The sequence below is a fragment of the Drosophila novamexicana genome, unplaced genomic scaffold, assembly GCF_003285875.2.
Source record: "Drosophila novamexicana strain 15010-1031.04,08,12 unplaced genomic scaffold, DnovRS2.1 tig00000960-arrow-arrow-pilon, whole genome shotgun sequence".
NCBI classification, from domain to species: domain Eukaryota; kingdom Metazoa; phylum Arthropoda; class Insecta; order Diptera; family Drosophilidae; genus Drosophila; species Drosophila novamexicana.
In genome coordinates, this window is record NW_020824833.1 from 1,968,501 (window position 1) to 2,112,679 (window position 144,179).

General features: G+C 40.7%; 8 protein-coding genes and 1 non-coding gene across 14 annotated transcripts; 5 read left to right on the top strand and 4 right to left on the bottom strand.

Moving 5' to 3' along the window:
* Nucleotides 1-5,969: 5,969 nt before the first annotated feature.
* On the bottom strand, nt 5,970-45,059 carry LOC115765380 (midnolin homolog). The gene is made up of 4 exons (XM_030708904.1): nt 44,655-45,059; nt 26,150-26,237; nt 8,553-10,571; nt 5,970-7,713 (listed from the first exon to the last, which is right to left on the bottom strand). The coding sequence occupies exons 1-4, from the start codon at nt 44,981-44,983 to the stop codon at nt 6,967-6,969; spliced, it is 3,183 nt and encodes a 1,060-aa protein (XP_030564764.1). The 5' UTR covers nt 44,984-45,059; the 3' UTR covers nt 5,970-6,966.
* A 1,569-nt stretch (nt 45,060-46,628) lies between these two features.
* On the top strand, nt 46,629-47,655 carry LOC115765276 (60S acidic ribosomal protein P2). The gene is made up of 3 exons (XM_030708766.1): nt 46,629-46,728; nt 46,888-47,319; nt 47,535-47,655. Exon 2 carries the CDS (start codon nt 46,889-46,891, stop codon nt 47,234-47,236), a length of 348 nt encoding a protein of 115 aa, XP_030564626.1. The 5' UTR covers nt 46,629-46,728; nt 46,888; the 3' UTR covers nt 47,237-47,319; nt 47,535-47,655.
* LOC115765444 lies at nt 47,366-47,446 on the top strand. Its single transcript, XR_004018119.1, has one exon. It is a non-coding gene; the product is annotated as a small nucleolar RNA Me28S-Am982 (small nucleolar RNA).
* A 910-nt stretch (nt 47,656-48,565) lies between the features above and the next one.
* Nucleotides 48,566-49,988, bottom strand: LOC115765275 (putative ribosome-binding factor A, mitochondrial). Its single transcript, XM_030708765.1, has one exon. The coding sequence runs from the start codon at nt 49,931-49,933 to the stop codon at nt 48,728-48,730; it is 1,206 nt and encodes a 401-aa protein (XP_030564625.1). The 5' UTR covers nt 49,934-49,988; the 3' UTR covers nt 48,566-48,727.
* A 516-nt stretch (nt 49,989-50,504) lies between these two features.
* Nucleotides 50,505-75,927, top strand: LOC115765361 (inositol hexakisphosphate and diphosphoinositol-pentakisphosphate kinase). 5 transcript variants are annotated; one of them, XM_030708882.1, is made up of 14 exons: nt 50,505-50,995; nt 59,678-60,110; nt 60,168-60,410; nt 61,295-61,793; nt 62,396-62,667; nt 62,713-62,896; nt 62,966-63,163; nt 63,707-64,727; nt 64,845-65,175; nt 70,702-70,935; nt 72,620-73,090; nt 73,981-74,062; nt 74,121-74,349; nt 74,980-75,927. In XM_030708882.1, exons 1-14 carry the CDS (start codon nt 50,828-50,830, stop codon nt 75,907-75,909), a joined length of 5,295 nt encoding a protein of 1,764 aa, XP_030564742.1. In that variant the 5' UTR covers nt 50,505-50,827; the 3' UTR covers nt 75,910-75,927. The 5 variants fall into 5 exon arrangements, with proteins under 5 accessions (XP_030564742.1, XP_030564743.1, XP_030564741.1 ...); XM_030708883.1 differs by having other exon boundaries at nt 61,307-61,793; XM_030708879.1 differs by lacking the exon at nt 50,505-50,995 and adding an exon at nt 57,292-58,012.
* Nucleotides 75,928-78,525: 2,598 nt separating this feature from the next.
* On the top strand, nt 78,526-112,629 carry LOC115765225. Of its 2 annotated transcripts, none has more exons than XM_030708667.1 (6): nt 78,526-78,576; nt 98,191-99,233; nt 99,313-99,434; nt 111,511-111,628; nt 111,689-111,823; nt 111,902-112,629. In XM_030708667.1, the coding sequence occupies exons 2-6, from the start codon at nt 98,223-98,225 to the stop codon at nt 112,382-112,384; spliced, it is 1,869 nt and encodes a 622-aa protein (XP_030564527.1). In that variant the 5' UTR covers nt 78,526-78,576; nt 98,191-98,222; the 3' UTR covers nt 112,385-112,629. The 2 variants fall into 2 exon arrangements, with proteins under 2 accessions (XP_030564527.1, XP_030564528.1); XM_030708668.1 differs by lacking the exon at nt 78,526-78,576 and adding an exon at nt 84,984-85,016.
* LOC115765223 (ribosomal protein S6 kinase 2 beta) lies at nt 100,291-105,024 on the top strand. Its single transcript, XM_030708665.1, has 2 exons — nt 100,291-102,603; nt 103,744-105,024. The coding sequence occupies exons 1-2, from the start codon at nt 100,524-100,526 to the stop codon at nt 104,343-104,345; spliced, it is 2,682 nt and encodes an 893-aa protein (XP_030564525.1). The 5' UTR covers nt 100,291-100,523; the 3' UTR covers nt 104,346-105,024.
* On the bottom strand, nt 107,775-111,295 carry LOC115765224 (protein phosphatase 1H). Its single transcript, XM_030708666.1, has 3 exons — nt 110,279-111,295; nt 108,319-109,877; nt 107,775-108,255 (listed from the first exon to the last, which is right to left on the bottom strand). The coding sequence occupies exons 1-3, from the start codon at nt 110,593-110,595 to the stop codon at nt 108,182-108,184; spliced, it is 1,950 nt and encodes a 649-aa protein (XP_030564526.1). The 5' UTR covers nt 110,596-111,295; the 3' UTR covers nt 107,775-108,181.
* A 38-nt stretch (nt 112,630-112,667) lies between the features above and the next one.
* LOC115765394 (clusterin-associated protein 1) lies at nt 112,668-114,299 on the bottom strand. Its single transcript, XM_030708924.1, has 3 exons — nt 114,246-114,299; nt 112,846-114,192; nt 112,668-112,777 (listed from the first exon to the last, which is right to left on the bottom strand). The coding sequence occupies exons 1-3, from the start codon at nt 114,265-114,267 to the stop codon at nt 112,668-112,670; spliced, it is 1,479 nt and encodes a 492-aa protein (XP_030564784.1). The 5' UTR covers nt 114,268-114,299.
* Between the last annotated feature and the right edge of the window lie 29,880 nt (nt 114,300-144,179).

The window sequence follows — 144,179 nt, forward strand, 5'->3', positions numbered from 1 at the left end:
ATCACAAATTGAAATTGTAAACGCATGTCAAGCTGTACTGTCCACGTCCACTTTTGTGTAGATATCATATGAGATAAAGTATGTATTTATATAAACATACTTACACTCTATGTAAATTAAGATGTGCTTTTAGTAATATATATTTTCCCAGATATCCTGAGTTAGGCAAATGGCTTCTCCTGTTTATTTTGTAACTTTGTAACAGTTTTGTCTTGATTGCAGAAGAATGCTTCAAGTCAGCTTACTAGAACAACACACACTCACACACACTCACACACAAACTGACACACTAAACGCTTCGATTTCAATAAACATCTTCGTCCAAAAATTGTGCTACTACTCGTTAAACAAGTTGATAGAATGAGAAAAATGTAAAACCAAAGCAAATGCTTTACTATACATACATATATACCGATATATATATATATATATATATATACTTACATAATATATAGATACTACCTATACCTAAAACATTAAAGCCTAGCAGACATACATATATGCATATATATACATACACACACACAGGCATATGCATTTCGTTGTAAAATACTCGCATGGCAAAAAAACAAAAAAAAAAATTAAGGAAAATTAATGAATTATCAATAACTTGTAATGCATTACTCGTAATTCATTATGACAACAATGTGCTTAATATATAGACAAATTTTCATGTGAATTGCTTGCATTTTGGCTTGATCCGGTAGTCGGGGGCGCCACTGGCCACGCCCACGCCCACCAATACAAATACAAAACCAAATATGATAAATATGATAATAATAGCAGGCAAATCTCTAATGAATAAACAACAAAATAAATGACCGCTTCAGCCGCCCAAGGCACATCCAGCAATGGGCCCCAGCACCAACATTGGATCAGCACTAAAAGCCATGCAAAGCAAAAACAAAGTATAAAAAAAGTAAGAAAAGAAAAAAGAGAAAAAAAAAAAACATTATAACAAAACATTACAGAAAATATAAAAGAAAGCGAAATGAAGAAAACAAATATATAAGAGAAATAATTGTTTAACCTTTTTTTTGTGGTGTAAATTATTTATACATATATATATATATATACATATGTATGTGTATGCATCAAATTCATGAGTATATATGGACGTATTTATTAAATAAATTGCATAGAAATTATATAAGGAGCAATGATGATTATTTGTAAAGGCGCATTAAACCAAATACAAAAACAAAAACAAATACAAAATACCAAAAACAACAACAAAGTAAATGATATATAATCGCATGCGTAACAGAAAAATATATACACAAAAGTCAAAGCAAAAATTGAGCATAATAAAGAAACGAAAAACAACAATGTCTTTTTCTTATTATTATTTCTATTTCTAATCCCATGTCAAGTATTTTAAAACACAAATTGTGCCACTTATAGCAGAAAACGCCTCTGATCCTATAAAGTAAATATATATGCATATAAATATATTTATATACTTATATCATATATATTAAATAGACAGACGTACAAAGCCATATCGTACACTTAATAATATATATGCCTATTTGATCCCGACTAGGGAATACCCTGAACCCTCTTATTCCAACACCAAATGCTCGTTTGAAGTAATAAAGATAAATTAAAAAAAAAAAATTACCTTGGCAGGATTCCAACTCGCAACTGACAACTGAGAAAAAAACATCGCAATTGCAATGCTGTTGTTAGAATTCGAAGCAGACGCGCATGAATGTGTGTGTGTACATGTGTACAGAAATACTTGGAATTTGCGATAGCTGCCGCAAGCACGTGGGCAGCAAAAACACATTTTGTTTTGTGTATTTCTTAACCGATCTTCATAAAATGTTTTACAGTATATCTTATTGTACCATAGAATATTTGCGTATTCTCAAAAAGTCAATTGCATTAAAATTGTGGTTTACATTTGTTGATTTATAGTTCTTGATTTATAGTTCTGCGGTGGCGATAGGTATAAAATGAAAGATATTTGATATATATATGCTAGTCTATAAGCAACATATCAATTTGGTGACTCTAGCTCTTATTATTTACCAAAATTGCTCAAAAAACACGATTTAGATATCGAATTTTATCGATAACTTTGAAACGGGGCAAGTTATCGAATATCAGAAACAAACTCGATCTGTGTAGACACTAGGAGGATCTACAGCTAAAATTGCAGTCTCTAGCTCTTATAGGTTCTGAGATCCTTGCGTTCATGCATACGGACGGACGGACGGACAGACGGACATGACTAGATCGACTCGGCTATTGATGCTGATCAAGAATATATATACTTTATGGGGTCGGAGATGCTTTCTTCTGCTTTTTACATACATTTGCATTTTGCACAAATACAATATACCCTTTTTACCCATTTTTAATGGGTTCAGGGTATAAAAAAAAACATTCGAAAATAATACAACCAATCTTAAGAGTCACCTAGAAATTGTTGAGAACTTAACATTATGTTCGCGGCAAGTTGTTCATAAGCCGATTTTGACCCTTGGAATCTGTTTGCGACTCAATGCCAGCAGAGTATTTGTAGTTGGACTGAATATCCTAGCTGCTCCAAATAGTTTGGCTAAATAGGCGAGAATAAAACGCAGTCCATAGGGTATATATATATATATATATTATTGAGGCCAAAATAAAAAAGACAATTGGTAAATTTGCGTTTCAAATTAATATTTATTGATGAATACTTTTTATTTTTGCATCGATTACTCTGTTAATGCTATTTGCCATTCAATATAAGAAGTTTTTCCATGCAATCAATGGAATAGTTTTCTCGCATTTCTCGTGTTTTCGTAATGTCATTAATTTATTTTTATTTTTTGTTTTTTAAATACACACACCGATCAAAATGAAATGCAATACGCATTTTTTTATAATTTTCCTTTCTTAACTTTTTTTTTTTTTTGCTGCAATTCTTTTTTTAAATATGCAGCAAATGCTGCTAACTGGCTTGTTATGTATACATATGCATATAGACAGGCTACATATGTGTATGTGTGTGTGTGTGTGTGTGTGTGTTTGAGTTTTGCAAGAAAATTGTGTGCAAATGTGTGTGGGCGAGTTTTTTCAAAGGGAACAGCAGACCTACACATTTAGCCAAGTACTCAATTCCTCGAAGAATGCTAATTTCTTGACTTTTAGAGCATACTTCTCGGCGCTTGGTTGGATATACAAATCGTCAGAGCGCTCCGAAAAGTATGCTGCATATAATTTCGGAGAATTGAAACGGAATGGAACTGAACTCTAGACTTCAGGCTAGAGTACATATGTGTGTATGCTGTGTGTTATATTATTGTTTCATAGCTGCTGCTTTAATAAGTGTGAAATTTGCATTTCAGTTTGAAAAGACTCGATATTATTATAAAGTTGTTTCCACCTAGTTCTTACTTGAATAGGCTTACACTAACAATATTTGCTTATTTTATATTTACTCCTCCGCTATCGCAAATGGCCGCAGTTAACGATATATATCGAATAGAGCAAATAGCGCGCTTCATTGTCCGTTTTTCTTCCTTGTTCGTTTTCTTTAGTTTATAATAGAATGTAATTGTTATATATATTTATATATGTTTTTATATGTATGTTTGTATGTATGTATGCATGCATTTCATATATATGTATGTGTGTATCAAGTTTGCATCATAAAATTTTTCTAAGTTCCCCGCATTATGGGCTTGGGGAACCCTCTTAAAACTAATACCATTGCAATGATAAACACTTGTAATTTTCATTTATACAATTGCAAATGTTGTGGGTACACTGAAAAAAATTTGTTAGTTAGTTTTCGTTAAATAATTTGTTGTGTTTTTTCCTTCTTTCATCTTTTAGTTTTGCTTTTTTTTTTTTTTTTGTTAGCTTGGCCAAGTCGCTTGTTCAAGGGCTACTAATAATTTTGCTAATAAATTAGTTTTTTTTTCAAATTTGTTAAATTTTGTGTACTCAAGTTTGACCAATGAAATGTTTCGACTTAACTAATACCTCGATTTCAACAAAAATACTCAAAATCTCAATTCAAAAAATATTCTTATGATTTTTTTTTTGGTTTTTGGGTTTTTTGTGTTTTTTTTTTTAGGGCTTTAATAAATTTCAACTATTAAAAATAAATGCAAAAAATTTAATTTAGTTTAGTTTCGTTTTAAATTTAAATTTGTTTTCAGCAAATGTTGCGCATATGTTTTGGGGTACAAATTGAGAAATTGTGTGTTTTGTTGTGTAAATATTTGAACTATATAGTATATAATTATTCTCATCGTGTTTAGTTTTGTTTTTTGTTTTTTTTTTTTGTACTTTGTTAGAAATTCACGCAGATATGCTGAAATTATCCAACCGAGTCCTTGCTGCCTCATGAAACAAACATATCCAATAAACGAAAAGCCAACCAGTTCCAATTCTAGTAGTTCCAATTACCTAGCCCCTCACTTTAGCCGTACTTCATTAATCAAGCCCTATTCTTGTCCCACAATCTTTGCTTAAAAGCTAACCAAGCTAAGTACTCACATAAACATATCCCAATATCGTTAATCGTTAATCGTTTATCTTTTATCATTTATCGCCTGCCTGCCGCACTCTACTAAGCCTTCAAAATGTTGGTTATCGATTACATTTATCCTTAACCTCAAACGTTATCATGTACATACAACTTAGCTGTAAACCAAAAACTAAACAAATACAAACACAAAAGGACGCTACTGCTTAAACATTATAAAACATATCAATTGCACATGACTTGACGTGTTACATTAATAACTAGGACAGTACAATATACATATATCATTAAGAAAGATGCGTCTCGTTATGTGATGTATCGTATAATCGGTTTCATCTTTAGCTAAAGTCAAAATATATGATTTGGTCGATTTTCGCCTTATGTCGCCTTCCAAGTGTGTATGCGTGTGTGGGTTGTATTTTACAATTCTTATTTGTATAAAGTTCCATATATGCAAGTAAGTTTTTGCAATTGGCACATAATTACTAACAAAGTCAAATTAATATTACATTCAATTGCTGGTATTTTGTATTTTTGGTTCTTATAGGTTTTTCATATTATATTGCACATGATGTCAGTTGCAACGAACACGCGACAGCGAGTTAACGTCGCGTTAACATGGCGTTAACATGAGTTCAAAGGAATAGAAATCATAATCGAACGATAATCAAATAAATAAAAGTCAGCTTATTGAACTAAACCATTAACTAAGCATTTATTGAAATCAAATAATGATAATTGCAATTATATTCTTTTTAATAAAAGGTAATTAAGACAGTAAAATTAACGCAAACAAGAAAGAATAGTTATTTTCGAAGTGCCGAAAATTCAACGCCCTTGCAGATACAAATTTCAAAACATATTTTCAGTGCACTCAATTTTCGAATGATCCTAATTGTGGGTGTTACTTGACACATCCACTACGTTAAAACAAAGAGACTACTTAGCACTTTAAACATACAGACAGTAGGAGGCAGCTCCAACGATTTAGCAAGAATCTATAATAACATTAATAATAGGGTTTGACAAAGTGATCCATTTTAAGGATTATTGGACTCTCTGCAAGGGTTTAGAAATAATAAACGTTTGCTACGAACTAATCGCATAACGTTTTCTTTTCGTTATAGTTCTTGTTATTACAATTATATAGTTGTAGTAGTAAATATATTTATATATGTTTGTGTGTTGAATGAAATATTATAATGATTTTCGTTTTAATTTAGCTTTTGCATTTTGCACTTAACTAAATAAATTGGAAAAAAAAACTTAATTCGGTAATTAAATTTGTAATCTTAAAATTAATTTAATAGTGTGAAGACTTGAAAGTTTTTCAATGTTGAAATCTTCGTATTTCCTTTTTCAGCCTAATTTCAGCTTGATAAAAAAAGTATATATAATGTTAATTATAATAATAATATTAATAAAGAAACACAATGTTGGTGATGACAATTATAATTATAATTATAGTTATAATAATGATAATAATAATAATAATAATAATGACAAAACGTTGCGCAATGTAAACACAAACAAAAAGACGATTTTCTATTAAGGCAAATTAGGGTTAACAGCGCCCGTTAAAAGGCAACTGTAAAAAGGCAACGCGAGCGCTGCTCAAAAAGTTAACATAACATAAAGCTGCTAAAGTCGCATCTGCAACGCGATTCGCGATTCGCGAGTGCGAGTGTGTGTGTGTGTGTGTGTGTGTTTGTGTGTGTGTGTGTGTGTGTGTATTGGGCTTCGGTTTTACTGTGTGTGTGTCGCGTGTCTCAGTGCCTAAAATTAAATTCTACGTTTTCTAGTTTCTAACGCTACCAAAGTTGCCGCCGCTTTGGCTTTTACATCAAAATTACCATTCAACATCATTTGTTTTCTTTTTGTGTTTTTTTTTTCTTCTGCTGCTGTTTACATCTTTTGGCTTAATTTTACATTTGAAAATTTTTACTAAATTAAGTTTATTTAAAGGATTACCAGCCAGACAGCTGGAAAGCCGGGTGAGTAGGTGAGTAGGGGAGTAGGGGAGTAAGGGGGGGATTAGGATTTGAGATTTGCGGGCTGATTAATAGTTAATTATGTTAACAATGCTGTTGTCTATAATGATTTTGTTAATGATCATAATGTTGATGTTAAGTATCTTAAAATTAATTTAACAGCTCAACGACTTTCTCGTTCTCTCTCTCTTTCTCTGTTGTTTCAAACAATTGCGAGTTACGAGGAACGAGCGAATCGGTTTGGATAGGGAGGGGGGGGCGAAGGGTGTGGATTTGTGGTAAGCGGCTGATTAAGTATAACAGTTGCACCAACTAGTGTAGTAGTTGCAGGGAGTTTACGTGGCGCTGCCGCATTTTTAAACAAATTATAAAGCCAAAAAAAAAATAATAATAAAACTATAAAACTAATTGTTGTTGTTGTTGTTGTTTGTCCAACTGCAACATTAACTAGTAAATGCTACAAAGGGTGAACAATTGCAGTTGCACTTAGGCGGCCGTGTCCACCTCCTCGACTATGTGGTTTGGTGAGACCTCGCTGGGCGGTGCTGTGTTTGTTGCTGCAGCTGCAGCAGCTGCTGCTGCTGTTGTTGTTGTTGCTGTTGTTGCTGTTGTTGCTGTTGTTGCTGTTGTGCTGCTGTTGCTGTTGTTGCTGCTATGCTTTGTCTTGGCCGCTTGCGGCGGCGTTGTCACCAGTGCGCTTACAGCGCTATACTGCGGCACCGCCTCAACGCTGGACACTGGCGCCATGCCCGAGTTGGTATCGTAGGGTGAGCTCTTTAACTTGCGCGCCTCGCGCTTTTGCTTGCGCTGCTGCATGACCAGCCGCAGCTGGTCGAGCTTGGACTTGGTCTTCAGATTGGCCAGCTCCACAACGCACTTCTGGCACATATGTTCCCGCTCCCTTTGGCCGTTATCTTCGCTGCCGCCGACCGTGCGATAGCGGCACATGCAGGCGCTCGAGCTGCCAGTTGCCGTGGTGGCATTCGCGCTGTTGCTGCTGCTGCTGTTGCTGCTGGCTGCAACATCTGTGCAGCAGCTGAGTGGGGTTGACTTGGTGCCGCAAACAGCTGCGACAGAGGATCCTCCCTTGGCCAAATAGTGACCATTGCATTCGCCATAGGCGCAGCTGCCAGCAGCCAAAGCTGCCGCTGCTGCTGCTGCCTGTTGCTGCTGCTGGTGCTGCTGTTGCGCACGGCTGTTGCACTTGGCGCAGTTGTGATGCTTCGTCGAGTACTGAAACAGATAGAGGTAGTATCTTAATTAATTTCCGGTCAGTGAAAACGTGACAAGAGAGCATTGACACTCGCATTCATGGATTAATCTGGCTTTGAATATTTTGAACAATTGATACTGATATTGAAATAACTGCGATTAAATTGTAGTAAATATTTGTATTAAAAGACCTACTTCTTATTCCATTGCCCGGCATTACCCAACACTGCCCCATCCACTATTCACAGCAATGCAAAATACTAAAATGAAATATATATAAATACTACCTAACACTGACTTTGCATTGATTCTGCCTCATTCACTATTCAGTGCATAACAAGAAATATATAAATAATTCGCATTCCCTCCCAAACTGCTTATTAACAAAACTCTTCTTCCAGCGCTATGCAACACTTTTTGGATAAGCTAAGCACAAGAAAGTTTTATGCATGTGAATAAAAAAAAACTCAACTAAGACAACAGCTTCACAGATTAACTATATTTTTTCTTTCCATTTTTGATTTATTTCTTGTTTCAGCGCTACTCAACACTGTCTTCAAATTGCTTTTTGCTTTGTATTTCCAGCGCTGCACAGCACTCTTTTCAGCGCATTCTTGAATCTAGAACATTGAATAAAAGCTTACTTCGGTTGCTGAATGAGCAGAGGAAGCAAAATCCTGGGCCCCCAATCCCAATTTTGGGGCAGAGAAAAAACTGAGCCTAGATATTGGTGCATGAACTGAACTACCGACTAATTTATTTGGGCCCTAATGGAGAGCCAGCTGCCAGCTGCAGTTTTTTGTATGCCGGATTAATCCAATGTTCGAGGGAGGCAAGTGCACGTTTGACTCGAGACTCACCAGCTTGCTGCGCACACCATGATGCAGTGCACCAGCCGCTGCTGCTGGGGCTGCGGCTGTGATGGCTGCGATGCCATTGGCGGCACTGCTGCCGGTGCTGTTGGAAGAGCTTGCGGAGCTGGAGGTGGTGGAGGCGCCGTTGCTGATGCTGCCGCTGGTGGGTGCCTCGAAGCTGATGCGTGCGCCACGACTGTATTGGGGCGTGGCACTTAGCAGATCGTTGAGTATGTGAATAACAGTGGAGATGTCGCGCTTGGGCCGTCCGAAGCGATCCTGCAGCGCCGGATTCAGTGTGCCCGAGAAGGTGCCCGAGTAGATGCCCTTGCCGTGATTCTTCATTGACTCAATGACAGCGCCAGAGCCACTTTTGCGCGGTGTCTCCTCCCCGCCGCCAATGCCGGCGCCGACGCCAACGCTGCCGCCGCCAGACAAATCGATCTTGTTGGTGAACACCTCTTTGGAGAGCTTGCGCAATGTCTGGGTAAGGTTGCGCGATGCCTCGGCCAGCGTGCGGGTATCCGACACACCCAGACCGGCATCATCCAGCTCCGTGCTGCTAGCAGTGGTAACACCTGCTGCTGCTGTTGCTGTTCCACTCTTCGCGGCAGCTGCCTCTTGAGGCTTAAGCGCTGCTGCAGCAGCGGCAGCCGCAGCTGCGGCATGATGATAATGATGATGGTGGTGGTGATGATGATGATGGTGCCGATGCTTGGAGCGTGTTACGGTAATGGGATTGTTGACAGTCTTGTGCAATGAGCTGTCTACCACGCAGCCGGCACCAGCAGATGCACGTGCCACAGCTCCAATGTTGCTGCTGTTCGGACTGGGTTGCACAGTTGTTGGAGCAGCTGTAGCTGCAGCTGGAGCTGCTGCTGCTGCTGCTGCTACTGGTGCTGGTGTGGACAGACGCGTGCACAAGCACGAGGTAAGCTTGGCGGCTATCGGATCCTGCTGACAGCCACCGCTGGTGCAACTAGCAGCACCAGCTGCTGACGGTTGAGTGGAGGAACTGGAGCTGACAACGCCATTGATGTTGGTGTTGGAGCTGGAGCTGGAGCTGACACCCGGGCCATGGGCAATGTGTATATTCTTAATGGCCGTCGTTTTGATAGGGCTCGAGACGAGATTGGAGAGCGACTTAATGGGCGACTGCTCCAACAGTGGCTTTGACTGCGCCGTCGCGGTCGCCGTTGCCGCCGCCGACGCCACAGTCGCTGAGCCGCCGGCTTGTATTGCCGCCGCCTGGGAAGCTGCTGCGGCGGCAGCGGCCGCTGCTGCTGCTGCAGCCCTTGGTGCTTGCGTCAGCGCAATGCTCTTCACAATATTCTGTAGACTCTCGTAGTCACGCTTGCTTAGGAACGAGCTGAGATCGGAGCTCTTGATGGCGTGGTGTGCCTGGCCATGACCCGAACTACCGCCTGCTGCGGTCAGCATGCGGCTGCCTCCGCCTCCGCCTCCGCTGCCGCTACTGCCACTGCCACTGCCGCTGGAACGCTCCATGTCCAGTTTGCGTGTGGTGGATGCCATCCCGCCAGCGCTGCCCGCGGCCACCGCCGAGGCGTTGTGGTGGTGATGATGGTGATGATGATGGTGGCTGTGGCTGTGCTGCAGACTCGGGTGCTGGTGACTGTGCACATGGCCGTTGCCGATGCGTCCGCTCGCCAGCCGCTGGCTGGAGGAGCGCGTGCGCGTATGCGACGAATGGGAGCCGCTGCCACCTGCATAACTGCATGCCATGGCTGTGCTTGAAGCCGCAGTGGAAGAGCTGCTGCTACTGCTGCTGCAACCGGCGGCTAAGCTGTTGTTGCCGCTCGCCGCTGGCGCTGGCAGGGCAGCCGTCGCACCGGCAGCAGTGCCGCCTGCGGGATTGACGGTGCTCAACTGCAGCTGAATGAGCATCATGTGATCGCCCAGTCGCATGCTCAGATTAAGTGGTGTCTTGCCGCTGAGGAAGTCATTAACCTGCGAGTCGTTAAGCGATTCCAGCGCTTGCATCACTGTATTCTCCGGACGCTGTGCCTGCAACGGAGCAAGAGAAGAGCCAAGATTAGGATATGCAGGAATGACTATTATGTTAACTTTAACATTATTATGTAAACTCAATTAACAGCATTAACACAATAGCTGTTCTGTTACTTAACAGAAAACTCTTCATTGATTTACAGTCTGTTATTAATTGGCTCACGGCTTTAAATAGAGATCTCTACAAACCAAGACACGATGACAAAGTATTAGAATATCCCAATCAGATAGTATTTACAAATTCAGGGTGTGTGTTGAGAGTTTGTTGCGGCATCTTGAAGCTGAGTACAGGGCAGCGCCTAGTCGATCACTTCCGACTAGAACACTCTTACTTGTTTTTCCCCCGATCCCATCAACTATCCATAGGCAATTTCTTGTCGTACGTGATTCAATGCGACGCCTTTGTGTTATGATAAGCCAGCAGCAGCAACATTAGCAGCAAATATGTATGTGGAAATAGCATCACATACCTTAGCTATCTTGATCAGAGATGTGTAATACTTATGACTGACAGAGTGCAGGGAGCGTATTGGGAGAGCGAAGCGAACTGTTCAAAGGCAATGCAAATGCATTCAAGTGACTTGAAATGCCATAACGTTGGCCAATCAAATCAAAGTTAATCCAAGACTCTATAATACTTATAACACAAAATCATATTATTAACAAGGGATTTTCATTTTCAAATTCGCAACCTTTTCTGCACTATTCTCTTGGTACACTATTTCACTCTATTGATGCTCTCTCAGCGTCTTTTTTGAAAAAATATCTCTCAGTGAGTCTATCGTTAGCTCTAAAGTTATTCTCTAGCTCTACCTAGCACTTGTTTATCCTGGACTTGGTCAGTTCCTTTCCCTTTCACTTGCCTTGCATTTTCTTTTTTCAGGTCTTGCTCGTTCTTCTTCTTAGTTGGAGTAAACTAATTGGCGTTTAAGGCTCCCTAATGCAGTTTATAGGGGCCACCCTAAGTAGTCTTTTATTTCTTATGTTTTATTTTTGCCTAATTTTTTTCTTTCTTGGCCCGCTTGTTCTGCTGCAAGTATATCTTCATATGCTGATGTATGCATACGTACATACATATGTACGCATGTGTATGTTTATAACATGCATGTTTTTGCATGTACACTTTACATACCGACAAGGAAAGAAGGAAAACAAGAACAAAACAGAAAATCAACTGCGACAACAACAACAACAATAAATGCGACGTTGACAACTTTTAAGCTCGATTTGTATTTTAAAGGTCTGGGTTAATTAATCATTTTCATTGCAAACGGACATACAAAAAGATCGACTGATCAAGCCCCTCAGTATGCGACTTTGTGGCCCCCAGCCACGCCCCCGCTCCAGCCACAGCCACAGCCACAGCCACAGCCACAGCCCCTTTCCCTACACAGCGACGCACACAAACGCGCGCACAATTGCAAGCGAACGTCCGTGTGTATGTGTTTGTGTGCGTTAAATTTTAATTGCCTGGTGACACAGTGACCTAATATTATTTCAAAACATTTCGACGCTTTTGTGCAAGACGAAGGGTTGGCCGCAGTGAGGAGCTGGCTTTGGCAGCTGCTACTTTCCCTTCGCCCATGGCCAAGGACAGGGCAAGCGGCTGGGTTCGGGAGGGGCTATCCACTAGTTATGTAACTTATTTCAAAGTTTCTGCTTGGCAACAAACGAGCATTTGTGCATTATTATAAATTTCGTCCGACGTCTTCGAGGCCTATTGGCTTGCTGGTTGTTGCTGTTGTTGTTGTTGTTAAGTGTACCAAGGTCAACTGACGTCGCTGTCGCGATTTGTCGCCAGCGGCGCACGCAACTTACGTCATGCAGCAGCTTTGCGACGCGTCGTCGAAATCGAAAATTTACAAATTTAAGCGCAGCAGCAACAACAACAACAACAACAACAACAACAACAACAACAGCAGCAGCAGCAGCAGCAGCAGCAAAAACAAAGGCGGCCAATTCTGTAATTTATTAGCTTTGTGCCAATTGTTTTAGTGTGTGTGTGTGTGTGTGCGTGTGTGTGTATGCGTGTGTATTAGTGTGCGTGTTTTGCGCTTCAAATGGCAACACAAGCCAAAACCTATTCAGCTAGCGCCTTGGTCATCTGCCTCGCCACACCAGCGCCCCCTCCGCTAAACCCATCAGCCATCCATTCACAATAACTATAACCGTTTTTGTATGTCTCTGACTAGCGCTCACACTCGCTCTCTCACTCTTGCTGTCTCGCTCTCGCATAACCGGTTTACAACGGAAAAGCCGACACCAAATGCCGCTGCGCGTCCCACTAAGCCCGTTACGCGCATATAACAACAACAACAACAACAACAACTGCAACAACAATTAGCTGGAATAGCAGAAAGAACAAGAGAATATAGCAGCTACAACAACGGGGATTCTCATTGCATGCAATTTATCGGTAAACCAGCCAAAAACGAAGCAAATACCGATCTCTCGCTCTCTCTCTCTCTCCCTCTCTCTCTCTCTCTTTCTCTCTATCTCGTTCACTCTTTTGCTCTAGGGCTATACACCTACTACAACCATCGTACTTTTTCGCTATTGCATTGCTTTTGAGTGAATCTGTCTGTGTGTGTGTGTGTAGAGAGAGAGAGAGTAAAAGATAGTGGGAAATGAGATTTGAAAAGAATTAAGTTCAAGTCAAAATCTAACTAGAAAGCACGGCACATCGAAGATGTAATGCCCTTCCCCTTCTCTACCGTCTGATTGGCCCAAAAATATCAGACATAAAAAAAAACAGTATGAAGAAGATGAAAATTTTAAGCAGCTCAAAGCAGTTTCAAAAAGATTGTTTTGCGTGCTTAAATGATCTTGTTTAATATATACATATATAGTTAAAGATAAAGGTAAAGATACATATTCAATACTCAATTCAACAAAGTCTTCAGTTGATTAACTTGATGTCCACAAGATAATCATATACAACATGAATTTAATAGTTCATTTTAAATTTTCTAAAATATAAAACCGACATTGTATTCAATCCTATACATTGTACACTTTTGTGATTCACATTCGATAGTTAAACTGGTGAACGTGATACACACTTGCTTATACTATAGCGTGGATTATCATAGATAAGATACGGTAAATATGCCGATGAGCAGAAATAGTTTAAATATGCAAGCGTTTATGATATTGGCAAGAATTAAACCGAGAGCAAAAAGAAATTGCGAAATTGCAAATAAGTTTATTTTTAATCATCAATTTGTTCAATTAATTCTGTCTGGATTTGGCATTATTTTCGATTTGAATAGTTCTATTTATCGCTCTGCTTGCCGCACAGTTTGCAAGGCATTGGACTTTGCACGTGCTCAATGCGAGCGCGATCTGAGGTGCTGGAGCGCAACTATATACAAAGGCGGCGCCACTAGCACTTGACACAAAGTCACTAACAAAGTGATTCGCGTACGCGTATGTGTGCGTGTGTGTATGTGTGTGTGTGTGTGTGTGTGTGTTCATTTTGGGGACAAAGCAAAATATACGTATGTACATATATATTTTTTAGTTTCTCTTTATCAGTGTGTGTGTGTGTGTGGGAGCGCGTGTGTTTGCTGACCATGAAAATATTTTTATTGACTTGCTTTCAAAAACTGTGTTAAGCAACCCCCCGAACCACGCCGCGCAGCCCCATTGCCCGCACTCTAGTGGGTAGCCGCGATGCGATCCTCACATTCGCGAGACTGGCCAAGTACTGATAAGAACAACTAACTACCTGGCCCACTCTTTGAGCGTCCCTTCGGTCCGGGGCGTCACCCACTTCGCTGGAATTTATAGTGCATAAAAGCGTAACAACAAAAAGATAGAAATAGAAAAATCAAATAAAAACAAAAATAAGTAAATAATAAAAATAAAAAAGAGCAAGCACAACAAAGGAGACGACAGCTGGCGCCATCGATCGCGACTGCTTGTTTGCCTCCGTTATCTAAGCAGCGGCGTTGGCGTCGCTGTCGCCGTCGCCGTCGCCGTTGACGCACCTTTGCACTTGCTCAAGCACAGTTTGAAAGCCACTGCAACTGCCGGCAACTGTTGCGAGCGGCTACGTAACCGGTTTCATTGGCTTGCCAATTGGCGTGGCTCGCAATGGGTCTAATAACAATAACAAAAATTAGCTTGTGCATCGTTGCAACACACACATATGTATACACATATATACATATACGCACACACACGGCGCTTGCCACAATTAGCATGGTGGGGATGGGATTTGGAGGCAGCTAGCTTTCAGTCCAATTTGCAAACATCTATTGACAACAATTTGCAAATGTTCCAGTTCAATTGTTTCTTGAAAGCAAACAGAAATTATTGTTGCATCATTGAAGTTTCATTATGCCGCGCTTCATTCCACCTCGTTTCACACCTTTCAAATGGTTTGTGTGGCAAAATGGGAATTTTCCAGTGTTCCATTCCATTTTATTTCATTTTTTTTTTAAATACTAATTGTCACATGTTTATCCCCGCATGCATTTCGGGGGTTGACCTGGAATAACCTAAAATTATTGTTCGATGCCATTTCCACTATTCCGCGTTCCATTCCATTTTGTATCATTTGAATAACATGCAGGCTGCGTTTGATATAAGCGCAACTAACTTTGTGTCTGACCTGTAGCAGCTGCCCAAGTGTGCCATTCCCATCGTTTCACCTCGCATTGTTTCACAACAAGCCTATTATTTCCTTCATTTTTCACAATTTATTTGTTGCATTTGGCATTCACTTCATTCAACCAAATACAAAAATCACAGCTAAATACTTGATAACTGTTTAGCATTTAAATGGCGAAGCCCTTGAGTGGAATTTCCAGCCCAGGGGAACTTTTGTTTCCCAGACAAAAGAAAAACCTGCTTTGAAAATCGTAGAAATAAAGCGCCTTGTGCCACTCGAGACATTCGAGAATGCCGAATATTTAATGCTCTGCCTCTGAGCTTACCCCTTGCAAGGGTAAAACTTATGTGCTCGGCGATATAATACCCTGTATCCGGTAAAATCACATTCGAAAAAGGCTTGCAGAAATTGCAGGTATATTAAGGTATCTGTATCTGTATCTGTATCTGTATCTGTATCTGTATCTGTATCTGTATCTGTATCTGTATCTGTATCTGTATCTGTATCTGTATCTGTATCTGTATCTGTATCTGTATCTGTATCTGTATCTGTATCTGTTTGTGTATCTGTTTCATCCGCTTTCGGCTACTACAAAACCTTTGTCCTAGTATCGTATACCCTATTTGTAGCCCATTTCAATGGGTACAGGGTACACAAATGCTGTAAATGTTTTCCAATTTGATTAGAGCCACAACAACAATAAATTCCTTAGCCAATTATTACTCATGCCAAAGGCAATTAAAATAAACTAATAATAGCAATTTGTAAATGGCACAATGCAAAGAGAATCGCAAGCGACTTTCACAGCGCAAATCGATTCAACAGAAAAGATATAAAATAAATATTTTAAAATATCATCTCGGTAAATATATGTATGTGTAATCGGGCGACCCAGCGTATTATATTATCAATGGGTTAAAAGTCTTTCATATGCTACAACTTTCGAGCGAAATAAAAAAAAAATAAATAAGCGTGCTCTAAAAGAGAGTATCCGACTGGCAGATACCCTGCACTCAGATGAAACAGATTATTGAATAAACTCCATGCTTATAGTCCGAATCAAGGCGATGTATTTCTCTCAAAATGTGATTTTTTCAAGATACGTAACCAACAAATGAAATATTTTGAATCTGTGTGTGGTAGTTATATCTTCAAATAAATCGAAGCTAATAATCGATACTTATCGATTTTGTGAAAACGGGGAAACTATCGATAATACGAAGCAAACTCTCTGCTACGTTTCCATTTAACGTTATCCAGCTCTTAAAGTACTTCAGATTTCAAACAGACAAACACACCGATGCAACAAACAATATACCCATATTTAACCACTTGGCCACAGGGTATAGAAAACAAACGTGTTTTTTGCCCAACAACAACAACAACAGCAGCAGCAACAATCGACAATCAACACTCGCAAGTATTTCCTTTTACTCTAGATGAGGCAACCTCTATATACCCATAGCCCATTCCATTCCATTCCATTCCATTCTTATAAGTAGTTGAGGTTTACATTGTTGCTATGATAAACCGGATTCACGGAAATTAACGAGCTGCGTGTTTCCGTTGCGGCCACACATGCCATCATCATCATCATCATCATTAGCATCAACATCATCATCAGCTTCGTCTTTTAAGTAAATAAAGCATTGACGTTCTTCTTGTTGATCATCATTATGATGCTGTTGATGGAGCTGCTGCGGGCATTGATAAGGTTACCGAATTGCGCAATGCACAGCCGTCAGAGGGAGAAGTGACAAAGTCATCAAGTCGTCATGTTAGTCATGTCGTCAACCTGTCAATTTGACATATTTCGCTGATAAGCTACATAAATAACCAAACACACAGGTGGAACGCATACATACAACTAGTTTCTTGCGAAACTTTTGCGTTTGCTAACCGATTTTTATGAAATTTTCGGAGCCATAGAATTTAGGCCTAAGTTTAGGTCTTACCAAACAACGAGGTCTTATCTTCAACTATTCAAAAGTTAGAAGATTCATGGATTTTCTCTACTTTCGCAAGATCTTTGAATATTCTTAAAGGAAATGCATTATATTATACTAATTGCTGCTTAAAAAGATCTGATTTAGATTTAGTTCTTGAGCGTAAATCAACAAGAATAGGATATCATTTGTGGAAAATTTGATTTGTCAAAATTTGATTGCCTCGTTTTATACTTTTGCTTTTATACTATTCATATTTGCTCTTCTTGTTTTGCCTACGCAAGGTAAGGTACCCAGAATTAAAGCCAGGACTGCAAAGCCCCAGATATTTGTAGATGGTTTGGCTCACTGTTCAAACCAACTTCCAGCCCTTAGGTTCGGCTTGTTAATCGGGTATTTCATATGCATGACCTTGGCTTTTCAGAAAGTTAAATTCAACAATTCAATTATTTATTTATAATTTACCGTTCTGCTACAATTTTGCAAGCCGTTCTGCTACACATTTTCATAGCAAGGTTTCACGCTACATTTGAGGGCCACCCAAAACTTGTCTCCAACAATTATGGTTAGATAAGTGCATTAGTTGGATTCCAAGTTATTTAGGCCAGCTCAGCCCTTGGCTGTTTATAGTTAGCAAACCATTTTGACTTTGATTCAAAGTGATTTCTGGTTAAATCTGGTTTCGATCGAAACCTATTTGCACTCCTGGCTGCAGCCTTATTCGACGGTCATGGCTGAACTGCATTCATTTAATATATATATTAAATATATATAAATTTGCGCATATTAACTAAACCAACGACCAACAACTAGCTAGTAACAGCTGGCCATTCACCTGTTTACGTTCTCTTGTCTTGTATCTTTTGTTTCTCATTGATATTTCGAATTTTTTCAACTTATCTTTTCTTATTCCTGCTTTTTCTATAGCTGCGCTTTCTTCATCCGATTTATATATATATATATATATATTTTTTGTTTTTTGGCCAACATTACAAAGGACACATAAATTCGATTGGCCACACCTACGTCGTAGTCGTCGTCGCTTTGGATATTGTTTTTCTTTTCTTTTTTTTTTTTTGGATTTTTATGGATTCACGCTTTTTGTCGACGGTTGTTAAATGCTGTATTTTGCTTTGTCTGTGCTGCCCATCCGCATCATCGTCAACACTTTCCTTCTGCCTTCAGTTCATCATCATCATCATCATCATCATCGCCATCAAAATGATTGTCATTATTATTATCAAAATTTGGCCCTTTGTCTGCGTTGTTTTGGGGCTTTTGTCGTGATGCGAATTGCAATAAAAAATCATTTTCATAAATCTATGCGAGCAAACAGAGAAAGAACAAAAAAAGAAAAATAAACAAACAACAAATTGCGCATACGCACTGTGCAACAGCAGCAGCAGCGGCAGCATCTGGCCGAAAATTCAGCGTAAGCCAAAACAAAAGTAATTCATTTGACAAGCGATGCCAGCGCATCATTTAAATGACATAAATAATAAACGCCAGCTCCCTCTGCCCTTCTCCCTCTCACTCACACTTGATGCGTGCCGGGCTGGGGCTGGGGCAGAGGCGAACCGGTGTGCCACAGAGTCGGTCATGGTGCATGACACGCTAAAGACAACGCCCACCCACTTGACTGCGGCTTCAGCTGCCAAACGAAACGAAAAAAATTAAAGCACACACACACAAATTAAAGTCGAAACGAAATTGAAATGATGACAAAACAAAGACGCTGGCGACAGGCTGCGAGAGAAGACGACAGCAATCGATGGAACAAACAATCGGTCAGGTGGACTTTCTGGTTTGCCTACAATTTGAAGCTGTAGAAGAGAAATGATTCATTCCATTCGTTTCACTTTTGAATATAATTATTCAATACACATTGTCACATACAAGAGCAATTGCATGAAACGTGTTTCATTCCATTCGTTTCTCTTATAAATATATATACATGCATACATATATAAATTGCCTATAGCATATATAGGTGCAAGTGAGGGAAACGTGTTTCATTCCATCCGTTTCACTTCACAAAATGTACAACGTGGAATGGTACGCGGAACAATGGTATGTAGCACATATTCAGTGCCCTAAGTACATTTTGTGCGCATTGAATAGACTTTTATGTTCCATCCAGTTCCATCGTTGCACGTTCCATTCCATTTTATTTCTAATGCAGCGACGCCTCTTAAGCTGACGTAATCTGTAGGGTAGAGTCCATTATGCGCTCGCCCACTGTTCGGCATTCTGACAAATTTCGGCAGCCACAGTGTGCCAGCGCTTTTAATAAACTTAACAAAATATTATTACTTTTAATAGCTGCTGAAACATTTTCTGACATCTTTTCGGTCGACGTCGCATTTCATTAAAGTGACACGCCGAATGCCTCGGAGACGTGGTCCGAGATAAAATTGGAACAATATGCAAATATTGTGGCAGACAAACGAATTGATATATATGTATGGTATATGGAATGGTGCGGCATGGGGCAAGCGAGTAAATCGTTTCGACTATAGAATCACAAGCACTTTTACTTTCGACCAGACCAAACCGCTTGCGATCCGCACCTGCCTTGGCAAGGATCGGGCCACAGATCGAATCATTATTTTCAGAAGCTGGAGTCTGCTGACCCACAGCGGTCACCTTGTGCCTTGTCATTAGTCACATTGTCAATAAATCAAGTCGAGCCATCAACATGTCACTTGTTAACACACATTTTATCGGCATTCGCGGGCCAAGTGGCAGGTGGGGAGCGGTTAATTAGGAACACTGAAATCGGCACCTGTCCAAATTTTCGGACTACCGTTTATACATATTTTGTGTGTGTGTGTGTGTGTGTGTTTACCCCTTTGGAGAAGCCGCAATTCGCTAATTAGGAGCAACGGCATGACAAGCCATGACTCAGCACACGCTTTACGTCCACGCACTCAAAGTTAAACCCCAAACCAAGCGAACCGAACGCCTCAAAACTGAACGAAACAGATCTGAATTGAATATAACTAATGTGCAGGCATCTCAACAATTGAGCAATATCCATTTCGTTACACGCCCAGCCAATAAAACGATCGCATTCTGACAAATCTATACATATATATATATATATATTGAAATGTATATATTTCATAAACAAATGCCTGTCAGGTTCTCACCTTTCTGCAACATTGGCTATTGGCACTCGTGACAGGCAGCCCTTCCCCCTCCAGCCTCTCCCCCTTTCGGTACAGATTTTAAGTGCATTTTTGTTTTATGTTTTATATATTTCGTGTTACTGTCTCGACTTGGTAATATATTGCATATACCCTGTAGAAAGTGCTCCAGAGAGGTTCACATCAAACGTTTGCATAGATAAGAGAAGCTGCAGATCAGAACTTTTCTGATTTTTAATAAGACTGAGCTGTGGCTGAGTGTAGGAAATAGCCAAAACGTAAATATTCTATTGATAGAAAAGCATCAAATAAGCCACAAGCGAGAGGTCGCCGGTTCAAATTGAGCAGCATTTGTCAGTTTGTAGTTTTGAAATTCTTTTGCCAATGCGCTTACAGGGTATTTGAAAGTAGAACAGCCATAATTAATAGCAGCACAAAGTTGTCTAAATATTGTTTTAAATATTTATTTTCTCCTTTGCTTGTCATTTTTTTTTTTTTTTGGGAAAAATCACACAAAAAATTAGCAAAATAAATTTTCAAATCAAAAAAAAAAACTTACATATTTTTAGCACAACGGACATAAAATTGTTAATTGGCTATTTAAACATTTGTATTTAAAATGGTTTTCGAAAGACAAAGGAAAAGTCGCCAATTAATGAGAGCTGATTTTCGGTGGGAAAGTGTAAAACATGTAAGGATTCGTGCGAGTTGCCTTGAACCCAACGAAACGATGCCGAGCTGTGCACCTTTCGAATGAACGTCGGTGCTTATAGTCCGATCGTGATGAAATTTCACGAAATGCAAGAAGAACCAAGTTCATGACTACGATATATATCGATATTATGGAAATGGTTTGAGATATCGATCAAATATAACAAGTTCGATTTGTATGTGGTATAGAAGAATATATTATTTAGTTTTCTAGTCTTAAGCTCTTCTTTTTGCCGAGATCGAAGATCGCAACTGGACCTGGACCTGGATCGACTCAGCTGATTGTCCTGTGTTAAGAGCTGCTTCGTTCTCACTGTTACATACATTGGCACAAAACCCGTATACTCTCTTGGCCATATTGAATGGGTTTAGGGTATAATTAGCTGTCAATGTTCTGGCTAGTCTCTGGCGAGCACTAATTGGCATTTTGTGTGCTTTAATTTGTTGTTGCACAGCTTTTGGTAATTTGTTTCACTAAATTTGCTGCTTTTTGTACATTTAGTCAGGTGCAACAAACATATTTTGTGACAATTGTTGTTGTTGTTGTTGTTGTTGCTGTTGTTGTTATTCCCATTGACAATAATGAGCTTTTGTTTAACGATCGTCGCTGCAACAACAACACAATAAACCGCGCATTTAAAAAGCAAAAATCGTTTGAGCCAAATAAAAAACAATCACTATAATTGTTTTCATTTGTTGTTGCTGTTGCGTTTCGTTTTTTTTTTTTATTTGGATTTTCGTGCACGTCAAAATATTTCTTTGTTCGTCTCACGAAAATTGCATGAAATTCTATACAACACACACCTAAATACTTGTACACACATTCATAAATGCAAAACCAATATGTACATATGCATGTGTGTGGGTGTGTGTGGGTGTGTGTGGGTGCTTGCGCGCTTGTGCATTGAATGATGCACGGGGCATGCCACGTATGTATGTAGCAACATTGTGCAGCAAAAGGGGGCATTGGATGAAAATTATTAATTAATGAAGGGCTATCTTCGGCACGCCTGATTTCACATTTGACATTTGACATTTGACATTTGACTTGCCCCGCATTGCTCGTCCAATGCCAAAATTAATATTCCATATACAAAGTTCAATCGAATTTACAAACTGTAAACAAATTATTTATGCGCAAAACAAATTTGAACGGAAAACGTGACTTGTGAAATAGTTTGCAAGAGAAATGATCTCCCTCGAGTGGGTCGACATTGAGCTAAAATAACATAATGCGAAATTATACAAGAACTCCGGATGCCATTTCCTTGCAGCCAATTTTCTTTTGTAGCTAACAGATCTCTTCAAGAATTAATTTTTTTTCTTTTTTCATTTTCTTTAAATGCATTATTCATTTTTTGTTTAATTTATCTAAATTGGTTCTTCTTCCTTTTGATTTTTCTTTTGAATTTTTTATATTTTTTTTTAGTATATTTATTGATATTAATTTTATGATTATTTATTGTTATTGTATTTGCATGATATTCATTTTTTTATAATATATAAATTTTAATTTTTTTTTTATTTTTTATACAAATATTTTTCAAAATTTTTAAAATGCCCGAATAAAAACTCGTACATTAATTTCCCTGATAAATTCACATTGAGCCCAGCTCTATAAGAAATACGGCCAATGATTTCGCGGCAAGTGTCCCTCACAGTTAGTTTAGCTGAAACTCACGTTGAACCGATTTCAGTTTCACAAGAAAACTGTCAACGTCGCGACACATAAAGCATAAATGTTACAAAAAAAAGAATAGAGCAAAAAAAAAACACAGACATGTCACAAAAAAAAAACGTAGACAAGACATATCAGCAGAAGAAAAAAACAGAAAGAAACAACAGATCATAAGATATGGGGCAAATATTGATAAGCGGTCTGCAACGGCACGCACGACGGCGAGGGGCAGAGTGGAAGAGTGAAAGAGAGGGGCAGAGTGGAAGAGAGGGGCAGTGGGACAGAGTGGAAGAGAGGGAGCAAGCGAGATTGAGATCTGACATACAAATTGTGTCAACAGCTGATGGCAAATTAGGAATCTGGGGCGTGGCTGCGAGGCTGAGAGGCGGCAACTAGTTGGTACTCTAGACATGTTGCAATGAAACACACACACACACATACACACACGCGGCAGTTGGCACTCATAATTCAAACGGTAAACGGTAAATCAAACGGTGTGCGCACAACAAAGTGGAGCAAGAGCGCAGAACGAGAAAGAAAAGGGGCCAATGGCATGAATCAGAGAGGGAAGTGTGCAAAAACATGGCCAGAGATGGGATTAAATAGATTTAAAAGAAAAGGCCAAATTTGAATTGCTTGTAAAGACTTGACAAAAACGTTAAATGCCAGCTAAAATGTTAGCTAAGAAATTGGTAAAAAAAAAATCAAAGAGCTTAAAAAATTGAGAAGTTGGGCAATATTTGAAATTAACTGAAATTTCAAAGGAAAAAGAAATTAAGAATCTTGCAATTCATAAATATTGAGAAAATATATTAAAAGTATTGAAATATGAAACGGATAAGGTTTTTGGGACACAAAAGGTTTTTGTAAAATGAAAATTTTACAAATATATATTTTAATATATATTTTAATAATATTTTAATAATACAATACAATAATAAAAGTTTCTAATATTTATAAAGTAAATTAAAAATATTTCAAAAATATTTGCAAAGAACTGAACTGCATAAAAGCATAAAAAACTAACATGTTTCTGTAATTTTAAGAATATAAATATTATTAATATATACATATACATACATGTTTATATTTGCGCATATATAACTATTATTAATATTAATGTTATTCAATTTCCAGACACCTTTTTTTTCTCTTTCTAATATATTAATAATTAATGTTCAAAGCTTAATTTATAAATGCCAAAAGCTTTGGCTAAATTTGTGATCTACAATCGGAGTCACAGTGAAATATCACAGCAACAAACTGTGATCTTTTAGCAGTGACTGCGATTTATAAGTGCCAGGCTTTGGCAAACAAAGTCACAGCTCAAATTTGTGTTCTGCAATCGGAGTCACAGTGAAAAATCACAGTAACAATATTTAACTGCGATCTTTTAGCAGTAACTGCGATTTATAAATGCCAGACTTTGGCATAGTCACAGCTCAAATTTGTGATCTACAATCGGAGTCACAGTGAAAAATCACAGCAACTATATTTAACTGTGATCTTTAAGCAGTAACTGCGATTTATAAATGCCAGGCTTAGGCAAACAAAGTCACAGATCAAATTTGTGATCTACAATCGGAATCACAGTGAAAAATCACAGCAACAAACTGTGATCTGTTAGCAGTGACTGCGATTTATAAATGCCAAAAGCATTGGCAAACAAAGTCACAGTTCAAATTTGTGATCTACAATCGGAGTCACAGTGAAAAATCACAGCAACTATATTTAACTGTGATCTGTTAGCAGTGACTGCGATTGTAGCTGTTTGTCTGATCTGTTTTTTTTTCTGGCTGTTTTTTTTTTGATTTTTTTTTTTTCATTCCCAAAGTTATTTGGCATTAATTAAATTTTAATTTATTTGCATATTTATTTTATTACACACACACATTTTTTGGTCATTTGCTGTTTAATGTTTGTTGTTGTTGTTGTTGTTGTTGTTGTTGTTGTTGTTGTTGTTGTTGTTGTTGTTGTTGCCTTTGCTTTTGATTTTTGTTGTGGCATCTGAAAAACTGGTTGGCTCTAACTTAAAATGCAGGCCGCCCCGGTTTTTTTTTTTTTTCGAATTTAATTTATGCAAAATTTTTGAACAAAAATCGAAATGAAGCCAAAACGAAATCTTTTTATTTGCTGCTGCTTTTGTTGTTGCTGTTGTTGTTGTTTCTGTTGATGTTGTTGTTGTTGTTGTTTTGCTGCTCAATTGGCGACGGCCCCTGGCCATGGCAATCAATCGTTGGTCTGATCAAACCACCCCCCCCCCCCCCCCGTCCCCTCCTCCCCCTCACCCTTTGACACTCTCTTCACAGCCAATCGACACGAACCGAGTTTGAGTTTTGCATTGAAAACATATCAGACTTTTCGCTTTTCTCTGCTGCCTTTTAAAGGTTTCTCGCTTAACTGTGTATATACATATATATATATATATATATATGGATGTGTGCGTGTGTGTGTGTGGGTGTGCGTGTGTGTGCCTCTGAGCTTTAATGAGAAAGTTTTGGTTTTGGCTTTAAATTCATAAGACAAAGTCGGCAGCGACAGCCTAAAGGTCAGGTTTGCATTTGTATGAGCCGCAGGCTGAAGTTCGCTTGGAAGCTGGGGGCGTGGCATATGAAGAGCAGATGAATCGAGGCAAAATCAAAGCTTGGCAACAGCTATTTGGGTCTGTGATAGACGGGATTATGTCTTAGCCATATAGTGGGGCGATTAATTGCGGTAGCCAAGCTGTCGCAGTATCGATACAATTTATCGATGCAATTTATCGATTTATCGCTGGGGGTATGATTAAAGTATATAACTGTTACATTTTGAACTCTCAGCTTTCAATCAAATAAAAAGTTTGAAGCGACAGCAATATCGATACAATCCGCATTTATCGATTTATCGATAAACTACAAGCTGTTGCAATTGATCTATGTTTCAATATCGACTTATCGATTGACAATATATGAGCTGATATCGCAATATCGATACCATTTATCGATTTATCGTAAGACAACGCAATTTGTTCATTATGCAAATTGCAATTTTGCTAAACTAAATACGATATTTGGTTGCTTTCGCAATATTCACAATATCAAAAGACACTAAGGTTTGAAATACATGAATACCGCCTAGATTTCTTAATAATTTAGCAATTCTTACAAGGCTAAATTATGTTCATGAATGGAAGAACATCTTCAACAGAAGGAACCTGATCAATCTAATGAGAACTTATATGGAAGCCTACATAAAATTGTACTTTAATGCAGTTAGTTGCTTTCAATCGATTTACGGCGATATCAATCGGAGCTGATTGGTTGTGTCACATTTGCAGCGCTGACATTGAACCCCAGTGAACTGCATTACGATATGTGCGTAAGTACTGTAATATATATGCTTGTCAACTTGTGCATATATATACTTATATATATATGCATATACTGTATAAATCTGTTTAAATGTATAACAGAGTTAATCGTTCTGTCACTTACCAGCAAACCAGTTTCTACATTTGGTATTAAAATGATCTTGGAGCCGTCCATTAAGTTGTGATCTCTGAGCGTACCATCCTGTAGTTCCCTGTAATTAACAGATCAGAGAGAGATAGCATTAGTTAGTGTACAAATTGTGGCAGCAGCACGTGTTGCCACAAAAAGCAACAAAGAAAGAAAAAAAAAGCGCTGAACAGTCAACGATCTAAATTGTAGCGAAGCTGGCTAAGCTGATGTAAACCTTTTTTAAATACCCTGTAATCACGAAATGTTTCAGATATGTATTATATGCAAATACGTTAAAATTGTCTTAAACAATTTTCATTTTATGTAACAATTTAAATAGCTAAGCAAAAGTTAGAAAATAAATAAATAAATATTATGCAATTAATTTGAAAAATGTTATTCAGTAAATATTATTGCATAAAATCATGTAATGTACAAAATATTATTTAAATAATTTCCCTTTTTGATTAACAATCAACCGTCTTCAGTCTAGCCCCAGTTTACAGTTTACAGGTTATTAGCCCGTCTGGCTTTTGCGTCTAGACTGGAAACTCTTGATTTTTTGCACAACTGAAATTCGAGGCAGACGTCAACAAAAGGCGTTCGATTTGCTGCTACTTTTATTAATTTTAATTTCTACATTTTTTTTTAAAATTATTTTAAATAAAACAATTCACAATGGCAGCAACAACAGTCAACGAGAATATCGCATTATCGACAAAACGCATGTGAGTATTTGTTTATTTGAATGCGATATGGATAATATAATTTAATTGCAGATTTGCTTATTCGGCAGCCAAAAACAAAACAAAACAAACAAAAAAAGGAAGTTTCGAAAGTTATTGCAACATATGTTTTTTTTTTTAATATTTCGGTTGAATTTCTTGATTCGTTGATTTGCCCTGTCAGCACATTTTGCATGCGTAAGGAGGTTTTGACGACACTTTGTTAAATAAAAAGAAAAAGCAAAAGAAAAAGAAAGAGAAGAAGCACGAAATGTTAACGCGCATAAAAATCGATGCGTTTTTTGCCACTTTCAACAACAAAAGGAAACCGAAGTATTCTGATTTTATATAGGTACAAAGACAATGACTTCAATTTGCATATAAAATGCGGAGGAGGAGAGACACAAAGAGAGAGGGAGAGAGGGAGAGAAAGAGGAAGAGAGAGAGGGAGACTTTGGTAGAGAAGCTGAAGCTGATCAAGATCGGGGCATTAGCCAGTTGAATGAAATGTTTGGGCACTCTTTTCATTAATAATTTGCTGTTATCGATTGCTGCCTATCGATAACAGCTTTCGATAGTTATCGATCACACTTAAAATCATGATCGGAGCATTAGCCAGTTGAATGAAATGTTTGGGCATTCTTTTCATTAATAATTTGCTGTTATCGATTGCTGCCTATCGATATCAGCTGTCGATAGTTATCGATCACACTTAAAATCATAATCGGAGCATTAGCATAAGTGTTTGCTGTTATCGATGTATGCCTATCGATAGCAGCTGTCGATAGTTATCGATCACGCTTAAAATCAAGATCGGGGCATTAGCATAAGTGTTTGCTGTTATCGATTGATGCCTATCGATAACAGCTGTCGATAGTTATCGATCACACTTAAAATCAATAAATTTATACGATACTCAAACAATTTTAAATTGTCTTCGATTTGGCCAAGCCAGGCGTTATAGTTGCCGAGTTTTAGCGGGTCTTTTGGAATATGGCTCGATGCCCGATCACCTTTAGTTTGGCCCTATATTATAACGAACTAATATTTGCTGATCTGGCCGAAATTGCGACTTGCAAAACAACTCGACAGCTAAAAGGCGAGTAGGGGTTGAATTAATTGCCAATTTATAAGCGCAGCATGTAAAAAATTTCAAAGTTCAAGCACTTTACAGGTTTTTGCCCAGAACCTTCTACTCGCCACACACACACACACACACACATGCATCCTCTTTAGCACCTGAAGGGGGAATTTCAGTTTCTTATTGCTGTTGGTGTCGATCAGGGGCCAAATGATTTCCATTTTCTGCTGCTTTAGCTGCTTCTTTTTTTCGTTTACGTTTACGTTTTACTTTATATTATTTTATTCAATTTTTGTTTTGTTTATTCTTTTCTTTCTTTCTCATTTTTTTTTTTTTTTGTGCGGGCAAGCCAAAAGTCAAAAGTTAAACGCTGTTGACACTTTTCTGTTTAATTAAAAAATGTTATTGTAATTTTTGGCAGTGCATTGTGCAGGTGTTAAACACAGCAACAGCAACAATTGCGCTTTGTTTCTTGATTTTTGTGACTTACGAAATGAACTAAACAAAAGCAACAAGAATAGAAACAACAGCTAAGAGCTGCGAAAATACGTTAAAATCGTCGTGAATAATTAACAATATATATCTTGTGCCAAAAGCAAAAAGTATCTAAATATAGAAAGAGTGGCATTATATCCCTTATCCATTATATCCCATATGATATTGTTATCACAACTATTATATACATTTTGGAACTAGTTCATTTTGTTACATTGTGAAACTTGGCAACGTTGCTAGAAATAGAGACTTAAGCTAACATTATTCGATTTGCAATCCATAAATCCGCTTAACCCACATCTATATCTACATGTATTTGTTTTGTCAAATGCAATGCTGTCATATAAATTTGTTGGATTAAAATTGTTGTTAAATATTGTTGTTTTTATACCCTGAACCCATTAAAAGTGGGTATAAGGGTATATTGTATTTGTGCGAAAGCCAAATGTATGTAACAGGCAGAAGGAAGCATCGCCGACCCCATAAAGTATATATATATTCTTGATCAGCATCAATAGCCGAGTCGATCTAGCCATGTCCGTCTGTCCGTCTGTCCGTATGTATGAACGCAAGGATCTCAGAACCTATAAGAGCTAGAGACTTGAAAGACTTGTAGATGTAGATGCTCCTAGTTCCCGCGCAGATCGAGTTTGTTTCCGATAATCGATAACTTACTCCGTTTCCAAGCAATCGATAAAAATCGATATCGATATCCTGTTTTTTGGGCAATTTTGGTAAATAATAAGAGCTGGAGTCACCAAACTTGACATATAGCTTCTTAAATAGAATATATATATATATGCATTTGATGTTGGAAGAAGAGGGTTCAGGGTATCCCCTAGTCGGGAGCTCCCGACTAGAACCTCTTACTTGTTTTTTGTATTATTTTGTAAAAAGTATAGTTTGCGAGAATTACACAAACAATTTAGAAGCCACTATTATTTTGATTCATTACATGATCCGGGCGACGCCGGATAATTTCCTCTTTGAATACGCCATATCCCACTAGTTTGTAGGAATTAAAACAAAGTACAGTCGCTGCGTGCTTAAAAATGACGTTCATACGTAATTAAGGTAAGTACATACAAAAATCTATCTTTTTATCTAGGCGAGTGCATGTACATACATATACAAAAGTACATACCATATGTGTATGTGTGTGTGTGTGTGTGTGTATGTAAATAATGGCCATGCCTTTGTTTTGGCTAGCAACGAGAAGCAGCCATAACAAATCAATCAGAAATCGAATCAGTTAAAAAGCTTCTATGTGATGTATATGGAAGATAATTCAGAAATTAGTATTAGGCAAAAGCATTTAACATGAAGCTTAAAGCTCTCGGCTCTCAATATCGATCTGCTTATGTATGTGTGTGTGTGTATATAAATTGCGGCATTTTTAGGGCCTGGCCACAGCTCAAGTGCGAGCGGGAGGAGTCGAGAGCGTATTGAGAGGAGGGGCGAGCAGGAACAAAAGGCAAACTAAAACTGCAGCAGCGAAGCGTCCCAGCATAAATTACTTAACACAGACGAGGATAGGGAGGCAAAGAGCGCGTGTGGCACGCAGACAACACGGCAACACACACGCACACATACATGCAAAGGAAAAGCGTCGCCGTCAACTGCGCCGTCGCCGTCGCAGTCGCAGTCGCAGTCGCCTTGATTGCATCAGTTGACAGCGGCAGCAGCAGCGTGCTTGCTGGTTATGTTGCGGCGAAGGCGAAACGAGAAAGACAGAGAGCGAAAGAGAGCGAATATTGCGGCGAATTGCTATGGCTGTCAATGCGGTAACCCAGGCAACAACAACAGCGAACGAATAAACGAACGAACAACCAAATGAACGAACGAACATTAAATGACTGCATGCATGATTGATGAATTGATAAGATTTTGTTGGTTACCGCTGCCGTTGCTGCTGCCGCTGTTGCTGTTGCTGTTGCTGCTGTTGGACACGAAAAAGCGAAGCGTATTTGGGTCAGCAGCAAGAGGCGTGGCAGTCGCTGCAAGCATTGCACGCACACGCCACAAACCGATACACACACACACACACACACACACACACACACACACACACACACACACACAGACAAACACATTGAAATGTACCGCATTAATTTTCATTCATTGCTGCTTACGTAAATAGCTAGCGGCAATATGCGGCATGTTGCACAATATACATGTATGTACATCTATCTAGCCGGCAACATGTTTATAGATAAGCGCATGGGAGAGAACGAGAGAGCGTCACGCTACGTAGCATAACGTAACGGCGAAAGAAAGCTGTGACTGCCTCGACATAGCAACAATAATCACACTCACACAAACATACATACATATATACATACACAAGCAAACATATTCACAGCAGGTGCCAAAACTCACCACACATGAGAGTCAAACAGCATGGCGACCATGGCAGCCGCAGTCGCAGCAGCAGCAACAGCATTGAGAGTAGACACCGCAGCCACCGTCCAGACTTAAAGTTACTTAAGCTTTAAAGAGTTTTAAGGCAGCATATAAAAAAAGAGGCGTTTGCATTGGTATTGGAGGTTTGAAAGGTGTGGCGGCTGTCGTGTGTCTGTGTGCGCGTCGCTTTTGTCTGCGGGGGTGTCTGCGTTAGCGTCGCGTCGCTGCTTTTACGCAATAGGCAGACGCTGTCGACGCTGACGTCTGACGAACGAAGGCCAAACGAAGCTCGTGGCCAGGCCCTGGCGTTGCCGGCGTATGCCCAGACAGAGAGACAGACGCGAACAGACCACCACCACCCCCCCCTCCACGATCCTATTAAACAGCAGCGGGCAGGGGAAAGGGGGCAAGCAGCAACAAATTGAAAATGTGCGAACCTTTTGTTCGTCACCAGTTGCTCTACAACTGTTAACAGTCAGCTACTCTGTTGCGCCGTTAAGGCTCTCAAACTGTGCACAGTACATGGGCCTGGCGTACATACATACATACATGCATATATATGCATGTGTATGTGCATGCATTTAAGGTTATGTTTGCTTTTTCATGTGATCAATGCTCTCTCCCTCTCTCTCGCTCTCTCTCTCTCCCACTCCTTTTCTCTTCATTTGTTTCTCTTTTTGTTGTGGGTTTATTTGATAAGCTGCTTAAAATGCAGCATTTAACATTTCTCCAGCTATGTAATTTCAAAATCAACCCAAACGGCAACAGCACAACATAAAATTCCACCACCTTGCAGACACACAGATACGCACACACACACACACACGCACAGCTAGCACATAAAGAGAGAGAATGAAAGACGTAAATTATGATGTTTATTGTGCTGCGCCCTGCTTAGGCCTGGCCACAACAACAGGACAAGGACTCCTGAGTCAGTGCATAAGACGGATATAAGCAATTGAAGCGTAGAAGAAGAAAATTTCAACACGCACACACACACACACACGCACACGCACACAGAGACACACTTGAGCATTTGAGAAAATGATGCTGCCAAGTGAGAAATTCCACCACCAGCAGCAGCCACAAGCAACGCACAAAGGAAGCAACCACCAAAGGCCTGCCCCGTGTTGCCATCTTGTCATGCGACTCGACTCGACTCGGCTTGGCTTGGCTGGCGTCACCGGAAAACCGGAAAAGTAGCGCAGCGCAAAAATCCCAAAAAAAAATCCACTGACGTCCAAATGTCTGGAGCTGATGTTTAGTCGTTAAGAGGGGCATTCCGTGCTATGTGTAGTTGGAGAGGAGAGAGGGCTGCAAGGTGGAAGGAGAAGGAGAGGGGTTGAAGGTTGGAGGGCTACGAAACCAAAGTCTGGCCAGGATGGGAACTGGGAGCTGTCAAAAGGAAAGGCAACTGTACAAGGGCTTTGCCCGCCCAAAATAAGCACGCGACAACTGAAGTATAAGCCAAAGAGGTCTGCGTGGGGTTAAGGCATTGCCAAGGGTTAAGGCAAGATAGCTACGAACTTCAAAGATGCACAAGTTTCAGGCGCATCGTAAAATCTTTTTCCTCAAATAAGTGAAATCTTTCACAATTTATTGTAGTTTCCAAGTCAGGAGACTGACTATTTTCCACATATTATAATCTCAAGATCAGCCAAATTTATATATTTTAGCACAGTTATCGATAATAATCGGTAATCGACCAGAGAGCAACACAATATCAAAGTATTTAAGCTGCAAATATTATCGATATATATCAATATGATCGAGGTGCAGACATGTTTAAGGAAGAGCCATGGTTCCACAAAGGAGGCCTATACTTATCGATAAATATCGATCATCTTACGATAGCTTATAAAATGGAGAGCCCATTATATGCATCGACTATTTGGAATCTAGAATTTACCGCTCGAGGGTTCCGTTTTGCCCACAAACCAAATGTGACCAACAATTATATGATCGATAATAATCGATATCCGAACGATAACTTGTAGAAACCAAAGCCAGCCAGTTGTATGCATCAGTTTGGAGAGTTGTTGTCTTGTCGGAAAACAAACCTAAAATTTGTACCAAAAACCAGTTAGGCCTTGGCATTCATCCAAAGTAACTCGCCCGAAAGCCCAACATGCAATTAGTCTTTAATTTATCGTAAGGCAATTAAAATCGGGCTTTTACCTGGCCGACTGTTGATAAGAACGAACAGTTCCCCGCTCCCCCCAACTTCCCCGGAACTCTGTAGCCTCCGCTTGGCAGTTTTTTTTTACGTGTAGAACTCTTCGTGTTCTGCCGTCACGCGTTTTGCGATTGCATAATGGAAATTTGGTATTCGATTTGCTGTTGTTGTTGTTGTTTCTGCTCGTTCAGCACAGCGAGCCACACCCCCCACCCCCATTCGCCTACCCATCAATTCGCAATCAGTAAAAATTGTACACGGAAGTGTCAAGCGCATAGTTAAAATTTGTTTTCTAATCTGGTTTTTTTTTTCTTTTTCGATATCGCGCTCGCGAACCAAGACAGAAATCTGGTTTGATTTTGCGAACTAATTGAATTGTTTTGTTTTTTTTTTGTTGTTTCTTTTTCTTTTTTTAGTTTTATTTGTTTTCACTTTTGTGTTTAAGTTTGTGTTTTCTTTTTGCTTGTTTATCACCAAAGGCACGCGTAAGGCAGCAAAAATTTCCGATTAGACAAAAAGCATGTGAAAAAGCCAGGAGAAGGAGAAAGAGAAAAACCAGCACGCGGCTAGCCGAAGTTTAAATACTCTTGCGTAGGCAACTTTTCTAAGAAAACCCACTTGAATTTCCTCTACCAGAATTTTAACACTAATTTTAATTGAATAAGAACACAGATACTTGATTGTAAACAGAATAAGTGGAAGAAAATATCATGGATTTTATCTTTGTTTTTCTTTTGAAAAGAAGAAGCACGGCTATTACATGCGTAGCCATAGAAATGCCAACAAAGCGCTTAGTTTGTTTGGGAAAAGATTTCAAATTGAAGAAAAAAGAAGAAGAAAGCATATGGTTACCAAATGAATTGAAATAAATAGACCCTACGTTCTGGGCAAGGGTAATCGAAATACACAAAAAGCTATTTAAATTGTTTGCCAAAGATATGATGAAATATGCCAGGCTCTTGTCGTTTGTTAGCTACAGATACAGCTAAAGATACAAATACAGCTAAAGTTACAGATACAGATACAGCTAAAGATACAGATACAGATACAGCTAAAGATCCAGATACAGCTAAGGATACAGATACAGCTAAAGATACAGATACAGCTAAAGATACAGATACAGATACAGCTAAAGATACAGATACAGCTAAGGATACAGCATAAGATACAGATACAGCTAAAGATACAAATACAGCTAAAGTTACAGATACAGATACAGCTAAAGATACAGATACAGATACAGCTAAAGGTACAGATACAGAAACAGCTAAAGATACAGATACATCTAGAGATACAGATTCAGATACAGCTAAAGATACAGATACAGGTAATGATACAGCTAAAGATACAGATACAGCTAAGGATACACCATAAGATACAGATTACAGCTAAAGATAGAGATACAGCTCAAGATACAAATACAGATACAGCTAAAGATACAGATACAGAAACAGCTAAAGAGACAGATACATCTAGAGATACAGATACAGATACAGCTAAAGATACAGATACAGGTAAGGATACAGCTAAAGATACAGATACAGCTAAGGATACACCATAAGATACAGATTACAGCTAAAGATAGAGATACAGCTCAAGATACAAATACAGATACAGCTAAAGATACAGATACAGAAACAGCTAAAGAGACAGATACATCTGGAGATACAGATACAGATACAGCTAAAGATACAGATACATCTAAAGATGCAGATACATCTAAAGATACAGATACAGATACAGCTAAAGTTACAGATACAGATACAGATACAGCTAAAGGTACAGATACAGATACAGATACAGCTAAAGATACAGATACAGCTAAAGATACAGATTCATCTAAAGATACAGAAACATCTAAAGGTACAGACACAGATACAGCTGCTTGAATGCAAATATTTTGCACATATTTCACACGAACGGACCTCATGATATACGCTCTATTGATAGATACATAGATACACATTCACATTAACCTATAGATACTTGGCATAAACTTTTAGCTGTGCAACAGATGCTTAGTTCTAAGATGTGTGGATACATGGATACAATATCAATAGATACACACGCACACACTCCCACGCAGCAGTATTTATGGCTGGGCAGCATCTATTAGATACTTTTTATAGATACACACACGCAGCCCAAGTTGGAGTAGCTTGCTATGACATTAATTAATAATATATTCCACTGAGCGCTGCCCATAGATACACACTCAATTGGACTGTAGATACGAGTTGTGCATCCACCAGCCAGCCAACCGGCAACCCCCAGGGGGGCGAAAAGCTGCTTTAAGGTGAGCTAATCCCAACCTTGATTACCGCACACAGGAAAGCCCACTAATAAAAATACCACTAAAGCTGATGCAACCCCACCCGCCTCCCCGTCTTCAACCAGGTCCCGCTCCAGCCGCAGCCAAGGATATCTGGGAGAGCTGTGTGTGCAGCGCAAGTGGAGAGCAAGTTTCATGGTTTCTAGTCTCAGTCTCAATATCTGATGCGAGAGCCTAAAATGCTTTGGGTTTTCATCATGGCTCGACCGAGGGTTGTTGTTGTTGGGGCTGGGGCTGGGTAAGCTTTTAGCTGGGGTTGCTCTTACAGCCGCCGCAGCAGCAGCAGCAGCAGCAGCGATAACAACGACAACAACCACCCGCAGTTGCTGCTCTTGGATGACTTTCATTAATTTCCGGCGCAAAAAGCTGCAGAGTCGCCGCTGGCACTAGCTTTAGCCATATGGTCAACTTTTAGAGTTCCTGTTGCCAACCACTGAAGTCATAAGTATGTGTTTGTGTGTGTGTGTGTGTGTGTGTGTGACTAGCTGAGGGGGATGTCCAGCCATGTACCTGGCCAGCCACACAGAAGAAAAGCAACCACCGTGCAAAAGCTCTCAAAAGGGTTGCATAGAAAATCGATGAGCGAGCGGTTGGGCGGGCAGAAGCTAGGCTGGTTTTTCTTCGTGTGAAAAACAGCTGAAAAAACAGCAGCCAAAGCCAGTGTGTGCATGTGCATGTGTGTGTGTGTGTGTGTGTCTGTGTAGAGAGCAGCGCAATGCCACCATACAACCGCCCCCGCCCCCGCCCCAGCCACACGCCACCCCGCGACTGGCTAGCATCCACAACAAAGACAAATTAAACAAAGAAATCAACGGGCTGAGGGCAACGAGCAAAAACAATAATAACAGCAGCGCAGCAGCAGCAGCAGCAGCAGCAGCAGCAGCAGCAACAAACAACAATGAGAAATCACAGAAAGCAACTAAAAATAGCAAACACCTCCGACACCGGCTACACGCCCCGCCCCTCGGCAACCACCCATCCCGTGCATTCGCAGCAGAGCAAGGCGACCACCTAACAACGAAAATAAAAACAAAAGAAAACGGCAGCAACAGCGAATGCTTCTAATTTCGAGCTATTGATTCAGCGACGTTGGCAGCGACGCCGCCATAATCAACGAATTGACAGCGACAGCAGCGCAGCAGCCACCGGAAGGCGTTTCGCAAAAGGGCAAACATTGAAATGCAAATAGACAGCAACAACAGCAGCGACGTCGCAGCTCAGCAGCTTATGTGTGCGCGCGCACACACACACACTCAAACAGACACTGAAAGCACCAGAGCACCAGCACAAACGCGTCATAGAGAGAGAGAGAGCGCGCGAGAGAGTGACGCTCGTGTTTTTCTCTCACACAAACAACAAACACACAATTGCCGGCCGGCCCCTGACGAGATCACAGTGGGCGCCATAGGCAGCAGCAGGGCATGGCAAAAGGCAAAAGCGCAGAGAGAACAACAGTAAGCGCTGCGCTGAGCTGGGCTGAGCTGCCCAGCTTTGCTCTGCTCTGGATGACGTTATTGATGCCGTAAGTTTTTGCATTGAAAGTAAATGAAACGAAGGCGTTTGGCGGCGTTCAGCGTTGGCGTCGACAGCAGCAACAAAGCTTGCAGCGCAGCTCACTCAATTTAGCAGCACGCAGAAAGAAGAAAGAGAAAAAAAAAACAATTAAAAATGCTGCAGTCGAAAGAGCAGAACAAGCAGATACCCTGTAACATTTGTTATCTTTAACATAACAGATAAGTACATAAAATGTGAAAAGAAGCAGACACAGAGATAAATGAAGCGCTCGTCACAACTTTCATGTTTAATGTCCGGGCATTGGGCAAATACATAATACCCATTTACCCAGTTTTATGGCTATAGGGTATAATACACATAATTTCTTTAGTTTTAATGGGAACGAACGAAAAGAAAAAAGGCACGAAAACTAAACTGAATGAAAACAACAAATTTGCTTGAAATACATGTATGTACGATATATCGCAGCAGAATCAGAAAACAGCAATTGGAAATTTGAATTTTTTCGCAAATACTCGCATGAGTCTAAAAATATACTCACACCCACCCACATGCTTACATATAGGGGCAATTGCTAAGCGAACGCCCACGTTTCAGTGTTGGACAATTCAAAAGAAGGAAATATAATAAGTGTAGTAAATGTATGTACATGTTATGAATGCAATTGTCAACTGAAATGAATGAATGTATGAATGAATGAGTGAGAATGTGAGTAAATTGAGTGGCTCTCGAATGCATTACGAACATATATATGCTTGTGTGTTTGTGTGTGTGTGTGTGTGTGTGTGTGTGTGTGTGTGTTGTTTGTTGCTGTCATATTTCATTGATCTTGTGTTTGAACATGATTCCAATTCAAATTCATTCCAGTCTATTCCAGTTCCAGTTCAAAGTTTCTTCTAATTTATTGGCCACTTTTGCAATGCGCTCTCTCTCTCTCTCTCTCTCGCTCACTCGCAATGCACTGCTGTGCATGTTTGTTGCACTGCTTGCTTTTTAACGGTTAACTGTTTATTTTTATTGCCTCAAAGTAAATATGAAAAAAAGAAGAAGAAAAGACAAACAAACAAAAATATGTAGGAGCTACAAATTTGTGCATGGTTCAACTTGCTTCATATTTTAATTATCAACAGTTGCTGTGCTGTAAACATTGCAAATATTTGTGCATGTGCCAGCGAAAGAGAGGGAGAGAGGAAGAGAGAGGGAGAGGGGGAGAGGCAGCGTGGGATCAACAGCTTAACAGCTGCGGTGCATTGACACCTCCCCAAATACAACCACCGCACGCAAAAGCGTCCGCAAGGAGAACGAGAGGAAAAAGAAGAAGGAGAAGACGAAGACGAAGAAGAAGAAGCAGACGCCGCATGCTCTGTATATTGATATGCATCTTCATATAAATAGATAATGGTCGATATTTGTGTCTGTGTGTTGGCCATTTGGCATAATTAACGCCAAATAAATACACAAACGTATCTGCTAGATGCAAAGATACACACGCGCACACACACACACACACACACACACACACACACACACACACACACACACACACACACACATAGTCGCAGTCTGGCGAAAACACGCAAACGTGCCTTTTAACATTCGATTTGCAGCTATATATAAGCCCATTTATTTGTGTATCTTTAAGATACACTAGACAAAGAGCAAATGTATACACATGTAGGCATTAGTTGTAGATACACACACACACACACACACACACACACACACACACACACACACACACACACACACACACACACACAGACAGACACTCGTAACGAAATAAGAACGTAAATCTTATCCACAACTACTGCAAAACTTTGGCTATTTTTGGCTGAATTTTTGGCTCTCTGCCCCGCTCTTTTAGCCGTGTACTTAAGCCAAATATGACGACAAAATGGCAGCCAAAGGGCTGGGCCCAGTTTCAGCCGCGAAAGGGAAAGGGGCGTGGGGGGGAGGGTGTACGTCAGCGGGCATAGCTGAATCAAACTTAATCTGGCTATGGTAAGAGGGGGGGTTGGGGGCGCAGGTAGACAAACGAAGGCACAGGTTGCTGCTGTGAGTTATGTTACTTTTGTGCAGTTTCTCTCTCTCTCTCTCTCTCTCTCTCGCTCTCGCTCTTAGTCTATCTCTCTATGGTGTAGTCAAACTTTCCCAGCTGCAGCTAAACGAGTTTCTCTCGCACACTATCCATTCTTTCCATTCATCCATTCCTCTTTATAGCTAACGCCGCTCTCTCTCTCTCTCTCTCCCGCTCTTACTCTCACACACTCCCTTTCTCTCAATCGCCGCGTGTTGTACAAGCAGCAAAGCCAGCGACAGCGCAGCGCACAAAGGGCAGCATATTGAGCAGCCGCTGTTAACGTTGACGGCGGCAGCGACGGCAACGTCAGCAGCGCGTCTTGTGTAACCTGATCTTCACACACACACACACACACACACAGAGGCAGGCAGAATAAGAGACAGAGACAGCAAGACTAAACAATAAGCCAGAACAAAGCGCTGTCCAATATTTCAAACAAGATCTCAGTCAACAGCAGCCCAAGGGGCCAGAGGGGGGGGGCATGCCCTAATCAACAACAGCAACAAGTAAAAATTGCGCAGCAAAAACAACAAATCACGTCAAATGCTTTGTTTTTTGTTTTTCTTTCTTTTTTTTTTGCCATTGTACATATACATATACACACATTTCGTCTACCTAACCTTAATTGTAATTAAAGTAAATTCGTTACGATACACGATATACGATATACGATATACATATGTATGTATATATATATACGTTTATAGCTAGTAATTAGAAAAGAAACGTATATTCTCGAGCTGTTTTAGTTGTCGTCATTTTTTACAATTTTACATGTTACTATGCAATTTGTTACGTCATCAAATATATACACATACATATTATTTATCTTATTTGTTAACAATTTAAAGTCTGCATTTAACCGAGATTTTCGTTGGGTTCTAACAGTTCGAATCATGTAGAAGGAACAGAAGGAAGGGTATTTCAGTTTTCGGCACATGCTCAATCAAAATATTTCATGCTTTTCTATACGGTTGCCTGTGTGTGTGTATGTATGTATGTATGTGTGTTTACAAAGTCTAACTGTGAGTTGTAAGCAACAGAAAGAGAGAGAGAGCAACGAACAAAACTATCACTGCACGCTTCAAAAGACAGACGTTAATTAGATGGACAGAAGCTAGATGAAGAGGAGGAAGCGGAAGAGAAGAGTGAGCGAAAGGCCAGAGTCCCAGGGCTCAAGCAACGTGACAAGCCCCAAAAACAAAAACAAAAAACCAAAACTAAAACGCGGCTAACTCAACACGGTGCCAGAGAGAAACTCAACACACGCGGGCAAAGCAAAGCAAAGCAAGAAAGTCAACATTGTAAACTGGAACTCAACATGCAAACAAAAAAAAAATAAAAAAAAAACGCGTAGATGACGTTGGCGTTTCTGCTGCGTCGATGTTGCCGCGGACGTCGCTTTTGCTGTTGCCGTCCGCGTGTTGACCGTGACGCCGACATTTTGTTCATCTCGTTTTAAATAGAAATAGAAACAGAAATATAAAAATAACAAAAACAAAAAATTCAATTAACACAAAACTGTTGACAAACTGGGATGAAGGGAAGCGAAAGCACAACAGATAAAACTGTACAGTATTGTGCCACCTTCTCCTCCCACTGCTTATGCTCTCTCGTTCGCCCTCGCTCTCGCTCGCTCGCGCTCTCTTGTATTAAGAACAAACACGCTGCCTGTGCCAACATGTGGCTAAGCTTTAGCTTATGTCATAGACGTCGCTGTCTACGCCAACGCCGGCGTCGCTGCTGACGCTGTTGACGCTGCGCACGACGACAGCAAAGCACCTTGACAAAGGGGCGGCGGTCGCGGCGCTGTCAACATAGCTGATATGCGCAATAACCTGGAGAATACGCACACACATACACACACATAGCAAGTGTATGTGCGCTCGCATGTGTATGTGTGTATGTTATTATTACATAGCCGAATATCTAGAACTAATAATGTGCATATAACAGAACAGTTAACAGTTAACAGTTAGTTAACGGGCGACTGCGGAAATGGCACCGCCAATTCCAATTGGAAGGCACGTAAGGGCAATGGGCAGCATAGGGGTACTCCTGCTACAAGCATCTAATATAATATTGCATTCTATGCATTCAACTTGGACATAGAGTAGGAAAACAAATATTTGTGTAAATGCATTTTGTACGTGTGTTTATTCATATTCACCAATTGCGAATAATCCACTCCAATAAGTGGAAATGGGTGGCGAATTTGAACCATTTTGCGGCGCCTTCCGAGTGGGTATTTCAAGTTTTAGCTCTTGTTCGAATTTGGACTCTGTTCGAATGCGATGTGACTTTAATTATTATCGATATAATCGATTGAAAATTTGCAAAAAGCGCTAGAAACTAGAAATTTTGAAAGGAACAACGAACCGTTTTTCGAGCATATCACGAATCTTTCAAGAGCTGGCGTGCAGACTCTCATATAGACATTTTCCGAGATATAATCGTGGTCTTGGATATATACTGATATTTTCAAGATAACTCCGGATAACTCAGGACAACTCCGGATAACTCTGGATAACTCCGGATAACTCAGGACAACGGCGGATAACTCAGTACACCTCCGGATAACTCAGGACAACTCCGGATAAGTCAGGACAACTCCGGATAACTACGGATAAATCCGGATAAGTCAGGACAACTCCTCCGCGTAGAACGCCCTTGTGCATTTCAAGTGCTTTTCAAGAGTTTCTGAGATATTGCGTATCTGAGCTAGATTTCCAGTCCGTCAAGGTTTTTCCCCGGAAGAGTCTTCCCCTTTCTGGTTCATTTGAATTTAATAGTCCAAAGCAAAAACAAAGGGTTGTATATATATATATATATATATGCATATCCTATACAAAGTTAAAATAGTTGGGGGTTTTGTGGTTATGCTGGTTACAGCACCAGGAATGCTGTCAATGGATTTGGTGGTGTCTCGCGGTGGTTGCTGCCGTTCCTGTTACTGTTCAATTCACTGCTGCTGCTGCTGCTGCTGCTGTTGCTGGTGGTGGTTGTGACTTTTCCGAGTGCCATCAGAAATATTCATTTATGCAACATTCGAACTGTTTTCTTAGTTTGCGCTTCCAAGAAGCAAGCGCTACGCGGGAAATGGGAAATGGGACTCGGCTTGGCTCTGGTGGATGGTACGCAGAAAGCTTTTGCAGCGAAAGGCTTTGCGGGCTGGTGGTGGGTCGGGTCTGGCTATCAGGCTATCAGGCGTTATCAGCGCCGCTCGCTGGTTGCCCCAAATGCGGGGGGGGGGGGGGGGGGGGGGGGGGGGGGTTAACACCCCCTGCATCCTGTTGTATCGCTTGCTTTTATGGCTTCTGCGGGTTTAGAAACATCTGACATTTCGGTGGTCGTAGAACTTTCAGCAAACAAAGGAGAGCCCGGCTCGGCGCCCTAGCGCCCACAACTCATCAGCCCCAAGGGGAGAGGTGGGGGAGGGGGGGGGGGGCGTTTGCGGTGGCTGCGATAAGCGCAGCCAGCGACAGCAACAATTTTGATTGCAGCCAAGAACAAAGAGCCAGGAGCAGCGCAGCAGCAGCGCAGCAGACGCAGCATCAACGCCTCACAAAAAAGCAAGAAAACAAGTAGCAGTGCCCGACTAGCAGATACCCTGCCTGTCGTGAATGTCAAAGCCAAAGTATGAAGAGTTCTCCCTCTCTCTCTCTCTCGCTCTCTCGCTCTGCATTGCATTTGTTATCTTTAGCTTTTAAAAAAACAAGTTGGATATTTTGTCTTTATCGATATATTGCCAAAACCAAGAAATTGATCGATTCTTGATTTGTGGAAAAAATAAAGAAGAAAACTATCGAGATCGTTAGTTAATACATATTTGTATAGGTATTTTTCATGCAACTGCAGCTCAGCAGTTCTCAATTACAGGGTATCACAAGAGAAATGCAATCAAATCTCCACATGGCAAAGACATATGTGACTGCGCAGTCGGCGTCAGCTGCGGGCAGCGGGCAGCGGCTATTTGAAAGCAAAGAGAAAAACGAAAACCAACAACAACTTCAAGTGGAAACAAAAAAGGAGCGTGTTCTTGTTGTTGTTGTTGTTGTTGTTGTTGTTGCAGTGGCAAGCGGCAAAAAGCAGATGCAACAACTGAACAAGCAGCAAAAGCAGAAACCGAAAAAAAAAGTAAAGAAAAAACAACAAAATTCTTATCAGCGAACTTTTTTTTATATTGTATTTTGTGTTTTTGCAGCATGACGCAAAGTGAAAGGCGCAGCCCTGGCGGACGCAGCAAAAAGCCAACAAAGCAAATGCTGCATTTAAAAACTCTCAAGTCTTCGCCCTGCACCGAGTACAGTTGTTCAAGCAGTGTTTAAATAAATAAAAGAAAAAGAGTTACGAGTTCAGGCTCAGCATGAATATTCAACAATATTCACCACATTTAGATGCCGTTTTAAGCTGTATTCACCACGTTTAGATTGCGTTTGGTGGAAACCCTTAAAATGCACATGTTCACATTTCCCACTGTACACAAATGCAGCGCTGTTTACTGTTAACCTGCAGCAGCAGCAGCAGCCACAGCCGCAGCCGCAGCGCTGCATACGCATACACACAGCGCGTCGACGTCGCGCTGAGAGAAGCAGAGCGAGAGCGAGAGAGAGAGGAATGGCGTTGCTTGGTGGCTTGCAAAGGGCCTAAAAAACAAGCCGTATGCGTTTTTTTTTTATTATTATTTCTCTCCTTGTTTCTTTCTTCATTTCTTTTCTTTTTTTTGTTCGCTTGTTTCGCTTCTGGCGAAGCCGGCAAGCGTCGCGGCCGCTGCAATGCAACTAGTTGGATCGGCGACGTCAGCAGCGCTGCGCTTATTTTGTAATTTTATTTTCGTAATAAAATAGCATGAGAAATGTTCTCTTTTTTTCTTCAGTTTGTATATACCCTATACGCGCAGGTGAACAGCGGGTATCTTGTTTCGCACTTGGATAAATATTGAAGGGCTTGCCCCGCGCTCTCTCTCTCTCTCTCTCTCTTTTCTCTCGCTCACTCTTGTGCGACTCGATCTCACTTTCTAACTCTACTTTGCTGTATCTCTTCGGCTTTAGAGTTTAACTTTGTAACAAATGAGAGCAAAACGTGCGCTCTCGTTCTCTCTCCCTCTCTAACACACACACACACAACGAAGCATAACAAAGACCGCACAGCGAAGTACACGCACACAACCAAGCGTTAACATAAAACGATAATCTGAAGCATTTAGCTAAGCAAAGCTTTCAAATAGATAAAGGAGCGCACACATACACTGCCAAAGATGCATGTATGTATGTATGTTTAACCGTAAAAGAGGCAAAACTAACATTTAACGAATTTATCGCCTGTCGTCAAGTTTGTTGTTGTTTGGCTTTTAAAGGAGTTTCGTTAAGTGCAAAAGCGCGTGTTTAAAAAACACACTTGCAGTAGAGAGAGAGAGAGGGGGGAGGGGGGGGGGCAGTGTGTCAAGTGTGACAAGAGAGAAAAAGCTTCATCGTTACGAAGATTAACGAAAGATAACACATTTTATTTTATATTAACGGTAAATGTAATAATAACAGAAAAATGAGATCAACAAAATCAAATTGAAATAAACGGCTTATTTAACTGTTATATTCCTTCTTTAGCAGGACTTTAACTTGAGTGTCGGCTCGAGCGAGCTTTCACTGTACACTGTATGTGTATATGTATATGTGCATATGGATGCAATACTCACTTCTCGCGATGCAGCAAACAGATGCGATCCTTGGCCACTTTCAGTTTCTTGGCTATTATCTTCTTCAGGCTCTCGACGCTGATGTGCGGCTCGACGCTGACGCCGAAATTGCCGCCGGTTGTGGTGCTGATATTGAGGTTAATCATCATATTGCTGCCAGTTACCGTTCCCGTGCCCATTCCCGTTCCCGTTCCCGTTCCAGTTACAGTTCCCGAGACCATTCCAGTTGTGCTGGCAACTGTTGTGGAACTGTTGCTGTTGCTCCCGTTGTGCTTGCTGCTGTTGCTGCTGCTGAGCAGCGCACTTGTTGTGGTCATTGCTGCTGCCATGGCCGCAGCCTGCGAATAACGCTGCCGGCCACAATTGTTGTTGTTGTTGTTGTTGGCGCTGCTGTTGTTGTTGTTGTTGTTGGCGCTGCTGTTGTTGCTGCCGTCAGCGGTGGCAGCATTGTTGCTGTTGTTGTTGCTGCTGCTGCCATTGGTGCCACACCCAGCTGCAGTTGTTGCTGCTGCTGCCTCATTTTGGACATTAGCATCAGTTGCGGCTTTAGCTTTCGCCGTGTTCGTTGTTGTTGATTTATCCATCATTGACAAATTTTCTTTTCTCTTGGCTCACACACCCACGCAACAAAAACAAACAAACAAAAAAAAAACAGAACAGCTTCGATTTGTCGAATATCCCAGAGATAACAAACAATTTACAAAAAAAAAAAAAAAAAACAAAACGGTGGAGAAGTAGAAGAACAACAACAATGCAATGCAAAACTCTGCACAAGAAAAAAAAATACGTTGAAAATCGCGTAACGCGACTGCGACTGCGACGACGACTGCGGCGTTGGTTCAATCGATTTTGTATACACACCACACCTTATGCGCGCACACACACACACGCACACACATGCACAGCTACGCACACGCACAGTCACACGGAGAGATAAAAAGGCACGCACGCACGCACGCACGCACGCACGAAGAGCGAAGAACGTCGACGCTGACGCCGGCTGCGCTGCTATTAAATTTTTTTTTGTCTATTGCTGCGCGGCGACTGCGAAGTGCTGCTGCTGCTGCCAAACAAGAAGACGGCAGAGTTGACGACGAACTGTGAAGGCGTCGGGCAGGGTGGGGCGGACATACAACGCACAGTTACGTGAGTGCCGAAACAAGCGCAACGAGCCGAACGACGCGTGGTAGGCTTTTCTTTTCTTTGCTTGTCTTTCTTCTTTGCCGTTCGATTGCGAAACCGTTTACAGTTTCACACGCACTGCTTATGCTCCTGCTGTTGCTGTTGCTGCTGCTGCTGACCGTTGCTGACTCTTCTTCCTATACGATCGCTTGTTGGTTAGGTTCGACTGTTGCGCGCTTGTGGTATGTGCAGATGGGATTTAGTAATTGTTTGATAGAGCAGTCCAGATGTCCAGGTACAACGCATATGGGTCGCTTGTTTTGTTTATTGGTTTGAGCGCGCACACGCGGCAAATGTCAAAAGGAATTTGATTTTATTTACAGTTACGATTTTGTAACGGCTTCGGATGGTTTTGGCTTGATGTTCCACTGTAAGTGCGTTCGCACATTTGTACTATTACCACACACACACACACTCGTAGCAGTGGTCAAAGAATCAAATTGCAAGCGGCGGCGGCGACGACGGTTGAACAAACTAAAAAAAAAAAAGCCCCAACACACACACCAGGCGACAACGCACAGTTACAAGTCTGAATATCGCGCACCGAGCGTCACACGTCCGCCTCGACCGGCTTTGGTTTTGCTTCTGAATTATCGATGACATACAATTTGATTTGAAAACGCGCGTTCCTATCGAATTCTAACATAACATAGCTCTGTTAGTGCTACAGTTACAGTTTGTTAACAGAGACGCATATGTGCAACTCTGGTGCCAAAGCGCCATCTACTTCAAACAGCAGGGTTGCATGCGATGCCAGCTGTCAGTGCTGACAGGCGGAAGTGACTTTCTTGTGTCAAAGCGAAGCAGAGTTCTTTTCGTTTAAAGGTCTCCTAGGCGAAAGTTGTGTTTTTCTGTGCATTTCACGTTTCGTGTCAAAAACTTAAGACTTAAAGTAAGTGGTTGCGCCAAACCAAATAGCGCAATCTGTGCAGAAACTAAACACGCAACACTTGCGCAACATTTCAATTGAAAAGCGCAAGCGATGCCAATTAAATAAAGCGATTACACCATACGAATGTTTATATTCATATTCAATTTGTTTTCATTTTAGCATGCGTTACGTGGCTGCATACCTATTGGCTGTCCTCGGCGGACAAGAGAGCCCCGCCAATGCCGATCTGGAGAAGATCCTCAGCTCGGTGGGCATTGAGGCCGAGGCTGAGCGTCTCACCCGCGTGATCAAGGAGCTCAAGGGCAAGAGCATTGACGATCTGATCAAGGAGGGTCGCGAGAAGCTCTCGTCCATGCCCGTTGGCGGCGGTGGTGCCGCTGCCGCTGCCCCGGCCGCTGGTGCACCCGCCGCTGCCGCCGGTGGCGACAAGAAGGAAGCCAAGAAGGAGGAGAAGAAAGAGGAGTCCGAGTCCGAGGATGATGACATGGGCTTCGCTCTCTTCGAATAGACCAAACCACTTCCATCTTGTCCAATCACTCGTATATACTGTGTAAACCAACTGCAGCAGCACCACCACCAGCTCTTTTTCAGGTATGTTAACAACTGTGTTGCGAAGGGGTGGGGGGAGCAAGGCAATTGTTTGTGATGAACCAAACTTATCACCATCTTTCGACTGAGCACAAACGTTGATGCTATACAAGTTTCACTGATTCATTTGCCGCCGCATCTACCCCCGCCCGCCCCCCGCGCCCATGCCATGTGCCTGCTGCATCAGTATTAATGTTGCCTCTCTTTCTCACTTACAGGACAGCCGGCAGTATTAACAGCGTCTGCTTTGCACAGTGGCACACATTGCTTACAAATGCCGTTTGAAATTTGTTTTTTTTTTTTTACCACCCAACGACAAATATACAACAAAAAAAAAAATAGAAGAGTTGAAACGTTTATTTCTATGAAATAAAAGTCTGCAGTGTTTACGCTTTATATACGTACATATATATACTGTGTAGTGTTTATTTGTTTTCTACCAAAATTGAAATATGTACGAGTCGAATATAAAACTGTGATTGATAGTTTAATCGGGTACAGTGGAGTCCTGCTATGGCGCATTCATGGTCCACTTCACTGCGCTAAGTTTGTTAAGTTATATATTTTGTTTCGCTTTTCGCATGCCTTAGACCAGTGTGCGTATATCAAGAGTGCGAAAGAGAAAGCAGATATAGTTTTGCATGGATTCGACTTGCCACAAGGGCCATAGATATATGTATATAATTGTTGCAATTTGGCAGCAACTACACAATCTGAAGAGTCACTAATTTAAAATTTGACAGCTGATGCTGATCAAGAATAAGAATATATATAAACAACTTGAATATGGCCGTAAACAAGTTGTGTAAGAAGTACAAAAGTGTTCTGCACGGGGCATAGCAACTATCAAGTTAAATTCTATACAGATCTATATCTATATACATATTATATGGCGGGAAACACCCGGCATTGCCCGTGGCAAGTGGCTTAGGCAAAGGTTAGTCTTGAGGCGAGCATTTTGATGTCGAAAAGTTTTACGCTCATTTTCCACTCGAGTGTGATGAATATCGCAAGAGTGACAAATCAATTTAGACAAAGATCTCCAAAGATGAGCTTGATCAACAGATTTCCGCTTAATTTCCACAGTGGCGGGTGGAATTGTGTGAGTCGAGTCGAGTGTTCAGATCCGTTCGGGTCGGACGGGAGAGACAGAGGCGAACTATATCGAATCAGCTGCCGACACAGATCAGGAATATATAATGGGATGACTCCTTCTATTGTATTCCCCACAAGGGTATACAATATCGAAATCCCTATATAAATAGTTGATATATATTCATTCATGCTGAAGCTGCTTAAATTAAGTTAAACAGGCTATATTTGAAACTGAACGATTAGCTATATAGTTAGGACATCGAAACTAGCTTACATCTAGTAACATTCTATGCTTCGATGGAAACTACGCGAAGGACTACGAATTGCGATAGTCCTTGGCATCCTCCAGTATGTAGTCCTCCTGGGTGTAGCGCTTGCGCTGCTCCGGCGTGAGCGCCTGCAGCTCATCGAAGTCTGGTGTGGACGCCGCTGCCGTCCAGTCCTCCAGGTCCCGTTGATGCTTCTTGCGTTCCGGCGTTTGTTTGCGCCCGCGTCTCTTGGCCAGAAACGCCTCAAACTGGCTCCGGTTGCTGGAGGCCAATGCCTCGGCCTCGGCCTCTGCCTCGGCCATTTTGCGTTGCATGCGCGCCAGCTCCGGCTCCGCGCTTGATGGCTGTTCGGACTGTTGCTGCTGTTGATGCTGCTCCCAGGCGCTCTTGGATTTGCGCATCTTGGTCAGAATCTTGTCCATGATTAGGCGATGATCCAGGCCGAGCACATCATGCCTCATTTCGGGCATGGCTGCTGTGACCTGCGGCGACGGTGCGGCAGTGCCATAAAATTCTAGTCGCGCCGTCTGTGCCGTATCATAAGTTGAATGCTGCTGCCCGTCCTGCTCCTCCGTCTCCGTCTCCTTCTCCGGCTGGCTCAGGTTAAGCGTGCGCAGAATTCCCTCGACGCTGTTGATATTGCTGCCAGTTTTGTCGCGCACAAACTTGATGCGTGGCACCTCGCCCATGAGCCGCAGCTGGGAGAGCTCGTGGCGCAGCTGGCCGCTGCAACGTGACAGATTCGCGTCCAGCTGGGCATCGTTGTGCAGCTGCCCGGTGCCCAGCCAATAGACATTGATGCAGGAGAAGTCCGAGCTGATCTTCACGCGCGACACCTGCAGGCCACGGCCCAGTATGGACTCGGCCGCCTCCCCAGTAGCCAACAGGTCGGTGATGTGCGTCATAAACAGCTTGTTCAGCACGGACATGCGACGTGTATTGTGCTTGGAGCCGGGCGAATTGCTTTTGCCAAATTGCGATGCCTGAAAAACAACGCTCGGCGGCTGATAGCCGCTGCCCGAGCTGCTGCCGCTGGCATCATGGCTGGGATACCAGCGCTTCTTTGTGCCCGCCACCCGGTTGCCAAACAGCTTGCCCAGAATCTTGCTCTGGCGCGTTGCATTCGTGCTGCCCGCGTTGCTGCTCTTTGTACGCTGCCACGCGCTGATCTGTGCCAATTGGAGCTGGAGCTGGAGCTGGGGCTGAGCACTGCTCGTGGCATATCGCAGTGGCAGCAGTCGGTTGCGCAACATTTGTTGTTTGGCTGCTTGTTTTGTTTAAATTGTCAGTCCTCCTTCTCTCCTATTCACGTTTTGTTTATTTTTCATCAAAAGTATCGGTTATCGATAGTATCGTTTGAGCAGCTCTTTGCGCGATTGTTATCGCGTTATCGATCCCCATCGAATAAAATATTATTTGACATTTAAGTTATTTAAAAGAACAACAACAGTCATTTGGGGCTTCTTCATCTGCCTAAGACAGCAATTCAAGATTGTATATGATTGAAAGCAAGATATATCGTGAAAGCAATTATACTGAAATGTCTACATTAAAGCATATTAAAAATACCGCACAAATTCTAGTATCTTGAACAAGTAAAACCCTACTAGAAATATTTGCTTTCGGAAACCAATCAATCATTTTGTACCCTTTGCGTCGATCTAAAAAATATTCGTAAGCGAATATATGCCAGTGTTTCCCTATTCCACATCACATTTGGTATTTTAGTTTTAATTGAATCCATTTAGGTATGTTTATGTTAAAGTGATACGGTCACACCGATTACATCTTTCGTAATCCGGATTGTTGATATAAATATAAACGCGCTGTTCGCGGACTCTGGCAGTATTGCGAAGGACGAACTAGGAGCAACGAACCGTTTTTTGTTTTAGTTATTGACAAGCTCTGAACACACATATTTCTATATATGTAATATTAATGCAAAGTGAATCTGTTACACGTATACTTGGCGCGTCTTGTATACGTATTTGTATTTGAGCAGCCGCTCCCGGTGTCCATAGACCTGTATATGTGTGCGTGTGTGTGTATGTCCATGTGTGCCGCCGCTTGCTTTTCGCATTAATCAACACAAATCGCCAAACTAACAGCAACAACACCAAAATATAGAGTAGATCCCAAGCATCGGCATGTCATACACGGAGCTGGAATCCGGATATCAGGACCTGCGCCAGTCCACGCAGAGCAACGTCGGACCTTCCCAACAGCAGCAGCATCAGCATTCGAATCAGCACACTCAACAACCGCTGGCGTCGCACTCGCACCGCGTGGGCTTTTATCTGGGCCACGATGGCAATGTACGCATCAAACGAAAGTTTTAAATAATAACTGCATTACACACATCTAAATACATTTGCATTCCCCACATAACTCCATACTATACTTTAATATCCAGTATGCTGTTCAAAATCAATAGTTTGTTGTTGTTGTTTTTGTCTTTGACCCTGACTTTGTCACATTGTTGTGCCAAATGACAGACGCAGCAGCAGCAGCAGCAGCAGGCGCAGCTTTGGCTGCGTCTCGAACAGCTGTTTGCTGTTTGCTGTTACGTTCTCGCTCTCTCTCTCTCTCTCACTTCCCCGCGATGTTGTGCTTTTGCTGTGTGCAGCACTTGAGCTTTATTTCTCACACAGCCACGCGCCAAACATCGCCGAGAAGTGTCAGAGAGCACGGGCGTATCGAATTGCATTCAAAACAAACAACATGAAAAGCATAACATATGTAATACATATTATGTATGTATGCGTGTACATGTGCATGCGATTGCCGCCAAGATAACGAGAGCCATACGATTTGCTCGTTGTGACGTCACAACTCAGAACTTTTTAGTGTGCGCAGCGCGCTTAGTAAGAACAAATTAACTAAGCCATAACATTTCGCTATATTATTATATTATATATATATATATATATATATATATATATTTTTGGTTTGACCTTTACACTCCGAAAACGCGAATGACGAAACAATGTTATTTTCTATTGTAAAGTTTTTTAATGTTAAAAAATTAACTTCTTTTTATAGCCTTTCTCAAAGGTGAGTTCATTTATGCAAGCCAAATTTACGCAAATCTTCACCGATTTTAATGATAAACCCATAAGGTAGAGTTACAAATTTATTGATATGATTTTAACTTAAAAATAATAATATGTAGCCGATTCATAAAAAATAGTCCTCGATCAAGCTACTGATGTTGAAATCGATTCATTTATCTTCACAATTATAGATTTTTACTCTAAGAATGCTACGAATCGATTTTACAAAATGAGACATCCTCGACCCCATAAAGTATACTGATTTATGATCGGCATCAAGAGCCGATTTTTTATAGTTCGTCTCTGTTTCCATGCAAACTATTCTCTCAGTTTTCAAGCTATCGTCACAAAATGTTGCATAGCTCCCCTGCTACAGGCAGAACAAGTAAGAGGTTCTAGTCGGAAGCTCCCGACTAGGCGATACCCTGAACCCTCTTCTTTCAACATCATATATATATATATTCTATTTTAGAAGCTATATGTGAAGTTTGGTGACTCTAGCTCTTATTATTTACCAAAATTGCCCAAAAAACAGGATATCGATATCGATTTTTATCGATTGCTTGGAAACGGACTAAATTATCGATTATCAGAAACAAACTCGATCTGTGTAGACACTAGGAGGATCTACAGCTAAAATTGCAGTCTCTAGCTCTTATAGGTTCTGAGATCCTTGCGTTCATACATACGGACGGACGGACGGACAGACGGACATGGCTAGATCGACTCGGCTATTGATGCTGATCAAGAATATATATACTTTATGGGGTCGGAGATGCTTTCTTCTGCCTGTTACATACATTTGGATTTTGCACAAATACAACATACCCTTTTACCCATTTTTAATGGGTTCAGGGTATAAAAAGTAATATCGGAATCGTCCGAAAATCTCATTATTTTTCAAGATATCGGAACTTAACTCAGCGTGCCTATATTATATAGTTGCCGAAGGAACGATCGTTCGAAAGTAAAGTTCTTGACCTTAATCTTATATTTAAGCTCAGCTGGGTGCCAAGTCTTATCAAGATCGCACTACTATATTATATACCTCTACGGGAAGAATCGGTTCCGTTTTTCAAGAAGTTTTCATTAAAGTCAGCATTTTCGAGCTTCACTATTCTCACGTATACCAGGGTATTAAATCCTTGGCATGCCTTACTTTTGTAAGAGTCATGTTATATTAGGTCTACGACCCAATAAGGCAGATATATATTCCAGATCAGCATCGACAGCCGAGTTTATATAGCCTTGTCCCCGTCTGTTTCTAGTCTCAAGGCTAAATACTGGAGGTACTTTTCTATGCGAGGCTTGCGCCAGATATCTTGACAAAGAAGAAGTGTTTCCTACAACAAAGAACTCGATTATCCGTTAGGTTTATCGAATAATTACTTGTTCGTTGCTGTTTTAATGCAACTTTACGAATCAGATGATAGCTGAGCCTTAATCCTAAAGCCCATCCCATTGGAGTCCTCCGATTGCATCTACCAATTTAAAAGATCGATACCTTGCTCCATTTAGATGAAATCGATAACTATCGATCTAGAAATCCTGTGCTCGGCTAGAGATGTAATGAGTAATGATAGCTAGAAGGCGCTGGGTTACCGTTATTTTCCAGTCGGGGAACCGAGAACTCGTTGAGAAACAGAAAGTGTGTGCAACCTATTTATAGACTCTTCACTAAACAAGTCCTAGACAAAGTTATTATTCAAATCGATTGCGGTCTGCGCAAGTTATGCTTACTTTTATTATATTTATATAAACCTGTCATTTCTGTTGGCTGAACAATTGCTCAATTGGCATTTGGGCGCCCCGCTGAGCCGAAAATGTAAGGTTGCAGCGATGTAACGCAGAGAAATGGCCTGGACTTGTGTCATCTCTATTAATAACACACAGACACATACATACATGCATGCATATAAATATGTGTATGTATGCGTATGTGTCATACTTATGTCAATCGCAGTTTGTTAATCGATCAGAAGCACATTTTCTCACCAGTCGCTTGTTTGACGCACTAACCAATTGCCAGGAATTTGGATTTTATGCACTTGACGGGTCCTGCGGCTTGCTTGACAGAGTTGTCGGAATAATATCTACGCACACACTTCACACACACACCCACACGCCCACACACCCACACACATATGAATACGTTAGAAAATATACGCAGCATGGGCAACAGCTTTGACAAATTCGCGGGAAACAGCGACGGCTCTTACGCAGATAGCACGCGTCGCGGCTGGAGTCGCCGCAGGCGCAGGCACATGCCAGGATCAACGTCAACGTCAGCAACATCAGCGCCAACTGAGGCTGACGTCCACGTGAGGCAGCGTTTGCTGACGCACGTCAGCTCAACGCCAAATTTCGGTGGTGCGTCTCGTGTGCGTGTGTTAGTGAGTCTGTCTGTCTGTCTGTGTGCCTCTCTGTCTGTCTGTGTGTCTGTGTTTGTCAGCTGTGCACTCAAGCCCAGCCTCGCTCACTCTCTCTCCCACACTCTCACACTCTCTCTCTTTTTCAACACTAGAAACAACTGTTAATGACGCACTGGAGCCGCGCTCTTCATCATTCTCTTATGCGGTGAACATTTATTACTCTATTTAGCCTGTTTATGTGCATTGCATTACGTTTTGCTTGATTTCAGAACGAGCTTTTTGAGTTGAAGTTGCTTCGTCTGTTTTGCCTGCCTGCGTTTCTTTTTATCTTTACTGTTTTTTTGTTGTTTTTGTTGTTGTTGTATTTCGGCCATATTAATTTGTCGTGCTAATTGCTTTTGCATTTGTTTGCTCATTTCGCGGCAAGACTAATTAATTTGTTGCTATTTTGCTCTGTGCGCCTCTTTGTCGCATAATTATCGCATTTTATTTGTTTTACATTTGTTTACGCCCGTTCGGCTTACGATTTGGCCCAATTTCCGCCGACAATTCGCACTCTTCTAGTTGCCAAATTGTCGTCCCATTTGTGGCATCCATGTACGTACCGCAGTTCCATTTCGGTTTTTGCGGTAAGCGCGCGCAGTTGCTTTCATAAAATTCCCTTTATTGCGTGTCCTTCTGCGACTTGTGACGTCACGACGCAACAGCTCGCCATTGTTTAGCGTCGAAAGAAAAAAAACGTTGCATACTTTTAAGTGGCGCACGAAAATTTCAATTTGTAAAATTTGTTGTTTACAACTGTTCTAATTAAATATTGAGAAGACTTAGCCAACGTATATTTCAAGCAAATAATATAGTGAAGCATTGGGAAGGACTATTTATATATACCACACTTAACCTCAAATTAGCCGACAGCAAACATTTTAAATGAAGACTTAAAGTTTTGTATGCTAATTTTGAAATCTCTAATTGATAAATAATGAGACTTTGTAGGAACACTTCAAAGATATTTCCATGCCTAAGCTCTAATAAATTCCACAAAATTGTATTCATAAAACGATATTTAAATTCCGCAGCTAGTCAAAACCTTGCAGTCCAGTTCAAACCGACTACGCAATACCCTGTTTGCAGTGCTGAAAATTATTTTGGTCTAGCGCATCTTTGGGTTAGTGAATCATAAACTGTAAATCTGAGACTGTGATTTTCGGAATTTCTAAAGCTTAGGCAAATATTGAGTTTTGTCGAGCTCTTCAATCAAAAATTATAAATAACTAATCATGTAAGGGATCAGGAATACATTTCCAGTGTTGTAAATTGGGAATTATGAAAAGAAAAAATTAAAAAAGAATTTATAGATTATGGATACAAACAGGTTTAGACCCAAAGGTTTGACTGTGGATTAACACATTTTTTCGAAATTTTCGAAAATTGAAATTAATTTCATTTTGATAAATATCATCTTTAAATACGAAAGTGCCTCATTTTAGGACAAATTCGAAAAGCAGCAAATAATTTGTTCAGTGTAGTGTTGTCCGAGCCGTAGTCCATAGGCGAAAGTCCTATGTCACCCATGTGTACGCCAAAATGATATTAAAAACATAGACTCAATTTAATTAGCTGCGACCGCTTAAGCCCAGTCTAAGCTTAAGCCCAGTCTATGTAAATACCTTAACTAGTGCCGCGCATACGTCATGGGCCGGGTAGCTCTGGACCTTGAATAGTGGCGCACACCTTGAGCTTGATAATTACCGTATAGCTCTCATAAGCGATCGAGCGCTACGTAAGTGGCGTATTGTGGTCCCCCACTCTCTCTCTCTCCCCCTCTCTCTCTCGCTCTCTCCAACCGGACGTGTATGTTTCCAGTATTTAAGTTGTATTTAAAACGTTGCCGTCGTTGTTGTCGTTGTCGTCGCTGTCAACAAAGATAACGTATGAAAACAATTGCACACAAAGAGAGCAATAAGAACAAAAACAAATGAAAGAACTAGATGAAGAAAGCGCTGCCGTCTCTGGCTTTGTGTGTGGCGGAGAGGCCAATTATCATGATCAACACGGAGCTGAGTAAATCCAACCGATTGCCGTACGCTCAACCATTGCTCAAAAGCTCAACCGATCGACGCTGGCGCTACATTTCGATCCGACTCGCACTAGAGATGGTAGCGTGAAATAATTAATCGGCAAGTTACAGCGCCACTTGGGCAAATAACCAAAAAAAAAAAATTATAATAATACCCACCAAAATACCAATGCAAACTAAAATAGCGCCTGATTACAAAGTCAAATTCACGTCCGTTTTCCGCAAGCTCATTGCAAACTTCATGGCAATTGTTGTCATGTTATATTACGAAGGCATAATATTTAATGATTGACAGTGACACTGGAAAAAATAGAGCTCTGCTTGATTGCAAAACAGCACAGTTTGTGCATATCAATGTATCTTTTTCGATGTTCATGTCAAATTTGACATGAAAATTAAGCGCCTGGCAACACATGCAATGTAGTATTTAGGCAAATGAATGCGAGAAACTGAAAAGATCAAAAGACCAAAAATTGAATAAACTTTGATCGCATGTCAAATTCTTACAAGAGAATAGCAGCTGTCTGGCAATTGAAAATGCAAATTTAAAAACGGAAATGGGGGGTTTTTTTTTGCGCTATAGACAAAGGTGTTGATATATGCAAAATAAGCTCGAGGAAACTTCGTCTAAATAATTCAAACACGAACTGTTGATGTCAAATTTTAAAATGAAGATAAAGTGCCAGCCAAGACATGCAAGTTAGTATTTAGATAAATGAATATGAGAAACAAATAACAGAAAATTATTGAGTTTAGCGTACAAGAGAGTAGCCAGGCGGCAGCTGGAATGCGTGTGGATCACAACGAAATTGGAGAAGATACGTCTAAATAATTCAAATGTATCTATAACATGCAAATATCTCATAAATGCGAATTCTCGTTCGAATACTTGAATTGCTTAGGTACGTGTCATATAATGGATTATGGCTTTAAAGTTCTACGTGCACGCACATTATACGGCCAGTTTTATTTGACGATTAACTCGTGTCACGTGGCGCCACAATGTGCCCCACCCTAGTTCGCAACGGAGTGTAGCTGATAGCCGTTAGGCATATTCACATTCGCAGTCGCAGTCGCAGTCGCAGTCGCAGTTGTGCCGTGCCGTGGCCACCTGCCCAGTTGGTTGCGGTGAACGACGCGAGTTGCTACTCAGATAAATAAAAAAAAAAAACATATACAAACTCTCACAAGACGCGCGAATTTTGTTGTAATTTATGCATGTGCTATTAAAAACAATAACAAATACGCCGTTGTAAAACGAAAAACAAGAACAAAAAACAATCATAATAATAATTAAAAGGCAAAAACAAGAACAAGCACATTAACAAACGCAACAAAAGCGTTTGCCATAAACTATAAGGGCTTTGGTATTTGGTGTAAGTCTGAATGGAGTGGACCTGGTTCAAGGATTGGTGGCGCCTCAAAAAGCTGCGTTCCCGTCATCAGCGCCACAAAAAGAAACTGGAAGCAGCGGCTGCCGCTGCTGCGGCTGCTGTCAGTGTGCCGCTTGCCACAGACCTGAAGCTGGTTGCAGAAGCTGACCATGTGGCGACACCGGCGCTGGCCACTAGGGAGCGCAGACATAGCCTGGACATGCGGCCGGGCCGCAGACGCAAACGCAATCGTGTGCGGCAGCGACGCACCAGAAGCGCCGGTGCTCCAGTGCAAGCGCTGCGGTTGCGGCTGCAGCTGCCTGGCCACGGGGAGGAGGAGGACGATGGCGAATACGGGCCATTCAACGTTGGCGACTACTTGGACTATAACTGCTCGAATGCCAGCGACAACGACGATGACAGCGACGATTTCTGCTACTGCGACGAGTGCCTAAACGTAGGTGCCGCTCATCGGGTCTCGGCCCTTATCTGGGTGTCGCGTCTTGGCCGGGCCTAAAATTAAGCACGTTAATCAGTTGTGACAACAGCAAAAAGCCAGCCAACCGCCGCTAATTGAAACGTCAAATGGGCCAAAGCAATTGGGTTTGAGCCGCTTTCAGCGCCAAGTTGAGGGATAAACAAATTTGAGTGCCCATTATCAGTATACCCTAGCAGAGGCTATTCTAGTTTTCTCACGCACTTTGTAACGCATAGAATACAACAAAATGAGGGGCTAGAGTTTTCGTACTCGCTTCCTTAATAGTCAGTTCTTGAGGCTTAGAACTCAACTTAAGCCAAGTTCTCGATTTTAGTATAGTTTAACTCTCCTCACTTTAAAGTTATTCTCACGAAACTTGGCTTAGGCAATACACATGTCAGATGGGACCATCATATAGCAATATAGCTGACAAATCATGACAAAATCTGATGTTTTGTTAGAAAAACATTTCAGAGTATTTAAGGTCTTGATGACAAAACCTAGCATATCTGCAAAATCGGAATCCTATATTATTTGGCTCGGATAGAAGCCGGAATCGGTCGCAAATAAAGCTTTTGCATGAATCAACTTCTATTCTACAAGGGTATTTAATAGTCGGCGTGCCGACGATTCGACCCAATATTATACATTTTGCAACCGTTTTGATTTATAACTTGCATTTCTAGACCAAATTCGAAAGCTCACTTTTCACTCAAATCTGTTGTCTTTCCATCATCAAGTAAATATGTATCCGATAGGAATTGAATCTATATCTATATCAATAATAATTCTACCTTTTTAAGCTTAATTCAAAACCTGTCTTGGTAATCAAATGGAAGGTTTTCAATGCCGCACCCTCTCAAACTTGTAATTATTTTATAAAACTATCATTCGACTCGTTTACAAATGAATTGGGGTATACTTATCTGTCTTGGAGAGTTACAACTTGGAGAGCGGCTAATCAGGAAGCATTTATATCTTCTACAGTCTGGGATCCTGTGCAGAATCTAAGTTTTTTGGACTCTGAAGAAGCATTGCTTTCCTGTCTGTTGTATCTGCTAATTGTCGACAAACATTATTCCAAATTAGTAACATTTAGGAAAACATAAATTTGAGGCATGAAACAATTATATAGATATCTTAAAAATGTGTTAACTATATCATACAGCTGGTATAATCTGTGCCCTGTTCATTTGATAAGTTCCAATTTTGTCAGCTTTTGAAGATTGGAAGGTAGCATAAGAATGATACTACAGATCCGTTTGCTACTTCGTGCTGTCAATGTACGTAGAATATCTGTTTGCATGAGTTCAATAGTTTGAAATTTGATATTCACGAAGTTAAGCATATCTTATACATTATGAGAAGGTCAACTATCTCCAAACATAATTATCTATCATCACAGCATATCATCATCATATGAAATATGAGTAACAGACATATGCTTGGGATCTGAAGCAGCAAAAATTCAAACTAAAAAAAAAACAAAACAAAGAGAACTAACAAGCTCTTTAACAAAATTGTTAAAAAATTTCAATTTCTATTGTTATTGTTATGATTCCGGGCGTCCGTTTTCGCAGCATAAACCACTTGCCAGCAGCAAAAGCAACATTTAACCAAAAAACTATCATTTATATTTTGAAGGGCGATACGGATTTCGGGGACAGCAATGACGGCATGGACTCCGATACTAGCACCTCGTCCAGCAACAGCAAACAAGTCGTTGTGGGCATCTGTGCCATGGCCAAGAAGACACAGTCGAAGCCAATGAAGGAGATACTGACACGCCTGGGCGAGTTTGAGTTCATCAAGCTGGTTACCTTTGAGGAGAATGTTATATTGCGCGAACCGGTACAAAATTGGCCCATATGCGATTGCCTAGTCTCCTTTCACTCGAAGGGCTTTCCGCTAGAAAAGGCCATTGAGTATGCTCAGTTGCGCAATCCGTTTGTGCTCAACAATTTGCACATGCAGTACGACATACAGGACAGACGACGTGTCTATGCCATACTGGAGAAGGAGGGCATCGAGATACCGCGCTATGCTGTGCTCGATCGCGATTCGCCCGATCCCAAACGTAAGTTCAACGGTCGCAGCTCGAAATGCTTGTGTATTGAACCCTTTCAATTTACAGATCATGAGCTAATTGAGTCGGAGGATCACGTGGAGGTCAATGGTATTACCTTCAACAAACCGTTTGTTGAGAAACCCGTCTCGGCCGAGGATCACAACATCTATATCTACTATCCAACATCCGCTGGCGGTGGCAGTCAGCGTTTATTTCGAAAAATCGGTAGCCGCAGCAGTGTCTACTCGCCGGAGTCGCGGGTACGCAAAACAGGCTCCTTCATCTACGAGGACTTTATGCCCACCGATGGTATGCTAACTTGCTCTCTATGCTCCCTTCCCCTGCAATGCACCTACTACTGTAGGTGCTGCTCTAGCACGCTCCAGCTAATGCTGGACTAGATAAACATTTGCATTAACCTAACTGGCATATATATGTGTATATATCTGTATAAATTTATAATATATATATATATATATATATATATATATGCATATATAACTATGTGTATATATCTATTTAATAGATTTAGAACCGTTTAAATAGTCACGAATTAAATAAGTTAGTCAGCGCTAACATGCTCGTCACGCTACGCCACGCCCCCCCACACCACTATCACAACGCCTACCCACACACAAAAAGAGATGAAAAAAATATTAAAAAAACGAAAGAAAACAAGTAAGAATCTTGCAGTCGGGTGCAGCCGACTGCGTAATACTCGTTCACAACAGCCTTTTAAACAAGTTACCCGACAAATTTTCGACATTGCCGTTTGCCAAAATAGTTTGTAATTAATCTTTGTAAAAGCTCAGCTGTAGTCTTTAACTAAAATTTGGTCACTAGCGCCTAAACTTTGATGGGATATATATCCCCTACCCCAGAAGGTTTATTCATTTAATCTGCAAACTTTGGGAGTATACGAGCTTGTATTCCAAGTGTACGACCAAGAAATTGTGTTTGGTCGGACAGACGGACTATGCACAGAACCAATATACCCTTCTTCACTTTGTGAACGAGTATTGATAATGAGAAAAGTTAAGCATATTGTCATTGCCATCTGTCTTGCGTCTCGCTCGCTCGTTCGCTCGTTCGCCGATCGTTGCTCGCTGCTCGCTGCTCTCATTGCCGAACTCCCCAAGAAAAAGTGGCCGCCAGTCGAACGCACTGAATCCAGCATTACCTTTACAACTTAGTGTACTTTTCAGGTACCGACGTCAAGGTGTATACCGTGGGACCGGACTATGCCCATGCGGAGGCGCGCAAGAGCCCGGCGCTCGATGGCAAAGTGGAGCGCGATAGCGAGGGCAAGGAGATACGCTATCCGGTCATACTCAATCACTCGGAGAAGCTCATCTCACGTAAGGTGTGCCTGGCCTTCAAGCAGACCGTCTGCGGCTTTGATCTGTTGCGCGCCAATGGCAAAAGCTACGTATGCGATGTCAATGGATTTAGTTTTGTGAAGAATTCAAATAAATACTACGATGATTGCGCCAAAATACTGGGCAACATGATACTGCGCGAACTGACACCGACCCTGCACATACCCTGGTCGGTGCCATTCCAATTGGACGATCCGCCCATTGTGCCCACCACCTTTGGCAAGATGATGGAGCTGCGCTGCGTGGTGGCTGTCATCCGGCATGGCGATCGGACGCCCAAACAGAAAATGAAGGTCGAGGTTCGACATCCCAAGTGAGTTACATTCATGATGTCATTGGATCACCATTGACATGAGTTATTAAGTTTTCGACAGAAAAAAAAAACAAACTCTTTTATCATGATTGCCAATTACAGTTTTAAATGCTCGCAACATCTTAAGCTGCAACTAAATTCTTGAGGTTTTAGTTTTAAGTTGGCATCAAAAGCTCACAAAAGTTGTAAACTAATTAGTCGTGTTCATTTGAGGCTTACGAGCTTTTAACGCTTTAAGCGGGTAACCTAAAGCTCGCGTCACTTTAAGCTGCATGCACTTTTTTTCAGCAGCTTTGTGAGTAATTAGGAGCATGCATTTGAATTTATATTTTAATAATAATATTTATGTTGTTTGAATCTTCCAACGAAATAAATGCATTTGGTTGTTAAATATCCCGTTAAAAAAATTGCATATGATTTTAAAAAGAGCTTTACTTAAAGCTCACAGCTTATTCGATTTGCTTTTCTAAGTTCGATTCGAAACCTTAAAATATTTTATCTGAATTAATGCACGAGATGTTCTTAAGTTTGTTTTGTAACATTGATAAAAACCTTTTTTACGATTTCCAAAAAGTATCTCATTTTCTTGTTCACTTCGGCAGATTCTTCGAGATCTTTGAGAAATATGATGGCTACAAGCTAGGCCATGTGAAGCTAAAACGACCAAAGCAACTGCAGGAGATACTGGATATAGCACGATTTTTGCTCAGCGAGATACACACCAAGGCGCATGCCGAGATTGAGGAGAAGGAGAGCAAGCTGGAGCAGCTGAAGAATGTGCTCGAAATGTATGGCCACTTCTCGGGCATCAATCGCAAGGTGCAGATGAAATACCAACCCAGGGGTCGACCACGTGGTTCCAGCTCTGATGATGGTAGGTGGTCGTATTTTTTGTTAACTTATCTAACCACAAGCTAAGTCCTAACCATTTCAGCCGAAACGCCCGCCGAACCCTCGCTGGTCCTGATACTTAAATGGGGCGGCGAACTAACACCAGCGGGTCGCATCCAGGCCGAGGAGCTGGGTCGCATTTTCCGCTGCATGTACCCCGGCGGCCAGGGACGCTCGGACTATTCGGGCACACAGGGTTTGGGTCTATTGCGGTAAGTGCTTGCGTCTACTTAACTAGAATTTACGCTAAATGTTCGTTCATTTGAATCAAATGTATTTAGTTTGCACTCAACCTTCCGACATGACCTCAAGATTTATGCCTCGGACGAAGGACGCGTTCAAATGACCGCCGCTGCCTTTGCCAAGGGTCTACTGGCCCTCGAAGGCGAGCTGACACCCATTCTGGTTCAAATGGTCAAGAGCGCCAATACAAACGGGCTGCTGGACAACGATTGCGATTCAAGCAAGTACCAGAACCTGTAAGTATCTATCCAAATGATCCAAACAGATGTCGCAATTGCTGCTTTATTTATTAGACGATTGCTTGAACGATGCTTTGAATAATTATTTACTTCCGATACGAGAGCAGCTCTACAATAAGTAGGCAATTTATAGATGTTTGATAAATTTAAAGTGGATGCGAGAATTCGATTAAAAGCTGTCTTCGGCTTGCTAACCAATGTGCAAATAGATTAAAACAGATACTGACTTTTGGTATATAGTTTAAACATGTCCCAGATATTGAAGTGAGAGACTTAGGGCGAGAATACGACCATAAGATAAACTGACTTCAATTCCTAAATGTGCAGACATACAAATTGCAGCGCTCTGTCCCATTCCATGGGTAAATACATTCTCGAATAACTCGGGTTTTATAACATGTTCTGTAACCAAGCGAGCCCTAGCCTAGGGGGGAGAACAGAGAGAGGTGTCCAAAGGGAAATATTCTTAATCAGTAGACTTAACATTTAGCTTGTGTTTATTTATTTTGAATCAAAATCTACAATTTGTGCTCCACACAGCGCCAAGGGTCGACTGCACGAGCTGATGCAAAATGATCGCGAGTTTACACAGGAAGATCGCGAGCTGATCAATCCGTGCAACAGCAAATCGATAACACAAGCTTTGGACTTTGTTAAGAATCCGGTGGACTGTTGTCATCATGTGCATTTGCTAATACGGGAACTGCTGCACATAATCAGCATCAAGAAGGACGATCCAAAGACAAAGGACGCGATACTCTATCACGGCGAGACATGGGATCTAATGCGCTGTCGCTGGGAGAAAATCGAAAAGGACTTTAGCACCAAATCGAAACTGTTTGATATATCAAAAATTCCAGACATTTACGATTGCATCAAATACGATTTGCAGCATAATCAGCATACGCTGCAGTACGACCAGGCCGAGGAGCTTTATATCTACGCAAAGAATCTGGCCGATATAGTCATACCACAGGAATACGGACTGACACCGCAGGAGAAACTGGCCATTGGCCAGGGTATTTGCTCGCCGCTGCTTCGCAAAATCAAGGGCGATTTGCAGCGCAACATTGACGAGATCGAGGATGAGTTTATGAATCGACTGAATCCTCACTACAGTCACGGCGTGGCCAGTCCGCAGCGTCATGTTCGCACTCGCCTCTACTTCACCAGCGAGTCGCATGTGCACTCGCTGCTGACGGTTCTGCGTTACGGCGGATTGCTAAATGTTGTCACGGACGAGCAGTGGCGTCGCGCCATGGACTATATTTCGATGGTATCGGAACTAAACTACATGTCCCAGATCGTCATAATGCTGTATGAAGATCCGACCAAGGATCCCACCTCTGAGGAGCGTTTCCATGTCGAGCTCCATTTCAGTCCCGGCGTCAACTGTTGCGTACAAAAGAATTTGCCACCTGGTCCCGGTTTTCGTCCGCACTCGCACGGCGATAACTCCTGCAGCGTGAGCTTGCAGTCTAACGAGGAGGCAAATCCATCACGCATCGAGGAGGAGAACGATACCATTTCAGGCGATGAGCAGCAGGGCAAGAAGCGTAGCGTACGAAACTACTGTATATGCCGCATGGAAGTGCGTGATTTAAATAAAATCTCTCTCTCTTTCTCTCTCCCTTTCGTCTGTCTCGCTCTCTCTCTTTCTCTCTCTCTATCTATCTAGTGCCCCTTACGGAATTCATCGAACAATTCATTCGGTTTTAATCGCCTGGATCTGCGCTCCAAGCAGGCCAAGTCGAAGCCAATTCCAATTGGAGCCCATCACACGGTCAGCGGTCACGAGGCCATGGATCTGGCCAAGCGTCTCAACGAGGAGCTCGCTTCGCAGCACCAACAGCAGCTGCATCAGAGCCAACAGCAGCACCAGCAACAGCAGCAGCAACAGCTACGACCCATTAGTCCCGATATACGAGCCGTGAGTCCAGACTGTGAGCCGCGCTCGCGCAGCTTTGAGCAGCGTGGATCGCCGTCGGCCAATCGCGGCAAGGAGGCGGGTATGTATGTGGGCGGTGCGCCTGTCTCCAATGCAACCAACAATAATTGCTGCCTGGCCGCTGACCCACCCCTTGCCCAGTTGCCACTGGGTCTCATTGGCCGGCTTTACTTTCCATTTCTATTTCAAACTTTATTGTTGATTTGATTTCAATATTCGTTGATACTTTTGTCGTTATTATGTATTATTATTATAATTATCTTCTTAATTTTTTCTCTCTTTGTTTAAACATTTTTTTTTTTTTTTTAATTTTCAATTGGCTTTCTTAACACACTGACCAAAAACAATTGGCTATATCAACTAACCTCCGGCTATTTGTCTACGTTATCCTCTGCTCAGTTGGTTATTCTAACCAACAAACAGATATCTATGTTGGTTATTCTTTATTTGTTGCTCTGCATGCCAATTGTGTGCGCGTTTTGCAAACTCCCGTTTTTTCTAACTCTCGAAAAGCCCGTAACACGAAGCCAAAAACCCCCCCTCCACAAAAAGAAAACCCGATCCCCACCAAAAACCGACAAACCACATACCAGAGACCTCAATCCTAGCAGAAATTGGTCGCATTCAGAATAGAAAAGCACAGTACCTCATGCAATTTGCATCTCTGCTGAATATTACGGCTTAATACCCTATAGCCAAAGGGAAAGCGGCCATATCCGTCCGTCTCTCCATATACAAGTACTTGTTTTTCACGACATTCAGACTAGAGACAACACAATTGTTGTTATTGCTTGTGGTGTGCGGAATTGCTGTTGATCTCCTTCAGCTGTGTAATTATAATGTTAATTGAAGGAAATACCCGGCGTTGCCCGTGCACAAAATGTGTTTTGTCCAAGTTGCAATTGCATAAAAAAAAAAACGCTTATCTGTGTTAGTTTATTAAAAAAAAAAACAATTTTCGCATTTTAATTTAAGTAAAAATTATTTGCAAATTTATTGGGTATGCAAGCCCGCAGCTATCTTTAAAACATGCAAAATTTCCTAACAAAACTCAAACTTTAACCTTTTCCGATTATCCTTGGGGGGTTTTTCCATATTTTCTTCATTTGCTAAGCAGTGAGATAAGCATTAGAATTGACTTATATAAATTTATATAGAGATTATTGCCACGCCTTTCAAATGGATCTACCATCTGTTTTGCGCTTGTTATTTGAAGAAAGAGTCGAAACATATTCAGCAGTAAATTGGAACAGAATTCTCTTCTGGATGCGCCCATAATTACTTTTAAATATTTAGAATTATAATTTCCTTTACTTTTGTTTTTAATTTTATGATTTTTGTTTTTATTACGATTGATGATGCGCCCGAATGTCAAGCAATATGATTTCAATGTTTTTACATTTTTATCACATTTTTTCAAGCATCACAAAAAGAAAACAGTTGTTTATCCGAAAACTGAGCCCAACATTTTTGATTATCATTCTTTCCACACGAGAAAAATTATGTTTAATCTGATTTCAAATGAAAAATGTTAAGAAAAATATGAAACACACACTTAACCAGCACCCACATGAGACCACAATTGCCGGCTACTGTGTTTGTGTCACTCCTGATCCTAGTTGAGCTCTCTCCTGCTCTCCGAATCGACTCTCGGAAGCGGCAGATAGCTCACAGATGGAGTTTGGGGAAATCAATGAAAATCGATAGGCATCTGGCCGCGGAATCCCGTGTACTTGGCAATGCAGCCAAACTGATTTGAGCAACATTCACTCTTATCCAAAGAAAAGCCCCAAGATCCAAATACTGTCCCTGATAGCCAGCGTTGGCCGTGAACTAAACGATTGAGCGTCAGGATGTGCTGCCACGCCCATTATTTAAAGTGAACGCGAGAGCCTTGCTGGCGCCCAATTGTTGGTTTATACGCATTGTGAGTGTTGCGCACTCTCCCTCTCTCTCTCTCTCTCTCTCTCACTCTGTCTCTGTCAATGCCCTGTTCTCTCTCTCTCTCTCTTTCTCTATTTGTATATATCTGTATGTGTCTGGTCTGTGACTGTTTTGTTGCGTCTGCACCTCTCTCTCTCTCTCTCTCTCTCGCTCTCTATCTATCAATCGGTCTGTCTCTGTCTATCTATATATGTTTAATGCATGATTCGATCCGCCGAATTGAAAAAAAAAAAAACAAATTGTTGAGAATATTTTGTGTTGATTCCATTCACTTGTAACATTCTTAGCTATGAATGTAATATGTTTGTTGTTGCTCCTTCCTGTTATTGTTGTTGTTGTTGTTGTTGTTGTTTGTTTGTTTGTTCGTTTGTTTGTTTGTTCCTTTGTTTGTTGTGCGCGCAAATACCCAACCAGACTAACGATTACTTGTGCCTCCAAAGCCTAACCCGACTCTAACTCACAACTAACCGGACTCATTCTGACCAATCGCCGCCTGCTGTTGCTCTACGCCGTCGACGCTCTGCCTGCATCCCGAAATTTTAAAAGGCGCCTGCAAAGCAATATGATTAATGGCTTAGTTAGAACAATCTGCACTGCATTTGAGGGTACCCATAAAAAGTATTAGAAATTTACGTCTGTCCTGTCAAATCCGATATCCTATAGTCTCTATGTGTAATAATCCATTCTCAAATCAATTAAAACATTTCCTTACAAATATTGTTAGTAATAAAGTTTTATACAATTGTCTTGGTTATAAATTTCTAATCTGTTACGATTCTTATCGTATTCTTCAGTACGCTTTTTAAATCTTTGAAATTTCTGACAGTTTAATATTAATAAGGCAAATAATATTTTCAAACTTTCGCCCTTAAACCCTTTAACAGGGGGGAATTTTGCGAATAGCATGAATTTTCTCAATGATCTCTGAGAATGAGCCTAAACTAGATTTTCATGCAACCGTTTTCCACCAATCATCATGTAATTTTAAAGATGCAATCATACCCTTCTTGGAACTTGGATTTTCGACTCTCCCATATCATATCGTTTGTGCCAAATTGTAAGCATTTAAGTAAACATTGCAAATTGTTAAACAAAAGCTTACGAATACCTCAGCGCATGTTTTCGCTACAAAAATTTTAAGATGATATTAACTGACATGCTGACTGTCAAGTGGCCTCAGACGATCAGAGATTTATGCGATCGGTCGATTTTAGCTCGGCTGTTTTTTTTGTTGTTTTTGTTACCGTTTTATTAGTAATAGATGAAAAAAGTTTGAAAAACATAAAGAATTATTAAATAAATATTTGGCATTGGAAAAATCAATATTCAAAAATACAACTTACAAAAATAATGAGAAACAGGAAAATTACAATGCTCATATTTAAAAATGAGAAAAATGATAAATCAATTAGAAAAAGAAATAACACAAAATTCATGGAAGAAAAACGTCGGGTGTGACCGACTGGAAAATACCCTGAACCGCGAGACGAGCTTCCTCAAAAAAAGGTCTATCTTTAAATTTCTGATACCAAAATGTGTGTGTTTACTGAATCCCAAGGCTCTATCTTTAAAATGAGATTTTCTTTTTCAAATTTTGAAGGAATGAGAAGAGACATCCAAAAAATACCACACAAGAAGCCACATATCTAGCTCTCATAGGTTTTGAATTATGATTTAAAAACGATAATCGATCTTTTAGAAACGGGAAATAATATCCATAAAAAAAATACCCGTGTTGTGTATGGATTAGGCGAATATTTATTGCATATTTCAAGTCAGGGATCAAAGAGTTTCTCCAGACGGACAGGGCTAATGGACAGAGGCTACAATGTCCAGGTTCCAGGGTATACAAATTAAATACTTTCAAATAAAGTAATCAAATTTAAAACGAATAAAAAATAAAGAAAGACTTTTTTCATGTATATACTAAATAGTAAACATTGTTTCGCATTGATACCCTTTGAATAGTTAAGTTTGAGGAACTTTCAATTTCATAGACGTGCTTGCAGGTGCGTTTAGTCTTCGGCATGCCGAATGTACCTGTACCCCTCTTCTTCTTCTTCTTCTTCTTCTTCTATATCAACTTTGATGCGTTCTTCGGCTAATTAGTTTTTTGTTTGTATACTTTACGACCAAACACCCGTACGTACATACGATATTCATACATACATGCACACACACACACACACACACGACCATACATACATACGCACACTTCCTTCAATCGTGACCTCATCAATACGTCTACCCTCCCCCCGACTCTACTAATCGCAAACAGCGCCGGCGGCTACCTTTGACGAGATTGCTAATGCACGCGTGGGTGTGGGCGTGGGCGTGGGCGTGGCTAGCAGTGGAAGCAACCGCACCGCTATACAAATACGCGTCACCGACAGATTGTCCTTCTTCAAGATCGACTCGTCAACAAATGAATTGCCGCTATCGGACATTGACTTCTCAATGACGCCGGGAACACCTCAGTGCGCCAACATGAATCCTGGCGGCTGCAGTCGCACGCACAAGCGCCACATTCTGTTGAGCATGCGGCGCATGGTCAGCGGCGAGGAGCCCGAATTCGAGGGTATCCATTTGCCACAAATATCGCCGCTGGCCACAAACGAGCGGCCATTAAGCTGCAATTGCAGCAGCAGCAACTCCTTCCCGTTAGCCGCAGCGCATGCTCATTCCAAGAGTCTCATGCAGCTAGCCACAGTTGAGCCGTCGGCCAGTAGCGCCAGCTGTCGCCCAACTGGTGGTGATGGTCCTGCTGCAGCAGCAGCAGCAGGAGCAGCAGCGGCTCCTGGCAGTTTTGAGGACGACTTTCAACTATCGAGCTCGGCACCTGCGGTGCTCTTAAGCGGCATATTTGAGCAGCGGCGTCCCAATGACGTGCCGCTTGTCGAGCCTTGCACCGATTCGCTGACAGCATCTACGCTGCGCCTGTGCATGGACATGGAGACGCACGAGTCGCGCCATCGACAACTGGAGCGCGGCCAGCGCAAGGCCAACAGTCATTCGTGTGGCCAGCTGTCCATATTGCTGCCGCCGGCTCCGGCCACGGCGCCAGTGCAGCCCGAGAATCCGTTTCGGTTTGGTTTTGCGGCAGCGCCATCAGCTGCAACGGCAGCTGCCGCCGCCGCCGCCGCCGTTGCCGCTGGCAATAGCTTTGTCAGCTGCTTTGCGCCCATTGCGGAGCATGTAACGCCCACAACCATGCCCAGTCAGACGGCCATAGAGGCGCAGCTGGTGTACAATATACCCACCGTGCTGATAACTGGCACAGCTACAGTGACAGGCAGGACAACAACAGCAAACAGATCCACTGAAACTGACGCAACTGCAGCAGCACCAAGCACAACAAAAAAAGCAACCAATCCGACAACAACAGCAACAACAATAACAACAATAAGTTTGTTTAATACTACAGCAACAATGTCTGCTAATCAACCCATTACTAACCAATTGAATTCAATCGATCCCCTCTCAACTGACGCACCACAACAACCAACACCAACACCGACACCGACACCAACACCACCATCACCTTCTCACACCAACACGAACACAATCACAACCACAATGAACAACAACAACAACAACATCACCACAACGCCCCCGTCTTGTTGTACCAATACCATCGCTACAGATAGCAACGTTTCGGTCTCGGTATCGGCCTCGGTATCATCGGCCAATTCGTCCACATCGTCGCGTCGCCAAAGACACAGTATTGCCGGCCAGATGTCCTATATGAAAATGTTGGGTTTCGGTGGTTTTAGCAAAAAGATGGCCACCAGCGCGAATAGCCTTTTCAGTACGGCAGTTATAAGCGGCAGCTCATCGGCGCCGAATCTACGCGATATGATACCGGTATCATCATCCGGTGAGTACACAAACCCACACACACCTACACACACACACACACAACCAAACACACAGAGCCCCAAACTCGCTACAAATACACTGCCAATACACACACCAATACACATAGCTATACCAACAATACACATATGTAAACTACATGAAGAAAACGAATGCATGAACTGAGCCCCACCTTTAACTAGCTGTCCACAGATTACTATCGCAATAAAGCGCAAATATACACACAGAAGTACATATATGTCAGATACAAATTGAAATTACATAAATACTTGAAAACTATTCCATTGATGTACTACTGTAGTTTCTTCAATCGTTCCAAAAATATTAAAAACTAGAAAAAAAGACTATCTGCGGCACGCCGTAGATTAAATACCCTTGTAGACGGTCTGGTCTGAAAGTGATTTTATTTCCGACCACAAAAGAGACAAATCATTTGGCTTTTTTATATATCTTAAGAAGATAATGAAGCTCATAACAGCATAGAGCTGTATGATATTGGAGTAAAGTTAAGCTTTTAAATGCAGAGAATTAAAGTTTTCCAAAAAGTTTTCACACAGTAGTTATAAAGTGAAGCTATCAAAAGTTGTTCATACAAAGTTCTTTATGGCATTTTATTTGGGAACTATGAAAAAATTGAAAAAAACTTTAACAAAAAAAAAAAAAACTATGTAGCTGTTGATACAGATCAGTTATATATATATAGATATGTGTACAAGGGTATAACAAAGGCATGCTTTTTACTATTTTTTAAGCACTATTAAGAACTATTCAACAAGTCTTTACTTGAACTGTTTGCGAATTAGAGACGCATTTCTTGTTACGCTTTCGACACAGCAACGTTACTTAGTAGCTGCCTTCTAAGCGGCAGCTACATAGATGTGTATGTTAGATACTCAAATCATTTATGAATATAATTTGTAACTTCTATATCGTTGATATCAACAAAGGAACATTCGTCTTAGACAACAAAAGGAGCTATAAGGTTATGTTGTTGGTAGAGATATATACAATTATATTTTGCTCATTTTAACATTTATTTTTCAATTTTTCTAGTTGAAAAGTATTACTCGATACGATGAAAAAGAAAGTCAATAAATGGCCCTAAGAAGCTTATTCAAATAGAACAAAAAATACAAAGCATAAAAGAAAATTTATATAAATTACAAAATGAAACAGATAATAAATGTATTTACCACTTGTATTTGATTAACCAAAAATAGAAGGTACTAAAACATAAACTTGGTATATAACTATTATATGGGAATTCTGAAGTAGTTCAGAGTTCTAGTTCTAGAAATGTAATGTACTATTCGTTGGTCGTATGACTCGTTTTTGATATCCCTAAAGTACCTAATATCAAGTAGCTGCGTAGAACGCGAACTCTGATTTGTTTTTTTACACTGCACCAAACAAAAACAAGAACAGAAACGGAAACGCATTTTGTTTTAGGAACCCTAGCCTTTGTGTGGTATATTCACATTCACGCACACATTCCACTAATACGCACATATTAATATTGTAATTAAATATGGGGCACATGTCATAATCCTGTAGCTCTCGTATTTACGCAGAATCCTCTACCATATTCACTTACATTTCATCCACTTCTTCGAATACTAATTGTTTGATAGCTGAAGCGAGTGTTAAGCAATTTTAATCGGTTTACATATGTGCCCTGCGTTTAGGCTTTGGGGATGTGCCGCCGATCCGACCCCTGGAGACACTGCATAATGCGCTATCGCTGCGCAAGCTGGACAGCTTTCTGCAGGATATGATCTTAGCCCAGATCTTTAAGACGCCGACTGGTTCGCCGCCACGCGTCCTTGAGGGAACTGTTGTTAGTAACTCAGCATCGATATTGGCGACTGGAGTAGGTCAGCCTGTTTCGGTATCTATCCCATCGGATTCGATGGCCGCCTTCTCCTCGATGATAGACCAAAAGGATTCTGACTTGTCCACACAGAAATTGGTCAGGGGTACGATCGCTCCATTTACCGACAAATGCGATCGCTCTGTTATCATCAGCGAGTCCGATTCGACTATGGAACCGCATCAGCCAAATTCGCCAGCAAGGAGCGAGGAGCAGGTGCAGTCGTCGGAATTCGAGGATGCCAACGATGCGGCAATGAAAAACATTTTAACCGCACAAAAACAGCGTAAGTTCTCTAAGCGTAAGTCAAGGATTGGTTGGCGCACCTGAGATAGTGACTGTGTTCAAGAATCATCTGATGATTAAGCATGCTCATTGGATTCTCTAAAGATTTCGATTGAAATGTCTTGTTCAAAATTTTCAATTCGTATAATTTTCGAGTGTTACCCATATTTTCATTATACATATGTATATATTTTCTTACCTTGCGTCAAAATGTTTTTGAATTTTATCGATAAGTCTAAGTCTTTTAAAATCAACCGATAAATATGGTTTAATTTTCTTTTTACTCTGTATTCTTTTCTGTATTTTTGTTTTTTTTTTTTTGTTTTTAATTTTCAGTGGAATAAACCAACACCTGATTGTTTGTTGACTATGGTTTGAGTGTTTCATTATCCAACACTGTTAATGTTCATAGAGATCTTAAATATGTATATTTTGTTATTGCGGAGTGATTTCAATTTTACACCTTTTAATTTATCAGTTTTAAATGAATATTTTCAACTGGGTTTAAATAATTGTAACTAATTCACTTAGGACGCAAATAGATGAATAAATATTGAATTAAACACCTTAGCATATAGATATGTATGTATATAGTAAATACACTCTCTTGCACGCACTAGTCGCTCGTTGCGGCGCTCTCTTTGCTATAACGTAACACGTTTCATTATCGCACGCCTCTCTGGCTCTGTCTCTCTGTCTCTCTTATCGCTTGCCTTTTGAAAAGCTTCAGCTCGCACTTCAACGCATTGAGAGTCTCTGACTCCTGCGCGCGCTCCCTCTTTCTCGCTCGCTGTTTCTTACACTCCCTTTCACTTCTTAACACTATCAATCTGTAATGCGAACCAAAAAACTAACAACTTGAACACACAACCCCAACGAATGGCAAACAAGTTTGGCCGCAAAAGCCACAGGACATTCTATCAAAGGACCAGGAAGAGCAAGAGCATAACGATGAAAATCAGAAACTGGATTGGTGAGCGTGTTCTCTTTTTACAATACACGGGTATCTCATTTTTTAAATATCTCTACAGTCTTTTGAGCACTGTCGACATTCTGCTGGATGAACCAGAGGAACTGCCCGAATTTGGGGTCATCAACGAGGACACACTGCAGCGGGATGACGGCACCGGCCCCATCTATTTGAGCATCTGCGATGAAGCAGAATCCAGCAGCTGCTGCTTAACCCCGGTCAGCCTTGGCGTTGATGACCAGGATCTCAGCATGGTGGTCAACAAGGGTTCCATGACGCTTTCCGTCGATGTGAGTGAGCAGGACCCGGCCAGTCAAACAAATTACAAATTTATCCATTTCTCTGTTATCGACAAGATATCGATTCCATCATATATTCCATTTCAGCGCATTATATTGTTTCAAAGAGCATAAGAAATACTAAAATGGGTATGAATTTATTATTTTTCCCTTTTCACGTTGCCCTTGAATGTGCATTATAAGGTCTATCGTGGCAGTGTGCCTACAATTTGGTGGCGGGTCTGTACTTAACTTTTTAGTAGCCTCCGTAAATTCATTTCAATGCATTCTAAATTATTTTCACGAGTCTTAAAAACCGAGAATGACCTGCTTGGAGATACCCGGCACTGAGTGCTGAGCTTCTTTCTATACCCAAAAAGTAAGGGGACTCTAGTCGAGAGTTTAAAATTTCAAGTCTCTAGCTTTAAAAGGTTCTGAGGTCACATGCGCACGGACATTCAGATATACGAATATCGACTCGGATGTTGGTGCTGGTCAAGAATAAATATACTCTTTGGTGTCGGAGAAGCCTCCTTCTGCTTATTACATGCATTTTCACAAGCCCAATATGCTCTTTTTGCAGGCTAAAAAAAATGAATTTGCATGATTTAATCGCTACTTGCTGGTACTCTTCCTTTGCAGGGCTTTGATTATGACGACGAGGATGGTACAATGTCTGCAGTGACAACACCTTCGCTACTTGCCGACACGGAACCTATATTGGAATCATGCTACTGCTGTCCGACACATGCCACTGCACCACCGGAGGTTGACACTGATGATCCAAAGTATTGCTTTGCGCTCCCGGTGCACGTAACACAAGCGTCGCCGGAGCATGCACGTCCAAGCGTGCGCCGTGCTCACGATCCAATCTCGCCGCGCATGCAGCAGCATATCAGTTTGTTTGAGTGCGCCGGCACCAGTCCGGAGGCGAATGCGCTGCATGCGTCCATCAATTTGCCGGCGGCGGCTCAACAGTTGCGCCAGGACGCGCGTCTGCGTAAGTTTGAGAATCTGACGCAGTCCACTTCGAATTCGAATTTCCCATTTGAGAGTAATACACTGAAGCGGGTGCCACTAGTCAGCACCAAGGATGACTATGCAAATGTTTCGCATACGCAGAGCTGCATTAATTTAAAGAGTAGCGGTGCCGGCTCTGGCTCTGGCTCCCTCATCTATGGATCGCCGCAGCATCACCGCGAGCGTTCACGCGAAAAGGAGCGACAGCATACGATTGCAGCCGGCTGCAGCTCCGGCCCGGCCAACTTTAATCGGCTGCCCAATGCATTGTCCGAATGCTGCTCACTGGACCTGGATGCTGGCTGCAGCACATCATCACCAACTGCCTCGGTGCCGCATCCGGGTGCGCTAATTGTCAAGGAGAGCTTCATCGAGCCACCGAAGCGCGGAATAGTGCGCGGCTATCAGGACAAGACGCAGTCCATGGACTCTGATTTTCTCTGTAACGAGTTTCTGCTAATTCCGGCGCTCGCACCGTCACTGGATGTGGCACAGCCCAAGGAGCGCTCGTCGGAGCCGGAGCCGGAGCCGGAGCTACAGAAGCCCAAGTGAATTCATACGTTTCACGTCTGTGTTGTAATCAAATTTATTGTTGTTGCACTTGCATTGTTGTTGTCTGATCCAAGTAAATAATAAAAATTCTATTTTCTGTGTCCCGAAACAACAATTTATCCCCCTCTTTGCCCAGTTGCTTTCTTCTATTCCTAGTAATGGCTGCTCATATTCACAGAGAATATGCATATTCGGTTCGTCTTCTTTCCGTCGGACAGGAACCGCACTTTCTGGATATGATATTTGACTGATGTCCATTTGCCTCATCGCACCCGATGACAAACTGCTTATTCATTCGAGTCGTTCGGAAAGCAGGCAGTTGCCATTACGTCTTCTCGAAGGTCGTCTGTTGTTTCAGCTCAGATAGCTCACAACGCTTCTTAGTCCCTGGAAATAAAGTTGGTCAGTGGGAATTATCTCTTATTGCTTTCGATGAGATTATCAGCGCATGCTGCACAACCCAATCGGCCATATAAGACCTTACATGCACCACACCTTAATCCACAGATCTTGCCTTCAATTAATCCATTTTGAGATATAAGATCCTGCATAGGGGGGCGACGACACTTTGGCGTGGTGCAGCTTTGCGTGTAGCAACTTAATGATTCCAATTTTTGGCCGAACGAATTCATTTGACGATCAATTCTTCACACAATGGGGCTAGTGCCCTGTCCAGAGCTGCCCCAATGGACACAGGTACGACTTCAATCGTTCAGGTTGAGGTCTGGGGGCAGACTTTGAAAGCAACACGGAGTTCAGCTTTAAAATAATTAAAATTTAAGTTCCTTATTGAGTCCCGCGAGTAGTCGGGATGTGAAGGTCTGTTTACAGCACATCTTTGTACTCAGGGCTTGGATTGAAGCTTGGCTTTTCAAACAATTACCAATTTTATATAAAACAATTCGAAAACATACATTTCTTATGTGTTTGACGTGAAATGGAGATAGATCTCTATATATAAAACTGTTTGTCCTGACTGACTGACTTAATGAATGACTAACTGACTGACTGACTGAATGGCTGGGAAGCTGAGATTTTCAATGTAATTACCTTATGCGATGTAGGTGCATATTAAGACGGGGTTTCGGGAAATTCCATCTGCAAGTGTGAAAAAATCGCATGGAATGTTTGTATGCAACTTTTTCGTGTACAATCCGATCGGTCTCAAACTTATTTGCAAAAATTTTTGTTCAAATTCATTTGAGGGGTGTTTCGCACATTTTGTAAAATCAATGCCTCCTTAGTGGAAATGGGGGTCAACGATTTGGTGGGTGACATTTCGCCCTCAAATTCAATAATCATTTGAGACGTGTTTCAATGCGATTCAAAGGTTTTTTGGTCGAAGTTTTAAGTTTAGTCTAATTTGCTTCAAACTTATTTTCAAAGCTCTACATAAGAATATAATAAATTCGTGTTTTGCTAATTTGGAAAATTCCACCCGCAAAAGTCGTAAATTGGTTGTTGAGAATGTTTTTTGCTTACCATCCGATCGGCCCACTTTGGGTGGTAAATGCAGGTCAACAAACGAAGGTTATTCTTTAGCTTCAAGATTCTCACCGCAAGACTAACATGGGCGGAAACCGTTGATTCCAACACTTGGTTCTTTAATCGATGACTCTTAAGACATATATAGAATTGGAGATCAAGATGGGTAGATTTCAATTTTCCAAGGACGTGTGCTTAGTGGAAAGGTAATATCTAAAATTTGTACACAAAACGTTCCACGGGCAATGCCGGGCAATAACCGCTAGTCTTTCTATACTGCTAAAGATCTATAAATTCAAGATAATAATAAAAATGATGTACTATATAAGATTGCTCAACTCAACTCAACTTATGATCTCAGTAGTAATAATAATAATAACAATGATGATGTTGCTGTTGATGTTGATCGCGGGGCGAGTGAAAGTGAGATAAACGATGGAACAAGGCATTTGAGCACTGTCAACGACCGCTCAGCCCAGACCCCAAATGGTAGTGGGAGTCGGCAGAGTGGGAGAGACGCAGTCAGAATGTGTGAGACGCAGCCGGTTTTTCGAGAAACGTGGCCAACGTTTTCACTTGTCAGCTATATGGTGACTATATGTAGACGCATACATTAACCTCGATCCACATTCGATTGCAAATTTCAATTTGTATTCGTGTTCGTATTCGTGTTTGTATTCTAAATTGCGTATGCCAGGCATGCGGCCAGTCAACATCACCCACTGATGAATGTGGCCCTCACTACACTCCCACACACACACACACACACACACACACATAGTTCCAAACAAGTACCAATACGAATACGAATGGGAGCACCAGTACGAGTAATGAGCTGCAACGTTCCACTGCATGCTGATCGGGGGGCGAAGATAACCCAGTACTTAGCCGCAAAAACAGTCTTAATTTATCTGTAACCAACTACTTGCCTATGCAAATAAGTAAGCTCCGTACACAGATAAAAGATATAATATGTTTTAGTTTGTTTTTTGCTACAACCTTCCTTTGAAGGTAGCATATATATTCTTGTACAGTGCATGTGGTGACACGCTGCGAGCAAATAAAAAAGTTGTGTAATACACTGGTTCGAAATCCTATTTGATTTTGGTATAGATGCCAGGACTGTAAGCCAGGACTGTAAGCCATACAATATACTAAAAAAATAAATTAATAAAAAAAGCGGTAAGTGCATATATTATATTTGTTATTAATCACGAAGCTCACAAATTTGAGCAAGAGTTCTGTTTATTTTGAAGATAAAGTGGAAATGGTGAAGTTTTCTTCATTCTCATTTTGAAAGGAGCTTTTCCATTACCAAAATATTGTAAGTGCACAAAGCTATTTTAAAATATCCAAAATCCAAAAAATTATTTTGGTTCATTTGTTTAACTGGTTCGGTTCATGCCTAGCTAGAGGCTGTTCTTATCCAACTAATCCGATTTAAGTTTTGGTTCAGGCTAGGCCAGATATTGCTATTGGGACAATTGGATTGGATTTTGCTAATTAATATTATTAGAGGCTCGATCTACTGTTCAGGCGCAGTGTTTTTGGCGTTTGGGTAAGGTGCTGCGCAGGTTCGTTGCCTAAGTCTTTTGTATTGCTCGATGCTGCAGAACGCAAACTCAACAGCTGCTGCCATTGCTCTCGTTTTTTGTTGTTTGCTGCGGTTGTTGTATTTGTTGTTTTTGTAGCGGTTGTTGTTTTCATTTGCATCAACAATTTTCATTTTTGGTGTGCACTTTTAACAACTGCAATTAGCATTTTACCCAAGTTACCCGCATATGGAAAAAGTTTCCACTCAATTTAGTTTTTTGTTTAATTTTGCGCGCCAAGTGAAAAGCGAGCCTCAGTTCAGCTGTAACAAGAGTAGAAGTGTGCCCATCACACACACACACACACACACACACACACAAACACACAATTATATATACTAATATGGATATGCATTAGCCGTGCGCTGTTTGGTATTTGGTTGGGTGCGGGTGCCAGCTGTGCCAGAAAAGTTTCGCCATGGGGAAAGTTCTAGCTTTATTTCTGTTTGACTTTGCCAATTTATGCAAATGCGCGAGCACCATACCAAATACACACGCATTCAAAATGTGTGGTAATATATGCATGAGATAAAAGTGAGATGAATATTAGCTCTAATCTTTTAATTATGGATATATAGGCAAATCGATCGACTGCCTGTTGGCTTAACTGATTTGTGTAAATAAAAGTAGGCCAAGATTTAAAATGATGTATTCTCATTAATATAGGCAAAGACCTTAGTGGCACGAGATCGTCGTATGTCGCTTGTGTTTCTAGCAAAGGATTGTTCGAAAGTTATTCAAAAGAGCTTGGCATTTTCTAGGCAATAAATGGGGTTGTTACTTTTTCAAGTTCGACTAATTAAGTGGTAAAGATGTTTTTAAATGTTGCATATTATTACAGGCAGTACAAATGTCGGAGTTGACCAAATCAAAATGGAGGCAGGTGTCCAAAAGTAAAATATTCTCAAGGTGTGCATGCAGGAATTATCGTAAAACAATATATAGCTTAGTTTTGGTAATGGTTTATAAATATCTATAGTTCACATTAATTGAAGTATCTAGCTATGGTAGTTGCCGAGAGCGATGCTTTTGCTTTGCAGCTACCTTTTTTTTGTCAGGGTTGTACAGTTCGGCCATCTAATATGCAGACAGTGTGGATAGTATATTCATGTATAAGGTATTGGTTAGGTATACGATGTCCAATGAATATGCATTAGACAAGCGTGTCGACGAGCGCTCCTTCGATTTGCATAATAGAAAATCTGTAAGCAACAGCAAATATTTCTCTAAGCATTCATTTGTCATGTTTATGGCAAAGTGCAGAAATTACAAAAAGAGCGAAAAAAGAGATCCAACACAAACCTAAATTTAAACTGATTTGAAGTTTGGACAGAGTCAGAGATACTACAGCGAGTGGCCAGATGCCAGATGCCAGCTTCACTTTCTTTTTCACTCGAAGTTTGACTGAAAATCGATGAGTGCTGATAGCAGATGTTGTTGTTGTTGTTGTTTTTGTTGGTTGTTTGACTGCTGGCTTGTTTGCTGTTTTTTTTTATTATTATTATTTTGAAGCTATGCATATTTAACAGATTTCTTTGTTGAGTGCGGTGCCAGCACCCGCACAGTGGGAAAGCAGCTCAAGTGGGCAGCAGCTTGATAATGATGATAATGATGATTTCTTGTGTGAGAGAGTCAAACGGGCGAACAGACAGGCGGACACAAAGTCAGAGAGATATCGTTAGGTAGACATTGACAATTGCTGAGTGTTGGCGCTGCCCGTATCCTGTTTTCGTATTTTCGAAACAAGCTCATTATGTGGCCCCTGCCCAGATAATTACCTAGACAATTGGCAAGCGGCAAAGTTCATTAATCATGTGGCAAAAAGCAACCACAACAAATGTGGCCATGCGCTGTCTCGTTGTCTATGCCAATTGAGCGCTAATTACACATCAGAAGGCGCAACAACAGCCGTTTTGATGGACTTCGCAGTGTCCATTGCGCATACGCCCCGTGTGTCGCCAATGTGAAAGAAATGCAAAGTTGTTGTTGTCTCTGTTGTCGTTGTTGTCGCGCAAATTGTTTCTCTCTCCGACTCTCTCTCTCTCTCTAGCTGCTAAACTGTCTACCTGTTGTGCGCGTGTATGTATGTTACGTATGTGTGTGTGTGTAAATTTATGAAAGAATCCAATGAAGAGTGAAAGCAGTCAAACGTAGCCGGTAAAAAGTGTAAGTTGTTGCCGGTGCGGCTCTGCCTCAGCGAAAGATCATTGGCATATTTACATGGATTACCAACTCAGGGCGTGCACTTATGAGTGTGTGTGTGTTTGTGTGTCCCACTGCTTTCTTGTATTTTTAGGCTTGGCTTCATCGCATTGCCTGGCGCTTAATAAACACCAACTGCACTTGAGCCAGAGCCACTTGCCAGTAAGAGTGGATTAGGTCATGAGACCTGAAAACAGCTCAGGCTGTAGTATTATCAGATGAGAAGCTTGTTGATAGCTGCTTAATTACAATCAAATTATTGGCTTATATTCTGGAATTGAAATCTAGGCAATATCATGTTGGTTTTTTCAGACAGCGAAAGAAACTGTCGTTATGCTTGGTGTAGAGCCATAAATCATAAATTTAAATATATTTTGACTTACAAAAAGAAGTAAGCTTTCATAAGTTACGATCATTGTATTTTACCAATTATCCAAAACCTATATATTAATATCGATTTATAATAATCTATAATAAAAACTTAGCTGAAGTTAAGCGGCGATACATATAAAAAACGCAATCAAAGTACATTTAAATATTAAAATGGATAAGTTCTCGAATACATCAGTAAACGTCCAACAATCGCCAGAAGGGCATACAATTAAGCGTCCATCGTTTCATTCGATTATCGATATTTGCTTCACTAGATTTGGTTACCTAAGAGAGTCCATATAAGATTACAGCCGGATTGTAATAATTGCAATATGTGTTTGAGTTGCCAAGCTATATTTATCAATATTAATTGATGGCTGGAGCTCACGTAACTGGCAGCTTGTAATCGTTGCTTGGGCCCAGCAAAGCGCATAAATATGCAATTATAATGCATTGGAATCGTACATATTTATTTATTTATTTATTCTGCTTATCATGCTGCATGTGTCTATCTGGCTTTCGCAATTCGGCGGCCGGCTGCACAAACAATTTATGAGCGCCAAAATCGAAAGACTTAAGACACAAACTTGTCGCTGGCAATCGCCGTGGCAGCAACTTACATAAATCCAAGCACAGCTCGTTGGTTGGGATAACCAGGCGAACAAACAAAAAAAACCAGTCACTGGTCACTTGCCACTTGCCACTTGCCACTTGCCACTTGCCACAGGAGGGTTTCGGTATCCGGGCACTTGCCGTGCACTTGCGTAAATTTTGGCGACCACTTTCGATATGCAGCTTGTCCAGCATTCTTGTCCAGCAGTTGCAAAATTGTATGCGGCTCGTGGATATGGAATTGGGAATGGAGAGAAGCATGCGGCATTCAGTTAAATTGTGCGACGCGTGCCACATTGTTGCAAGACTTTGCTTTTTATAGGTACCCTATTTGATTTTGAATGCTTTCACATAACACACAAATGAAGTTGAATGCTCTACTTAAGGTGCCGCTGGCTGCACAGTGTTACTTTTGTTTAATTACTCAATTTTCGTTGGGGTTCGCTTCACCGAAATGGCCTATAATAATTTGATTTTCTTTGTTTTGCTTAGCATCTTTTATGAGGCTTGAAAATTCCGTTTAACGTTTCAATTGCAACTGTTGCGAGCGTTGCGCCCAGTGTAATTTATTCAAAGCTCGTTATAAGTTCAGATATGAGCTATATATACAATGCCAGCTGCTTATATAAACAAAAGATTCTTGCAGGTCACGTGCTAAGCGCTTAACAAGAATCCGAGCTGCGACATAGGCCATAACATTACAACAACAACAACTACAACTACAACAAAAAAAAAAACAAAAACTATAAAGCTGTTTCGAGCTTCAGTCAAACGGGTTCCAGTTTCATGCCAAAAAAAATACTTTCAATTTGCTGTACAGAAGCCAAAAACGAAACCTAAAAAGCCCAAAATCAGAGTTCGATTGTAAAAGTAATAAATTTTTGGATTAAAAATTTAACTTGGGCGTTTTTGGGAACACCTGCGAAATATTTTGGACTTTTTGTTGTTAGCTTTCTTTACTTCTTCCTGTTACGTACATTTGCACAAATAAATTATACCCTTTTTAACCATTTTCAATAGGTTATACCCTGAATTCAGGCAGAAGAAAGCATCTCCGACCCCATAACGTATATAAATTCTGTCTGTCCGTCTGAATGTATGAACGCAAAAATCTCGGAACCTATAAGAGCTAGAGACTTGAAATGTGGAACGTAGGTCCTTTTAGTGAAACTCTGTTTTTTGAGCAAATCTCTTATATTTAAGGAGCTAGGGTTACCGTATTGGACATGTAGACATCTTGAAAAGTATATATATATGTAAGATATCATTTATTTTACAGCTTTTGCCACCTTCACATTAAAAAGCCCATTTGAAGTACCCAGCATTTTAAGCCACAATGCAATATTGTCGTTTTGAGAATATACGAATAAGGAAAGTGTGTTTTGGCAGGCCACGTGTTTGCGGCAGCTAGCGCAAATTGCAAGAATTTCTGTGTACACACATATTTGCGGGTCTTTATTGAATTCTATCAACAGCATTGCAAGTGCGATTCTATTGAATTATGAGCTGTGTGTATGTGTTGCTATTTTAATTCGTTTTTACTTTAGAAATGGAAAGCTACATAACATGCTACCTCTGGGTCTCAAGCTTTTGAAACATTTGATTTTCGGTGTAGTTTGTATAGTATTTCCTCTGCTTGTGAGTACAAATATATATATCTTAAATTCAAAAACAAGAATTTCTCTTTATTAGTTAAAAAATTAAAATTTGTTACTCAATGGCCTTTGGCTTCATTTAATAAATTAAAAGAAACTATCTTCAACTATCTTTTATATCAAAATCGATGCAATGCTTCATATATATAGTATATAGAGCTCATCTATAGCTCAGTTGAGTTTTATACATGTAATTGTGGCGGGGTGTTAAATTGAAGAGCTTTTACAGGCATAAGATGTACTTAAGCTTTCGATTGGTTTCACATTTCGTTTCAAGAATGTTTGCTGACGTCACAGCGGCTGCTGCTGCTGCTGCTGCTGCAGAGTGCAGCTGAAGAGCACAGCATGTTAATAATAGAGACGAACAAGACGCGAGGCTAAAATGTTCAATTCGAAAGCAGACAACAGCGCTGTTGTTGTTGCTGCTGTGCGCATGCGCTGCACGCTCATTACCGTTTGTTGTCGGCACTTCTTTAAACGCAGATTTACGCGAACAGGTTGTAAAGTTAACGTCAACAGCAGCAGCAGCAGCAGCAGCAGCAGCAACAACAATGCGACCACATACCACAGACCAAGTAAAGCTCAAAGCGCAGCTTTAACAGCGACAACGACGACGCGTCGTCGACGAAAAACCAAAAAATAGTTACGTTCGCGCAGTCGCAGTCGCCGCCTCAGCTCAGTCAGCGACGAACGCGCAAAGCGACCGCAACGCAAAACGCAAAACGCAAAAAGCACTTGCGAACGAGCCAGCAAAAGGAAGAGCGAAGCCAAAGCCAAAAGCGAACAAGTGTCAAGTGCTGTGCATGTCAAACTGTGTGGCTTAACGGTAGTGTGTGTGCTTAGCGCGCCTGTATCTCGCTCTCTCTCTCTCTCTCCTTCTCGCGTTCGCGTTTCATTGATCCAACGCAGCATCATCTGCAGCTCATGCGTGTGTGTGTGTGTGATTTTTTTGTTATTGTGTGTGTCTTAAAGTGAAATGGAATTTGTTGAATTTTAATTGCACGCAGCTTCAGCTGAGAGCAGAGCAGCAGAAAAAGACAGCGAGCCAAACATTTTATTCAACTTGCTAATAAAAACCAGCAACAAAAACGACCTGGAGAAAATAGCTGGTAAAAAAAAAAGAAAAACAAATACAACAAACAATCAACAACGGCTTAAAAACAAAACAAAAACGTTATTCAAAAGAAATGTAAGTCGAAAACAATAATTATACAAAATTTAAAAGTTTAATTGAATAAACTAGCAGCGCCAGTGCTGGTCAAACTGTTCAGCCGGCTGCATTAAATCACAGTTTGAAGTCAAAAACTTTTGCATTAATTGTATACAATATTATATTGAATATATTGAATATATATGTATTAAACAGTATGGCTAAATAATTAATTCATTTAAACCAGATTTATTAGATGAGCATCAAAAATGGGATTCTTCTCAAAATATTTTAGTCAAAACTTAAATTTCACATCTTTCATCTTAAATGATATGTGACATTAAATTTAGAGTGCTCCAGTCGGAAGAGTCCGCACAGGAGATACCCTAATCACACCCCCAACCTATATTGTGAGTATTTAGTTTCTTTCTTCGCAGAGCCCCAAAAAGGGGATTAAATATTCATTTTTGAGAACTTCGGAACTGTGTATACTATGCGCGATCTTATAAGCTCCGAGATGTGGCCAATTTTTATTGCCATCATGGAAACAGGGCAAACTATCGATGGGTTGAGACAAACTTGAGATACATATGATATATATACAATATACCATATCCTTCTGTTCGACTAAGAACCGTTTCGATCTCAGAGAATATAAGAGCTATGCATACTTAATTTACTATGCAGATTTGGCAGAACATATTCCTACTTTTAACTAACTATCTTTACTGATTTTCTTGATATGAACAATGTGTGTTCAGTTGAAATAGACAAATTGCTAAATAAACCGTCGCTAGTTACAGCAGATCTTCAATTCAGATAGTTTGAATCGCTTCCTAAAAACGTCTTCAAATTAAGCGTCGGTTACGATTTCTTGGGTACGCCCTATGGGGGCGTGGCTAATCGGGAAACATGCATATCTTCTACAGTTTACAGAGCTAGGGTGATCAAATTTGTTATAAAGACTACTGATGAGCTCCTCTAATGATCGTTTCACGCCTCCAGTGGGCGTGGCAAACAATTGGAAAGCAAACACAATCTCGAACTGAAACTCAATGGCGCTAAAAGATATCTACAAACTCTTTTTTCAAGTAGAACTCATAAGATTGGGCATATTCAGAGTACTTACTCGACCTACTGAATGCCAACCAGGTCGAACTGTACGCAACTTTGACGTCGCCGTCTTGGAGCTTCAGTTTATTTTGTTCCTCTGCCAGACTGAAAGGGTAGGGCAAACTCGAAAAGTGTACAAAAGTATATTTGCATTTGCATTTGTGTCTGTATTTGTATCTGAGTATGCGAGCCGATCAACGACCATCGATCATTCAGCTGTAGTTTTGTATACCCTGAATTCATTGAATATACCGAAAGGAGTACATTTGTTTTACGTAAACGTTTGATGCAGGCAGATGGAAATTTCTTCGTTCCCAGCAAGTATGTATGCACATTCTTGATCGGAATAAGAAACTGAGTCGATCTGGCCTTGTCCGTCTCTAATCAGAAAGATATATGCTTCGATTCCATACGCAAAACGAGGCTGCCTCCCTTAATCATAATATCGACAGGCATCGAATATTTGCTCATTTTGCTGAAATTTTAACGAAAAAGAAAGAAAGAAAGCACACATTCACAAGCGCAGGCGCTTCATTGAAGAAGGTGCGAATGAATGAATGCGACGCTTGGTGCAGGGTATCGTCGAGTCGGGCACTCCCGACTATGCTTACTCTTACTTGTGTTTAGCTTGAGTTTGCGCTAGAGTCTTTGGTCTCTGGCAGCGTCTCTTTGTCTGCCACTTGCCTGGCAACTCAAGTCTGGGGCTGGGCACATCAATTTGGGCCAAAACGAAAACTCTAACTGGCCCCGCAAGCGTTCAGCATATAAACGAAAAACCAGTGCAGTTTCTTTTAAAAGTCATGTCAATTTTTGGCCAGCCATAAAGCACAATTAGTATACGAGTACAAAATTCTACAATAATAACAACAACAACAATATCAGCAACAACAATAAGAGCACATGCCACATGAACTACATGTGAGTCCATTATTTTGCGGAGCCACAAAATGAAAGTATTTATGAACAATTTTGGTTTGCTAACAATTACTATAAAAACAGTTTCTGCTGCTGCTTGTTTGTTTTTATAGCCTTGAGCTCAGCTGAAACGAAACACTTAAGAATAGCTAGCTGCTAAAAAAACACATTTAATACACTTGCATATAATATCTGATTATATTTGCATCCACAAAGTGCTGGAGAAATTCAGATTGTAGAGGTAGGAAACTCTGATTACACTGCTTAGCGCATCCTCTGAGCAGATAGAGCTGTGTCATAAACAAGTCAATGTTGTTAATAATTAATTATAATTATACATATTTCGTTAAGTTTCATCATGATATATCGAATGCTGGTTTGACTAATTAACTCGACTGTTCATATTGATGAAGATTATGCGTATAGACAATATTTTTGAATTCATAGAAGAGTAAGCGGATTATGAGACTTGGTTGGCAAGGTAATACGTGACAGAAACAAGCAAGAATATTTCAGTGGAATTCAGCAACAGATATCGATTTGCCCGATATTGGATCGATTTAAAGGTCTATAGAGCACCTCATTATCCAAAACTGCCAAAGACATAGATATACAGACAGACAGACAGACAAGCTTTATCGCCTCGGCTATTCATACTGATCATGCTCATACATATATATTTCATGGAATCGAAGATGTCCCAATACATGCGTTATGCATTCCGTGCCAAAAATAATATTACCCTCTATAGGGATCTACCATTCTACAAGGGTTCGTATCTTCTTTTCAATAATCTCGAAGTGCTATTCATCAAAGTTTTGCCAGAACTGTTTGCGAATTAGAAGCGCATTTCGAACCAGCAACGTTTATGTTACTTTGTATCTGCTTTATAAACGATAGATGTGACAGGAACATACAATTTTAATTTTTATATCGTTAGTATCATCAAAGAAACATCCGTCTTAATTTAGATTATATATCTGTTAGAAATGGGTTTGATTATAATTTACTAAAGAAATGCTTTTAAACAGGCTAATACTAAAGCAAAGCCAATAAAATATATATTGTAAGAAATAATCTTTGATTCGTTATTTAACAGCGAAGATAAACAAAAATACTTTAATGGATTTATCGTATTATATAGAGATGAAAATGTAAGATATCTTCTAGCTGTACAGGATCTTTATGTTGCCAAGCCTTTGAATGTGTTGCTAGTTTATATTTATTAGTTGTTTTGCAAGCCAACCTTATTGTTATAAAATGCAACTTACAATTGTTGTTTCGTCTTGTTGGTGTTGTTGAATAATGTTGGTTCATAACACAAATTGCATACTCAAAACGAAATTTGGAGCCCCATTTCCAATTACCCAGAAATTGCATAATGCACATGAATTTAAACTTGAGTTAGTTGCACACAAAATATAAAAATATACAAGAGTTATTATTTATTTATTTATTTATATATATGTTAGGTCTGCGTGAATGACAGGAAATGTTGCAAGAGTTTTTCCTTGAATGCGGCGAAAGTTTTTCCTTGAAGTGCGCAATAATGAAAATACCAAAAATGGCAAAGCAAGCAAAAGCCTAGAAAAACAAAAATGAGACACAAAGCGTTGAACTGCCCACCGGCCAATTGAAAGTGAAAGGGGGAAAAGGCGTGCAAGCATGCAGGGGGGTGTGGGAAGGGGCAGGATGGCAGGCGGGCGCTGGCTTAAACGAGACGCGTCGCGGCTGACAAGTGCAGGCCAGCAAAGTCAATTTAATGATATGCAGCCGGAGGCGATCGAATTGGCCACAAGGTTTCCTGCGTCTGTCTGGGCGAGAGAGCTGGGCAAGTGCCTCAATTGGCCATAACAACAACAACAACAGGCTGTTAACTTGGCTTGTGCCTGGTTTTGTTTACCAGTTTTGCAGTTTTCCAGTGCGTTGCACTCAATTTTCAATTTCATTTTCCACTTTTCCATCCCATTTCCCCGAGCGATGCGTGTGGCATGCCGCAGCTGCAGCTGCACTCGACTTTTTTCATTTTTTCAATTGGCCGCCCGGCATTTATTTTCTATTAAGTCATTTCAAATGTTAATTTCAGTCAGCCGACGACGACCTTGCCGCCTTTAATTGTAATTGTTCGCAGATCTAAACAAAATAAATACGAATACGAATACGAATACGAATACGCGACTGTGAATAATGCGAATGCGTGCAATGATTGTTGTCTAACCAGATTAGGCAGCCAGGCCGTGTTAATGTTGGCTGTGAATGCGAATACGAAAACGAATACGAATACGTTAGTGAATGCTGCTAGTACGAGTGCGAGACAGGCTGGCGCATTACAGTTTGGCAGCCACTGGCTGACAACTGCTTATGGCTAATGTGAATAAACCATTATTGTTACGAATTGCATAAGCCCCATTCATGACTTAAAGTCAATGTTAAATTAGTTCCATGCAATCATATCAAATCGATTACTCGATTGTTATAGATATCGCTTGTGATATCATAATTAGTCAGCTGGGCAGGTCCATTGTGATATTGGGATTGGGATTCCCAATTCAGAAACAAGTCAAATGCTTAAATATGCATCTTTAGATTATACTATATTGTTGATGGAATGTTTCTTCAACGTAAGCTTGGGCTAGATACACTAAAGCCTTAAGGATCTTGTATATACATATGTACATATGTCGTAAGGTCTGTCGGGATTTTAATGGCATTTATAGAGCGTCACTTAACCGAATAAAATGTAAACCGTATTTAAGCTTTGTTAAAACTATCTTCTGCGTAATGTTTTTGGTCCCTGATGCTTCCAAGCATTGCGTTAAGTCCAATTCTCCACTGTCGAGTCCTCAAGGCTGCCCAACAGCTGCTTCAGCAAATCCTGATTCGAAAGTATGACTTAAATATTTCAATGAGCAATAGAAGACATTTCAACTTGATTCACTCATGTGAACAACGTTAATTGTTGTTTATTTTGAAAATGATCAACACCTGCTTTAATTAATCAGGCCGAATGTCTGATGATCCGTACAACTATGCTCAGTACGCATATTCAATCTGATGATTGTCAGTATCAACAATAATAAAGTGTGGCTCATTATTGGTGCGACAAGCAGTTGGAGTTGATTTATAAGCCCGTTTCGAATTATTAATTGCCGCAAATCAAGGCGCAACATTTCGGCGCCCAGTTTTAAGTATGTGCATGTTTGCCTTTATATAATCCCAACAAAAGTAACAACAACTGTAAATGGCAGCAGGTAAAACAGCTACTAATTGTCATTGGGCAGCGCCTTAAATGATAACAAATCCCAAAACCAAACAAGTAAAAAACTGAAAATAAAATTGTCCAATGTTCGGTATGTGTCGTTGCCATTGGCCAAAATTAACAGCCACGTACTAAATTCCTTAAGAAAATAGCAGCACGTCAACTCTATAAAAAAAAAAAAAAACGTAAAATCTGTGCCCAAAAAATAGACGCACGTTTCATTTTGAAGGCTGTGGCGGCTGCATTAACCCATTGTTGCCGCAACATGGTAAATAGAAGTCATCAAACGGTTAAGCCCAAAATTGCTGAACAGCGTGACATAATTGACAACAACAAACAGCAATAAAAGCAGCAACAAAACAATGCAAATTGTAAGCGACTGCGTTTTTCTTTACTTATACCCTCTGCACAGAAAATGGCGATGGACGACTAGAAATATATAGTGTAATATAATTTTGATACAAAGTGTGCGACACATGGAAAGGAATATAACCGAATTGAGTATATATCTCTGAAAGAGTATTTAATATTCGGCATGCCTAAAACAACTTTCAATAATATTATATTCATCATTATTATTATCAATATAATTATTATTATTATAGGGTATAGTTATAAACTATCGACCTTACTTAATTGTTAATTAACACCGGCTTCTATGGCCTTCGGCTAAAACAACATCCAAACACTCGACTGGGATTTCAACCCGGACTTATTACATATTAAAAGTTTTTTTTATTTTATTAATGCTATTATGATAATTAATAATATTTATTATTTATGAATATGGAGTAAGGAAGTCTAGCTCAAGAGATTGGGAGACGCAAGCAAGTGTATCGCGGACGATGTCATAATCTGCACAAACATTCCTAAAAATGATTGAGTTGTTGTCCATTTGGGTTTTTCATTAGATACTTATTTTATTCATTTTTTCCGTTGGTTCTGTTGTGTCGTCAGGTAACGCAAAAGCTAACCATGAGAACATAAGTCAGGGGATCCAGCCAATTACCTACGTTACAGGGTATTACCAAGTTGAGTGCAACCGGTTGAGTATTGTTTAAATGCTTTGACATTTCAACTTGTGACATGGCAAACGCATGTGTGCATACACATGCATGTTTGTGTGTGTGTGTGTGTGTGTGTATGTGATGATGCATGCATATCTGTATATAAATATACATATATAAATGTATGTATGTGTATGTTATATTAGCCCCTTAGCACAGGCGGCACTATTGGCATCAGCTATTCATTTTGTCTGCATAAAATGCCTGCATAGAATTAACATATAAGTGGAGCGACAAGACATTGACTGGGCCGAACACTACAACGTTTCAGATTCCAAAGACAGCGGGGGTGCAGCAACAACAACAACAACAACAGCAACAGCAGCAACAACAACAACAACAGAAAGCACTGTTATAATATGCGATGCAAATGCTAAATCAAATGAACATAACATTAAATTAATTGGCAGAGCAGAAAACGAAAAAAGAACAAAAAAATGAAAATAAATAAAAAGAAAAACGAAAGACTTAGACAACAAACTTGACAAACTCGAATGCGAGTTGGATTAAATAATGTTCCGATTGGTAAACAGAGCACATGCCAATTGGCGTACAGTTAGTGGACAATTTGTGCAGCCAGATGCCAGTTAACTGCAGGTTTGCCACGCCCATCTGGCATAACGCCCACGCATTCTTGAGATGATGATGCAAGCAATGCAATAGCTCAAGTGTGTCTCTCATTGTTATTGCTGTTGCTGTTCCTGTTGCTGTTGCTGTTGCTATGTTAGTTGTAGTGTCACATTTTACAGTTATTTGCTGATGCTGTTGTTGTTATTGTTGTTGTTACACGTGCTTTTGATATTTTAATTTAGCTCGCTGGCTGTCACGGCAGTCGACGTTTTAATTACCCCAACGAAGCTGAAGCTCTGCAACTGCCACATGCATAATATGTTATAGTAACACACACAGGCACACACACTGCCATACACACTGGTGCAGCAGCCACACGGAGAGTTGTGGGTGCACATGCAGGAAACAGCAGACGGGAAGTCAGTCAGTTAGTCAGTCAGTCAGCGCCTGGGAATATTCACAGCCTATTGACAAATTCTATGCCGTAAACAATATGCGCTCTGTACAGCTCAGAGAGCTGCCACATTATGCAATCTAATGCAACGCATTGAGGATGCAGTTGTGGGCTAAAATAATACCATGTTACACATCTATAATAAACATGATATGCATTACTATGCACTCAGGGGGCAGCCATGACATTAGCAAAGCATTAGCCTATTCTATCCAGTTAAGCCCTTGGCGAACAAACAACTGATTGAAGTCAGCGAATCAGTCAAGTGGATTTCGATATACCTTTAGAAAAAATTCAATTATCTGCTATTATGTAAAGAAGACGCACTAATAATAAGCTGCAGCAGAATATAACTTACCTTAACACATATTAGAAATAGATTTACTTGAAGATTTCTCAAAGAGTTTGCCCCCTAGAGCTATAAAGCTGAGTTTTCCTTTTGGTGAAAAACGATTAACAACATGAAACATAAAAAACTAGGTAGCCTTTGTCACCGATTCAATACCAGCAGAAATCGTTTATTTAATTGCTTTTTATTCACAACAATGAATATTGATCAAAAATGTAAGTCTTTCTCTCTTTCTTTCTTCAAAGCAGCCATAGCGTAGAAGTCTAAGCGTTGACAAACAGAAAACGAGGTTTGGGATCCGAAAAGACGGGAAACAAACCCGTTTTTTAAGGTAAATTCAGAAAATTTGTGCGTTATGAATAAATTACAACAAAAGTTGATTCTTTATATTCGATTAAAGCAAGACACTTTTGTATGGCCAGAGCTTTTAATTAATTTGTTGATTTGAAGATCGGAGTAAAGACATGTCAGTTTTAAGGCTTACAATTAAATTTGTTACAGAAGACTATTTGATAGATTGAATGGGGAATGGGAGTATATACAAATGATTAGACACCTGAAATAGATTTGTATATGTTGTCTTGGAAGTTGTTACAAAGGTTAATTTTCCAAATATATGTAATGTATGAAACACGAACAATTAGGCTGTTGTTAGATTTTCTTGTTAATTTTACATGAATAAATCAATTGTATGCGTGGCAGGGAAAACGAAGTCAAAGTCGCGTCAAGAAATGCTAGTATATTGCATTTTTTCAAAATATTCTTACTATTATTATTTTAAATCACATTTATTTAAAAACTAAAAAGAAACAATTGTTTTTTGTTGGTTTTTGATTACTCTGAAAATAACAATCTGGGAATATATGCATGTGGGTGGCTTTGGGTAATTCGTTAGACGGCGGTTTACTGCTATTCCCTGCTGTTGCAGTCCTTAACGTTAGAATAAGTCGCATTGAATTGATCTCACAGTCGAAATCTTATTGATTTAATTGCAAGTGTCATACAAAACGCAAATGCAATCGTTTAACTTAAATCTCAGCTGGCGGAGCTGTGCATGTGTCTAGACCAAGTTGAAGTAATTGCACAATTGGGCGACCAAAAAACAAATAAACACGAGCGCTCTAGTTGGGTGTGTCCGACTATGAGATATCCTGTTCTCCGTGCGGAGCATTCTACCTACCTATCGATTTTTATCGAATGCGTGCTAGCGCTTATTTGAAATAAACTTGTGCAGCGCAGGCAGCAGGAGAACCTGTACCCGATCTGCCGAGACATGCACCTGTGCCTCTTTTACCCTCACTTTCTCTCAGTGAAAAAACCATGGCCCAAATCGTGGCATTAAAATTCGCGTGCATATTAAAGCAGTTATAGTCTTGATACCAAAAGCAGTGTCTGAGGTCTTATAATCTCAAATATGTTTCTAAAAAAAAAACTCATTTTAAAACTCGATATTTATTGACATTGTTTTCTCTGCGAGAATATAATTTCAATATTAAAAATCTCCGGCCAAGAATATCTTGGCCATACATTTGCTCAAAACAAGCATACCCCCTTTTATACATTCTCAATCTATAGAGGGTATAAAATACAAACAACAATTACCTAATTGCCAAGTCGCAGCGCATGCAGCTGGCCAAGCACAGATTGCAGATTGAAGTGGGATTCGGCAGGGGCACAGGGTGGACTCTTGATGACTGTTGCGTGGGCTGGCGCACAGTCTTCACAATTGGTGACACTTGCATTTGGCTCTGCCACTCACGGATTCAATGCATAATTTAAGCCAACACACGAGCTGTCAACATTTTGGGCAGTCAAATTATAATTTCAATTTTCATGCCCATTTGTGTGTTGTTAGTGCGGGCGGCATTGCGGCCCCACCAGGGGGCGTGGCAATTGCCAAATTCAAGCGCGCGCAAAAATACACACACATGCACACACACACACAGCTGCATAATTAAATATGCCACAATTAGGCAGCCGCGCTAAGTTCGTTGCCTAAGTCTTTCGTTGCAAGCGTTCCAAAAAATTATACGAATCTTATGAAAGTACTTGTTGTTGCTTGTAGTTGTTGCGATTTTTGTTGTTGTTGTTGTTGTTGTTATTATTTTTGGCTTGGTTCCGCTGCAAAAGGCAGGCCAATCGATATGAGGAAATCCTACGTTCAATTTTAAAATAGTTTTGTAAATTAATTGCAGCAAATTACGCGCGGCAATTTTCTTTTCTAAACTATGACTGTTTCGTTATTTTTTGTATCGTAAATCGTATATATATATATATATATATATATATATATATATATATATATATATGTGTGTGTGTGTGTGTGTGTGTTTTGGTGTCCAACGGCAAGTGAAAGTGACGACGCTTCGCAGCGACTAGGGTCCACTTTTTTTTGCGGATAAAGCTGTTGATTGTTGTGGGCACTTGCTGATGTTGTTGTTGTTGTTATTTTTGTTGATGCGGCCAAGCCGGCGTAATTTTACTTTCAGGAAAAACTCATCGACGGCGAACATCAGCATTGGCATGTGACTGCCCCTCTCTCTCCAATCTTCACTCTGCCCCCGCCTACCACGCTCCCGTTGTGGCTTTTCTTGCTGCATTTTCAGTTGCTGTGGCTGTGGCTGTGGTTTCCGTTTTGTTTGTTATCTGCCTGCCCTTTCGTTGGCAGCTTGCTGCTGCTGCCGAAAAAAGTGAAGTCACAACAACAACAACAATATTAACTAGAAAACTTGCCGTTTTATAAACCTGTTGTTTGGCATTTTGTTGTTATTTTCATTCGCTTTGCCGCGTATTTTCATTTAAGTATATACCCTGCATTTGCAAGGCTCTTGCGAAGATTTTCATAAATCAGATGAGACTTATTTCCAGATGAAATATGATGTCGATAGCACAGTGTTCTCTCGATAAATGCAGCGAGTCAATTTTAATAATAATTCTCATTTGGGATTAATTTAAAAATCTTAATTTTTTTAAACTTTATGTTTCCCAACAATAGAAATTTTAAATAAATCAAGCACAGTAGTGCAGGGTATGCACAGGGTATCTGCCAATTGAGAAACGGAGCTGTTTATTGTTCGCCCATTTATCGACATTTTCTGCGGCTTTGTTGGTTTAGCGCTTGGGCGGTTTTTAAGCGCAGCAGCAACAGCAGCAGCTGCCTAAACAGGCGGCGACTGTGGGAACAGTGGGCAATGGGCGTGTCTTGAGACATGCCCCAAATCAATGTGACAACTGTTTTGTCTATGCTAATTGTGTGTGAGTGTGTTGTTTGTGTGTGTTGTGTGTGCTTAGTCTATTACGCCTAATTGCTGTCAAGGCAATAATAACAGCAACAACCTCACATACTCACATAAAAAGAACGGTCTTTGGAAAGTGTTGTTGTTAGTATAAAAAATATCAGCTAAACGTTTGTCTCGATCAGCAAAGAAAAAAAAACATCAATTGCCTTGACACTCAATACATAACATTTTCTGTCATTAGACAGATTTTTGAGAATTTAACAAATATTCAAGTGTTATATGAATATGAAAACAAAAAGGTTTTTGTAGAAGGAATAGCGAAAATTTCAAGCATGCGGGCCTAAAAACCTAAAGCAACTATAAAACGTATTCTGGTTTATTTTAGAAGATTTTTCATTCCAGCAAATATTTGTAATGCAGTCAAATTGGAAACTATATATTGTGGATATCAGCTCATATTTAAATGTTTCGGCTTTGGCTGCAGTTCGAAGAGAATTTGTAGTTTGTTTAAAAATTGTAACCCACTCGGTTTAAGGCAGCCCTGAGTCTAGGCATTGTTTCAAATCTTTGTTTATCATATATTCATTCAAATTTTAATAAACGAATATAATTTTAATATTCTGCTTAAAATATTTTAAGCCGCACATATTTTATCCAAAATTGGCATCTACCAAACATGGTTTGACAAATGCAGTGCTTGGGATCCACGTTATTTATGCTTTGGGGCGGGGTGTTCCTTAAAAGTTTTGTATTTTATCTAGAGCCAAACATATTTGAACAAGAATATGGTTCGTTTCGGGTTTCGTTTCAAGTGGTTTCTTAAGGTATCGTTCATACTTAAAAATAAATTGGAAAACCAGTTTACAGCTTTGGTTTTCGCAACGCAGCTTGGTACTTTCATAAACTAGCAAGGGGTATTATAATTTTGTTACAAAACGTGTTACACATAGAAGTAGACATATTCGGCTAAATAAAGTGCATATACATACTTGATCAGTATCAATAACCGAGTCAATATTGCCATGTCCGTCTGCCTGTCTGTCTGCCTGTCTGGTTTTGTGCAGGCAGCAAAAGAAGCAGAGCCAGTCGGATCGGAGCACTATATCAAATAACTGCTACATAGATCGAGAATTGAGTTTTTATTTGTTGTAAGCATTTATGTACCTTACTGCTCCTGACATATGAGCGCAATCCACATGGAACTACTATCTGCCATAGCTCGATCACATATGTATATTGTGTTTGTATATGAACACTTATAATGTCAGCTAGGCGTTCGAAAGATGGTTTGTCTTTCTTTGTTTTTGTTTTTTTTTTTTGTATTTTGTTTTGAGACTGTTAATAGTTAGACAGCAGGTGGCATATCCAATTATATGTTTATGGTATGCAGCATGCAGTTCATGTGACCTCCATTTTGTGCCCCTGCCTCACCCCCGCTCTACATACAAAGCGAGTGTCTCGATTTTGTCTATTTTTATATGTTGTTTAATTGCCAACAATGTGCGAACCGGTTCGTTGTACAGAACAACTACAAATCTGGGAGGCTGGCAAATGTCAAGGCAACAACAACAACAACAACAACAACCAAAACAATGCCAACAGCAGCCCATAAACTGTCACAATGCGAACAAGTTGACAAATGTTTTGTTTGTAAATAAAAAAAATAGAAAAAAACTAAGAATAATTATACAAATACATAAATGAACCAGCGCGCAAGCCGTATTTATGCGAACTGAAACGGAAACTGAAGCTAAATAATTTGATTGATGGCTTAACGGATTGATTATGGAACAAACTAAACTGTTTACGAAAACCGCCAATAGATTCCAAGCATATCAATAGATTATGGCATTCCAGTTTCTCAAAGACAACACAAAAGAAAGAAAACAACATTGCGAACGGGTGCAACCGACTGTGCACTACCCTTTTCGACAGCAGAGCAACAGGTCGAACTGCTATTAGAGTATATAGCAGGGCAGATTAACATTACATAATTTATGCTTGGCTGAGGTCTATTCTTGCTATTCTTGAGCTATTTCCAAGTTAAGCATAGCCAACCCATATGGCTGTCACGTTTTCTAGGGTATTTGCTTTGAACACAAAGACTCGATTCAGACTTAAGCAATATGCTGGCGTTAGCCGCCGGCATTTGTTTCGCTAATCTTTTGTATTTAATTGGCAGAGTATTAAATAATTTTTGGCATTAAATTAAACCTCGATCTTTCGTTTCTCGCCCGGCACACGCAGCAACACTACGCCAATGAGCCAGTGAAGTCAGCATGGCAGAGACAAACAACAACAATACGCACCAGGCAATGGGCAACGCTAACGGCAGCGAATTCAATGGCCGGCATTCGGCCTCGCCGGCACGCACCATAGACTCACACGACTCCACGACGGGCAGCATGGACACAATTGTGGACCGCAGTCTGAACCGCGAGGAGCTGCTGCAGGTGACCAATACCATTGAGCAGAGCACCAACACTACCAACGGTGCCGGCGGCAGTTTGACCAACTCACAAATAGCCATGCTGCAGCAGGACTCGCAACAGCAGGAGCAGCAGCAGCTGCAGCAGCACGAGCAGGATGCACGCCAGCATTTGGATGCTCAGAGTCACATTTATTCGAGTCCCGTCTACGATGAGAAGCCTTCGCCGCCATTGAAGCTTACGGCGGCCACATTGCTGGCCAATGCGCAGCACGTGGACAATGACAAAGACGATGCCACAAAGAAGCCCAAGCTGATAAGCCATGAGGAGTTTAAGCAGCAACTGGAGGAGGCAATGGCCACGCGTGGCCCAGCCGCATTGAAGGCCAAGAGCGTTAGCAACACCATCGATTCGCGCATCAGCAAGAAGCAGCGCTGCCCGCCGGAGTTCATCAAATACAAAGGGGGCAGTGGCGGCGGCAGCAGCGATGGCGGCGCCGATGGCTCCACGCTGACAGCAAAGGTGCGGCGCAAGCGTCGCGCCAGCAATGAATGCTGCTCCGCATTCCCGTTGCAAATTGTGCTGGGCACACTGCAACTGGTTTTGGCTATTTCACTGGTGGCGCTTGGCTCCCTGCTTATAGTGCGCGACGCGGCCTTGTCAATGGCCGGTTGCGGCATTTGGACGGGTCTGATTGCCGCCGTCACCGGTTCACTGGGCGTGGTCAGCATGCGCAAAACACAAACGGCCTTTCTGGCGCTCAGTTTGGTCTGCATTGCCAGCAGCACGTTGGCGCTGGCCATTTCTGGAGTGGGCCTGTCGCGCGACCTCAATCGCATGGCCGAGCAAAAGGGTGAACAGGTAAGAGCGCAACGACCATCAAATTTTTCACTTTACCCCATTGTTATTCGGTATTGCTAATGCGGTTATTGTTTTGCAGTTTGACCTAATGAATGCCAATAGCGAAGTTTCAGCTGCTTGCGGGCTAATATTTGCCCTCTTTTTGCACTTTGTGGTTAGCATTGTTTCGGTTTATCGCTGCGCCCTGCAGATTTGCACAAAGTGAGTACACTCAACTATTAAATTTCATTTCAAACCAGATTGTAACGTATTTCCATGTATACCGATAGCTGCGATAGCCAGCTAGCATAGTTGCACAGTCTAGCCGCTAGCTGGCGTCTTTGGCTGTTAATTAACATAGTTATGTAGTGGCAATTTGAATATATCGATAGCTATGTGCGAGGCTACGATGAATTTCGCTGCACAGCGAGTCGCGTTTTAGTGCTATTGCTATAAACCAATATAATAATAAGCATTTCTTTATTTTAAGCTGAATTTAAAATGTATTGCACTTTTGTTAATCGGTACACATTATTATTCATTCAAAACTAAATTGGCTTCAAAGTCCGTGTGGCAGACTTTAATTGCTTATTTTAAACATATACATATACAAATATATATGTAAGCTCTTAGCTTCTTGCTGCTGTCTTTGCTTTGGTTGATTTATTCAGAAACTTTCCATTTTGGATTTGATTAAGTTTTGTTGTTCACCAGGCAATAACTACCAAGTAAATTAACTCTAAATTAATGCATATGTACACGCTTAAGAGATCTAGATATGCACCATTTGGGCAGTTTATTTGCCAGTTCCTTATCTCTATGTTTTTGATTCGGTGTAATTTTATTTAACGGAAGTGAAAGTGTTAAAAGCGCGGTTTTATTTAAAAATAATCGATGTACATCGATAGCTGAGAGAAAACCAATCGTGCGCAAAAATCAATCGGTCAAAATAGCTCAGCTAGACTTCGATGCACCTATGCTTCGATGTTATTTCACATCTCTAGCACGCACTGAAACCCAAAGAAGAAAAAAACACAAAAAATTAATAAGAAAGAGAAACAAAGTGAAAAGCATAAAAGCGAAAGCACAACGCAGCAGCACAACGCAGCAGCAGCGAGCAGCGCAAAGCTCGCACCTACGCTTTGCCAGTTTGATGCGCCCATTCCGCAGACGCGACAACAGCACCAGCAACAGCAACAGCAACGGCAACGGCAATAGAAATAGAAATAGCAGCAAATACAACAAATTTAAGGCATCAAAACGCCCACAAACGTGTACGTGCAATTGAACGCCAACAGGGCAGCAACAGTCATGCCACTGGCTGACTCCAACAGGGATTTAAGACAGCTACAGCAGCAGCAAATTGAAGTCAATAGCAGCAGCAGCAGCAGCAACAACAACAATGCCGATCAGGCACAGCTGGACAATGCCAGCAGTGCTGCAGCAGCAACAACTGCAACATCAACAACAACTGCAGCAGCAGCAGCAACAACAACAACAATGGGTCTGCAGCTGCGTCAACGCATGCAGATTACCTCCTCCGGCTGTAGCAGTCTCGCGGTGACACCAATGGAGCACACACCCACCGACGAGGAGAGTGGCGCTGTCACAACCGTGACGTCATCGCAGCGTCGCCAACAACAACAACAGCAGCAGCAACAACAACAACAATTGCAAGCAGCACTCGAACAACATCACATAACGCCAAGCAAAACACCCGAACAAATGGAGCTGAGCGACTCGGAATCGTACGGGGCAGCCAGCTACGATGAATTCGAGTTGCGTGAGGTGGTCAAAGAGGGTCACGACAAGGCGGATCCCTCGCAATTTGAGCTGTTGCGCGTGCTCGGTGAGGGCAGCTTTGGCAAAGTGTTTCTGGTGCGCAAGGTTCTGGGCAAAGATGCGGGCACATTGTACGCCATGAAGGTCCTGAAGAAGGCCACACTGAAGGTCAAGGATCGTGTGCGCAGCACCAACGAGCGAAAGATTCTCGCCGATGTGGGGCATGCGTTCATCGTTCGACTGCACTATGCGTTCCAAACACCTGGCAAATTGTATTTGATTTTGGATTTTCTACGTGGCGGTGATTTGTTCACCCGCCTTTCCAAGGAGGTCATGTTTACCGAGGAGGATGTCAAGTTTTATTTGGCCGAGCTGGCGCTGGCGTTAAATCATCTGCACACGCTGGGCATCATCTATCGCGACCTGAAGCCGGAAAATATACTGCTGGATGAGCACGGGCACATTGCTCTGACCGACTTTGGTCTGTCCAAGCAGCCGCTGGACGGCTCCAAGACGTACAGCTTTTGCGGCACCGTCGAGTACATGGCGCCAGAGATAGTCAATCGCAAGGGTCACGATTTTGCTGCCGACTGGTGGTCATTTGGTGTCCTTATGTACGAGATGCTGACGGGGAATCTGCCCTTTCACGGCCAGACGCGCCAGGAGACTATGAATCAGATATTGCGCTCCAAACTGGGCATGCCCGAGAATCTCTCGCCAGAGGCTCAATCGTTGCTGCGAGCGCTCTTTAAGCGCAACCCATTGAATCGCCTCGGCGCGGGCGCACAAGGCATACTGGACATCAAGGCGCACTGTTTCTTCGCCACCATAGATTGGGTGCGGCTAGAGCGTAAGCTAGTGCGTCCCCCGTTTATACCGGCGGTCAGTCGGGATGATGCTTTCTACTTTGATGTGGAGTACACGTCCAAGTCGCCGCGCGATTCTCCTGGCGGTCCAATTTCGGCATCAGCACACGAAATCTTTCGAGGTTTCAGCTTTGTGGCGCCCGTGCTGCTGGAGAATAGCACCAATATCAGCTGCTCCAACAATGTCAGTCCCCTGCACGCCGTTCTTCCCGCCTCCTCAGTGACTTCAGTGGTGGCGGCATCCCAAGGTCCGCGCAGCTTACCTGGTGTTCTGCCTGGCAATTTTCAGACCGAATACAATCTGCTGCAGGAGCTCGGTCGTGGCACATTCTCTGTTTGTCGCCTGTGCGAGCATCGCGCCTCCAAGAAGCACTACGCTGTGAAGATCATCGAGAAGGCGGCCGTAGCAGCTGCCACCTCTGCATCGGCGGATTGCTGGGAGGAGGTGGAGATTATGTTGCGCTATGGCAATCATCCCAATATCGTGACGCTCTATTCTGTGTACGAGGACACCAGCTCCGCGTATCTGGTTATGGAGCTGCTTAAGGGCGGCGAACTGCTCGATCGCATTCTGGCCGTTGGCCAAATGTGCGAGAGCGAGGCTAGCGCCGTGCTGCGCACAATTGCCGCCGCCGTCGCCTATCTGCACGAGCACGGCGTCGTCCATCGGGATCTGAAGCCCTCGAACATGATCTACGCGAGCATGCGACAAACGCCCGAAACACTCAAACTCTGCGATTTAGGTAAGTTTTGCGCCTGTCCAAAGGGTGTCAATTACCTAGACTTACCTTTCGCTTTTCGAGCCATATTCCCATAAAAAGCTTCATAGATGGTTTCAATCAGCAATTCAGTTGAGGAATTATATAAATACATGTATATAATATCGGAACATAATATTAATAGAATTATTCGTTAAAGCGAATAACAAGGAATCAAGTCTTTAAACGTGTTGATTTTTATATGTATGTACATATGTATTTCATTCACGAAAAAGTCTGGCATGCATATACATAAGTTTTCTCCGAATTGTACTTCTTGGAAAATCTATTAATATTTCTAGTCAAAAACAAACGCAGAGAAATACGCTGTTCTACATTTTTATGTAGTCGAGATTGAATTCATACCTTGAATTTCGTTATTGAATATTTTTATCCTAGCTATAAATCATCCTTTATTTATTTTCTTAACTACGCTGATTTAATCTAAAAATATGGACAAAATTGTATTTAGTAAGAATTAGGATACAGAAGGTCAAACTTTTAAAGCTGAAGCAGGGAAATTCAATTGTCCTTAGTTTCCTATCGTTAACGTTTTACTGCCCAAGATAGTTCACTGTCCAGACAGTGCAAATAAGCCTTGGCCATCAAATATATGTAGATACATTTTTAAATGATGACAGTAGAAGAAAAAATACAAAACAAAGTTGTTTTTGTGTCGCATTCGTAAACGTTATACCAGTTCAATATGGAGACAAAAAGATGAGGATATCAACGGAAAAAACATACTATGTATATACAGCAAAAACAGGAGAAAAGCATTAAACATTTTTCTATAGTTATTTGTTTTCTTAAACGTTTTGCTGCTATTTGCTAAGCAAATATGAAAAAGCTGTTTTATATCAGCGACAAAGAGTGCAATCAAATAGCTTGCATTTATCAATTACTCTTTGAATCGTATTCGTAACCGTTTTACTGGAATCAACTTGAAGCAATAATGTGAATAATTGTTGGAAACTGAAATATGCCTGTAATATGATGCAGCTTGCGACTTTCATAAATATTTAAATGAAGACCAAATGAAACTGTGCGGATATCACATCCACTGGCTGCAATTCACTTTGATCATATGTATATCATTTTATCTAATAAAAATTCGATTTGCAGGCTTTGCCAAGCAGCTGCGCGCGGACAACGGCTTGCTGATGACGCCCTGTTACACGGCCAACTTTGTGGCGCCGGAAGTGCTAAAACGGCAGGGCTACGATCTGGCCTGTGACATTTGGTCGTTGGGTGTGCTGCTCTACATCATGCTGTCGGGACGGACACCGTTTGCCAGCACGCCGAATGATTCGCCGGAAGTAATTTTAAAGCGTATTGGATCAGGACATATTGATTTTAGCAGCCCGCGCTGGTCGCTGATTAGTGCGCCGGTGAAGGAGTTGTTGCGCCAGATGCTGCACATTGTGCCCGAGAATCGGCCAACTGTGGCGCAGATACTGGAGCACAGTTGGGTGCGTGACCAGTTTTTGGGCACTGTACAGCTGACAGAATACGCACTGCAGCCGACTGCTGGCAGCAACAATGCCCAACAGTTGACCTTGGGAGCACAGCAGCAGCAGCATAACCACATTTCGATGGCGCTGCGTGGCGCTGTGGATGCAACGTTTCGGGCAATTGCAATACCGCAGGCGGCGAACGTAGGCCCCGTGGAGCTCTCGATGCTGGCGAAGAGGCGTGCCAAGGATCGCGCCAATCTGCATTCCTAATTGTTGTTAGGGCTGTGCCCGAGACGCCAAGCTAAGCGGCAGCTAATTCAATTAATATATAAACTCTATAGTATTCTAATGCATTGCTGTGCATTTCCGCAACGCCTTTGGGAGTGGCATGGCGCCGTCAATCCGTACCAGCGGCAGGGGCCAAACAACAAATGCCGTTTAAAGCGACAGCGCTGCCCCAGCGCCAAGCTGCGCCTGGTCTGAGGATATGGATATGGACGTGGAGGCAAAACAACGCGCTCTCGCTCCCTACCCCACTCCCTATTTTTCACTCGCTGGCGTTTCTTGCATGCAGCGCGGCTACTTTCTAGTATTTGGACGAGTATTTGAAGTGTTAGTTATTTATTTTATAAAAAACATCCATGCCAGATGCGATAATATAAACGATACATGTGTCTGTTCACACTGCATGCGTGTATGCATGTGTAACTGTGCCCATGCCCTGGTGCAAGCAGCAGCTTTTAAGCATATGCTTTACATATATACAAGATATATACATGTATATATTACATAATGCCTATGCAAGTGTATGCGTTCTTCCTCGAGCCCTTAAGCCCATTTGCCTTGTCTCAGCTGGTTTTTCAGCCGGGCCCAAACGGAGGCAACACTCAAAACTAAATCAATCTTAAATTAACTTCAAATGTTGGCCAAAAAATCGTGCTAAAAATTTCAAAAATGATATAATATATATATACATTATATATATATGTATATATAAAAGTATATATATATATATATATATATATATATAAAAAAGTAAAAGCGAGCAAAGAACGTGAATATTTTAATTATCTTAGCTAAATTTTTCACATCACGTGTTATTGTTGTTAAATTAATTACAAATAATTACAATTACAAATGAAAATTTAAATTTAAAAGAAACGAAAAGAAAAGATATGCATACCAAACTAACCAAATGAGAAGTTTATAAACAATACCTTTTAAATCTATGCAAAATGTCAAATCTTTTGTTTGAGTTCACGTCAACGTGTTGTTCAGTATTTTAACACCCTGCCAAGCCAAGCCTGTGCTATACCTATCAACTATCTATATGTCAATTTGCATGAACCTACCAATATGCATATATACATATATAAATATATATATTCACGATATGTTATTAGCATATTCTTATATATATATTTATATACATAGTGATGTTGCACTTGGTAACAAATTGCATTTACGATTTTTACCATTAACCATCTGTAAATATCTATATCTATATATACATATATATACAAATGTGTGATAACGCATTGCTACTCGTATTTATACCAAAAATCGAACATAAAGAAAAACAGAGAATGAAAAAAAATAGAAAGTTTTCAAACATGTAGAACAAGGCATTCGAAAACTGGCACTTCCGTCGATTTGAATATGGATATGGAAGACGCGAAAAATATTTTGTTGTTGCCTCAACAAAACTAGCATAACCCAATGTTTGCACCCGCTTCCACGCCCACCCGCCCACTTCTTCTATGTGTCTCATTTGATTATAGTTAATGCAAATTATTGAATTTTTGGAAAGCGATTTGCAAGATGTTAATGAGCATTTTATGGTTAGTGGTGAGCGCAAAAATTGAAGAATGCCGAATGCTTTATATATACATATAGTATATGATCAAAGATATAATATGTATTCGCAGTGTTTTTGCCTATGGAAAATCGAAGTAATTAGGTGAATAATATAACTAAAGTACAATTTTATTAAGCCTAAAGCGCACAATTTAAACATCTTTTTAAAGCTGAAACTTGGTTTGAATCTCCATAGTTACGATGCCAGAACAATTGTGAAAGAAAATGTGATTTTAAAATGCAACTTGTTCGCTTATAAATAATTAACGAAAATTATTAAGACATACAAAAAAAAAAAACAAAAGATTTATAATAATATAATCAATTACACAGATTGTTTGGCATAAAGCAGCCACTCAAGTCACGATTGCAAAAGTCAGCCTAATTCCAACTAAAGCCCCCCATAAGCATTGGCTCGCCAGACAACCTATAAATAAGACTACATTCATATACTATATATATATATATATATTATATACATATACATATACATATTTATATATATGTGAGACATTCCCGTCGTTAACTCGTATCGAAGGCTAAAAACAAAAACTAACTTAATTAAATCAATTAATCGAACAACATTTTAATGCAACATTTTAATTATGCAATGACTTTATCACTTGTATCTGTAACCCAATAAATCCTATAACCAGTGTCGCCAATTGTCGCCCCAAAAAAACTAGCTGAATCCAAATACATATGAAAATAGCTAGATCTGTTTAAAATCTCAACTCTTTCCGGCTGACGAGCTCTGAAAATGGCTAAATTGGCAGCACTGCTTATAACTGGGGGAATATATTAAGTACATATGTACATAATGTGCTTAGTGTTATATGCATACATGTGTGTGTATGTATGTGCATTTGTTTTTCCTTCGAATGCATTTTCATTTCTGGGAATACTTATAAAGATCATCTGATAGGGTGCGTGTTGTGTGTAACCATTTTGCGCTGTGCAACTGAACGTATGCTAACCACAAGCAACAATAATAAATGTTAGTTAAAAACTTTGCAAATTTTATGACAATTTTGTGCCTTCGGGTGCTGTCAACCTATGTATTACATACATATGCATGTATGTATGTATGTTAGCTGATATTCATACATACGATTGTATATGCTAGTTAGCTGATGCTGAAAAAAAAACGAAACGGTTTGTTATAAAATGCTGTGCACACCACTCACACACACACACACACTCAACAAAAACACACAGTTGAAGTTATAACTTCATTTCACACAGATCAAACACACACACCCACACATGCATACCTACATACATGGATGCTATACATACATATATATTTTCTTAGTAGATTTTTACAGCTTCCAAACGAAAATCGCAAATCCAAAATAAACACTTTAATTGTAATCAACTGATTCTAAATTCTTGTAAAATTAATTGAATAAAATTTGAACGAAAAAAAAAACAAATGTATATGCTAGCGAAAGCACATTTATCAACAACAAAAATATATGTATACAAACAAAACAAAAGACAAATTCGACAACTAGCTACGAACTTCTTATCAACGTGTCGCATTCAGGTGTGTTTCTGGCGCAATTGATAAGAACTAAGCCAAGTTAGGACTCCTTATCTGGCCTCTATCATGCGGAACGAACATTTGACTTGCTATGTGTCATACGACTTAAACCATTCAAATCGTGATGCAATTCCAAATGAGCGTGTTCTGGCTTGTTTTGGGTTTTTCTCGATTTAACAATTGTTGACTTTATTACTCAGCTTAAAATACTAATTCATTTTTGTTTTGGAATCATTGTTTTGATTTGTTTTTAGTTTTTTTTTTTTTTTTTTTTTTTTTTTTAGTTTTAATTTAGCTTTAATTGTTAATTTTATTTTGTGGCTTTATGCACATTTATTTTTTCTGTTCTGTTTTTCCTTATATCTGCGCCTCTTGGTTAGACAATTAATTAGAATACATAAGTAAGCAGTTACACATAATTTGAGATATATAAATTAGTTGGACATTAAATAGAGCAAAAAAAAAAAAAAAAAAAACCGAAACAGAAAGCAAGAAATAAATTCAGTCACTAAATTATTGTACAATGCATGTTCTCTGACAGAAATGAATCCTCCTTTGTATACATACGTTTGTTATGTATATGTGTGGGAGAAACTGTGAATTTTATAAAAATAATATATGTGTACGTTAATAATTATTTATTATTTGTATGTGTTCTATATAGCATTTAGTAAGGACACGTCCTGTTTCTTTGTTGCACTCTCTACTGCCTGTTGCCTTTGCCCTTGCGATTGTTACGCTGCTTGTTTGACGTCGCTGTTGTCTTCTCTGGAGTTTCTGTAATTCAGATGGAGAAGGAGATTTAGCTGAGAAATTGAGAGCTGTTTGTCATGTAAATACCTTCAGGCGCATTCGCATCCAGCTGCACTTTCTGCATCGTGTGGCTGATTGTTTCGAGATGTGCCTGCACTGGCGTCTCATCGCTTAGTTCCACAACGAGTGTTTCCTCCGGCTCAAGTTGCGCCTGCTGCTCCTGCTCCTCTTGCTCTTGCCGTAGCAGCGCTGGCACCTGCTCCACCTGCACAACCACTTGCTGCTGCTGCTGCTGGTGTTGGGGATGTGGATGTGGCTGCTCTTCGACAACATGCGCCTCTTCAGCTATGATCCCATTGAGCACATTAACCGCCTCCTGTGCCATATTGGCCTCGGCTGCCTTGCGCCGCCGCTGCTCCAGCTCGCGGGTGTAGTTGTGCGTCCATTCGATATGCTCCTTGTAATACTGATGCACTGGTATCACAATCACTGAGATATCATCGACTGTAGCCGCCGCTTTGCTATCCGCCAAACGCCAATGGCCGGAATCGTTGATTTTGCCCCGTGCGCGCGCTACTAATTCCTGGGCGACCATTGTGTATCGATGCTTCTCCTTGGGGTATCGCGACAACGTTTGGAAGACGGTGCGCGCGACGGCATCATTTTCGGATACATCCCAGAGGCCATCGGTGGCCATTACGAGTATGCCATAATCACCATCCTCGTTGTGTTCATCGAGAATGCTGACAACCTGACTGAGATCACGCTGTCGCACATCGGGATGCGGCGTTAGGAATGGTTTGATCTGTATGCCCGTATTTATGGCCAGAAGATCGTGATCACCAAATCCACGGGTCACGCCCAGCGTGCCCAGCAAGCGGCTGCGCTTGCCCTCGCCATTGACAACCGGCATGCGCAGATCGTCACGCGTCAGCGTCTTATATGTCCAGCCCTTCATGGTGCCCTGGCGACACAGTATGCGCTGGCCCATGTCCTTAATATGTGGTCGCTTCGCATACTCCATGGCCACATACTGCTTGCCCATCAGGTGCGGCTTCAAGCGGGCCACGTTTAGCAATCGCTCACGTTCCGTTTCCGGCGTATGATCAGCCGAATAGGCCGTGGGATAGCTGTGCGCAGCATCCACTGGATCGGGCTCAATCTTATTGGGCTCTGTTGTTGTTGATGGCGTCACTCCAGCACTCGTTCCCGGTCCCGCTCGTCGCTGACAAAGCACAGCGCGACTATCGCCCGCATTGGCTACGTACATTTTGCCATCGATGAAAAGCGAAACGCAGGCAGTGCAGCCGCCCGCATCGCGGTACCGATCTCTGTCCTGCGCTATTAGCGAATCCATGTGAAAGAAGGCGCTCTCCAGGGCACCAATAATTAGCTCATCCTTGCTGACGCGCCGCTGAAAGTAAATTGGATGAGGGAATGTCGCATTCAACTGCAGTTTGCCGTTCTCGCTATCCGCATCGCGTGGCAGCAACAGCTCGATGCAGTCCACCAGTTTCTCGTGCAGTATGTGATGGAATTGATGCGAGGCGGCCAATGCGGCTCCGTAGCCGGCATGGCCATCGAAAATGCCAAAATACGTGTAGGGCAGATCAGGATGATTGTGTTCCGGATCCGAAAGGACTTGTCTGCAAGGAACACGATAAAATGTTTAGAATTTTAGCTGCTAGTCTTATTACAATTAAAGCTGAATATAAGTCATAGACGATTCATTTTGAAGACTTTTCAATTATTTACTTTTTTAAAAGGCTTTTTATTGCCGAAAAAAAATAAAAGCATTAGCTTTATTTTTAAATTTTAAATGTCTCCCAACACTTTTATCAGCTTACTTTAAACTTATTATTTGCCTTATCTTATATTTTGACATTTCCAGTTTAAATGAAATATTTTTTGTGAAAGAGTAATTTTTGATATAATTATCTTATATTCAATTTTTTTTTTTTTCAATTCTGCTCGACATCCTTCTGTTTTACTTTTTCATGGCAATTTTGGGCATTTGGCAACACTGGCAAACAGGGCTGTGACTTACCGGGAGAAGGAAGCTTGATCCTCGTTCCACTCGGACTTGCCAGAGTTGACGCACTCGGCGTACCCAGTGCCCCAGGGTAGCAGATTTATGTCGCGCGGTACGATTATCGGCCGAACGTTGTGATCGGCCGAGGCGCGCAGCTCATCGGCAGTGAGCAGCTGTAGAAATGGAGGCCTCGCATAGGGAAACTTGTCTGGCATTTGCTGTCCAGAGCCCAAACGCAGTGCGCCCCGTTGATGCTCCCGCTCGCTGCTCGGCAGCGGCGGCAGATCGGGCGCAATGGCCGATATGAAGCGATTTTTAAAGTTATTAAACATGATTGGGAGTGAGAAATTTCCACAAAAGCCTCCGGTAGTCGGTCGCACTCACTGCTGCTGCACTTATGTGCTGCCTCTCGCTCACTCCCACTGACGTGGCGAGCTTGCTGTTGTTTTTATATGTCGATGTTTGCAATTTGTCGACTCTGCTCGGTCCCTATTCCGCTCTTATCTCTAAACTGCGGCTAAGAGTGCGTCAAAATACAAAGTTAAATGAAATTCACACGCAGCTAGCTGCTGGATTTGGTTTATCTCTCTGTTTTCTTTGTGTGCTTTGATTATGAATCGATTGCGGCAACTTTATTATCGATTGGTGCTTGGCCACTATCGACTGGGCTCTTGTTTCTCTTGTTTGGCGTGCTACAAAAAAAGTTGTTCCTATATTTGATTGTTTACTTTTGATATTTTGAACGCACACACTGTCGAATACTATCGTATAGAATTGCCAGCACGTTATCGATCAATTTGATTTCTTTTGCTCCACCGACCAAAAGAAACATCAACAACAACAATCAGCCCATTTATCTGTTTTGTCTTTAATGTTGTAAAAATCAATACTTTGTGATACACTTGATGATTGCAGGTGCCCGCACGCATGGGATGATTAGTTTATAATTGATTAATATGAGCCTTTAGCACTGATTTCGCATGTTTCACCTTTTACCGAAGCCGATTTAATATTTTCTCTTGCTGACGAATTTGTATGAAAAACAATAGAAGAAGAAGCAGCTGCTAGGTAATTAGGGATGGGAGTGCAATTATAAATGCATATCGAACTATCGGCGTACTGATGATATTTATTGTACGATACTGCGATACACCTATATTAGGTTTTAACTCTAGATGGCGCCACATGTGCCGTTTCAGGATTTAAAAAAAAAATTGGTAACATGTTAATTTCTTGTATACTTGCAGATCACCACATAGCGAACTGCGCGATGTTATCATCAAGTCGAACGCATCGGGCATTGCATTAGATCAGCAAAAGGTGGATCAATACATAAAGGCCATGTCACTTAACGGCAGCGAAAAGGTAAGACTAGTTTCAGGCCAAGTTTAAATTTCAATTAAACATTGTATCCGTTTTGTATAGGTAAACAACGAGAAACTTGCGGCCATGTGGATGTATGCCACCCACATGGACAGCCTGCCGCCGCCTTCGGTGCGCAAATTGACACCACCATCGCGTTCCATCATGCTCATACCAGCCACAGCTGCCGGTAATGGTGTAAGTATATATTCATAATTATATACATATATACATATGTATGTGTATGATCCAATCCAATTTGATCTCCTCCTACAGGCACCTCCGCGGCCTACACGCATGCCGCCCGCACCACCAGGATTAGGAGGTGGTATGCTTCTGCCAGTGCCGCCGCCACAGTATCGCGGCATGACTTTGCCCTACATGCGGCCGGGTTCAGTGCTTTATGCGCATCCCGCCAGCCTAACGGGCACCTATCGGACACACAAGAGCACCAAGTCGGCGGAGTTGAATGGCCAGCGTCGGCGTCGTCGTGCAGGCAAATCGGATGTGAATCGACGCCAGCGACGCAAGTCCGAGGCGGATGTACTAGATGGTGCCCCCAATTTTCAGTATACGGGCCTGGATCGCGCGATAGCGGACAGTTTCCTGGCACGCCAGGAACAGTCTCAGGCGGGCAGCCACATTGACTACTCCTCATCGACGTCCTCGGCGCACAGCGATGTCTATGGCCAAAAACCAGCTGCCGGCTCGCGTGCCTCCTCCAAAGCGAAGATTGTGTGCCGCGATGTCGTCATGTGAGCCCCAATCCTAGTGGCCTCGATTGATGTTCAGCAACTTTTGTAAATAGCTTCCCCCAAGCAACTGCCAGCCCGCCCATTCAGCGGCTGTCCAAGAGCCCGTTTCTCTCATTATTAATATTATTATTTTTTTTATATGCACATTTTTTGCATACATAAATAAATACATCTAGTTGTAGGCATGTGTTTGCATAATAAACGAATAAAGTATGCTCGTATAAACATAGAAAATTCGGCCAGCATTGGTACATCAGTGCATCAGTTCATCATCTGGTTGGATCTGGCTAGAAGTCCTCGTCGCTGTGGTGTTCCGGCTTGCTGGCTGTTTTGGGTCGCATCGGCAGCTCACCCGTTAGCTTCGATATGCTAATGTCGTCGATGGAGTTGAGATCGACTGTTCAGACATGGGACAGAGAGGATTAAGTCTACTTCAATGCACTTGCCCTTCGGACTCATACTCACATTCATCGTCGCCAGTGCCAGCGGCGCCGCTGAGCCCGCTCATGCCCATAATGTCACCCACGTCCAGTTCGCTGTCGGAGCTGCCAAAGCTGCTGTCGTCCTCGTCGCGGCGGTTCAGCATGCTGCTGCCTGGACCATTGCGTCCGTTGCGTGTGGCCGGTGTACCGCTTGAGGAAGCCGCAGCTGCCGCTGCAGTCTCTCGACGAGTGCGTCCAGTTGTGGGACGTATGCGTGAGGTGGCCGTGCCGGGACGCTTGCTCGGCGCCGCTGAGCCGGCTTTAGCTGCTCTGCTGCGCTGCAGCATCAGATCCTCGTCACGTATATCCGGTATTTCCGAGTCTAGGCCAAAGGAGCTCTCACGCGCCAATCCGCTGCCCATCCCTTCAGCCTCATCATCATCGTTGTCTTCGTCGTCGTCGTCATCGTCCTCGATCAGGCCTTCTGGTATAAATGGCATCGAATTCTCAGCCGGCTTCTGCAGCAATGGCGATGAGATGGGCGTGGCACGGCGCTTGGTGCGCATCTCCATCTGAGTTCGCAGCGCATCGCGCACATGTAGTCGCAGAAAGTAGCGTTGGAACAGTTGTTGCAGCTCCTTTTCGCACTCCTCAAACTCAGCCATATGGGCGGGCCGAATCTTCTGAAGCGCATCCAGCCGCTGCTTGGTGCGCTCCAGTTCTGCGCGCTTGCGCTGCAATTTGGATTTGAGTGCATTCAGCTCGACGCGGGCATTCTCCAGCTGGGCGCGACTGGACTGCAACTTCAGCTGGTTGGCCTGTATGGCGTTCTTCATGGTGCGTTCCACGCCGAGTAGCTCCATGGGACGTTGCGCCTGGGCGAGGCGCGCCTCCTTGTTAACCAGCTCTTTAGACAGTAGATCGAAGAGGGCGGCGCCGCGTTGGGTTAGGTCCGAGGATAGCTCACGAGCGCGACGCAGCTCATCCATTTTGTCGCCAATATCCACCTGATTGAGACTGCGATATTGTTCACGCTCGCGCTCCTCCTCCCGATCCTCGCCCTCCTCCGCTTGCGTGGGCGCAATCAGCAGCCGTGTGATCTTCTGCAGTTCCGTGGCACTGACGGCAGCCGCCGCGTACAGCTTGCGTGGATTCAGTCGTATGGCCGATTTGGTCAGAAAAAACTCGGTAGCGGAGCGTATGAGCATCACACGCTGCTCCTCCGATTCCACGCCGCCGGCAAGCACAGCACCTGGTTCCAGCAGTCCGGCCAGCCACTGCAGCAGCTCGGCAACGATGTGAAAGCTCGCCAGGCTGCCGTGCTGCGTGGCAAGCGCCTGCAGCGGAAAGACTCGGGGAAAACCCAGCAATTTGAGATGCTCGCCCAGATCTGAAAGCCCGGGCAGGGATGAGTTTGCGGTAACCATCCTAGAGACCACTCACCTCGCACATCCTTAAAGGACATCCTGCTTGCTCTTTCGCTGCGAACACACAATTTCAGCTGCGTACGCGACGCCTCCTGCCAAATTATGCACATTTTTTCAAGCTTATTTGTTGTGGTTCTCCCGTTGGCTTCGCTTTTGTTTACGTCAACTACCTGGCCGGGTCGTTGCCTGGCAACCATACGACCGACTCTACCCCACCCATTCACGCCCCTGGCTGGCAACCGCCTGGCCAGCAATTAGCACACCTGCACGCCATCCACAAAAATGTTATCAAAATTTGAGCTCATATTCAATTAGAAATGTGTATGGAATATTTCTATGTTCGCCTTGAATACCGCCGAATGGTGTACTGGAGCAAGGATATATGAATTTAAATTCGAACGGAAGGCAAAATACAATAATATAATTTTAGTTTTCCGTTTTATATTTGAAACCAGTTAGCCATTGAGTTCTTCAATCAATCAATTAGTCAGTTATTCCTTTAGTCAATCAATCAGCTAGTTAGTCAATCACTCTTTTTGTCAATCAATCAGTGAATCATCAGGTCTTTAGTCAATCAAGCCTACGGTCAGTCAATTAATCACCCAGTTGATTAATGCTACTTTAAGTCAATCAAGCCGGCAGTCAGTCAATCAGTCCCTTAGTCAATCAATAAGTGAGCCAGTCAATCAACCATTCAGTTCGTCAGTCAGACTTTTAGTCAATCAATCAGCCAGTTAGTCAATCAGTCCTCTAAGCAATCAATCAGCTAGTCATTCAATCAGTTCTTAAGTCAATTAACGCATCCCGTAATTAATCAACCAGCCGATCAGTCACTCAGTCAGTCGGTCAGTCAGTCAGTTAGTTTTATATCAACAAGCCGTGTTATAAATATAGATTAAATGTTTATATTTGTGAAAGCCAATTAATTGTTCTAGTACATTCCCATTTGAACATTTAAAGAAGTGTGTGCTTTTTTTTCTTTTCTTATTTTTCGCTCTCTCGCTCTCTCTCTCTCTCTCTCTCGGCCGCACTTTTTGCTGAAAATAATTAATTCGTACTTTTGTTTGTTTATTTTTATTATTTCTAAGTGTGCGCAGAAAACATCGAGACATGTAAACACAATTTGTGGGAGCTGTGCGAAGTGAAGGACTTGTTGACCAAGGAATTAATTAAACTTGTTAACAGCACGCAAAACACGAATCCAGTCACAATCACCGTCACAGACACAGGTCCAGGGTCCCTAGTGATTGAAGGATATAGGCCGCGTTTGCATGCAACAAAAAATGAATAAAATAAATACAAATTTGCTGTTGCTTTGGTTCAAGGCTCTCTTCGTAAACCTGGTTTTCCACATCCATGAGCTCTGGTTTTTGCTTGAGTCTTGTACAGTTTTTTAGACAATCTTTGCTAATAGGGTCGAACGCTCAGTTCTATCGAAATATGGTTAAGTGCTTATCCTGAATAACATTGAATATAATCCAGTTCGGTTAAGGCTTGGCTGCTTTTTTTTTTTTTTTTTTTTTGGCAACTACTTCGATTGATAGTGCAAACGTTTAGAATGGAGAATGCGAATCGGTACACAATTTATAGCATTTGTATACGTTCAAGTGTATTTGTATCTATTTTGGATGTGGTCCATGTGTTTTAATTGCTTCTTACACAACATTCCGCCTGGGAACCAACCATTGATTTCCCCATCCGCTGCCAAATTACCAGCACGATGACTAGTGCCCCCGTCGGATAAACGATTCCACAGAATGCTCGATTAATTGATGTATTCAGCAATTGTATTAGCCAGCTAACGGCGCACGTGGACAACAATAGCGAGAACAACAACAAAACAAGTAAGAATGCTCTACAGAAGAGTGATTGACTAGGAGATGCCCTGTACAAATGTTTTAGCATGTCCATGCAAGCCCAATAACAACAACAACCTACGATGGTTCGGTTCAGAGTTCGTTAATGGTATTCCACGTCTATCAAGCCAAGTTGTGGTTCAATTAGTGTTAAATAAAAGAATTCAGTTTAATGTATTTAAACATTTTTCTAATCCGATTCGAGGTTCAATTTGGGATAAACAAAATACTGCAATTCCTTGTTCAAAGTGGTTTGGTTCAAAACCTTGGTTTTGACTTTGTTTAAAATTGGCTTATTGTTTATCTGCCGATCGGTCTGAAGCATTGCAATATCGAAAAAGAGTATACGTGTACTTGAAGTCAAAGAAATGGCTGTAAATAAATAACTCAATGTGGCTCATATAGCCTCGGAGACTCTTATATGTCTCCTTTTGTGCGCTACAAACGCTTCGTCAATCTTATTATACCCTTGTGCAGGGTACGAGGGAATAGACACCATAGGCACGATAGCGACGCCATAACCACAAATGAACGCACAATAATCGTGTTCCATGTCCGATGATGGCAGATTACAAATGTCAATGATAGTGTGTGTGTGTGTGTGTGTGTGTGTGTGTGTGCGTGTGTGCGTGTGTGCATGTGGGTGTGTGCGAGAGCGTGTATATGGGAATAGCTCGACATAATTATGACCTTGGTATGCCGCCAGTATTAGAAGAAAAAAAACCAAAAAAATACTCGAACAGCTGGGGTTGCCGGGTGACACGTCAAAGTTCAATGACCAAAAGCACAGCAGGAGAGTTCCTTAACCACTTTGCACCACCGCAACCATTTTGCTCCAATGATGATGAGCAGTTAAATGGAACGCTTCATCAAAACACTTCGGATGGGCCAGAGCTGCCAAGCAAATGATTGAGAGCCCCCCCGATGGCAGTGATAATCATATTTCTTGGGAATCAGTGCAGCTCTAATTCGATATATGCCTTGTTGGAAAGATTAAGTTTAAATTAATCGCTCAACAACTAGTTTTAATCGCTTTACCTGTACCTCAAATAAGAGACAATCGCTGTAGATGAATTCAAAATATGAACTGATTTCATATACAAGCTAATAACTAAGACTCCCTTCTGTCTTTTGGTCTCCTCCAAACAGAGCCATTAGTATTATTCGTATCCATGCAGGATTTTCTAGCTAATTCCCATAACAGAATAGTCGGAAAAATACGTAGGTTGAAAAATGTTGTATATACATACTTATGTATGTGGTTCTTGCAAACCAATTTGAGCTACTTAGTTCAAAGCGCGCGCTCAGCACTCATTCGCCTTGAGTGCTGTGCTCTGTGTTAAAATTCCGAAATCATGTTGGCCAAATTGCTTGGGTGATGTCTTAGCTCAACAGTTCACACACATTTGAGCAAGCGTCTGATGAGATTTTATGGGTCAGCAAAGGGGTACACTGTGAAAAATGCGAAGCGCGTATTTTGATAAGTTGCTTAAGCCGAGGGCTAAGTGACTTTTTAATTCGTGCCAACTTAAGGCGCACACAAAGGCTACCATCTATTAGATTGAAAAATTCTAAATTCAGTTATTATTGTTAAATATATATACGTTTTTAATTTAATATTATTGCTGCTGAATTTGAACCGGAGACCTCTCCCTAGCTAGTCCGACGCCTCAACATCTAAGTCATGTGCAAGGCAAAATTCAAAGTCAGCATTGTTTTTGATGCATTTCATTTCATTGGAATATAATTAACATCAAAGAAAAATGTAGCTGCTCATAAAGTTGACATTGGCTAAACAAAAACTTTGCCTTAACAAATATATCAGATTATGATTCAAAAAGTATGAATTGTGAACTTCCTAAATAATGCTTATGGATGACTATTCAAAGACACAAACAGTTTGAAATGCATGTATTTTTTTAAGTTGATTAAGGTGTTAATTCTTGTCACTAAATTGTTGGCCAAATGGGTTCAAATTTATGTGTTGTCTCAGACCAGGCGGAATTTTCACCTTGTGCCAATGCTTGAATTCTGATAAATCAAAGCGTCACAAGTTGTTTGCGAGCCAACTGGCATTGCCCTTTCATAGGTATTTGAACTCCTTTCAAATAGGATGGCAAATGCCTCCAAGGTGACGAGGGTCGAAGGCGTATCTTTATATACATTTAATTGGGCATGAAATTTGGCGCACTTTGAAGCCAGTGGCCAAAACAATTTACTTACGCTATGCCTTTTAAGTCAAGATTTCGGCCTTAATGCCACATGCAAAGCTACGTCCACACGCCCACACGCCCACACACGGGCATGCACCCACTGGGCTGCTCTAAAGCATTGTGTCTAAATTTAGCCGCAAGTTTTGAATGCCCGATGAAATCAATTCCATTTGGCTAGCACTGCATTGAAAACATTTTGTTTGAGGTTTCCACAAATTGCTAACAACGCAAAATAAATTCATGACTGTTCATTAAGCTCCATGAATTGCGTCTTTACCAAACAGCGGAGGTTTTTTTAAATGGTAAAGTTTAGCCGAACGAGAAGAGGTATAGATAAATTATGAGCCAATACTCATACTCATACTCATACTCATACTCATACTCATACTCATACTCATACTCATACTCATACTCATACTCATACTCATACTCATACTCATACTCATACTCATACTCATACTCATACTCATACTCATACTCATACTCATACTCATACTCATACTCATACTCATACTCATACTCATACTCATACTCATACTCATACTCATACTCATACTCATACTCATACTCATACTCATACTCATACTCATACTCATACTCATACTCATACTCATACAAAGATGCTGTTAATGACACTGCAATGGCAATGGGTGTCCGTGTCGTATTCATTGAGTACTCACAGGCAGAGACTCCTTTTTTGCTTTGGCTGCCAACTGATTTGTCTACATCCCGTGACGTGGAATGGCCAAATTGGCCTCGCTGCGTAGTTCGCGTTTCGTTTCATTTGTCCTCCACTCGCTGGAGTGAAGTGCGTAATTTCTAATCTGGCCGACCAACGCACAAGATTAATATGTGTGCATACCCTGTCCCATTTGTTGATAACAGTTGTGATGAACCACAACTCCTGATATATTCTCATATACATATATATGTGCGTGTATGTTCTTGTCTATTGGTTAAAAGCTTTTTGTTGCATAGGAATGCTATTGATATTCCATCGGATGGCACACGAGAGACTTTTTGGTTTGTCAATTGCTTTCATCAACATTCTCAATTGCCAACCCCTAAATACCCTATAATTATATAATACATGCTAGTATTATATGCGTGCTTAATAATAGCAGCTATGTCTTACTTTATGACTGTAATTGTTATTTTGATAAATATACCTAGTAATAATACTGAAGAAAGGTTAAAAGGGTATAATATTTTCATCTGCGTCCTTGACGAGCTGAGTAGATCTAGCTAGCAAAAGCTAACGATAAAAATCGATTTTAAGGCATCGGTTTCACTCATAAGGGATATATACATATCCCTCATATCTAGACATATTTCACTCTTTGGATATCAGCTCCAATCCCAACCTACATTTAGCTTACATAGCTTTATCATAAACTGCATGTGTGTGTTTTTGTGTATGTATGTGTCTAAGAAAAATAGAATGCTTTGAAAGTAGCTCGGTACGGGGTTGAGGGTACAGGACTCTTGTTTTTTTGCTATAACAGTAGGAAGGGTATTCTAGTGCAGCAAGCTATCCAGTGTGTAATGCGCTGCGGGAATTTCAATTCATGAATAGGCAAAAGTGGCATGTATTCACTCTCCTAATCGAGTTTGTCGGGGCCAGTTTTCCCACAGGACAATCAACAAGAGCGAGATACTTGCAAACGCTGGCTAACTTCAATAAAAGCTGGATTCAAATGGTTTTGGAGGGACAACGCCAAATGCGGTGAATGGGGAGCATCAAGGTTCATATTTTCTGCATATGTGAGAAGTTGTGCCCAATTAGACAGGAACTTATTCCTTAAAGACCTATGCACGATGGCTTAGTAAACATTATTCTAAGTAAGTAAACAAGAATTTATGATCAATGAGCCGTGCTCCGTGTCCGTTTAGTCCGTTTTTCGGTCATCTGAATTTTCATTCAACTATGGAACAAGGCTGCAAGCCAGGTTTAAACTCGTTTTTCCTATTTTTTAAAACCGGGTAAGCTGTCTAAAGGGCAGTCGAGCCTTAAACTAAGTTTAATTATCGAACCTTGAGGTGAGGCAACGGGTCGAGTGGCTAACCGAACCAGCGAACATTCTTATAGAACTTGCAGGCTGGCTTATCAGAAACTATATGCGAATTTGTTGACGAGATTCAAGTCTTTTCATGAACCTAATGAATTAATTCGGTTTTTATGAGAAGCAGTGTGCCGAGTATATTATATTTCGCAGATCATTTAAAGGGCCAAAATTGAACTGTCGTTAATCATCTGCTGGAGTCATAAAACGAACAAAAAGCTATTTTTCGGGAGGAGCTGCTGTTGCTGCTGCTGCTGCTGCTGCTGTCTTGTGTGGGTCTTAACACCTATACACCCAGACCCCAACAAAAATGTTATCGATTAATTTAGCTGGTCATTGCACTCCAGTAAAAGCACTTAAAGACTGTCGTGTGTTGTGTCTTTGGTCTCGATTCGCTTGAGTCTGTCGAGCTGTAAAAGTCAGTAAGTCCGTGCCCAAATTGAATTGTCAGAGTTTGAAGCGAGTCCAAGTCACAGTTTCGCTCAATAATGGATAACTTTCAACGTTTAGCTTTGATTTTTTTTGTTTTGTTTTTTTTTTGGTTTTTGGTCACTTGAAAATTAATTTAGAGCTAAACCGCTGCCAATTGAGGAAAAACTAACTGTAGCGAAGGGGCGTGACGCGGTTGATTATCCCGCCTGCATTGTGTTCAGCCTTGGCACTCTGCGGTCGCCCCCTCCAAACGCAAATAATTGAATTTATCCTCATTATCATCATGGTCATCATCATATTTATTACTGCTGCTGCTGCTGCTGCTGCTGTTGCTTCTGCTGCCCCTTCCACATTTCTCATTACAACTTCCCAAATTGTGCGATATAATTTAATTTGAAATCCACCCACATCCCATGTGGGCGTGACGTGGGCGAACTTGTATTTGAATAGCGTTGCATTCATCACATCCGGCAACAATTTTGGCCACGTTTCGTGCAACACAGCGGCAGCAACAGCAACAGCAACAGCAACTTTTCAATTGATATTCTGCACAATGTCCCTCCGACTCCCCCCCTTACATGATGAAGCAAATTGCAATTAACACAGACACCCACAGGCACAACCGCACACACACCCACACCCACACTCACACACACACACACACACACAGACAGCAAACTTATTCAGTGATAAACTTTTGTCCTTGTTGGGGCAACTTTTTGGCTCGCCTTTGGAGTTCATTGTTATTTGAGTAGATCTCAGTGGCGACCATTGGGCGTCACTATTTGAGGCCTCCATATGCTGAGCACATTTAAGTTTTTGCTGCCGCTGCCGCTGCCGCAGCCGCTGTCTCTGGCGGTTGCTTAATTCAATTTTAATCTACTTGGATCCCAACTTAAACTTAATGGCCTTGCCCCGTACGTGTATGCCACAAATCGCAGCACGCACGTCGCAGCTGACAGTCAAAATGTCGTTTGCTGCCCTTAAATGTTGCTCCACTTTATTTGTTGCGTTTGTCTTTAAGCATTTGCCGCCACTTTAACTACTGACCATGCCCCACTACCGCACACACTCAGACCCTTACATTGGATTCCGTAGATTTGGCATACATTTTGTTGATAATTGGTTGCACGTTTGCACAACAAAGTTTAAATTGTAAATATTCCACTCACAAACCAACTATTTTGATTTCCATTTTGAGCAATTTTGGCAAAGATTCCCTGTGTTTAGTTTAGTTATTCGGTTGAGAAAGTATAAGTTGCTTAGATAGTATATTGCCATATTTCGACCGAGGAACTTGCCCAAATCGATGAAGATTGACACTGATCGGATTACTCTTGAACTTTTATCTATTTAACCTGAGACTCCCTTATTTCCAATGAAAATGAGCTTAAAACAGAAGCTGATGAAAAACAAAATACAGTGTCAAATATAGAAGCTGAAGGCTTCATCTTATATATATATATATGTATATTACCCTATACCATACCTAGCTTATAATTTTTTGATCGATATCTCCTACCTTTTACTCTCACTACGCACTCAACTTAAAAGTGCTCTAAATAATGAAAAGTTCTACACAAAGAAGGAAATGCCTTATTTTTTGCGAGTACTCATTGTTGTTTTCATCTTATAAAGACAGTTCTTTTTGAGAGATAAAATACATGATATCCGGAGAAAGATAAAGTTGGAGCTGTTGCTGTTGCCTTCTTGTTATTTATTTTATATAAGTATATTATTTATTGTATAATGAAATTATAAACAACAAAATATCCAGAAACTAATATAATATACCCAGCACAATGAACTGAACAATTTTCCACTTGTCCACTTTTGTGTTTTCTTATAACACTTATAAAGAAACACATTGAACTAATGTAAACGTTCAAAGTTATTTCAACGAAGTGTTATTTTTTTATTCTCAACACATAACACTTCACAGAAAACATAAATACCCCAAGTAACGATATTGATATTAATATCAATAGAGATAGAGACAAAATTTAGGATGTGTGAATGTATAAAGAACACGTTTTGTTTTTGGATACCTCTGGATACCTCTGTTCCTCCAAAGATTGAAGAAAATTTAAAGTAAAGCCTTGGTCTAATACGTTGCATATAGATCGGACATTAAACAACGAAGTTATTCAAGAGCGCATTTCCCATATTGTGAGGCTAAACAAGGATTACTTACAGAAAGTTTTGATTAGTTCTACGCATAGGCTAAGATTATAAAATGGAAATTTAAGTTAGTTTAAGTTAAATAATTAAATATGAAAAAGTGGTAGGAACCAGGTAGCGCGTACTGCCTGCGAAACTACACTTGAAGATGGTATGCTTGGCGTCCTCTACAATTCGGGCTTCTTTTCCCTCTTTGTTCCTATCTGAACCATATATCATTTGCGGAGTTGTGCAAATCATCATATGAGAAGTCAACGGGCCAAGCAACAACTACGTACATTTTCTCTGTAATTTACGCGACAGGCACGTGAGATTCATGTGTGTCTCGACCTCGTCGGTGGGCTGTAAGGTTGTAGGCCAGCTTTTGGCCATTTCAATGAAGAAAAATGATGCGCCAAATGTGAGCTGACCGCCACAGAACCAGGCAGCCAGAGCGCGGCAGGAGGAGAACAGATGACCAGGCAAACGAACTTGTGCACACATTCGACTGTATACCATGTGAATGTTGCTTGGCTCTTATGACCGGTTGTAGCTTTAGGCACGTCTGCTTGCTCCCTGCTGTACTGCCTGCCCTAACCCTTGCTGGATGCCTCTCTATTTCTCAGTTAAACGCACGTCGCACTCATCCATTTGGAAGACTCTCATTTGGCCAACAGACAAACAACTGCAAACGACGACATCAAACACTTCTCCATAAATGTGTTTTGTTATTGTTTGGTCGTTTCGAATGCTTGCCCCTGGTCAACCCCGGTCAGCCCCGGTCAGCCCCAGTCAACCCTGGTCAGCCAGCCCCCTTTGTTGTCTGTGGCTCGAACTCGAAGTCGACCCGCCCCAATTCCGTGTGCTTCTTGTTTTGTCTGTCTTGCCCAATTGTAAATATTAATGAGGGTTATTTCTTCTCTGCAAGATGAGAAATAAAATCCCTAATTTATATGTACTTATGTCTTTTATTCGAAGTATAATCCATAATAATGAATAAATGAATCAAGCCTTGGAACTGAGAGCTCTGGAACTTAAGACAAAGATATTAACAATATACAACTGCAAGTAAATATGATTTTCCTGACTGACTGATTGTGATGTGAACGTACACTTAAACTGTTTGCAAAACTTCTCCAACTGTAGTAAATTTTCTTTTTTCTTTTTTCTTTTCAATGAACTAGGAGTTATGATATTTACCTACATTCCAGTAAAATACTTATATAGAATTGTAGTTAGAGAACCTTCAGATAATGCATTGAAGATGTGTGAAATTGGGTGTCTTAGTTGTTATACAGATGACATAGAATACTTTCAAATAGAAAAATATTTAAGTCTAGGAAATCGATGAAACGCCACAAGGAACTTAACGTACAATATTCAATTATCATAAGAAGATGAAGCTTCACTGTACATAAACAGTTGTGAAACGTAAACAAATTGAAGTGCACATTCGTCTCATTTGAGGCCATTTTCATCTTAAGTTTGGGCTCTCTGCTGGGGCTTAGTTTGAGTTTAATTATCTCAGCCCCGTTTGTGTTTTTCTTATTTGCCACCCATTTTTCTTGTAGCCATAACAAATTTTATGCTTGTGTGTCGGCGCTGACCTTCAACTTGTTTTGACTTGCTTGCTTGTGGAACCAATTGGATCAACATCATGCGGACTGTGCCACGGGCTGCCTGGTTGCCCGGCTGCACAGCTACCCCCCACGCAACGCGTGCGAATGTTGCACCTTTGTTGCTGTTGTTGCTGTTGTTGCTGTTGTTGCCTCTTGTGGCTCGTGGTGTTTTCGTGCGTGCGCTGCGTTCTGATTGTGTGGCCAAATTAATTTGATTTTAGCCCACCACATGCACAAAATTGTTATCCACATTGATTTCAGTTCCGATTTCCCATGAATGCAAGCAGATAATTTACAGCAAGGCTGACTGCCACAGTCGGGAGTGTTCGAATTCAGCGCCGAGCTGCCATTAAATCAATCTAACGCTGAAATTCTATATCGCAATAATGAAATACTCTGCATCTTTGAACACAATGCGAGATTCTATTTACTAAAACTGGTGTCTCTTCCTACCGATTTGATGGGGTAAGTGGGGTAAGTTATCGAAGCATCTCTTTACTTAAAAGTAGCTCCTAGATGACCTCGTCTGTTGATTCTGATCATGTACATATGATCCAAGATCCTTTCTTTTCTTGTTACATACATTTTCCTTTCAGACATTTCCAATGTGAGAGAGATACCAGCCATATCTATCTAGAAGAAGAGAGAAATAGAGAGAGAGAGAGTGAGTTCCTTAATATCTATTGAAGCTACATTAGTGTGCTCTGGCAAACTTCTTCCTTTAGGTAATGCTCACTGGGTCTGATTCATAAATTTTCCTGCTTTCGATTTTAATATTCATATATATATATATACTTCACATAATAATCTTCCGTTAATTACTTTATATAAAAACAAATTATTTTACAATTCATAACATAACATGGCTAATTGTCAATATTGTTTTTTTTTTTTGTTATATATTTGTTATGTTTTATTGTCGACAGACTTAGCTATAGACACTAGAATTGCAAACGCCTTTTCTCAATTTGGGAGCAACAACTTGTTGAGAATTGCAAGCGTCAAACAAAGAAAAACGTAAAGCGAGCAAGCGAGAGTCCCTTTTCTGTGTGGAGCATCAACTCGGCTTTACCCTTTACCAACAAAACATAGGCCTATTTTTGTATACAAAAAGCGAAATTTTTATTAAATTTTGAATTTACAAGTCGCTAAGCGCGCAGCTTAAAATATTTGTTAAATGAAAAGATAAATCCTTAACAAGCTAGTTTTTAAATTTGCTTTGGAGTACCAAATAATTCGTTCGAATAGAGAGCATTTCTTAGTCGTTCATAGCTTGTTGTTTTGGTTGTTTATTTTGTTTTTTGTGTTTTTTTTTTTTTTTTTTTGTCAAGCACACAATCAACAGCTCACTCAGGCAAACAATTCGACGGAGTGATGGAGATTGAAAAGATGGAAATGGTATGGAGATCGTACACTGTGCTGGTAGCGTAGTGTATGATGTCTGTATATGAAATGTTAAGCTGCAGGCAAACGAGTTTCACACGCCCAAGTTCTTCGCACAACAACAACAACACCACCACCCCCCCGCCACGCCTCACACAACCACCACAGCCTAACCCCGCAATTGAATGCGTTTGTCGTGGGTGGGTGAAAAACTTTTGTTTGGCACCTCTGAATTGCGCTGTTCTGGTGGCTGCTTTGGTTCAATGGAATATTCGTATTTCAATGGTATATCAACGGGTCATGTTAATTGTCTGCTGGGTGTCTCTTATAGGAACGCCATAATAATTGTGGGGCGGAGCCAGCGACAAGTAGGCAAAAGAGTCACAAACACGTGTCGATATCGTTGGCATTAATTTATCAATTTGTATGGAGTGCTTAATGGCAGCGTGGCAGAAGACAGTGAGAGTGGGCGGGATTTTACTGGGGCGAGGTGTACTGGCGGGAAATTAAGAAGCGTTTTGTGATAAACAGCTGGAAGAAGAACCTTGACCTTAATGTAGTCCATATTTAATTTTTACTGTAAGTAATTTTGGATCTCTGAATGCCTTCTGAATTTTTGTTCGTTTGACTGTATAAAAACACAGGCACGCACCCACACACCGACACTTGAACACAAAAATATGCGCTCACATTTCATGCGCTCAATGGCAGCACAAAATGGCGTCACACACAACAATGCTCACACTCGCCACTCGCACACACACACACACACACACACTGGGTAAGAGAAATATTTGCATACGAATGAAATGAAATGGAATTCACGCATATCGCCAAACGCCGCCTCGTCGCATATAAATTTCGATCGTTGTGCATTGCTTTCGGCTGTATGCGGTTTGGGGCTTCAGTTTTATTATCTTGATTCATCATCATATTGAGAACATACGAAACATATAATTCGCCCAATGCATTGTTCGATGCCTCAAACTACTTTAAACACGCACTCTTTAAACACTCTGCAGAATTTGCAGAATTTTTATTTAGACACAACTGTTATAATGGTTTTTGAACAGTTTTCATATATTTATAAATTTATTTTATATCACAATACCACAATTTTAAGCTAAGAGTTTCCTATGTATTTCCCTATGGATTTTCCTATTAAGCTAGTTTTATATATATTTTCTCCTATGTCAGATGCACAGTGAAGGTTTTAAATGCCAATATTATTGAATATATCTTGAAGAGGCAAACATGATTTTCATACAAAAACTTTATTTCTGACCGATTATTCCTGTGGCAACTGTGTGATATATTGGTCCGATCCGACTAACACCGACATATGTATTGCCTGCAGGCGAAAGCTGGGTCCATGCAAATTTGTTTAGAAAGAGACCGGCGAAAAGACGTTGTTGATCAAACTGTAAATATATACTTTATGGTATCGAAAAATTATCTTCTTAGCATATTTATACCTATGCATCTGTTCTCTTCACTTATAAGACAAGGGTATATTTAGTGGGTTTGTCGAAAAACTCCTACAGAAACTCGCATGTTCGCAATTATTTATGTTTGACATTAGGTAGATTGTACGACAAATTGAAGTTCTTGCTGCAAAAGCTTAGATTGACATTATTGTGGCGCTTAAGTACTTACACGCTTTAGATTATGGCGGTGGTCTGTGTGTGTGCGTGCTTGTGGGTGCGAAAGTTGAAAATTTTACAAAATTTTATAGCATACTTTTATGCGCGCTGCATAATAAATACGCATACGCCGCTTAAGCCCGCTGCCAGTCATAAATGTAATTGCAGCTTGCAAGTCTGTGTGTGTGTGTGTGTGCAACAGCTTGTAATTTTTATGGTTGAATTTATGTATGACTTTAATATTTAAATGCGCTCAAAGTGCACAAGCTTCTCGATGATGACAAACCAATCAACTGAGATATAAATGTATACATATATATGTACTTTTTTATACAGAGAGAAATGGGGGGAAAGGAGATCTAAAACGCAACTTGAGAAGTGTCCTTGGCGAGTGCCTCAAGTTGTCTTCCACGTGCAGCATCAAGCATCAACATTATACCCTCCGGTGCGCTAATCTTTGTCTATTTATGTAACTGCACCAAGCCACAAGTTGAGCTGGCATGTAGAGATGCTGTTGCTGGAGCGGACACAAATGACGCATGTCATCTTCACCTGGTAAGCGGGTAAGTGGGGGCCGTTAAACAGCAGCAGCAGCAGCAGCAACATCAAATGCGGTGGTGAGTCGTAAATAAGTAAGCTGGCAATGATTATGACAATTGATAAGTAACTCGACCCATGTTGGAATCTATGTGAGCTTACGCCAACACAACTTGGCAAGGGAACCAGCGCAGATGAATGTTATGAAACGGCAACTAAGTTGTCTATAGTAACGCTTCGCAAAATAGATCAATTTAAATCAATCTTAAATTTTTGATCCTTTTCTTAGGCTGTACAAGTCATTAAGGCTTAAACCTTTAAAATATTTGCGAACAAGGCTTCGTTTCAGTTGTCAAAATTTGCTGAACTATTACTTATTATAATTAAAACAAGTAAGAGGTTCTAGTCGGGAGCTCCTGATTAGAGGATACCCTGAACCCTCTTCTTCCAACATCAAATGCATATATATATTCTATTTTAGAAGCTATATGTCAAGTTTGGTGACTCTAGCTCTTACTACTTATTTACCAAAATTGGCCCAAAAACAGGATATCGATATCGAATTTTATCGATTGGTTGGAAACGGAGTAAGTTATCGATTATCGGAAGCAAACTCGATCTGCGCGGGAGCCTACATAATGTACACCTACATCTAAAATTTCAAGTCTCTAGCTCTTATAGATTCTGAGATCCTTGCGTTCATACATACGGACGGACAGACAGACGGACATGGACAATAGCCGAGGCGATCTGGCTATTGATGCTGATCGAGAATATATATACTTTATGGGGTCGGAGGTGCTTCCTTCTGCCTGTTATATGCATTTGGATTTTGCACAAATACAATATACCCTTATACCCATTTTTAATGGGTTCAAGGTATAACAAATTATTATGCTTCATGTGAAACACAGTAAGGCATTATTTATCATTTTAGGTGATAACCCATTTTTCCCAATTTTTGACATTAGTTCAATAGAATACAGAAACAAAAGACATCTAATTTGAAGCATAAACTCTCGAATACACTTTATTAAATATTTAATAATATTTATTTTATTAAATTGTCACTAATTTATTGCGCGCTAAATCAGATAACCTAATGTGTTTTATCGTTTATATTTTTCAACGCAAAAGTTTGAAAATTAATTAATTTTTGTCGCAAAACTTTATATACTAGCGCTTAAAGTTGACAAGTGCGACATGAAATATTCCTGTTCGTACAAATTTATGAAGCTTAAACTATTTTTCCAAACATATCAATAATATACAAAAATGTCTTTACTTTCAACTATTTCTTATATCAATTAGATTAAATATCTAACAATAAGCTGGTGTTGCTTTGTGTAATTCAAGAATAATCGAATTACAGCCCAAAAAGTTGATTTAATTAAGCATGAAATATTTCTGCTTAAGTTGTAATTTGCAAAGGAAGAAAGGCAAAGGAAAGTTTGCCAATTTTCTGGGAACCTCCCACGCAGTTGCTTTTGAAGGTGCGGTTGCATTTTCGAGAAATTATTCGCATCATTTTGCAACCAAAAGGAAGAAGTGCAACGGAGCCTGGCAACGCCAATTAGTCAGCCCAATCAACGAATGCAATGCGAGCGCATGCTACATGCAACATGTGCCTCCCTGCTGGCCCTGCCCCTCTACATTCCACAGCCGTTTCTTGCTTCTCCTGTTGCCATTGAAAACTGATGCAGCACCTGTTGCACACAGACATCGAACATTTCTCATTCTGATGCGCATCGCTGCAAACTTTCAGATTTGTCAACGTGCAACTGTAATTAAGGCTTCGACTGACATTTTGTGGCTACACTGTGCGAAAAGTTATTGGCCTTCTTACTTTTAGTTTAGTTTGGTTTAAACAATTCACCCGTCCTTCTAATGAGAAAGCCTGGCTGCTGTCAGTGTGATTGAAACTAAACGGAGATGCGAAAGAAAAATGTGAGCATAGGCATAAATATTTAAGACTATAGCTATTAAAAAGTCTTCATTTAGAAAACATCCGAAATATTCCTAGCTATATCTAACCCAAGCATATACCTACTTACACTTATATATTAATATATATAGAACTATATTCTAGAGTATGCTGGCTCTCCTATCTTACATTTTTTTCCAAAATAACACTTACTTGCTAAGTATTTTGTAGCAATACTTTATACGGTGTCTTTTCATGCCTTTACTTATTGGTTATTTCATTTAATATACCCTGAACCCATCAAAAATGGGTATAAGTGTATATTTTATTTGTGCAAAATCCAAATGTATGTAACAGGCAGAAGGAAGCATCTCCGACCCCATAAAGTATATATATTCTTGATCAGCACCAATAGCCGAGTCGATCTAGCCATGTCCGTCTGTCTGTCCGTCCGTCCGTCTGTCCGTCCGTCTGTCCGTCCGTCCGTCCGTCCGTGTGTATGAACGCAAGGATCTCAGAACCTATAAGAGGTAGAGACTTGAAATTTTAGATGTAGATGCTCCTATCGAAATCCTGTTTTTTGGGCAATTTTGGTAAATAATAAGAGCTTAAGTCACCAAACTTGACATATAGCTTCTAAAATAGAATATATATATGCATTTGATGTTCGAAGAAGAGGGTTCAGGGTATCCCCTAGTCGGGAGCTCGCGACTAGAACCTCTTACTTGCTTATTTCTGCTATTTGGTCAAAAACAAAATCTAAGGATCAATGAGTATGGATATCTAAAAACGGGGTAAGCTATTGATGATTAGAATTATACGTGTTCGGCGCTTTACACAAAGATCTTAGTTACTATAAGATATCTGAGATGCTACGGATATATCTAGATCGACTCGACTACTGCTGCTGACCGAGAGTATAGATTCTTTATAGAGCCGTAAATACCTGTACGAAAATACCTGTTTAAAACTTGTTACTTATTTCCATTGGATTCAAAAGATTCATAGACTGCTGGACTCGAGAGGTCAACTGAAGCCAGATCTTAAATACCCCAAGCTATACAAGCATATATATACGTATATGTTCAAACAGCTGCAATGGCTAAAAGCTAAAGGGAAAATTGTGTTCCGCATACATTTTCTGTTTATGGTTCGAATGTAATAAAATTATCAGAGCATATGGAAAAGCAGACGTGCATCAAAATCCAAAACGGAATCCCTAAAAATTAGATTTCAATTCGATTGCATCAATTTGAGAATGGCGGATATATTTGATGGTAACGAATATGTAATGTATGTAAATATGTGCATATGTTTTCATTGGGTCGGAAAGGCCTTGTTTCGCCAGCTTACATTTGCGCACTTTTTTCATGGAGTGCAAAAAACAAAGAGACAAAAACGAACGACATGCAATTTTTTAATTTAACTAGTGTAAAATTAATTTGCCATGTCAGTCAAATGGGAATTCTTCTTGGACTGGGCCAGGACTTGAAGCGCACAGCAACTTCTAATTGACAGCGTTACGCACCAAGAAATATTGCCCCCAATATGTTGGTTGCCCTAAGAGGCGCAATGAACTAGGGTCGGGACGTGGACGAATAGGGGAGCCAGGCGGAGGATTCGAAAGGCCGCAACTAATTCGACAGCGTCGAAGATTTATAAACATTGCCAGCTTGACAATCGCTGATGAATTGCCCAATGCCAGAATCTGTGTGAATAAAGTTGATTTTGTGAGTCAAAATTGGCATCCTTTTCAACTAAATTTAATATGATTTGATTTGGAACCAACAGTTAATTATCAAAAGCGCTTTTTAATTAGCGGTTTGCCGCACCCAATCAAGGCCTACAAATTATATTTCCAATTATGTTTTTAAATTTTGATCACCAACATAATCGCAAACATCATTATCATATCCCAATTAGCAGCATCCTCTGCGGTCACGTCCGCCATTTTGATTTCCAGAATCTCTAGCAGGCGGAAATGAACTGAGTTCCGTAAATAATTAACTTAATTTTGGGATTTGATGATGACAGATACCAAAGGGGCGACACTCATTTCATTTGGGGCTATGGAAGTTGTATGCGTCAGTTTGTATTTAAATGTCATACAAATTTTTATTGATAAAAACATTTGAATGAAAAAATGAAAAGTTGAAATAAAAATTGTTATGAAAAAATATATATTTAGAAATAATAAATATTTAATATCTGCATAATGCATTCATACGTTTTATCTATTTGTCTATGTGTATACGTTACATACTTATGACAAGATAAAATGCGTTGAAAAATAACTGCAGTTAACAGCATGTTAACTGAATGGTTTACATAAGAGCGCACTGTTCAGCTCAAAATGGCACTGTACTCAAACAGAATACGCGTTTACAGCTGTTAACTGAATCAAAAGTTATCGATAACAACGCGCCATTTCAAGCAAATGCGTATCGTCGATATCTTAGAAGCAAAAACGAAGCCGAATGAGGCGGACGTGTGACGCTCGCGCGCGCATCATTTTGCATAAGTGCCGCAAAATGCGCGCGTGTTTCAGTTTCTGTTCGAGTGGTCATTTGTTGCTGATGGCCAAGTGAATTTGCGTATAAACAATGTTTGCTAGTTTCGTTCAAATGGTAGACTCAATAAATACTTTATGGAACCAAAATAAATAGTTTCATTCAACCAAAAGAACTAGACAACAGCAACAAAAACAATTAAAACTAAAAACTGAACGTGGCTGCTGAGGGACGTGCGATAAGAACAACAACAATAACAACAATAACAACAATTCGCCGACTGTGCTCTCACTGCAACAACAACAACAACAAGCGAAGTGTGTGTGTTTTTATTTTAGCTGCATTCTTGCCAGCGTCGCTGCAACTGCGTCCACAGCGACCGCGACCGCGACTGCGACTGCGACCGCGACTCCAGCGTTGAAAGTTTGGAGTCCCAAAGACTTCCAAAACGTGGTTTTCAAAGTAATTAATCTATTTATATTTAGCTTATGCATAATAATAATAATCGTAATAAACAAATATTGTAATTGTAATTGCACTTGTTCGTGTTGTTTGTTTAATTTTTTTTACTGTGCTTGTGCTGTGTTGTGTGTATGTTTACCTCTTAATTAGTTTACCTGCGACACGCTTTGTTTTTGTTTTGTGTGTGTTATTGGTGAGTCGATCTGTTTACCTCTTTGCTTTTGTTATTGTATTTGTATTTGTCTTTGCTGTTCTTCACAGCCAATCGAAGCGAAGCGACAAGCAAACATCAACAACAACAATTACGAATGTTGCTCACTTTGCATTCGCGGTTTTCGTTTTCGTTTTTGTTTTGTTTTGTTTTGTTTTGCTTTGTTGCATTCTACACGGCATGACGCTGACTGCAGCAGCAGCAGCAGCGACAGCAGCAGAGAACATAAACTGTCTGCGACGATCGTTTGCTGCTGCCTGCCTGCCTGCTCTCAACTCTCAGCCACGGTTGCCACTTGATAAAAACATGTTGTACCAAAAAGTACAGGAAAATATACCAAATCCGTTGAAAAGGTACCAATTTTATGTACGCTTACGAATAATGTTTTTAAATATAGACAACTTAGCACACATTTATTTCGAAACTTAAATATATATTTTTTTTATTGTGAAAAACATGAATTTCGATTATTGGCAAATGTACAAAATATTGTACAAATATCGCAACAGTTTTGGTACACTTGTACCACATGTGGCAACTGTGCTCTCGTCTCCTTAGTCTCTGCTCTCAGCTCTCGGCTCTAAGCTCTTCGCTCTCCATTCTTTTGGACTCTCTTGCACGCTTTTAACATTTACAAAGTTTCAGATCTTTAACTGTCTCATTCCGTTTCTCCCTCTCTCTCTCTCTCTCCCTCTCTCACTTCCTAAGCTGCCAGCTTGGGCCAGCAGCCGCCCACACCCGCTGTACTGCAGACAACTGGCCATAAACATTTCCTTTTTGGCCAAATGCATTAAATGCATTTTTATGGCCGCCTCGTGCGTTGCAAGTCGTTAACAATGGCCCGCAGCCCAAATTTTTAGTGGCGCCACCGACACTTGACCATTAAACATGAAAACTAGCCGTGCCGGCCAGATCGAGCACGCCAGCAGACCAGTAAGCCAACAAGCCACAGGCCAAGTGGCAACCTCATCGATTCCCATATCGAAATTGTATCTGACAGATGCGACATCTACGTCTGCTGCCCAATTATAGCTGAGGGTGTTTCGTGGCTTGAAGTTCAGATCAGTTTCAAGGCAAATAGCCTTAATAGATTCGCTCAGCGTTAAACTTAACGTAGTTAAACTAAAAATATTCAACACATATGTAAGTGAGTGTCATTAAAAGTATGAAGCATGAATAGTACTTGGAAATAAACAAGGATAAAATAGAGTACTTTCGAGTATGCTATTAGACTTTGGAAATCTCTAGAATCGTCTAGACTTGGTCAAATAAAACAATCGTGAAAACATGTTCAGCTTCGCTCAGCTTTATTTCAATTCTAACTAAGGGTCTGTGAGAAAATCTTTATGTTCGAAGGTTACGTTTAACTAAAGCATGGTTTAGTCATTAAATCTCTCTGTCTCTCTGTCTCAAATATAACTTAAAGGCTTTCATACATTTAGCTACAGATTGAATTTGCTTTTAATTGAACTTAACTCAACCTAATATGTGAGATCTTAGAATTAGTTAAATACAAAGTGTACTTTTTTCCATTCATACATAACACATTATATATTAATACTCGACTTGTTGTTCCAAAACTTCAATTTCTCAAATTTAAATCTCCTTTTAGTATTGGTTAGGTACAACAATATACTATTATTCATTCATACATAGAATTGAAAGATAGACTCGTTGTTCCACAATTTGAAGCCCTCAAGCTTAGGCGTATCTCGAAGATTATATGAGCGATACCTTTTTGAATCAGCTATATTATTGTTGAGAAGTCGAACTGAGCCCTTAAAATTCGTATACTCAAAAGGATTTTCTCTTAAGAAATAATTGCAATTAATTCGAATTCAGTTCTTATGAATTTTGAATGAATAAATAAATTATTATGTTTGGTTCAAATCCTAGACAAATACAATTGAAATGAAACCAATTAAATGAACTTTCGAATGCGATTGTGATTTTCATATATTTGCTTATATAGGAGTGCGTATCTTAAGATTAAGGACTCGAGAATATGTTTTAGATGTGACATTTCGCTTGGGGTTTTCTCTCAGTGTAACTGACGTTCCTAAGTGTGTGCATGTGCAGTTATGTGCAATCTCGACTAGAATTTCAATACCACAGAAAACGCTTGACGTTTGACAATCCAAGCGTTAAGGCGAGCAAAGTGGGTGGGCTTCTGAGCTATGATGCGGATGGTGGACGAACATCACTTGTCGTCTATTTTATAGTGGAGAAGACAAGCTGTTAACTTACGTAAGCATATCAATATCAGGCTATGTCGCTTGAGTTATTCTGTGGCAGCGTTTTTGCAATTATGAGTGGATCTTTACAATCTGTAAATCATACGCCAACAATTGTCAGCATAACAATAGAAAGTGCTCAAATTCTATTCTATGGTTCAAGTTTCAAATTAGCTTTGAATATAACATTGGTTTATTTTCTGCTTTTTAATGTACCGCAGCATTACGACGCATTTTATGGCACTTGTCGACTATATATTATGGACAGCTGTTAAAAGTACATAACCATGTTAATTAACATACAAATGTTAGGAAACAATGTTAATATGCTGTATTACTACTAACTAGCTTACAGCTAGCTTATATTATATATATTTTTAAATAATATAATTAAATATGAAGTTTTTCCATCTCATTCTAAATGTAACAAGTTAGTTACTCAATTTAGAATTATTTGAATGACGTATTAGTAATTTTTGGGCTGGCTTTTATTGAGTTTATTAACATTGCTGCTGTTTACTGCGCGTGGGACTTTCCCGCCCTCGATAATTGCCGTAATCAATTGGAGCTGAGGTCTTTGGGGAAAAACCCTCAGGCTAAAACCATCATTTTGGCCATTCAAAGTGACAATATTAATGCAAATGTGCAGCAATGCTGCTGAGAACATAAAACCAGTAACTCGAGCAAAAAGAGAGAGAGAGAGAGGGACGCAGAGGAACACGTGTCAGGGGACTTTCCCTGCAGCTTTTTTTTTTTAGCCATTTTGGCTTGGTTTTTCCTGCAGTTGTGGAGTATGTGCGTTGTTTCTGCTTGGCTTAGTCCTTGTCAAAAGTTCGGCCCGTAACTGAAATTCCCATAGAATGGCAAAAAGCGGTTAAAACTTTTTGTGGTTGTGTTTTGTTTATTTGATGGGTCATTTTACGTCTCGGCTTTCGGCTTTCGGCTTTCTGACATGACACAACTCTAGGCGCTGGCATTTAATTTATAAGCTCACAGGCTGGGGATCATTTAAAATAACAACTAATTAATTAAAGTCAAAACCAAAATTCATTTACCAAATGAATATATAACGTTACGATTTGTTGTTGTATCGTTGCCGTCGTCGCTGAACTTGTGTATGAGTTTTTTTTTTTTAAATTACTCGTATAAAAATTTATGATTTATATACACATTATACACAAACACACACGCGCATACAATCTGAGAGACGCACGCGTTTAAGACCAGTTTCAGATTCCGAGTTTGTCGCTGAAAATCTCGAAAAATTTCCGAAGCGTGAAGCGACACTAACAGCAGCAGCAGCACCAGCAGAAGCACTTTCAGTCGCAGCGACGTCGACAGCGACAGCGACAGCGACCGCGACTGCAAAAACAGCTGTTCCGTTTCGAACTTGAAACAAAGTCAAGCGGACTTGTTGTTGTTGCTGTCGCTGCTGCTGCTGCTGCTGCTGCCTCTGCTGCTGCCAGTTCTCGATCAGCGACGCGTCAGCCGACGCTGCCGTTGAGCCGTTGTCCAGTCGCTCAGATCGTTGGATGTCGCTTTTTGGCGTGATTCAGTTTGCGATTTAGATTTTAGTATACTCTTATTAGCTGCTTAAGACGCTTAACTATGTCAACTGCTTTGACTTAATATAATCAGCACAGGTTCGTGTGCATTAGTAAATGTGTGCATGTTCAAGTGCAGTTCTGGTTAAAAAGCTTGCTATGCCTTGCATTTCCATCGACTAAAGCTGTTGTATAGCTGTAAGCTTTAAGTAATCAATGGCTTAGACTAATACGCGCTCTTAACTTATTCTGTGTTCAAATTATGTGTAAATAGTTTGTGAGAGAGCTTTACAATCAATTATACCAAGCTAACAATGTCAATTAAGGCTCCCTTTTTAATATATTCTGTTAGAGAGCTTTTAACTTAAAGCCCAGCTCAGTTTTTTGAATGTTTGTTGGTCGTCTAAGTTATAGACCCAAGTTAAGTTAAGTTAAGTGATTCAGCTTAAGATTTGAAAATTGATTTTATGATTGAGAGCCAATCTTATGAATTTATGCTAATCAAGATAATGCTAATCCAGATGTTCACAAAAGCTTCGTTGTTGGTCCAAAACCAACTCGAGTAACATGAAGTGAACATGAATAATTGAAACTCAATAAACCAAATATCAAATTAATATAAAATAAAAAAGATCATTGAACTCGAAGAAAGTGTGGCAGCTACAATATTACAGTTGAGCTCCTATATTTGAACTGCAGCGCAATAGGGTAAAGGTTCTTATCAACTGAATATTATATCATGGACTATGATTATGCCACTCTATTTAGGCAGAGCATTTAAAAATGGTTGTACTAACTAAGCTTTGAAATCTCTTGGCAGACGTGATTTGTTTTTTTTTTTCTGCTTTTGTTTTTGTTTGGCTTGTTTTATTTTTTTTATTTATCTTGCTGTTGTTCTAACCCAATTGCCCGGAGCCGGAGCCCGGACCGCCTCTCGAATTGTATCTGAATCTTGTATCTGAACTGACTGAATCTGTGACTGTGACTGCGACTGCGACTTTGAGTCAAGGTGACGTAATGCCAACGCCTAAAGTGGCTTTTATACGCTTCAACAGATCAAGTATCAATTACAATCATTCAGAAAGAGCCGTTGGCGAAGCATTTTTTTGTGGGTCATGCATTTGACTTGCCGGCACTTGGCTGTGACTCGACTGGACCTCACTGGACTTGACTTGGCTTATCCTGGCTGCCTGGCTGCCTGGCTGACTGACATTCCCGCGGCAAGAAGCTGGCAAACGAATTTTGGTTGTTGAATTTCGTTTTCTCAGATCGGCAGTTACTTAAGTTGAAAGTAAACTAATCGACTTCTTTTATGTGTTTATTGTGTTCTAGAAATACACTTAGATACAAATATTTGTAAAGCGTGCACCTGTGTGAGTTCTGTGTAACTGCAAAAGTTTTTCTCGTTCATTTCAAGTTGTTTGAAAATAAATTATAATTAGCTAAAAATAGCTGAAAATGAGCATTTCGAGAGCTGCCCCGCAACGTGCCGCATTGGGCCACTTGACGACCACTTCTCTCTCGGCGCTCGAAGATACTTTATCAAAAATGGTTGTGGTTGTTGCTCTTATTCTTCTGCTTGTTGTTGTTGTTGTTATTGTTGTCGTCAGCTGCTTTCGCATTAATGATAATATCGGGTTACCAAAAGTCTTTTGTTTCATGTCGCTGCTTGCGCTTCTGTTCCACACACACGCACACATACACGCACAACAGTTCGTGCAACATTTTGCAGACACCTTTTTTTTTGCGCTCAGGTGCTTAATTCCAGCCATTTGCCAGCTGTCAGCATCACAGTCGTACGTATACTTTTGCCAGACAGTTTACAGATTAGCCCCAAAACGGTAGCATTAACCGATTGCCATGCCAAACGTAAATAAACAACACTCTTCTTTCGTACATCACAAAGAAAATATTTTGTTAGCAATAGCAACAACAACAACAACAACAACAACAACAACATCAATAACATTTACTTACAAAAGTTCTCGTTACGGCCATTGCGCAACATTAACAAAAAGAAATAGAAAAACACATTTAATCAATTTGTCCAACTTTTTTTTTGATGGACTTGCGGCTGAATCCGTATACATTAACATCTATATATATGCCAGTATCTGATTGTTCAAGAAAACGGTTCAGGAATCACGCTATTTAAGTTCCGAACCAAACTGGTTCGCAAGCGATACGTTGTTGATAAGGCAGTTGTCCAGTTATGGTGATGCATATTGCAAGATAAGTTCACATTTTATAGCCTTATATAAATGTACGATAAGTTGTTCAAGATTTATTAGGGTTCGCATTCAATTATTTTTATTAAAGATTGGTAGACAGGCAACGATGAACAGTTTATATATAATAATTTAATATTTTAAATCGACCAATATGAGTTTTGATTCCATTTAAAAACGTCAGATGTTCTCAAATCAGTTCTGGGTCAAAGTTCTTCAACAAACCCAAGTCGACGTCAGCTGAAATCAAATAAGAAATATTGCATGAAAACTAGTTCTCGGTAATGATTCATAGATCAAAGTGAATATAAAAAGTATTCCCAATCATATAAAAGAGTCATGATATAGTTTGTACCTCAACCAAAATTTTGCTTTTGAAAAAATCGCATTATTTGAGCTACGATAATTATGCAATGTAGAAACATGCATACATTTGTGCCAAAAGAACTAGTTTATGAGCCCAAACCCATATCGTATTTGTAAATAAATATTAACTTTAAATTTGTCGGAATCTTTAAATAAACCCTGTGTCAAAGGAACTAGTTCTTGAGAAAATGAGTACAAGTGTATTTGAGATGTGTCTATATCTGATTATAAAATAAGTTCCATGCTTTCAAGGTGTGCGATATATTCAATATATCTGTGCTTTCAAGGAGTGCGATATATTCTATATATATATTTAAAAATAATAAAAAAAGAACTAGTTCACGAACCCAATACCATTTGGGGGTTTGTTTAATGGCGCACTGAATAAAGCAACCTTAAGTGTGATTTATTACCTATACAGGTGCTAATTACCTATACATTGGCATTGTATTCGGGAAGGGTATTACAATTTCTTCTAGTTTCGGACTGTTGCTAACTGGAATTGCTTTTGTTTGTGTTTGAGTTTGCTTTTGCGTCTTTTATGGCTGCTGTGCTTTTTTGTTGCTGTTGCTCTTCCTTATTTTTACCCGTGTAGAGGGTTTGATAAACATGTCAAGAAATATGTAACACATGGACAGAGACATGCCCGATGCCAATAAGTATATATATGTTTTTGATCAGTATCAACAGCCGAGTCGATATGTATATTCAAGTCCGTCGAGATACTCAGATTTAAAGGAGCCGCATCTTTGCCTTCGTCCCCGTCCTTGTTGCAGGCTGTCGGATGTCGGTTAGGCCGGATCTGGCCACTATATCATATAGCTGCCAAATGATCGAAAAAACAGTTAAATTCTTGCATAAAAAAGTTGTTTATTTTTCGTGATATACGAGCTTTACTGTGTTTCTTAATTACAGGCAACATCAATGTCATACAGCTATTCTATGGGAAGAATCAGTCTTAGAATAGGAGTTTGTATGTTAAACAATTCAACATACACGAGCTTCACTGTTATTCTAGCATATTTAAAGGGCATTCAATCTTCAGCATAACGAAGATAACCAGTCTTTTTTCCCCTTTTGCCTATTTACACTTTAACGCTTATTTATCTTTTAACTTTTCGACTTTGTGCCTAAAGTTCATGAGCACGCGTGCCGCCAGCGCTGCCGCCCGCTACACTGCATTACCTGGCGGTGTAAACAAATGTTTAAAAATGAATTTTTCAATTTCCATTCAACGCTACAACATAAACAACGAAAGCAAAGCAAAGCAAACCAAAGCCATGGCAATGACAATGCTCGATGGCATGTGATGCGAGTTCGGGTTCGGGTTCGGGCTCGAATCTATGGCATCTATGGATACATATATGCGGGAGTCAAGGTCAAGGATAAACTTAACACAGTTCTGTTGCTGACTTTCTGGACATGTTCCCTTTGTTCTGGCATAGCTCTGATGATAACACTTTATATCGCTCCACCTATCATAATAAACGGTCTACGCTTAGTTTCCTGCTGCTCTTTATTATCATTTTATAAAAAGGTGTTGAAAATGTTTTCCGCTTTGTAGATGATCATAATCGCTGGGCACAGCATCTGGCATGATCATAGAGCCCATAAAAATCCATGGCCTGCCCTCGTTAATAAACAGTGAGCATATTACCAAAAACATTTATGCGCTGAATCACATAAAACTCATCAATATACCTGACAATTGTTTATGCGATTGACCTAAACACCTGTTTGCCATTTCGATTTGAGTTTTTGTTTGCGTTATGCTAAAATTAATATACGTACGTTTGATTATTGGTGATACATTTTGTTGTCAATGATCCCCGAATACTGAATCATTCCCAATGAGCTGAACTAATTATTATATGAAATAGGGCTCTATTTTTGACTCATCCTGAATCAATCACGTTTTCATATCGTGCACACCATTTTGGTGCTCATTAGCTTGAGTCTTAGCTAAGCGATCTTTAAGACAACTCTAAATTTAAGAATGTGCAACATTGCACGAGTATAGCAAATAGTGAAAAGTGTATATTAGTTTAGTGAACAGTTGTGCAAACCCGCTTCACATTAGGTAATCTAACAGAAAAACGTCTGCAGAGTTACAGCTAGAGTGGGTAAGATTTGGAGCTACGGATATAGTATTATCTTAGGATAAGCATAGAAGTTGGTAAAGTCGATAGCTTTTAATTATATTCTATTTTTCTAATATCAAGATATAACCGGGGTATTTCTATGTGCCAGAGATCTATAAGCGACCTTCATAAAACTCTACTTAAAATTAATTTTATTTCTGCTTGCTGCTTTCTGCTTTATAATGTCAGTTGATCGCCCTCCGGCTGCCACAATCGATAATTTGCGAAATTTTGTCACTTATTTAAAATTGAATTCAATATGTTTATATCAAGCTAAGCATCGCAGCCCGTTTCTGTCTTTCTGCAAAAGCCTCAACGACTCGCTATTCGCTGACATTTTTGGTTTGTCTCTTGTATAGGGTATATAATACGATTGTTTAGTGGGCTCTGGCATTGTATTTTATAATTCGTTAAATTATGAATTTTCTAATTAAAATTAGAGCCTGCTGCATTTAGCTGGCAACCGTCAAAGGGCAAACAATTTCTATTGTTTTGCATGGATTACTTTGTGGTCAGAGCTCGTAATGCAGTTTTCATTGTTTTAGCGGATTTTCTAGTTGGTATTTATTTACCGTAAACCCTAAAGCTCTTAACGTAATTATGAGCTGCAGTTGAAGGTGAAGTTGTTTTTAAAGGTGTTGTTGCTGTTGTTGATGTTCTCGGTCGCTGCAGCCCGTAATTGATGCTTATTTTAAAGCAGAGCCAATGTCGTCGTATCTTTCAGTTTTAGCAGTAGCAGCAGCGGCAGCGGCAGTTGCGTTGACTTTTGTTCTTAGTCTTTAGTAGTTGGCTTTGCCTAGCTCAGCTTGTGATTAGCAGATATTTGCATACATGCATACACCCACACCCACCCACCCACATCCACACCCACTCATACACACACACGCGCACACTTAGGCAATTGACGACTGCAAGACAATGAAGAAAATTGCTGCTGCGCTTGCGTCCTCGTCGGCGTCGCTGAAAATTATTTGAAATATTTATAATTTCAATTGTATTGTTATTGCTGCTGCTGCTGCGGCTGCAGCCTGTCGTGGCTTTGAGTGTTTGCAATGCGATAATATTAATAAAATCAGTTCAGTGGCAAAGTCGACAATTCATTGAGAACGCCCACGCACACTTGGGTCTCCTTTCAGATACGGATACTTTTGTGTTTGCGTGTGTTTGTGCTTGTGCGCGCAGTTGGGTTCTGTTTCTGTCAGTAATTATAATAAATGTATGCATAATTATACAACAAGCTGCAGCTTGTATTGAAGAATGTCTGCATTCTAGTGCATTCATGTCTTTAAGAACTTAAAACACACAAGAGTTCGACAATTTGGAAATCAATCAATGCAAGACAATACAAAACTCTATTTTGTTCGCGTTCTGGGAAGATATTAAAAAAACAAAAGAACAAAATATATTTAAAATAAAAAAAAGAACAAGAGAAGATGCGTAAATATCTCTGGTTGTAATTTATAAAAATAATTTACAGAAATATAGATCGATAAACAGAAAAGCAAACAATGAAATCGATAAACTGTTTTAATTTGTTTATTTTGGGGATTCCCATCCAATACTCTAAAGATAATTTTCTGCTTGGTTATTGCTAGATATTTAATCTATTACTGTGTCTTCGATTGTTTGATAAACTGATAAGTATTTCTTTGAAAGACTGAGAATTACGAAATTGCAAAGCTTTTAATCGTTGAGGGGATTCTTTCCCAGCTGCACTTCGTGATACTTATCGACATTCCAATGGCCAGCGATATGCGTTTCGAGGCGCCATGCAAAACACCCTACGAATGCATTTTGTCAAATGACATAATCCCTATAAATATTGTACAAACAACATGAGTTCCAGCACTGCTGATATAGCTGCTTGTCAAGTGCGAAAAGAGCGTTAAAAGCAAGAGTGTGCTAGTCAGCAGGGCCTGACTAGCAAATACCCTGCACTCAGCGCCGAGATTTCGTTATAGGTGTTCCAGCTTCCCTTTCCTTAGGCCTGCTTTGTGGAAAATGCATTCTTGAGTTACTCCGTTATTCATGGTCCCATCTCGGGCATTAGTGTGTGTTTAAGCCAAGTCATGAGGCTCTAACTTTGAACATGAGGATATTTCAAATTTAAGTAGAGCGGCGGAATACATCAGAAAAGTCAAATATTTGTAATCTATATTTCTCGGTAGAGATGGGAAAACAAGAGCAGCTCGTACTACGTATCATAAACGTATAACTCTTTATTTTGCTTATTAAACAAGTTTTCACAAAACCATAATACCCTTCTTGCCCATATTCAATGGGTGCAGGGTATTAGAAAGAGAGACATAGCCGGCTGACGAAGTATGGGAAGAACGGGCAGGCATTGACTAGTGAGTGCTCTCTGTAGGCGTGACAAGCGCGCCCGATACAAATTAATTGCAGCGTAGACGCAGCGCAGACAAT

Coding starts and splice junctions, on each gene's coding strand:
- LOC115765224 (XM_030708666.1), bottom strand. CDS start 110,595: ATGTTTAATAACTTTAAAAATCGCTTCATATCGGCCATTGCGCCCGAT. Junction 109,878..110,278: donor GATCAAGCTTCCTTCTCCCG/GTAAGTCACAGC, acceptor TGTTCCTTGCAG/ACAAGTCCTTTCGGATCCGG. Junction 108,256..108,318: donor GGATGCGAATGCGCCTGAAG/GTATTTACATGA, acceptor TCTGAATTACAG/AAACTCCAGAGAAGACAACA.
- LOC115765225 (XM_030708667.1), top strand. CDS start 98,223: ATGGCAGAGACAAACAACAACAATACGCACCAGGCAATGGGCAACGCT. Junction 99,435..111,510: donor GCCCTGCAGATTTGCACAAA/GTGAGTACACTC, acceptor GTATACTTGCAG/ATCACCACATAGCGAACTGC. Junction 111,824..111,901: donor CCACAGCTGCCGGTAATGGT/GTAAGTATATAT, acceptor CTCCTCCTACAG/GCACCTCCGCGGCCTACACG.
- LOC115765361 (XM_030708879.1), top strand. CDS start 57,569: ATGGAGTGGACCTGGTTCAAGGATTGGTGGCGCCTCAAAAAGCTGCGT. Junction 62,668..62,712: donor TGGTTCCAGCTCTGATGATG/GTAGGTGGTCGT, acceptor CCACAAGCTAAG/TCCTAACCATTTCAGCCGAA. Junction 73,091..73,980: donor TTTAACCGCACAAAAACAGC/GTAAGTTCTCTA, acceptor ATGGCAAACAAG/TTTGGCCGCAAAAGCCACAG.
- LOC115765223 (XM_030708665.1), top strand. CDS start 100,524: ATGCCACTGGCTGACTCCAACAGGGATTTAAGACAGCTACAGCAGCAG. Junction 102,604..103,743: donor ACTCAAACTCTGCGATTTAG/GTAAGTTTTGCG, acceptor TTCGATTTGCAG/GCTTTGCCAAGCAGCTGCGC.
- LOC115765380 (XM_030708904.1), bottom strand. CDS start 44,983: ATGGCAGCAGCAATGACCACAACAAGTGCGCTGCTCAGCAGCAGCAAC. Junction 10,572..26,149: donor ATGTAGAAACTGGTTTGCTG/GTAAGTGACAGA, acceptor GCTCCGTTGCAG/GCACAGCGTCCGGAGAATAC. Junction 7,714..8,552: donor ATGGTGTGCGCAGCAAGCTG/GTGAGTCTCGAG, acceptor TATCTGTTTCAG/TACTCGACGAAGCATCACAA.
- LOC115765394 (XM_030708924.1), bottom strand. CDS start 114,267: ATGTCCTTTAAGGATGTGCGAG. Junction 114,193..114,245: donor GTCCTTTAAGGATGTGCGAG/GTGAGTGGTCTC, acceptor CCGGGCTTTCAG/ATCTGGGCGAGCATCTCAAA. Junction 112,778..112,845: donor TGGCACTGGCGACGATGAAT/GTGAGTATGAGT, acceptor ATGTCTGAACAG/TCGATCTCAACTCCATCGAC.
- LOC115765275 (XM_030708765.1), bottom strand. CDS start 49,933: ATGTTGCGCAACCGACTGCTGCCACTGCGATATGCCACGAGCAGTGCT.
- LOC115765276 (XM_030708766.1), top strand. CDS start 46,889: ATGCGTTACGTGGCTGCATACCTATTGGCTGTCCTCGGCGGACAAGAG.